The sequence below is a fragment of the Phytophthora cinnamomi genome, assembly GCF_018691715.1.
Source record: "Phytophthora cinnamomi strain GKB4 chromosome Unknown Contig111, whole genome shotgun sequence".
Classification (NCBI taxonomy): Eukaryota; Oomycota; class Peronosporomycetes; order Peronosporales; family Peronosporaceae; genus Phytophthora; species Phytophthora cinnamomi.
Window position 1 is genome coordinate 408,625 of NW_027151044.1, and position 137,152 is coordinate 545,776.

General features: G+C 53.0%; 35 protein-coding genes across 35 annotated transcripts; 17 read left to right on the forward strand and 18 right to left on the reverse strand.

Moving 5' to 3' along the window:
• Positions 1-18,034: 18,034 nt before the first annotated feature.
• IUM83_15766 (Serine/threonine protein kinase) lies at positions 18,035-19,063 on the reverse strand (the record flags this gene model as incomplete). The annotated part of the gene is made up of 1 exon (XM_067940606.1): positions 18,035-19,063. One exon carries the CDS (start codon positions 19,061-19,063, stop codon positions 18,035-18,037), a length of 1,029 nt encoding a protein of 342 aa, XP_067782033.1.
• Positions 19,064-24,202: 5,139 nt separating this feature from the next.
• IUM83_15767 (uncharacterized protein) lies at positions 24,203-24,601 on the forward strand (the record flags this gene model as incomplete). Its single annotated transcript, XM_067940607.1, has 1 exon — positions 24,203-24,601. One exon carries the CDS (start codon positions 24,203-24,205, stop codon positions 24,599-24,601), a length of 399 nt encoding a protein of 132 aa, XP_067782042.1.
• A 696-nt stretch (positions 24,602-25,297) lies between these two features.
• IUM83_15768 (uncharacterized protein) lies at positions 25,298-25,717 on the forward strand (the record flags this gene model as incomplete). Its single annotated transcript, XM_067940608.1, has 1 exon — positions 25,298-25,717. One exon carries the CDS (start codon positions 25,298-25,300, stop codon positions 25,715-25,717), a length of 420 nt encoding a protein of 139 aa, XP_067782035.1.
• An 884-nt stretch (positions 25,718-26,601) lies between these two features.
• On the forward strand, positions 26,602-27,174 carry IUM83_15769 (uncharacterized protein; the record flags this gene model as incomplete). Its single annotated transcript, XM_067940609.1, has 1 exon — positions 26,602-27,174. The coding sequence occupies one exon, from the start codon at positions 26,602-26,604 to the stop codon at positions 27,172-27,174; it is 573 nt and encodes a 190-aa protein (XP_067782034.1).
• An 879-nt stretch (positions 27,175-28,053) lies between these two features.
• Positions 28,054-29,357, forward strand: IUM83_15770 (uncharacterized protein; the record flags this gene model as incomplete). Its single annotated transcript, XM_067940610.1, has 2 exons — positions 28,054-28,670; positions 28,745-29,357. The coding sequence occupies 2 exons, from the start codon at positions 28,054-28,056 to the stop codon at positions 29,355-29,357; spliced, it is 1,230 nt and encodes a 409-aa protein (XP_067782082.1).
• Positions 29,358-29,424: 67 nt separating this feature from the next.
• Positions 29,425-31,026, reverse strand: IUM83_15771 (putative transmembrane protein; the record flags this gene model as incomplete). Its single annotated transcript, XM_067940611.1, has 1 exon — positions 29,425-31,026. The coding sequence occupies one exon, from the start codon at positions 31,024-31,026 to the stop codon at positions 29,425-29,427; it is 1,602 nt and encodes a 533-aa protein (XP_067782083.1).
• A 2,839-nt stretch (positions 31,027-33,865) lies between these two features.
• On the forward strand, positions 33,866-35,569 carry IUM83_15772 (putative transmembrane protein; the record flags this gene model as incomplete). Its single annotated transcript, XM_067940612.1, has 1 exon — positions 33,866-35,569. One exon carries the CDS (start codon positions 33,866-33,868, stop codon positions 35,567-35,569), a length of 1,704 nt encoding a protein of 567 aa, XP_067782081.1.
• A 12,616-nt stretch (positions 35,570-48,185) lies between these two features.
• On the forward strand, positions 48,186-48,626 carry IUM83_15773 (Retrotransposable element; the record flags this gene model as incomplete). The annotated part of the gene is made up of 1 exon (XM_067940613.1): positions 48,186-48,626. The coding sequence occupies one exon, from the start codon at positions 48,186-48,188 to the stop codon at positions 48,624-48,626; it is 441 nt and encodes a 146-aa protein (XP_067782110.1).
• Positions 48,627-49,197: 571 nt separating this feature from the next.
• IUM83_15774 (Pol Polyprotein) lies at positions 49,198-49,908 on the forward strand (the record flags this gene model as incomplete). Its single annotated transcript, XM_067940614.1, has 1 exon — positions 49,198-49,908. One exon carries the CDS (start codon positions 49,198-49,200, stop codon positions 49,906-49,908), a length of 711 nt encoding a protein of 236 aa, XP_067782108.1.
• Positions 49,909-50,903: 995 nt separating this feature from the next.
• Positions 50,904-53,314, forward strand: IUM83_15775 (reverse transcriptase; the record flags this gene model as incomplete). The annotated part of the gene is made up of 2 exons (XM_067940615.1): positions 50,904-51,333; positions 51,870-53,314. 2 exons carry the CDS (start codon positions 50,904-50,906, stop codon positions 53,312-53,314), a joined length of 1,875 nt encoding a protein of 624 aa, XP_067782109.1.
• Positions 53,315-54,439: 1,125 nt separating this feature from the next.
• IUM83_15776 (uncharacterized protein) lies at positions 54,440-54,889 on the reverse strand (the record flags this gene model as incomplete). Its single annotated transcript, XM_067940616.1, has 1 exon — positions 54,440-54,889. The coding sequence occupies one exon, from the start codon at positions 54,887-54,889 to the stop codon at positions 54,440-54,442; it is 450 nt and encodes a 149-aa protein (XP_067782118.1).
• Positions 54,890-63,447: 8,558 nt separating this feature from the next.
• IUM83_15777 (uncharacterized protein) lies at positions 63,448-63,784 on the reverse strand (the record flags this gene model as incomplete). The annotated part of the gene is made up of 2 exons (XM_067940617.1): positions 63,448-63,614; positions 63,721-63,784. 2 exons carry the CDS (start codon positions 63,782-63,784, stop codon positions 63,448-63,450), a joined length of 231 nt encoding a protein of 76 aa, XP_067782119.1.
• A 478-nt stretch (positions 63,785-64,262) lies between these two features.
• On the reverse strand, positions 64,263-64,817 carry IUM83_15778 (uncharacterized protein; the record flags this gene model as incomplete). Its single annotated transcript, XM_067940618.1, has 1 exon — positions 64,263-64,817. One exon carries the CDS (start codon positions 64,815-64,817, stop codon positions 64,263-64,265), a length of 555 nt encoding a protein of 184 aa, XP_067782116.1.
• Positions 64,818-65,823: 1,006 nt separating this feature from the next.
• On the forward strand, positions 65,824-66,211 carry IUM83_15779 (uncharacterized protein; the record flags this gene model as incomplete). The annotated part of the gene is made up of 2 exons (XM_067940619.1): positions 65,824-65,893; positions 66,000-66,211. The coding sequence occupies 2 exons, from the start codon at positions 65,824-65,826 to the stop codon at positions 66,209-66,211; spliced, it is 282 nt and encodes a 93-aa protein (XP_067782117.1).
• A 703-nt stretch (positions 66,212-66,914) lies between these two features.
• On the reverse strand, positions 66,915-67,661 carry IUM83_15780 (putative glucosidase; the record flags this gene model as incomplete). The annotated part of the gene is made up of 1 exon (XM_067940620.1): positions 66,915-67,661. The coding sequence occupies one exon, from the start codon at positions 67,659-67,661 to the stop codon at positions 66,915-66,917; it is 747 nt and encodes a 248-aa protein (XP_067782049.1).
• A 2,184-nt stretch (positions 67,662-69,845) lies between these two features.
• Positions 69,846-70,274, forward strand: IUM83_15781 (putative GPI-anchored serine-threonine rich hypothetical protein; the record flags this gene model as incomplete). The annotated part of the gene is made up of 1 exon (XM_067940621.1): positions 69,846-70,274. The coding sequence occupies one exon, from the start codon at positions 69,846-69,848 to the stop codon at positions 70,272-70,274; it is 429 nt and encodes a 142-aa protein (XP_067782048.1).
• A 615-nt stretch (positions 70,275-70,889) lies between these two features.
• Positions 70,890-71,348, reverse strand: IUM83_15782 (putative GPI-anchored acidic protein; the record flags this gene model as incomplete). Its single annotated transcript, XM_067940622.1, has 1 exon — positions 70,890-71,348. The coding sequence occupies one exon, from the start codon at positions 71,346-71,348 to the stop codon at positions 70,890-70,892; it is 459 nt and encodes a 152-aa protein (XP_067782047.1).
• Positions 71,349-74,004: 2,656 nt separating this feature from the next.
• On the forward strand, positions 74,005-74,778 carry IUM83_15783 (Carnitine O-palmitoyltransferase 2; the record flags this gene model as incomplete). Its single annotated transcript, XM_067940623.1, has 1 exon — positions 74,005-74,778. The coding sequence occupies one exon, from the start codon at positions 74,005-74,007 to the stop codon at positions 74,776-74,778; it is 774 nt and encodes a 257-aa protein (XP_067782046.1).
• Positions 74,779-75,613: 835 nt separating this feature from the next.
• Positions 75,614-75,829, forward strand: IUM83_15784 (uncharacterized protein; the record flags this gene model as incomplete). The annotated part of the gene is made up of 1 exon (XM_067940624.1): positions 75,614-75,829. The coding sequence occupies one exon, from the start codon at positions 75,614-75,616 to the stop codon at positions 75,827-75,829; it is 216 nt and encodes a 71-aa protein (XP_067782051.1).
• A 1,732-nt stretch (positions 75,830-77,561) lies between these two features.
• Positions 77,562-78,663, reverse strand: IUM83_15785 (Poly(ADP-ribose) glycohydrolase; the record flags this gene model as incomplete). Its single annotated transcript, XM_067940625.1, has 4 exons — positions 77,562-77,642; positions 77,728-77,901; positions 77,995-78,052; positions 78,137-78,663. The coding sequence occupies 4 exons, from the start codon at positions 78,661-78,663 to the stop codon at positions 77,562-77,564; spliced, it is 840 nt and encodes a 279-aa protein (XP_067782050.1).
• A 342-nt stretch (positions 78,664-79,005) lies between these two features.
• IUM83_15786 (uncharacterized protein) lies at positions 79,006-80,391 on the forward strand (the record flags this gene model as incomplete). Its single annotated transcript, XM_067940626.1, has 1 exon — positions 79,006-80,391. One exon carries the CDS (start codon positions 79,006-79,008, stop codon positions 80,389-80,391), a length of 1,386 nt encoding a protein of 461 aa, XP_067782096.1.
• Positions 80,392-82,024: 1,633 nt separating this feature from the next.
• Positions 82,025-83,409, reverse strand: IUM83_15787 (uncharacterized protein; the record flags this gene model as incomplete). Its single annotated transcript, XM_067940627.1, has 2 exons — positions 82,025-83,071; positions 83,149-83,409. 2 exons carry the CDS (start codon positions 83,407-83,409, stop codon positions 82,025-82,027), a joined length of 1,308 nt encoding a protein of 435 aa, XP_067782095.1.
• Positions 83,410-83,605: 196 nt separating this feature from the next.
• IUM83_15788 (uncharacterized protein) lies at positions 83,606-85,011 on the reverse strand (the record flags this gene model as incomplete). Its single annotated transcript, XM_067940628.1, has 2 exons — positions 83,606-84,739; positions 84,811-85,011. The coding sequence occupies 2 exons, from the start codon at positions 85,009-85,011 to the stop codon at positions 83,606-83,608; spliced, it is 1,335 nt and encodes a 444-aa protein (XP_067782098.1).
• Positions 85,012-85,890: 879 nt separating this feature from the next.
• On the reverse strand, positions 85,891-87,009 carry IUM83_15789 (uncharacterized protein; the record flags this gene model as incomplete). Its single annotated transcript, XM_067940629.1, has 1 exon — positions 85,891-87,009. One exon carries the CDS (start codon positions 87,007-87,009, stop codon positions 85,891-85,893), a length of 1,119 nt encoding a protein of 372 aa, XP_067782097.1.
• Positions 87,010-88,216: 1,207 nt separating this feature from the next.
• On the reverse strand, positions 88,217-88,850 carry IUM83_15790 (uncharacterized protein; the record flags this gene model as incomplete). Its single annotated transcript, XM_067940630.1, has 3 exons — positions 88,217-88,299; positions 88,421-88,627; positions 88,838-88,850. The coding sequence occupies 3 exons, from the start codon at positions 88,848-88,850 to the stop codon at positions 88,217-88,219; spliced, it is 303 nt and encodes a 100-aa protein (XP_067782122.1).
• Positions 88,851-89,175: 325 nt separating this feature from the next.
• IUM83_15791 (Histone-lysine N-methyltransferase) lies at positions 89,176-90,270 on the reverse strand (the record flags this gene model as incomplete). The annotated part of the gene is made up of 1 exon (XM_067940631.1): positions 89,176-90,270. One exon carries the CDS (start codon positions 90,268-90,270, stop codon positions 89,176-89,178), a length of 1,095 nt encoding a protein of 364 aa, XP_067782123.1.
• Positions 90,271-91,385: 1,115 nt separating this feature from the next.
• On the reverse strand, positions 91,386-92,483 carry IUM83_15792 (Histone-lysine N-methyltransferase; the record flags this gene model as incomplete). Its single annotated transcript, XM_067940632.1, has 1 exon — positions 91,386-92,483. One exon carries the CDS (start codon positions 92,481-92,483, stop codon positions 91,386-91,388), a length of 1,098 nt encoding a protein of 365 aa, XP_067782094.1.
• A 304-nt stretch (positions 92,484-92,787) lies between these two features.
• Positions 92,788-93,567, reverse strand: IUM83_15793 (uncharacterized protein; the record flags this gene model as incomplete). The annotated part of the gene is made up of 1 exon (XM_067940633.1): positions 92,788-93,567. One exon carries the CDS (start codon positions 93,565-93,567, stop codon positions 92,788-92,790), a length of 780 nt encoding a protein of 259 aa, XP_067782124.1.
• A 1,136-nt stretch (positions 93,568-94,703) lies between these two features.
• Positions 94,704-95,702, forward strand: IUM83_15794 (Histone-lysine N-methyltransferase; the record flags this gene model as incomplete). Its single annotated transcript, XM_067940634.1, has 1 exon — positions 94,704-95,702. The coding sequence occupies one exon, from the start codon at positions 94,704-94,706 to the stop codon at positions 95,700-95,702; it is 999 nt and encodes a 332-aa protein (XP_067782120.1).
• Positions 95,703-95,873: 171 nt separating this feature from the next.
• Positions 95,874-96,584, forward strand: IUM83_15795 (Beta-glucan synthesis-associated protein KRE6; the record flags this gene model as incomplete). The annotated part of the gene is made up of 3 exons (XM_067940635.1): positions 95,874-96,045; positions 96,114-96,472; positions 96,567-96,584. The coding sequence occupies 3 exons, from the start codon at positions 95,874-95,876 to the stop codon at positions 96,582-96,584; spliced, it is 549 nt and encodes a 182-aa protein (XP_067782121.1).
• Positions 96,585-96,586: 2 nt separating this feature from the next.
• Positions 96,587-97,894, reverse strand: IUM83_15796 (phospholipase D, Pi-sPLD-like-7; the record flags this gene model as incomplete). The annotated part of the gene is made up of 3 exons (XM_067940636.1): positions 96,587-96,693; positions 96,773-97,266; positions 97,593-97,894. The coding sequence occupies 3 exons, from the start codon at positions 97,892-97,894 to the stop codon at positions 96,587-96,589; spliced, it is 903 nt and encodes a 300-aa protein (XP_067782125.1).
• Positions 97,895-99,929: 2,035 nt separating this feature from the next.
• Positions 99,930-101,710, reverse strand: IUM83_15797 (phospholipase D-like protein; the record flags this gene model as incomplete). The annotated part of the gene is made up of 2 exons (XM_067940637.1): positions 99,930-100,873; positions 100,966-101,710. The coding sequence occupies 2 exons, from the start codon at positions 101,708-101,710 to the stop codon at positions 99,930-99,932; spliced, it is 1,689 nt and encodes a 562-aa protein (XP_067782126.1).
• Positions 101,711-107,685: 5,975 nt separating this feature from the next.
• Positions 107,686-108,087, forward strand: IUM83_15798 (uncharacterized protein; the record flags this gene model as incomplete). Its single annotated transcript, XM_067940638.1, has 3 exons — positions 107,686-107,716; positions 107,792-107,965; positions 108,047-108,087. The coding sequence occupies 3 exons, from the start codon at positions 107,686-107,688 to the stop codon at positions 108,085-108,087; spliced, it is 246 nt and encodes an 81-aa protein (XP_067782127.1).
• A 7,202-nt stretch (positions 108,088-115,289) lies between these two features.
• IUM83_15799 (uncharacterized protein) lies at positions 115,290-115,905 on the reverse strand (the record flags this gene model as incomplete). Its single annotated transcript, XM_067940639.1, has 2 exons — positions 115,290-115,299; positions 115,526-115,905. The coding sequence occupies 2 exons, from the start codon at positions 115,903-115,905 to the stop codon at positions 115,290-115,292; spliced, it is 390 nt and encodes a 129-aa protein (XP_067782128.1).
• A 1,795-nt stretch (positions 115,906-117,700) lies between these two features.
• On the forward strand, positions 117,701-119,864 carry IUM83_15800 (uncharacterized protein; the record flags this gene model as incomplete). Its single annotated transcript, XM_067940640.1, has 5 exons — positions 117,701-117,921; positions 118,990-119,091; positions 119,162-119,273; positions 119,421-119,556; positions 119,641-119,864. The coding sequence occupies 5 exons, from the start codon at positions 117,701-117,703 to the stop codon at positions 119,862-119,864; spliced, it is 795 nt and encodes a 264-aa protein (XP_067782069.1).
• Between the last annotated feature and the right edge of the window lie 17,288 nt (positions 119,865-137,152).

Sequence of the window (137,152 nt, forward strand, 5' to 3'; positions counted from 1 at the left end):
ACGTTGTTCGCATACACGTCTGTGTAGGTCCAACCCAGTTCTCCATGCGGAAGAAGTAGTGGGTACTGCAACGGGTCATACACAGAGTGCGTCTCGAAGAGCCGAAGCAGCGAGTGATCTTTAGTACGCAGAAGGATGTCGCGCGGGCTGTCCAAGTTGCCATCCTCGATAAGAGTCGCCCCAACTTCCGAGACCGTTGGTAGGTTGTGGGTTCGTGGGTTTGACCTCTTCTCGTGCAGCCGGAACACCATATCAACCACCTCCTTTCCCGCCGCCTGGTCGGCGCGCAGCTTCTCCGCGAAGTTGAGATATTGTTGCGCGAACGGATTGCACTCCTCCATCATCTGCTCCATCTCCAGCAGCGTCCCGGCGTGGAGGTCAGCGAAAATACCTCGGCGACGCTCCGCTCGCTGTTGCATGTCTGGATCGACGATGTAGATCTGGGCAAACTTGGGGGCATGGGCTCGTTTGTGAACGTATCGATACGCGGAAGTAGAGAGCCCAAGTAGTGCCCCATGGCTCCTTGAATACGATACGTGTATACACCACGTTGTCCAGCAACGCTCTCGTCTTGGTTCACGTCCCTGAAGTTGGACCGGTTGCTACAGGAAGCCCCAATCGACGTGAAGGCAAAACTTGGTTGTAGGCACGAATGCGGCGCCGAAACTCGGCATCCGTGTACAACTGGTGCAGTCGCGGAGGCGCAGCTCGTAGTGAAGGTAGCTGCACCGCTCCTCCAAACAACAGCCTTTTTGGACTCTGCAGGCCATTTCCACGCGTTGCAATGAGGGCAGATCGTAGTTGGAGGCAGTCTGTGGCGCCCATTAACGATGTTGTCGCCGCTGAGCATGGAGACTCTGAAATCCTCCTGGTTTGCGAGTGCATGACCTCTGCGAAGAGTGCTGCGCCGTATACGCTCCTGTTGTCGTCGTTCCTCTCTCACCTCCTCCTCTTGAGCGTCTCGAACCGTGGCTTGATACTCCCGAAGAGCCACTCGCTCTGCTTCCGCTTCTTCTTGCGTCAGATTAGCCCGACGTTCTTCCTGGCGAACGCGTTCGCGTTCCTGGCGTTCTTCACGTTCATCTGGCGTTTCTTGCTGGCGTTGTTGGGCGTGTTGTAGACGATCGGTCTCCTGCATGATCTCCCGTTGTTGCTCGGTTTGGTTAGCTCTTCTAGCGGCCTGTAGTAAACGGCTTTGCTCGCGCGCTGTGCTTCGTTCGGCCTCTGTTAATAGAGCCCTACGTGTCCTTTGGCGTTCTGCATCTCTACGTCTTTGACGCTCGCGTTGGGATCCCGTCATGTTCGCCCTTCTAATTCGGGCTCTCTCTCTGTCTCGCGCGCGGCGTCGTTCTGTTTGAGACGCCGTCATTGCAGCGCGCCTCCTACGCGCTGCCTCCGCCGGGGTCGAGCCAGGAACTTGCTCCGTTGTGCTGACATCAGTTGCTACAACTGTAGAATCAACAGGCGCCGCTGCCTGGACCGGAGGTTCTTCTCTGCGGATTGGTGGAGGCCCAACAGACGTGTTTCCGGCCGCAACATGACTCTCGACAGCCGTGACAGTAGCGGCCGTGTCTGTCACGATAAGCGATTGAAATTCCTTGTTTAAGTTGTATCGTTTAGCCCTCCGACGCGCTTGGCGGCGCCTTTTAGCGGCAGGCTCCTCTGGAGCAGCCGGGGTTGCGTTGATACGCTCGTTGTCCCGCAAGGCCTGCTCGATCTCCTCGCGCGTCCATTTCCTTTTCGTTCGAGCCATTCTGGGCTGCGTACACGCAACAGAGTCACATGACGCGTTAGACATAAAGTCTAAGAACACCGTCGCCATTTCCAGGGTCCTATACACGCGCCCCGCCGCGGACACAGAAGCGCAAATAGGTGCGTCCACCTAAAGCGCCGGTCCCATACACGACCACTGGCCCGGAGATGAGGCAGGTCACCCGGCTTCGCCGAGATCTGCCCCATTTACCCCGGATTGGTATGAGATTTCCCACGCCGCTGGCGGGCGGACGTGGGCACCTCAGGGTCGCGGCTCCCAAGAGCGGTCGCTGCGGCAAGGGCACGCGCAATCCTACGTCGGCGGCGGGTGCCAGCTGCAGTCTTTCTTATCATCTTAAAATGGGTATTGCTACCCACTTTAGAGAAAGTAACGGTCAGTATAGTGGAGAGCTGCAGTACCCAAATGCCATTCTCCAAGGTAATTAAACCCGGGATGCAAGCAAGAGAGCAATGTTGCAGATTCGGGACGGCCTGCCTGGCATCTGTGCGCCAACGGGGAGTCTCGACTACATGGCCGTGTCGTGGAACCCACTGCAACTCCCCGTGGCCCCACCGGAGTAGGCACCAGGCCGCCCTTAATCCCACACTATAATACCTCGACTGCCCTGAAGGTACCAGTTATCCCAACAGGCGGAACTCCCGAAACCGACACTTCTATTACAGTTAGGAAACTATGTAGCTAAGCGTACCTTAGTCCCTGTGCGGCGCTCGCGTCCTGTGGGGCTCGCTGCAGCGCCCGACGTCCGAGCGCTTCCTCGCTCCGCCGCGCGCGGGAATTCAAAAAAGGAAATGTGAGCGCTGAGGCAAAATCGGCCAATCACAGCGCGTTATAATTATCACGCATGGCTATGTTGTAATATCGGGCAAACATAAGCCAGTCCGGAAGATGGTGAGATGCCATAGGGCAGGTTACTAATGCGCTAATGCAGGGCGGTAGGACAATGCGCTACGGCAGGCTGATGCCCCAAGGGCGGAACACGACGAACTTACAGACAAACTTACAGGATACTCGGTTAGTTGTGGTAGACTAGCCGAGCGCCGCCGCTTCGCGGCGGTGGGTGTGGGTTTGGCCACAGTAGTATGGGCCGCCCGCCTCCTCGCTCCGGCGGGCTGGTTGGTTTGCTTATACAACGCTTGACGTTGGGGTATGGGTATGCCGCCTCCGCTTCGCTCCGGCGGGCGATGGTTTCGTCAAAGGGATGCATTGCTAATGTGAAACGCACTTCCAAAAAAAAGACATGTATTTATGTAATTATGAAGTGTGTACTGCTGAATGCCTACTCCGCCTAAGCATCTTCGAATATCTGCCTGTACACAATGTTGTCAGTGTATGCACCGTCGTCTTCCTCCAGCTCCGGATACTCGATCAAAGCCTTGAACTTGGACCTGGATGTAACTCTCGACAGCGCCACGTAGAGCTGTCCGTGGGAGAAGCAGGGTGTCGCCAGATACAAACCTAGGTTCTGGACGGTTTGGCCTTGGGCTTTGTTGATGGTCATGGCGAAAGCTGGTACAACTGGAAACTGCTTGCGTCGCAAGCGGAAGGGGAACTCGCGCGCGTCCCCATCGCTGACGAAGACGATCCTTGGAATTAGAACGTTTTGGCCTATGCGCTCGCCAGTCATGATGGTAGCATGAATAACGTGGGGCTTGAGCTGGACAACCCGTAGTCGCGTTCCGTTGCAGAGGCCCAAGTCGGGGTTCAGGTTTCTCATCATCATAATTGGGGCGCCTTCCTTCAATGTAAGTTTGTGTGGAGGAATACCGTTGATAGTCACCGAATGCAACACCTCCGGCTCGAAGAAGTTTCCTTCGTTGTCGTCATCCACTGAATCCACCGATAGATACTCGCGGGCCTCCCCGGAGAGTCGTTCAGAGACAGCTTGGTTGATGCGGTGCACCACGGCGTTGGTAGTCGTCAAGATGGTCCTGTTGGCGAAGTACTCGTCCGTAGCAACCTCGGGATCGTTGATGTCGGCGTACATCTTATCAATAATGTTCTTCAAACCCCGTGGAACAGCTCCAGGTGTGATTTCTTCGTCTTCAATGTCGTCTCCTTCTTCGTAGATGTTGTCGATCAGCATATCGCGCGGAATCTTCACAAAGTCCCTGCCCAGGGACCTGTTGACCTCGTGTCTACCCTCTCCCACTTGTAGGAGAAACTCCGAGAAAGCTGCGAGCTCTGCGGCGGTGCTTTCGTTACTTGCCGATTGTACACGCATGTTTTCCGTGAGATGCAGCTGCTTGAAGTGTCGCCATAGCGTAGATGACTTCAGACACGCGCCGATGGTCTCCGCTGGTGTGCCGCGCACTACCACCGGCAAAATCTGGCGGAAGTCACCGGAAAGTACAAATACTTTCCCTCCAAAAAGGCTCCCTGGTCGTTACCCATGATGTCACGCAAAGACCTGTCCACCGCTTCGAAGGCGTGCCTGTGAGTCATTGGAGCTTCGTCCCAGATAACCAAACTGGCTCGCTCGATCAACATCTTGAGGCGCGATTGTTTGTAAATCGCACACGTCGACTTGTCGTTCAGCTTGAGAGGTATCTTGAACGTCGAATGCGCTGTGCGCCCACCCATGAGCAACAGCGAAGCAATTCCACTCGAAGCCACAGCAATCGCGATCTTCCCGGACAGTCGCACCTTCGCCAGGATATGCCGCAGCAGAGTTGACTTTCCTGTACCTCCCGGGCCGTCAATAAAGAACAGCTTGTTGCCTTGAACTGGTGCTTCGGCCGCCTGGATGATTTCGTCGTAAATAGCTCGTTGGCCGTCGTTCAGCTGGCTTTCTTGGTCCACAATGGCTTGAAGGGTAGAGTGCTGGTACCCCTCCAGTTCGCGTCGAATGAGGTTGTTCCGCAGCAGCGAATCCAGCACCAGCCGCGGGTAGTCATCCAGCTGAGGGAGGTCAAAGTCCGCCACTACGTAGCCATTGATTTGGAGCAGGTCGTTAAGGTCCTTGAGTGTGTGGAACCTGATCATGTCTTCCTTCTCCTGTCCTTCCAAGCCCCGGTATGTGTGCGCGAAGTCTTCAGAAAGAACGTCGTAGAATCGATTCCACAGAACGCGAACCTCCGAAACTTGAGAATAAACAATGATCGTCGCGAAGAGCTGGCGGAGTTGGTACGGCATCTTGAAGGCAGCGGCTTCTTCCATACACGCAATCCATTCTGCGTCGTCTTCAAGGTAGCCCAGTTTGAGTGCGGCTTGGCGGTACGACGCATACGTAACACCATCCACTGTCCGAAGCTTGGCAAAGGACTGAGGTCCCTTCCGGTGACACAGCAGTACACGCATGTAGAACCGCTCCATGTCCCGAGGGGTCACATGAACCATCCGCCCAAGCGCCGCTTGGTATTGTTTGCGACGAACCCATTTCTTTGCCTTGTCATCCCATCGGAATAGCTTCGGAATGTCTTGGTACACCATGGTCTTTGCAACTTGGTTCTCCGGGCCTCGCTCGCACACAATTCGAAGAAGCGGGTCAACATCGAGTGGCGACCGCGAGTGAGAACTCGATCCGGGTTGTCGCTCGAACGGAAGGTCACGAATTGCTCGTTCTCCAGGTGGATCGTCAGCTGTACGATGGAATGCGTCTTGCCTTGAACGGAGAAGTCGAGAAGCCGCATACATGCCTCTATCGGAGATATATACCTTGCGTTCAGGTACCGAAGAATCTCGTTGGGATCCATCCTTGCACCGTTCGACTCCCCGCCCACCGTTTCCACAGTGATTACAGCCTTGTCGGACCCCTTGTAGACGTACTTGTACAGATATTTGACCGCCGTGAGGGCCGTACAAACCTCCACGTTGATATGGCAGTTGTACTTCTGCGAAAGGTAGGGATTGTGGGACCACCCATTGGTTAATGGTGGCGTTGTCGTACTCCCTTCCCTTGAACTTGAGTACTCCCGGTGGCCGGCGGCGACGTCTGCAGACAGGAAACCCGTTCACGTTTCCTTGGGTAACCTCTACCAACGGCTTCGGGTATCCCTTCGTGCACTTTCCGTCCTTCATGCAGGGGCTGGAGGGTTCGCCGCGCCACATGGACCATGCATCATGCAAGTGAGGATGGTCTCGTACAGCTGGGGGTTGATCTCGGCGTCCGGGAGCTCCGAAGAGCACAACTTGTCGATGATTTGTCTTGTACGCGGCTTGTCTTCGTCTGCGAGAATAATCAGAATGTGTGCGTGTGGGAGGCCCCTCTTCTGGAACTCCACCACGTAGATCCTCGCCAGAACACGTCCCAGTACGCCTTCATCCAAGTCTTTCAGCATCGCCGCCAATTTCTGCTGCCAAACGCGGGCTACAATGTCCGGGCGGTCTTGTGCGCTTTGGTTTGGCTCCGGTATCTTTCCTGGATCTCGTCCCACGTAGGGTTGCACGTCATAGTAACGAAGACGTCCGGTTTCCCGTACTCCCGCACGATAGCCATGGAATCTTGGTAAGACTTGTACATGGCCCGCGGACTCCCCGAATGCGTAGCTGGTAGAACGATGCGCTTGCCGATTTGGTCCAGGAAGTGTCCCGAGCGACGCTGCGGTTCATCGGGGTGCTGGAGCGCCCCAGTTTCGCGGTTGTACTCCGTCAATAGGGCTTCGCCCTCGCGCAGAACCGCCGTGTTTTCACTTAGAAGCGCGTCTCGAACCCCGCTGTACTGATCGGCGCGAAGTTCAGCTTGATGGGATGCCACCCAACGCAGTTGCTCTTGCTCGCACTTGGCTCGTTGATCTACGCAGTACTGCTGGAATAATCGCCCACCTTGGTGCAGTACCGACTCGTCACCGACTTTCTGGAATAACCGGTAGGCTACATGCTCTCGGAGGGACATTTCACGCTTCTTTCTGCGCACCACGTTGTTCGCATACACGTCTGTGTAGGTCCAACCCAGTTCTCCATGCGGAAGAAGTAGTGGGTACTGCAACGGGTCATACACAGAGTGCGTCTCGAAGAGCCGAAGCAGCGAGTGATCTTTAGTACGCAGAAGGATGTCGCGCGGGCTGTCCAAGTTGCCATCCTCGATAAGAGTCGCCCCAACTTCCGAGACCGTTGGTAGGTTGTGGGTTCGTGGGTTTGACCTCTTCTCGTGCAGCCGGAACACCATATCAACCACCTCCTTTCCGCCGCCTGGTCGGCGCGCAGCTTCTCCGCGAAGTTGAGATATTGTTGCGCGAACGGATTGCACTCCTCCATCATCTGCTCCATCTCCAGCAGCGTCCCGGCGTGGAGGTCAGCGAAAATACCTCGGCGACGCTCCGCTCGCTGTTGCATGTCTGGATCGACGATGTAGATCTGGGCAAACTTGGGGGGCATGGGCTCGTTTGTGAACGTATCGATACGCGGAAGTAGAGAGCCCAAGTAGTGCCCCATGGCTCCTTGAATACGATACGTGTATACACCACGTTGTCCAGCAACGCTCTCGTCTTGGTTCACGTCCTGAAGTTGGACCGGTTGCTACAGGAAGCCCCAATCGACGTGAAGGCAAAACTTGGTTGTAGGCACGAATGCGGCGCCGAAACTCGGCATCCGTGTACAACTGGTGCAGTCGCGGAGGCGCAGCTCGTAGTGAAGGTAGCTGCACCGCTCCCCTCCAAACAACAGCCTTTTTTGGACTCTGCAGGCCATTTCCACGCGTTGCAATGAGGGCAGATCGTAGTTGGAGGCAGTCTGTGGCGCCCATTAACGATGTTGTCGCCGCTGAGCATGGAGACTCTGAAATCCTCCTGGTTTGCGAGTGCATGACCTCTGCGAAGAGTGCTGCGCCGTATACGCTCCTGTTGTCGTCGTTCCTCTCTCACCTCCTCCTCTTGAGCGTCTCGAACCGTGGCTTGATACTCCCGAAGAGCCACTCGCTCTGCTTCCGCTTCTTCTTGCGTCAGATTAGCCCGACGTTCTTCCTGGCGAACGCGTTCGCGTTCCTGGCGTTCTTCACGTTCATCTGGCGTTTCTTGCTGGCGTTGTTGGGCGTGTTGTAGACGATCGGTCTCCTGCATGATCTCCCGTTGTTGCTCGGTTTGGTTAGCTCTTCTAGCGGCCTGTAGTAAACGGCTTTGCTCGCGCGCTGTGCTTCGTTCGGCCTCTGTTAATAGAGCCCTACGTGTCCTTTGGCGTTCTGCATCTCTACGTCTTTGACGCTCGCGTTGGGATCCCGTCATGTTCGCCCTTCTAATTCGGGCTCTCTCTCTGTCTCGCGCGCGGCGTCGTTCTGTTTGAGACGCCGTCATTGCAGCGCGCCTCCTACGCGCTGCCTCCGCCGGGGTCGAGCCAGGAACTTGCTCCGTTGTGCTGACATCAGTTGCTACAACTGTAGAATCAACAGGCGCCGCTGCCTGGACCGGAGGTTCTTCTCTGCGGATTGGTGGAGGCCCAACAGACGTGTTTCCGGCCGCAACATGACTCTCGACAGCCGTGACAGTAGCGGCCGTGTCTGTCACGATAAGCGATTGAAATTCCTTGTTTAAGTTGTATCGTTTAGCCCTCCGACGCGCTTGGCGGCGCCTTTTAGCGGCAGGCTCCTCTGGAGCAGCCGGGGTTGCGTTGATACGCTCGTTGTCCCGCAAGGCCTGCTCGATCTCCTCGCGCGTCCATTTCCTTTTCGTTCGAGCCATTCTGGGCTGCGTACACGCAACAGAGTCACATGACGCGTTAGACATAAAGTCTAAGAACACCGTCGCCATTTCCAGGGTCCTATACACGCGCCCCGCCGCGGACACAGAAGCGCAAATAGGTGCGTCCACCTAAAGCGCCGGTCCCATACACGACCACTGGCCCGGAGATGAGGCAGGTCACCCGGCTTCGCCGAGATCTGCCCCATTTACCCCGGATTGGTATGAGATTTCCCACGCCGCTGGCGGGCGGACGTGGGCACCTCAGGGTCGCGGCTCCCAAGAGCGGTCGCTGCGGCAAGGGCACGCGCAATCCTACGTCGGCGGCGGGTGCCAGCTGCAGTCTTTCTTATCATCTTAAAATGGGTATTGCTACCCACTTTAGAGAAAGTAACGGTCAGTATAGTGGAGAGCTGCAGTACCCAAATGCCATTCTCCAAGGTAATTAAACCCGGGATGCAAGCAAGAGAGCAATGTTGCAGATTCGGGACGGCCTGCCTGGCATCTGTGCGCCAACGGGGAGTCTCGACTACATGGCCGTGTCGTGGAACCCACTGCAACTCCCCGTGGCCCCACCGGAGTAGGCACCAGGCCGCCCTTAATCCCACACTATAATACCTCGACTGCCCTGAAGGTACCAGTTATCCCAACAGGCGGAACTCCCGAAACCGACACTTCTATTACAGTTAGGAAACTATGTAGCTAAGCGTACCTTAGTCCCTGTGCGGCGCTCGCGTCCTGTGGGGCTCGCTGCAGCGCCCGACGTCCGAGCGCTTCCTCGCTCCGCCGCGCGCGGAATTCAAAAAAGGAAATGTGAGCGCTGAGGCAAAATCGGCCAATCACAGCGCGTTATAATTATCACGCATGGCTATGTTGTAATATCGGGCAAACATAAGCCAGTCCGGAAGATGGTGAGATGCCATAGGGCAGGTTACTAATGCGCTAATGCAGGGCGGTAGGACAATGCGCTACGGCAGGCTGATGCCCCAAGGGCGGAACACGACGAACTTACAGACAAACTTACAGGATACTCGGTTAGTTGTGGTAGATCATGTTAATGCATGTACAGTACATGCATTAACAGTCATCTTGTCTTGGTCGACTATGGGCCTCGCTTTTGCGACTGGTTGGTTGCTCCCCCGTCACTAGTGTGGGTAAATCTTGTAATGATAGCGTTTGTATTATAGTATACAATGATCTTGGCACATTTTGAAGGCACTAATTAGAGTGGGCCTTATTAATTGCGCACCATGAACCTACACTTCTGAAGAGGCCCCATTTCAGATGAATATGGAGAAAATGCACAATACATTACACGTACTTGTATGTTGCTGATCCGCAAATCTGGGGCGATGCCATATTATTATAATAGAGGAATTATCTTAAGTGAGTGGAAGTCCACTCACTTGTTTCCTGGACGGGAGTTCTGTTCCTTAACCCATTGGCGATGTGACATTTCACACTTGAGCGCAGTTTAGGGCTTCACTAAGTATTAATAGTCACTGGCTAGCACAACAGAATTCCTTCTTAGCTATGGGCAAAAGCAAGACGAAGTCTGACTTCGGGTCGGTGCCCTTCGTTCTAGATGCAACCGATTTGACCGCAGCACGATCGTGCGGGCTACTTGACGATGCTGCACCCGTGAATACGACTGACTCGAAGTCTTCTCTGTTCACAATAAAATAACGAAACATTAGTGAGGACGAATTTGAATCACAACCAGCTATTCAACAACGACGCGAGGATTTTGCCAGTTCGTGCGGCTTTGAGCTGATTGTACATGGCAGCAGCTCAGCAAACGCCAAATATACGTGCAAGCGCCTACACGGACAGCAATTTTTCGATCCCTACATTAACGAAAAACGTGCGCAATGCCCATTTTCCCTAAACACATTGATTTGTACGAGAAATTATCGAAAAAGCCTGCTCTTCTGCACCGCTCTCATTTCCCGATACGTCTGCGTTTTCTAGCTGAGCTAATTTGCATATTCTAACTGAGTTAACCATTAAAGTGCGGCATGGTAGCGAGCAATATCCCGTTTGCTCGGAAGCATGGATTGCCACGCACCCAAATGAATTCCAAGCTTCTTCCGCGCATAGTAGTTTTTACTCGCAACGCGGCGAGACTCATTCCGGGCAGCAGTACGGAGCGACGATCTGTAATGGTACTAGCGCTCACGATGGAAAATTGAGGAGTGACATTGAGTTTTAACTGTCGCTAGCATGTTGCTGCACTACCCTGTTGTAGCTACGTCCGCTAAACTATTGACAAGAACTTATTCTCAACTATCATTGGTCAAGTTATCAATTGACGTGTACGCCTAATGTACCAATTGACAATTTACGTATGAAGAAATTGACGAATCATGCATAGTTACATGAATCCGTCACACGATCACACTTAAACTTCTTTGCAAGATGGTCTTGAGGCCCTGCGACGTCTTTAACTTGCGCCGGCACTTCGGACACATCGTGGTTGCGTACAGTTTTGGACTACCGACCTTCTTCCGCCCCGTGCCGCTGACCTTCGTGGTGCCAACTACCATGTCGCTGGTCTTCTGAGCGCCAACAACTTCACCGCTGCGGAGCTTCATCGGAAAACCTATGCCATGTCTGCGACGAGTAGTTCTTTGAGAATATTGCCGCGTTCAAAGTTGATATTTTAACCTAGGTAGTCCTACAAAAGTGAGTGCTTCTTACACGAGCCTGTCCAGGAAACGAGTGAGTGGACTTCCACTCACTTAAGATAATTCCTCTATTATAATATTATTATACATGTATCGTCAAGGCTTACTGTGGATTACAGGAAATGCATCGCCCCAGATTTGCGGATCAGCAACATACGTGTACGGTATACGGAAGTTTTTGACCTCACCTCAGGGCCGTTCTTAACGGAGCGGGTGGCTGGGTGTGCGGTGTGCGTAGAGAGTACCACTCTGCGCGTCGTCGTTAAGAATGACGGAGTGCAGGCGGTAGGCCGCTGTACCAGATTGTACCTGTGTCCGAGAAATTGTCGCATTCACAATACGCCCCGAACCCCCTGTGGGCCACAGTGTGGCAGATACTACGTATGTTCCCTCAGCTAGTCGATTTGGACGACGAGGAATGGAGCAGTTCGTCCAGTGATGAAGAGATGAATGACATTGCCGTGTGTGTCGCTGCAGCGACGCAGGCGCTTGCCCTTAGAGAAGATTATTCAGAGGAGCTCGCGCTGGGCTAGACAATGGTGCGCAGCAACTCTCGAGGGCGATCCATTTGGATGGGGAGTCAGAATCTGGGCAGCCTACCACGGACAGCGCACCCCCCCCCCCCCCCTCGTGGTGTGCGTAGGGAGACTACCGATCCGTGATCGCAAATTCCCTCCAGGTAGTCCCGACTGCTGCACAGAGCCGGTGCGCAGCTACCCGGGCCTACCGAGCCTACCGCACACCCGCTCCGTTAAGAACGGCCCTCATAGTCGTGAAATCATAATCAAACCGATAATTCGACAAAACTATAACATGAATTCAGCGTATCAACGTGTTCAATCCCCGACAACTCATTTTGCAATCTATCGTCGGCCTCTCAAAGCTCCACTTCGTATTCGATATGACCTTTACCAAACCAACCAAGCTTTGTTGTGTTCTACTTCTGCTTAGCGTTGTTTCCCTGACGTACGTCAATGGTAGCGCTGTGAAAACCGATTCGCAAGTAGTCCTCACCGACTCTAGTCCAGTAACGCGTGATCGAAATTTCAACGAGAGGAGTCGTCGTCACTTGAGGATTGGCAAGTATACACCGACGGATGAAGATGATAGTACCGGTGAAAACTCCTAAGACAGAGCGTTAGAATCTGCTACACTAGCGGAGCTTGCAAAACCAGTGATGGTCAAGATCAGTGCGAAAGCGAAATCACTACTTGCCAAACTGAAAACCAACGATAGAAAGTCTGCGGACGCCCTTTTCACCCAGTTCAAGGTTACTCAGAACAAAAAGAACCCTGGCGTTGGTGAAATGGCAATGATAACCACGTTCACGGCTCGCTATGGTGATGAAGGTTTGGCCTACATGCTTGTTGCAGCTAAGAACTCCTACAAAACTGGGACAATCGCGGGAAAATTGGGGGATGCCCAGCTTGCGAAATGGTTGGCTGGTGAAAGAACGGCAAATGGCGTTTTTGCATTGCTGAAACTTGACGAGAAAGGAAACAAGCTGTTCGAGAGCGCGGCAGTGAACTCTTGGATCTCCTACGTGGCTAAGCTGGGAGTAAAAAATCCGGATGAGACGGTGTTTTTGGCGCTACGACGACGTAAGTCTCGCGAAGATGATAGCTGTGGCCAGGGACGTCAAGAGCACGATGAATATTGCCAAAAAAAATTAGGTGGTTCAGAGAAAGCATTGGGTGAGTGAAGGGAAAACAACCGACGATGTGTTTAAGCTTCTGGAGCTGAACAAACAAGGCGACAAAGTGTTTGCAAAACCCTGTCTTAAAAGCTTGGATTTTCTACGTGAAGATTTTGGAGAAAGACCCGTACGAGTTACTACTGTTACGACTGTTACGACTGAAAAAATCCTACAACGATGCTGCTCTCGTGAAAATGATAATTCCTGCAATGGAAGTTCCAAGTTCAAAAATGATTGCCAATGGATTGAGAGATTCTTTGTTCAAAGAATGGAAGGCCAAAGAAAAAAAAAATTACAGACGATATTTTTTACTTTCTGAAGCTCAAAGAGGATGGAACTCAGTTTTTTTAAAAGTCCAGCAGTAGCATTTTGGGCGTCTTACGTGACCAAGGTTGACGACGAGGTGCTGGCTTTCTCCAAGTTGTGGGCTCGTTTCGACGACGTCGAACTGACCAGAATGGTTAGTGATGCGAATCATCAGGCCACGTTGATCAAAGCCAAAGACATGGAGACTTTCACTGGCCGCTTCCTCAATATGCAATTCAAAATCTGGTTTGGTAATAAATTGATGCCTGATGACGTCGCAAAGAAGCTGGTCGGGCAGAACATCAGGGACACCAAGATCGTCCTGGACTACTTCGACTTCTACAACAAAGCTAATCGGACTAGGACTGCACGGTTATCTCCAGATCTCCGATTTAGCTGAAGAGGTTGGTCGAGTTCACATTTGGTTCAATGGCGACCGTCGCTTGTTCTTCTTTAGCGTGACTGACCTCGAGGAGAAGACATTAACCTCCACAAAGTACACGTTGGTGCACGATCCGCAATCGGTCCATAACACATGTAAGGACTGTTGAAGTGCAATGTTGCGCATTAAGTTCCTGCATCACTCGCTAACTGAGTTGTTTCAACGCCAACTCTGCGGTTGACAATGGAGCAATCGGGGTTTGGTCGCGGCAAATGGATAAGCGACGACTGGCGCGGCAGATAATGCCGCGATCTAGTCTTCAAATTGCATATGTAGATATCTGCCGGTATAACGTCGATAGAATATTTTCTTACAAGGTCTCGTCGTGAGATCGCGAAACGTGCGCAAGACCAGTTGATAAAGGTAAGTGTACCGGTACTACCGCCCGGCTATCCAAACCCAACTGATTCGCGATTAGTAAAACTTGTGTGATCTTGAATCTATACATGCCGAGGTCACGAATGGCTCAGTGACTGCTGATGAAGTATGGTGATGGCGAGGGCTAGAGGTCTCTTCAAACGAACATGCCCCATCCACCGCGAAGAACAAGATTTGAAGTCATTTCCAGTGAGCTATTCCGCTAATAAACGTCAGAATGGAACAGCAGTTATCGCCAACAGCAATGGGCAAGTTTGCATAACAACGCAGTTTCACGAACGGTACCTGCAGCTGCAACGACCTGTCGGTCACGGCGACAGAAGACAAGGATCAAAAGAAGTTGATGGTATCAACTCACAGTTGCCGGTCAGCCAATCACTGGCATCCCTCAGGGTCAGCGAACTTGAACAGCCTACAGAGCCTGTAAGCGACAATGTAAACGCTCACAATCGTGCTTTGGTCGTTTCGGTGTGGGTATGGACGATGATGACCTGTTTTCGATTCTCGATTACCAGATACATTTGTCAACAATTTCGAAGTTGTAATATTATCTCGTAACCCATGCAACTTTGGATAAACCATTCCAAAAGCGTGTCAACGAGTAATCGCTCAAGAGGAAAACAATCTGAAGGCATCTCACACTGATACCAGATCCTCAGACTCAACAAAATGTCTTCAATCTGTCGACTGCTTCGTTCATGACAACTCTGTCAGTTGGGTCAAAGCGACTCATCTGCTGCACCAGCGCATATACTTCTTCGCTGCACTGCTCTGGACGTTGAGGAATTCGCTTTTGTTGCAATACGAAATACTTCGCCACAGGATCCAGTGTCATTCCCCACGGGTATTTTCCGCTCACCGCTTCCAATATGTACATCGCAAACGAGTAGACATCCGATGCAAATGTCGCCTTCTCACCACGCAGAACTTCAGGGGCTTTCCATCGAATGGCTCCAACTTTCGAGGCGTCGCTGCCTTCCGTCTCAGAACTTTCAGGCCCAACGGTGCTTAAAGTACTCAGTCCGAAATCAGTCAACTTGGCATGCCCATCACTGCCGATCAAAATGTTATTGCACTTGAGATCACCGTGAATCACATGTTTCACGTGGAGGTACCGTAAACCCAAAGCTGCCTCATACAACATTGACCAAACTTCACCGGGATGGTCGTGCAAATAATCATCCCACTGCCCGCCACCAGCATACTCGCACACAAAAACTGGTTGCCCAATATGGCAAGCGCCAAACAGCTGCACCACGTGTGGATGATATAGCCTGCTCCAGATTTCAATCTCATTTAGAAACGCTGCGTGCTCCTCCTCGTTTATCAGCCTCACCATTTTCACCACGACTCGTGATCGCTTCCATATGCCGTGGAACGCTTTACCGAAGGCACCCCGACTGAACTCATTAAACCGATCGAAGCCAACGTCATATGCTGGTATAAACCAGTTAGTCTTTGAAGTAGCTAGAGAACTAATGCAAGAAGCCACGCTGGAAAAATCAACCGATTTATCTTTCGTGTAGGTTGTTGAATACCTACTCAGCTCGCAGCTTAAGTATGATAGAGATTCATTGAAGTTTTTTGTCTCGTCGAGATCTGTCAGCACATCTGGCACTTCCTGCAATACGTTTAATATTTCCTTCTGCTGTTGTGTCTGCCAAATGCGCCACTTGTCTTCCCACCTATGCAGCTCTGTCGAGCGTGAAATGTTCATGCCATCCATGAACGAATCCAGGGCTTTGTTTAGTATGAAAACATCATCTGCGATCTGACGGCTTGATGCTAGAAGCCACTCCTGAGTGTAACCAATATTTGCACTTTGAATTCGCCTGTGAAAGTACATAATGATTTGGCTGAGTTGCTGAAGGGAGCGCTCGGTTGGTGAGCCATTCAGAGTTTTCAGATCGACGACGACGTTCACTAGACGGTCATGGAAATTTCCATGCATCGGGTCTGATGCTTTTATAATCTCGCCAATTTTGTCGAGAGTACTCGATACAATCGATAGGGAATCTCGACTAACGACGGTATCGGCAAGCGTAATATCCAAAAGCGTCTTCCACGACATCTCCTGATTCATGTCGTATTCGTGTAATATGACTTCAAGTTCGCGAACGACATCAGCGAGTGACAAGCGCATGCGGGGGTCGTAGCAGCACATACGCTGGACCAGCGTCCACTGGTTAGTAGTCATGGCTTCTGGTTCCGGCGGCAATTTTCCTGATAAAATAGCATCTTGGAGTTCAAGACCATGGATCCCCAATATACTCGGTGTGTCTTTCAATGCCTCAACAATAGTTATACCAAAAGCGTACACATCTGTTTCGAATGAAGGTGGCAAGCCTGCGAGCATTTCTGGCGATGTATATGCGAGAAGATGTGGCTTCGAGACGTTTTCACTTCCCAAATCTCGAATTTTGGCGACCCCATTGGCTGCTATAACGATGCTGTAACAGGAAATATTCCCGTGAATGACATTTCTGTCATGTAAGTACCGGAGACCAAGTGCTGCTTGATACAGCTTGCTCCATACCTCGACGAAGTTGGTTATATTTCCGGTCATTTCAAGATACTCAAGTAGCGGTCCTTCAGTAGGCTGCTCGTAGACAAACGATGGTCCAGTAAGAAATGTAGCGTTTCCTCGGCATACACCGTACAACTTCACGACGTGAGGATGATTCAGGCGCGACCATCGACTGAGCTCTTCCAAGAAATTGGTAGACCCAATTGGTTTCTTCATCTCAACCCTCGAGTAGAGCCATATCCCTTCTGTATTGTAGTCGTCGTCTGGATCGATTGCAACTTCCAGAATATCCACTGTAGTGTCTGCAAGCCTTTGCTGGACGCCAACTGCCTGGAGCGTCTTCAGGTATCGAAATATGTCAAAATAACCGACCTCGACTGCAACCTGCGCGGGGTACCTCCCGGTGACTTTGTCAGCGTCTACACTGGCACCATTGACAACTAGCGCTTTTACAACTTCTGCGCTACCTGCTGCAGCCGCACAATGGATTGGTCTCCATCCACGTGCATCGCGATGGTTTATGTCTGCTTGGTGATCTAATAACATCTTTACGACGCGTTCGTTGCCGTTCTTGGCTGCGTAGTGAAGTGCAGTTTGATCAGCAAGATCCACGCCACCTAAACTTGCTCAAGCCCTCAACAGCCTGTGGACCGCGCTGAATAGTTCAAGATTCTCCTCCTTCGCATTGGCAGCACAATGTAGAGCGGTGCATCCGCCATGATCTATTGAAGTGACAACGCAATAGTGTTGAGCTAGGCACCGGGCAACGGGGAGATAGCCACCTTCAGCCGTCAAATGCAGTGGCGTTCGACCTTTAGCATCTTCTTTGAGTGTCTTGGAGGTTTTAGTTGAAAGATATTCGACGACGGTGACAGATCCTGTTCGTGAAGCCTCGTGTAGCGGAGTGCGACCTCATTCATCTTTGATAGTCGTAGATGCTCCTTTACCCACAAGCCACTCCACTACGAGCAGGTGCCCGTTATACGCAGCCTGATGCAATGCTGTCTGGCCCTTTTCGTCTTGTTGATCAACAAGAGCGCCGACTCCTGTGCGCCATTGCACTGCAGAAAGATGGCCTCCTGACGCTGCTACACTCAACGGCGGGTAACCAGCCCGAGGATCGGACCCATTCCATTGTAGCCTCATGTACCACGGACCAGCTTCACTAACGAGATCGATGGTCCGGGTGTGGCCTTCTACCTCACCCATCGCGCAAAGCCACTTGACGACGTCCAGCTTCCCTTCACTCGCAGCTTGAAAAGCGACATGCCACACAAAAACATGAACGGATACTTCGTCGAGCCGTCCAGGAATGCCTCGATCCTCCTCATCACTCGCTGCTCCAGAGCAATCCGTGGAACCTCCCGACACACCACCGCTACACTTGCTAGCAGCGGCACCCGCTCCTCGTCGTCCAACTCGGCGCCCATATCGACGGTCTCCGATAAGCGAGTGGGAGGTAGGATATCCTACAGGATCTGCACAGATATCCAACGATACCACTCAGCACCAAGCAAGTCGGACTGAAAACGAATTTCATTATCGCTAGGACTGCATCCTACCTAGCCTAGAACCGTAAGTTTAGCAGAAGCATCCGATACACGACAGTTTACCAAAGTTTAGCGCGTTCCAAGGCACGTGGCGCCGAATTCGGGCTTGAGTTTGTCCTTGATCACTTTGTTGAGGACGGCGGCGGCCACATTTTCCACCACCTCGATGACGATCTTGTACGTCGTGCCCTTCTTGTTGATCTCGTCGGCTGAGAAGTCGAGCAGAGCGCTCGTGAGCTGCGAGATGAGCACGCTCTCGTCTTTGAAGGCGAAGTCCAGCGCCGTGATCGAGTCGAATCCGACCGCGATTTCTTGGATCGACGCGTCCACGAACCGAGTGAGCAACCGCGACACCAGCAGATCGAACTGGTTCGTCAACGCGTATGTCAGGATATTGCTCACCGTGACGTTCGTGCACTCGGAGGTGGCCACTCCGGCAGCACAGCCGAGCATGTCGAAGGTGCCGTTGAGTCCGAGCGTGAGCAGGTCAAGTCCCAGCGTGACGTCCACGTCGATCACGGCCGGGGCGCAAGTCGCGGGGTGCAGGATGTCGGTCCAGCAGATCTGGTACCATTTGTGGTTGAGCTGCGTGACCTCCACCTCGATGGTGGCCGAGACCTGCAGGTTGCCGGAGAAGTCAGCGCCGAGCTGAAGCGTGTCGTGCGAGGTTACGTTGATGTGGCGGGGCACCACCGTCGTGATGCCTGTGATGTTGAGGTCCTTGATGTCAGTGGTGAAGGTGAAGTCCATGCCGAGCAGCGAGAAAGACTCGGCCGCGACGTTCGTCTCTCCGATGACTAGCGGGTCGTCGATGAAGCTCGACAGCAGGTTGCTGCTCACCGCCAAGTCCAGCACGGCGTTGAGCGACGTGAAGTCGGTGGTGCGCTGGGTGAAGTTGATGGCCACGCAGTCCGACAAGTCGGCGGCGTCGGCGGTCAGGAGAGCGGCGGCTGCGACGGCAGTGGAGATCAGGAACTTCATCTTCTTCTTGAGGGCAGGCGGGCAAAATGGAAAGTGGAAGTCTCGAATGTAGGCATTGCGGCTGTAAGGCGGAACAATGGGCTCGTGGTGAGTCGTAATAAGCGGTAGCGTTGACATAGGTGAGTTTGTGACCAGTGTTGAAGTTGTATATGTACTACGGTTGTCAAACCTGATCCCGTTGTCGACCAAGCTTGAACGTGGTTGGGATAGTCGTATCCCGAGCAATTTGTATCCTCAGCGCTTCCCGGTGCTCTTTACTAACACCAGAACGTTCATCATCTCGATGCATTTTGTATGTAGGATTGTTTGTTTGTGTTGTGATCCAAACTCATTACTAATCGGTTGGGTTTCATTCTTCTTACGTACTTTATTTTCCAAGCTGCGAGGAACAACTAATTGTTCCAAGTACACGATCAAACAGAAAACCCCGCGATTTCAATAGGTGCACGAGTTCCCAAGTCTCCGTTTAATTTGAGCATGTGTCCGACTGTGGTCTCTCGCACCCGCCAATACATGCATGCACACGCCAACATTAATACGGGTACGGAAAGCCCTGGCGTGAGATTCAAGCTGTAGCAGTGACGCTGCTGCCGTCTACGCTGATATCGGCTACCTCTCCCAACCTTAACAGTGGCGACGGCAACAACTTCAATGACCTTGGTATATACACGATCGGATTAGTCCATTACAATGTCTTGGTAAGTGAGAGATTTGTCCGGTGCGCGACTAGCTTCGTCCGTTCCCTAAAGTATCAGTCTACCTACGCCTTTGAACGCTCTGCGCACCCACTATAGATGTCACCACGCATAATATTCGCTGGTTAGCATTAGAATTTCAACTTCTGTGTTCCTTGTTTTATCGAAAATAAGTATTGGTACTACGAAATCAGCACCAATAGGAGGACAAAGTCGTACTCCCCCTGAAGAAACGCTGAAACTTAGAAGACGATGTACGGTTTTCATTCTTTTTAATGCCAGCAATGATGGTGGCTCCAGTGCGTACGCCTAGTCGTTGACCTAACATTTGAGGCCACGTCAAACAAAATGATGTTTTGAAAACCATTTGGAGTTTTGGAGATAATGACCCTCTTGGAACCTGAATCCTGAAAGAAAAGTTCCAAGAAAAGGTTTTCCAGAGCTGTTCAGGGAAATTCACCTGGAACCACAAACTTGAAAACCAACCATTCTGAATATTCAGTTTGGTAGGCCAAAGCGGTGCCGACGTGCCCTGTGCTGCCTGTGCCCGCACCACTCCTCCTGTCAAAGCCCAAGTTACTGGTCGAGCTGCTGTCAAAGCCCAACTTCGGGCGTGCGTCGCTGCGCACAAATCTCCGACCCGTGCCTGCGAACAACTGCTCACTCCCGTGTCCGAGCTATTGAGTTGCTGACCGTGCCCACCTCTGAGTTGCTTCGGGGCGGGCTACAACCTCTAATTCATATTGTAGTGATCTTGTGTAGGGCGAAAGATTCGATCTGACAAGTTCCGGGTATCACTACAGTGGGGTAATCTTTGAACTTTACTTTTAACCCTTTCGCGACGAAAGAGCGCACTTTTCGCCCTTAAACAACGCACGAATATCCCCCGCGAAAAGGGGCACATTTTCGGCCTTTTACCAAGGACAAATTATCATTGTGGCATGGCGTATTCACATTATGCTTACGCATGATAAGCGTAAGCATCACATGCTTTTGTATTCACTCACATGATGAATACGCCATGCACCATTGATGATTTGTCCTACATGTAGAAGGCTGTGGGTTTGCAGTTGGAGATTGATCATATAATATGCTCAATAAAACTGTCAAGATGTAAATGCGTACGCAGTACCGTGATTTCGTTAAAGGGCGACTTTTGCGACCTTTTACAATTGACTGACTTAGATTTGTATAGTATATTTAACAAAGGTGGCTCGCGAAAGGGTTGAGGCTTCAGTTAAAAAAAAAAGTGGCACGCACAAGGTATTTTCCCTGGAACCTGGAAAATGTCACTAAAAAGTTTCAGGTTTCAGGTTCCAAGCGTTTGCTGAAGAGGGCTATTGGAGCGATTCCTCACGTAACACCGCATTCCAGCAAGTTCTCAAGTAATCAATGATCACTGGTTCATATTCTTCCAAAGGGCAAAACCTTGTACTACATGTAGTACGTACGTATTCGGTAGTCATCATTGACGACTACCGATTAGCTTCAAAAGGTGGTAGAAAGCGTAAAATCTCTACGTCGATTGTTTTACCACGAGATGTACGATAATGTACAATACGTAAGAACTGAAAAAATATTGAGGTCACACACCCAAACATAATCAGTAATTTCGGGTCCAGACCAACTGGAATGACACTCACGTGATAGCAGAATACTACACTTTCATTTTCGTTCTCACGGTTTGAACGCTCAGCTGGTAGCTTCTTGCTTGAACAGCGCTCTACAAACGCTCACGAGACGATGTCGGTCACAATACTACTTGGATTGGATATTCCAGACCTTTCAAGCGAGATTTTGAGCCAGCTCTCTCGCGTTTTGTGTTGAGACACGCTACAGAAGTATCGTACGTGTTAACCAAAATACAGTTGCTGGCCCTGCCACTCTGTCCTAGTTTACTTTACAATCTACAATAAATTATAACTGTACAATGTCCAGTAAACTTACAGTTTCGCTTGTGGTGCTTTTTGATTTACTTGATTTATTATAGGTGTACAGTAGTCTCTAGTTGATGGCCACGGACCCGAATATTGTATCCTAGAGAATAACGACCTCTCAGCGTGATGTAGGTATTAAATACCCTAAGCGCACATGAAGACCACTTACAGGTGCGTAAGGGTCTCTATTTTCTGAAGGCTAAGGAATTACCGGATGATAAAGGCGCCAGGGAGATGTTACAGGCGGTAACTCCTGAAAATTTGGGGACGCTTGGACTAACCTCCGGGATATCTCTGCCCTTAGTACGTTGCCGCTCTCTGTAAACTGTCCCAGGCTTTTGATCCACGTACAAGGACACAACCACCCCCGTTTTTGTATTAACGTACAGTATGTACGTTGGTGTCCCGAGGAAGCACCTACCCGATTCTCCTCACTTTGAAATTTGCTCTCCTGTGCTCAAGTCTCCAAGCCCAACAACGAGCGAACCCCATGCGTCTCTCTCAAGTTTTGACGATTGCCGCGACGTCTTTCCTATTCGCAAACGATGCGCTCGCTGTGAGCACGGACTCCACCGAGGCCGAGATCTCCACCGTGACGCGGGGTGGACCGAGCCAGCGACTTCTGAGGAGCTATGGCAAGGAGGATGTTGCTTGTTCAGGTTTCCACACTATCCACGGCAGTACTGTTAGAGGGTACGTTTTTCGAACCACTTCGCGTTATGCGCGGCCCTTTTAGCACGTTTGTTTTCCTCGATGAGCACGTTGACGAAGTCTTGCCAGGTTTGTTGCTGTTCCGGTGAGAACTTTGCCATACCTTTCTCAATCTTGAATCATGGCCCAACTCGCTAGCCTTGCCTTTAAGGCGGTCGATTTGCTCCAGGGAGAAAAGTTTTGAGAGGCCGCGTTCCTCATCAGACTCGTCATCTTCCTCAGTAGTGAAACTGCGTACCGCAGAGTCAGCTGCGTCATACTCATGTGATTTTTTTTGCGGAATAATAGAGATCTCTCGAGTTGTTCGTTACTTACTGTTTTGTCTTTGTTTTTAATCGGTTTAGTTGTTACTTCCACTGCCCTACTATCCTAATCGGATCTAGTACAGTAGTAGGAGCTAAAGCAGAGCTGCGTAAATGGAAAGTTTGCCTTCACTTTTACCAGTCACACTCCGAGAGAACACTGTTTGAAACTGTCACTTTATTACTACTAGATAAAACTGGACATGCATATGGGTCTGCACAAGGAACTACTTAGTATGTCAATAATACGGACGTGTTGGCTCACGCGGACCGTACGATAAACCAAAATTGTCCGGGTTATTCATCAGATAGTTTTATTCTACATCCAAATCGCTGTACTTTCGAAGCCTGAGTCGCACGTTTTGATCGAGAAATATTGACAATCGAGAGATTGACCTCAAGTCACCAATGTTGTAAAGTTTCGTGCTACCAAAAAGCAGTCAATGTTTAGTTTAACCACTCGTTTTTACTTGATCATGACATGCATCCTCTTATTTTTCATTTCATTTTCCGCGGATAATGCCGTTCGAGCTCACGGTGCACTCGTGTTCACATCTATCGAGTTTTTCTATAGATAAGATAGAGAAACTAGATGTCCAGTCTTATCTACTTGTGTGTTTGGAAAGGTCAAATGCACAAGATGGAATCCGGTGGACGAGTGTCTTCGACTTATCCACCGCAGCATTAATCGGATCTACCCATATTCGAGGTCGACGTTGACGTCGATAACTGCTTCCCCGAGATTCTACGGTACGAGTACCAGAACAAGAGCCCTCTACTACAGAAGCCACCCGTCTAGCTGAGTTGTATGAGGTGTTCAGATTGTTCAGGTATGCAAAATATGCGCTCTAAAATTGAGACTTTTTGCGTGCCTGCACTGGAGCCCGGTGTAAAAGTAGGAGTATACAAGAAACTGGCGACAATTGCCTACGTCACGGTGGAGCACATTGCCGCCTTGGTGATTTCGTCTCAGGTAGCGTGTGTGATAGCAACATTACGAACATTTGAAATAAATGCGAGCTTAAAAAAATCACGAGCTGTACGTTTCTACCAGCTGCAACGACAATCGCTTCGTTATTATTCTCGGACGTATTGCGGGTAACATTACGCAAACACCGGATGAGCTCGATTTCACCCTTTCTTGCTGCTTCGAAGGTCCCGTTGCTCACCTCAGGCGGTATACACTCCTCCTTGTGCAGGAGCTCTTCATTCATACTTAATGGAGAGCATTTGTTCTGCCTTCGATGATCAGTTAAGAAAGAAAAAAAAACGTTAACGGTATCTGGGGAAAATTAGTTGCACTGAAAGAGAAGAAAGTTGAGTTTACTGAGCATTCTTTGTGAATCCGACAGCTGAAGACTACAAAAAAAAACGTGAAAGAGCGCCTAACTTCACGACTGCATTAAAATGCAGCGAGCAAGGATTCATGTTTAGGTCATTCAATCTGGTCACGCTAGTGACGGCGACGTGGATGTTCGATACATGTAGACCGATAACCTCGACAGACCAAGACTCGTTTGACACTCGCTTAAACGGTCGTGCTGGCCTAATAGACATAATCGAATTCACCACCCACTTCACCGACTACGACACCAGCCAACTCTTCTACCAATGTCGGTGCAACTTCTCGCCTCAGTTTTCGGCGCCAAGATCACACCTGCCTCCGCTGCCTTTGAAGCCGCCGCAGTGGAACCGCCAGCCACCAAAGTCCCGCTCGACCCCACCGAGCAACAGCCAGATGACGCCAAAGACACTGCTGCGGCTGATCCGTTGGATGCTAAAAACGCGGACGAGCCAGGCAATGGTGAAGCCGATCAGGGGTCAACACCCGCACCCAATGAAGCGGAACTAGCTCGCAACAATTGGTTGGAGCTTCGCTCCCGTGTCGAGAGCGTCGACCCCCGAGTTTTCGCCTTCCGAGAGGACCCCAAGTATCTGCAGCAATGCGCGGAAGCCAAGCAGCGCCGCTCGGCGGCCGCGACGACGCAAGTCACTCCAGCTTGGCACTAATTCTTGCTAGGTATATCCATAGCACAGGTGGTTGAAATAGCATAGCAAAGTATGCTCGACTCGGGGGATAGCCCTGCGAAGGTCCGTAGCACTATACGAACCCTATTTTGCATTGTTGGCGTTGAAATGGAGGCAAGTTCATATATTCACGATGCGTTTTTTCGGTCCAAGAAGTGGCATCTTTCGGTGGTCGATATTTGCTTCATGTGTATTTTGTAGAGGCGAGGAATACGGTTTCCATCCCTCCATCTACCATTCGTGGGGATACACAGTCGACAAATTATCTTTTGCAACGCCTACGTGCGCTCACATTATTCACCTGTGGCTCTGATTGCACACGCTACGGCGAAGTTGTACGTGGGATCCCAGCGACCCCAAGCACCGCTTCGAAACGAAGCCCCACCGAGACGCAGTCCATCATGACAATGCATCGACTTCCTCTCCACGCGATGGAGCACCTGGGAAAACCGTGTTTTATCAGATTGCAGCTCCAACGACAAGTGTCATGCCACACGACGTCCGCGTGAATCTGCATCAAGGCGGTGGCTCGATGAGAGGCCTCCTTAATCCTTGAATGGCAGCGAGATCGAGCGCCAACGTTGCTCTCGTCCCTCACTTTCAATTCCGCCCATCAGAAGCGACGACGACGCTCACTCGCTGTGCAACCCCCGCGTACACTTTCGACCACCAAAAGAGATGAACGACTCGTCGACACCCGAGCAGCACCGCACGGACAGTGGCGGACACCGACTTGTGCTGCACCCGTCAGGCGGATACGTGAACGTCCCCGTGGATTTCGTCGTCACCCCGGTTTCCAGTCCTCAGGACGAACTGCTGTGCAAATACAGCGGCAGTCGCTGCACCAACCCTAGAAGCATGAAGCGCAACGGGGACCTGCACAACCTGTGCGAGTTCCACCGCGAGCGCGCCAACGCGAACCAGAGTCGCTTCGACGCCAAGCTGAGACAGAACCGTCAACTGGACCAAGGCGGACAATCGTCAACGGAGGCCTCCGATCTCCCCGAACCGATCCCGGTCTCGGTGAACTCCCCCGACCCACCGTTGAACGAGTGGGAGGCGGACTTGTTACTGGAGACCATGCAGGACAGCAGCTGAGGCGACCAAAATCTAGGAAAACGGTTAGCAAAGGTGATCGATCGACCGATCCATTCGACGACATCTGGCAGAGTATAGACTGCACTTTCAGTGCCAATTCATCCGTTTTGGTGGTGTGTTTTTCGACGTCTTTGCCATCGATCGCCTCACCACAGACCTGACTGGCCGCCGTCGATGCACATTACCGTGCACACGAGGCCTAGCAACGTACTTGTATGTGAGTCAGCGCGGTCATAGAGCGTGCTAGGCGAATCCAGCGTGAAAAATTCGAGTCCAGGCTATGGCGAACCGACTCAAGTGTCGGGCGGTACGTGGTGTACCACCTCGATAACGCTGGCAGCGGATTGCCTCGGTGGGGGATTTGGCATTGGCTCAAGGCCGGGCGCTCCGTTGATCGTAATGCTGTCGACGACGCTCGCGACGTTCCGCTGGACCTTTGACCGCATGCGCGAGAGGTGGTACACACCGCGTTGACCTGGAGGCGGCCGAGATCGAGCTGCTGTCGCACGAAGCTTCTACCGGCAAAGCTCGTGATAATTTCGCCGAGAGCTCGCACCCAAGCACAAAGGTCGACAAGAAGATCGCGCCACGCTGGACGAGGCGAACCACCATTGCTACTATGTGATGACAGTCGCTCCCTCGGTCTCCGCTCGCCCAAAGCAGCGACAACGGAGACCTTTGTGCCCCGTGTGCTGTCACTCGAGCTGACTTCTGAGCCCTCCGTCAGCCGTTGACAGCGGTCTCGGTCGCCTTCTTCTCGCCCGTCTCCGCTCGGCCTTACGTCAGTTCCCACTCGGTCCGCTGCCAGGCTGTCACTCGCAATCAACCCGCAGCAGCCCAGCAAGCAGCACTCGCCGTTTTCCAGCCCGGAGCGCACGCACACAATGGACTCATCCGGCCAGCCCAACCAGCAGCAGCACATCCGCGTGCTGCTGGACGAGGACGGCCACCGCCTCGTGCAGCTGCCCTCGGGCGGCCGCATCGCCGTGCCCTACGACCCGCTCTACGAGGCGGAGCGGGCCGCCGCCGAGGCCGCCAAGGCCACCGACCCGCCCGACGAGCTGCGCTGCAAATATAAAAGCACGCGCTGCATGAACCCGCGCGCCAAGAAGCGCAACGGCGAGCTGCACAACTTCTGCCAGATGCACCGCGAGCGCGCCAACCAGAACCAGCGCAACTCGGAGCAGCGCAAACGCAGCAGCAAGCAGGGCTCCACCACGCCACGCTCGCGGCGGGCAGCCTCCGCGCCGCAGCAACAGCACAGTGACAACCAGCGGGACCAATGCATCGAGGAGGAGAAGCTCTCCCCCACCTTCGGCCACGCGCCGCACATCCACATCCCGGAGCCGCTGCAGGCCACTGACAGCCCGCACCCGGAGCCCACGTACGACGAGCTGAAGGAGACGGCCATGCTGCTGAGCTTCCCGGACCGAGACCGAGACTCGGCCGAGCAGTGACCCCCAATCAATTAGCCACTCACTCTCTCACCCGTGACGGAGTACTACTAGCACGCGTCCTACCAACATGAAAAAACTTTTGTATGTATTATCTTGCATGAGTCGAGCCTCCATCGCGAGCTTCTGGAGGAGACCAGCTGTCGCCGCTTCAACATGCCCGTTTCTGGCAAATAGACAAGGCTGGAGCCGAAAAAGACTGCGTCTAAACGACAAAGCTGGGAAAGGCTGTGGCAAGGCGAAGAGCGAGGAGTGGAGCGATGCGTGGAGTTAGAGCGCTGTGCGAAAGGAGCGTGCACGCTGGACAATTTGGATCGATAAGCCTGGCCCAGGCCCTAGGTGCAGAGCGCGACCACAGAACGAACCGGAGACAATAGGGCTCTTGAGTGCTTTTGGGCCACCCAGCTCTGTGCAGCAGCGTCGTCGCCTCCACCAAGCGCTGAGAAGGTCTCCAAGGTCGAGGAAGTAGGTTAACGCGACGTGGGGCACGCAAGTGCAGCCGTGGTCCTGCGGACCGGAAGTGTGAGCTCAACTGGCAGAGAGTTGTTAACGATGCAGCTGCTAGACGCAACACTCCGAGTTGAGATCGTGCTACTGGTGACTATGCCGGAGCAGGCGAACGAACCCACCAAGCCACACCAACCATTAGTTAGCAACCAAGCACGCCCCCAATCTGCTGTGCGCACGGTGCATTGTCGCTTCAAAGGCATTACATGCATTACCCGTCGACCGTATTCCGACCACTGGTCGGTAAAGCTTCATCGTGCTACCTTGCCTTACCTTACTCCACAAAACTCATTCCTCTCGACCCCAAAACAAGTGTACAAAGAAGTTACCCAAAAACCCATTTCCCAAGAAGAGCCCATTTCTCTCTGCAGGACCATGGCGAGCTCGTCCTGCCCGGCGCGGCGCTCGTCCTTCTCGCTGGACGAGAAGCGCCGCGTGCTGGAGCACCTGCGCGCGACCGGCCGCGTGCGCGAGACCATCGCGCGCTTCTACCCGCAGCTGCCGGCCGAGGCCTACGACGCGCGGCGGCGGCTGGTGCTCAGCTGGCGCCGCAAGGCGCGCGAGATCCTGGCGGGCGCCTCCACGCGACAGGGCGCGGCGCGTCGGCGCATGCGCAAGCCCAAGGCGCCCACGCCGCAGCCGCCGCGGCCGCGCGGCCTCGCGGGCGCCCAGGAGCTGCAGGACGAGCCCATTCCGACTCAAAATGGGCAAGAATTGCCCGACTTCGAGCCCATTGTGCTCCAGCGAGGCAGGCCCAGAAAGGAAGAGACCCATTTCGAACGGCAGGACGAGACTCAAAATTCAGGACGGGACCAAAATTTGGGTAAAGTGGATCAAATTCAGGACAAGGAGCAGGACCGAGAGCAGGACCAGGAGGACCAGGAAGGAGGCATCCAGGACCTCATCGCCAGTGCAGTCGAGCAGTCTGTCGCCCCGGAAGAAGAGCAGGTCGAAGCAGAAGACGTGGAGCCTAGGACGGGATCAGGATACGGGTCAGATTTAGGATCAGGTGCCAGTGCAGGCAATGCAGCGGAGACCAGGACGACAACTGCTGCTGCTGCTGCAGCCCAGCGAGGGACCAGAGGACTTCCTTCTCGCTGGACGAGAAGCGGCGCGTGCTGGAGCATTTGGCGGCCTGCAAGAGTGTGCGCGAGACCATCGAGAAGTTCTACCCGGACCTGCCGCCCGAGGACTTCAACACCCGCCGCAGGACTATTTGGCGCTGGCGGACGTGCGCCGAGCAGATCGTGGCCGGCTGCGCGGACGACAAGGCCAGTGCGCGCAAGAAGATTCGGCCGCGGGGGATCGTCTGCCAGCGCGGACCGAAGCAGGTGGGCCCGCAGGACGTGGTGGATCGCCTGCTCACGTCGGTGAAGAAGTCGGAGCAGCGCGCGCTCAAGAGGAGGAGCAACGCGGTGCTCAGACCAGCTCCTCCGGTGCCAGGACTGCTGGCGGAGCGGCAGATTGACGCTCTCGTGTTTTCAGCGCTCGGACTGCCGCCCACGACGAGGTTTCAGCCCATACAACCAGCTCCAGCGAGCACAGCCAGCGCAGCAGCAACAGCAGCAACAGCAGCAGCAACAACAGCAACAACAGCAACAACAGCAGAGGCATCGGCTGGGCCGACGATGCACCCGCTGCGACGCGGCGAAGTAGCATTCGCTATTCGTCGACGCTAAACGCCGACTCAGTTTGGATTTAATGTTTCTATTGAGTGACTGACGTATGGATATGAATTTGCTACTGCTACGAGTCGGCAGTGCTTTTAGGTGGTCTCTGCGGCTTTACCTCGATCAACTCAAATTTCGTCGCCAACGACGGAGCTCGATCCGGGTTGAGTACGACAATTGTGCTCTTCCTCATTGGTGGCTCTTCGTGTTCGAGAGGTACCGGCTCCGGGAGAATACTTCCTCGATGCATCGCACCTTGGTCTGTGGATCTTATGGTGCTGCCGTTCAGTTGGGGATTGCTCGCGGCGGAGGGCTGGAGTAGGCGGGCAAATCTACGGCACCGGAACGTGTAGCCCAGGGCTACGAACAGCAACAGCGTCAGCCCTTCATCTCTGAGGAGTGAAGTCCACGCGGATGAATTTTCGGTCGCGTCGTATACAAGATCCACGATGCCAAAGATGCACGAAAAGGTGATATACACTGCGAGCAACGCGCGGAAGCGGCGAAACAGCATGAATTTGATGTAGACGGGCGTGAGCTGGGGGTCCAGGTTGAGCTGACGCACCAATGCGAGCTGGTACTTGAGCATGTTCAGGTTGAAGGCCGAGTTGTACCATACCATGAACACCACGCTGGCCCAAGAAAGCCCCCAAACGATAACAACAAGCAACTGCTTGTCTCCCGTGTACTTCAACACAGCATACGAACCTGCCCAGCTCAGCGTTACGAATCGGATCCATGGGACTTCGCGCGGGTGTAGGGCAGGCCGCGTGATCTTCCAGCCTTTGGCGATGACAATCACCACCTCTGCAAACACTGCCAGTGCAACAAGCTGCGCCAGGACAGCGACGTTCTGAATGAGGCTGCGCGGGGTGCCCACCACTTTGTCGTCCGCGTAGAGATCTACGAAAGTAAACAACGAGTAGCACATCTGTGTGACTGGTACGAGCTTCATTTTGTTTTGGAGCTCGACGACGGCGCCGCGCGCGGCTGCACGGATGTGTACTATCCACACGAACGCGGTGGCTCCCCAGACAAGCGAGCTCAGCCCGTAGAAGATCGTCTCAAAACTTGTCGTTTTGCCGAGGCAGTCTCCCTTCGAGTTGCAGAGATTCATTAACACTGTTCCGCGGAGTGTTGGAGGCAGAGCTAGTGAGGTTATGCACCCTTCGTCCTCCGCAACACGAGAGATCTGGCTCATGTAAGACGACGGGTAATTGCCTGGGCAGTAGAAGCATGGGGTGTTATCCTTGGGACTTTGGTTAAACGCAGGAGCGTAGTTGGACCCAGGTGGGTGGTTCAGACACGACCGAAGGATGCCATCCTGACCACCTACCGTCTCACAAGAATCGATGAAGAACAGCACAGTATTCGAACTGCCCGAGTTGGATTTGGAGTCTCGTCGATCCGTACTCGCACCCTGATCATTGTTGCCGAGCAAGGAGTACGCCGACGGGGACATTTCGTCCATTGAACCTGTCACAACCTTGAGGGATTGATACACATATTCGTCGGAAGACTCGTCCTCGAGTGGGAACGACTGGCAGTAGTAATCCAACGTGCGATTCACCATTGCACAGTAGGGTGGCATATGAATGTTAGTCATGTCATCTCCGGACATTGGAAGATTCAGGAAGGCCTCCGCAGCGTCTTCATTGCAGGCGAGAAGATAAAGCATGTCGCGTCCTGCGTCGGCTCTCGGTACTGCGATGGTAAGCAAGAGGGTTAAGGCGATCTCGAAAGTTCCGTCGTCTCCGAGTTCGTACTGTCCTAGGTACTGCAATCGTGATGCGTAACTCGCTATCGTCACTTGGTAGTAATAATTGGGGTCACTGGACGAAGTCGACGGTACTGATGCGTAGGGCATGACCATATCACCGTGTGCGGTGGGTACTAAGCTCGCGAGGAGCAAGAGGGGAGCGATGATCATGGCACAGTGTGGGTGCGTTGGGCGAGTGGTGGAGCTTGGCGGGGCTATTGCTTTCCACGAGCGTGAACAGAATCGGATTTCGGGACGTCGATAACAAAGAAACTCGTGAATGCTGTCGGCTGACGAGGCCGAACCATGCAAGTATATATATGGAGTGACGATGAGATCAGAAAGAGAGCACGTGGTCTATAAATGACGCCCTCAACGCAAGTTGTCCTATATCCGAGATAGCGGTCTGACACCACTGCTCAAGACTGCGGAGCTTGAACCGCATTCATCAATGACGAAAGCAGATTTTAACCGTTTAAAAATGTGGCCCCGCAAAAAAGGCAATACCTCGGTGGACAGAAGAGGTGTGTACAAAAAACCTTGTCGGGATAACCACCCCATGCAATCGGCAAGTTTTGTAGAAATCGCTCTCCAAATCGTCAAGGAAAACGATCATGCTCAAGCTCGCCTCTCACGCCACGGCTACATCTTCGGGCTATCAACATTGAAGCAGCCAGACGTTGAGAAATTCAGTGAAGACTCAACTGGTGCAGCCAGGGATCCTTCAACCAGACGAATACAACCAGTACCAACATTGGGACCGCAACTATCTGTTGCAGAAATCGAAATATTCAAGGCACCAGAGTGTGAACCATCTCAGAAGCAAAAGCTTCTGGATGGTGTTTTCTCACTGGAGGAGGGACGTCGATTTCTACAGCGGAGTGCACAGCTACTCTAAAGAGTCTTTACGACTGAATTCATTATCCTCGTCGAGTACACAGAGGTCATCGTCCCGTTCATTTATTGTAAGTCGCTCAGATCTTTCATCATGGTTGCTGAAGTTCTGACGTAATGCGTTTATCCTGTTAGCCATCTACATGACCGCCACTTTTTATCTGCCGAACCGCATGTATTACCCGCAGCTCAAGTCTCTTGACGAGGAGACACTGGAAACAAATATCGGAAGTGTGACCGTGTATGGCGTGGCTGAATTGGTATCTCTTTTGATCATCGGGTATTGATCGAGCGCAAGGTCGGAATATCTATGCTACACATGCTCTCTTTCGTGCTTGACAAAGGGTGGTATATCGTGCAATCCAACCTATTCCTTTGGATTTTCTACACAGTACAAAACTCTCTGGAGCACAATGGTGCGTGGTGGGAAATACTGATCAGAATGCGATATATTTTTTTTTTCTCACAGCCTGTATCCAATGCTGGGTGTGTTGCAGGAGCTGACTTTAGCTGGACCTTTACATGACTGAAGCACTAGTGTATACAGCGCATTCGGGAATTATCAGCGCATTGTTGTTCCTATGCTGAGAGTCTGTTCACTCTGAATTGATATCGAGGCGGGCAGGCTGTCGGAATGCATAATTATCTCGTTCTTATATACTTCGAAGTATACATGTACAACAGTCCAAATTCGAACTCCGTAGACGTTTAAACGGCGTAACATTCCCGACAAGAAGTTAAAGTAAAGATAACTTCTTTGCAGCAATGATCGAGGTGCAGGTTTTAGCTTGGAAGTAAGGTATATCGAGTTCACTTACAAAAACGGTCTCAAGTAGCCAAAACGAGGTGCAATTAGATTAAAAACACAGTTCACACAAGTGCTCCATGTAAAGTCCATTGCTCGAGAATTCTGCCAAAGATGCGAGGACCGCAGCTTCTGGTGACGCTTCACAGGTTCTGCACCAGTACCAAGTCAAGATTCGTGGACACTACCCGAATCGAAAGGTGTGTGTGTGTGCAATTTTGAGTTCAAATGACTTCCTGGGCGGGGGTTATCAGAACTGTGTTCAGAAATACTCTTTGTGCTTCACCGCAGATGATCGTCCATGCTCGTTTCATTGAGTGCACGTGTACCACTATCATGTTCTGCATGCCGAATCGCGCTTACTACCCAGAGCTAAAGGGATACGATGATGCAATGCTCAAGGATAAAATCTGCAACATAGCCATTTTAAGGGATCCGAACTGTTGCTGCTAGTGGTATGTGGATACACACTTCAGCGAAGGTTCGATACCCCCACGACTTGTTCGGACCGTGCTCCTATCAATATTCTACCCCGTCCAAAACACGCTACAGTACAACGGTACGCGGGTACCCGAGGATGTTGTGCGGTAAATATTGTATCATTCTCTACTTACCGCTTGTGCATCATTAGGGGCCGACTTTAGCCTGGCATTTAGCTGGCTTAGAACCACACCGTGATGTATACATGCAGAAGAAAACATGAAATCGGTCGCGAGTGGATAATCTACGAATTTCCTTGGATCATGTTCATCCTGCTGACAGAGGAGTCAGCAAGCAGTGCGATATTGCATTTGTTTAAATACTCGACTTGTTTGCCTCTGTGATTTATAAATGAGGAGAACGTTCAGTTTCAACGGCCTTATCCATGTGGTATAAATGAAAGCGATATTTATACCAAACTCCGAGCGCAAGGTTTTGACTCCCATCACTACAGAATTGGCCCATCAGGTTGAGATCACAATGTCGCCAGGCTGTCGCTCAACTTTTACCTCCCTTGTTTCGTTTAGTATACTGCTACTATCATGCGTGGCTACGACTCGCGTATCAGCTTCAGGAGCAATGGCGACGCTGTTCGGCCAGTCCGACTTTCATCATGAAGTGTCCCTGGACAGCAAGTTCTCTCCGCTTGAATTCCTCGCTAAATTTGACCTTGAACACGGCGGGTGGTTCGAGTTTCAGCTCGATGTTCACTTCTCATTGGTGACCTTGCAGGAGAGTGATGACCGCATCATGCTCTACTTGCTGGCATGCGATGAATCTGCTAAAGCGTTTCTCAGCCTCCCGTCGGATTCCTCGGCCAGCACCAACAAAACTTCAGTGCCTTCGTACTGCGCTATGCCCAACCGTACACTTGACTACTACTGCCAGTCCTTTCCCCTTGAGAACCAGTCTCATGACAAATCATTTTACAAGTCAACCAAGAAAATCATCGGCGTAGCTGACAATGGCACAAGCGAAGCCGAGTATGACATCCTCACTGCAAGTAACTCAACTAACCTCAATTTTTACATCGATGCATGTGAGCTGTTAGGAGGTGACGAGGGCATTTTGAGATCATGTCTGGAGTACCCTCCGCCAGCGTCCGACGGAAACGCGTGCTTCTACTGCCCGAAAAATTACCCATACTTGTCGGATACAGAACGCAAGCTCTGGTCGGAGGAATGCGAAGTTTCCCCCGCTGCGAACCAAGTTGTCCTGGGGACTGTGGCTGTGAATTTGTGCACGGAGGATGGCGAGTGCTTGTGGCAGTCTGATAGCTATCTGGTGGGGTTTTACGGCGCCAGTTCTGTAGTGTGGGGGCTTGCGGCTTTGTTTGGAATGGTGCATTTGTACGCTACGCCACCTGGGTCAGTGGTAGCTTTGCACTACAAATTGATGAGGGTGCCGCTGACACAGTTCGTCTACTCGGCTTTATCCTTCGCCACAAAGTCCACGGCAGGGTATTTTGCGAGTCCAAAGTTTAATGTACTAGCTGTCGTGACGCTGGTAGCGCAGGCTGTGGCGTTAGCAGTGTCGGCCGAGGTAGCTCTATTCATCGCTGCAGGCTGGGGTATCACACAGGCAACGCTGGACCGGATTGACACGATCCGTATTCGTTGCGTAGCTATAGAATGGGCTATAGCTTTCGTGATGCTGAAACAATTGGACGTGGACAGCATCGGCATCGCTGTCATCTGGGGTATCTCGTGGTTCTCCATTGTGTTCTTGATCCACTATTACGCGACAGCGAACTTGAAGATGCTTCGACTGCGATACAGGATCGGAGAGCAGGTCAACATCGACACGTCGGTGGTCATGTGGAAGGGAACGCTATTTCTCCACTATCGACGACTTCAGAAGGGCTACATTTTCATCGCCACTGTGGCTTCGCTGGCCGCGTCGGACAATCGCTGGCACATCTGGGAGTGGATTTCCGTGCAAGGCCATGAGGTCCTCATGTTTTTCTTCTACGCTGCTCTGAGCTACATCTGCCGGAGTCAGCAATTCCGCTTTAGCGAGCTGGAAACCCTTGAAATTGCCATTGAAGAGGGCGCCGAGGGGGCAGATACAGCAACCAGTCAAGACAATTCGTCAGGTGAAGCTGTTAGCACCTCCAGCGTCATTCCTGTAATCAAGGAATCAGTGCGCAAGAAAGTTGCGACGGCTTTAGTGCTCAACCCGGACAAAAGCGTGTTGTTGGGCACTGCTTACACGTTCGAGAAGCCTGAGGAAGCAAATGATGAGTCGCGTGCGAAAGAAACGCCAGGTGCAAGCGCAAGTTAGATTATCGTGATTGAGAAAGATGCAACAAGTGCTACGTAGGGTTAAGTGCTGGTGTTACTACTGATCGCCGCGCACGTCGAGTTCGGACTCTTGTCGAAATCTGCCAGCAACCCGCTAAGGGCAGGATGGCAAAAAAAATATATATTTAAATATTTTTATCCGTGAAAAAAAATATTTTTTCATTTTTATTCGTGTAAGTACGAAAATAAAACACTTCGTTTTTGTATCAGACACAATCTGACAACAGCGCTCTATTAGGTGGGGCCCTATATTTGCAGACGTGCGACGCGGTCATCTCGCCGTCCTTGCACACGCGGAAGGTGGAGAAGCAGTCCACGTCAATCTCCTTGCAGACGCTCTTCAGCTCCTCTTTAGGAACTTGATGGCCAGGAACTCGTTCTCCGTCAGCTGCGTCACCTTGGGAGGTCACCATCTTGCAACCACCGCACCGCGGCGCCGAGAACTGCACGGTGGTCGGCTGCTTCTCGCCGATGGCGCCTCTGAAGTCCTCAGGTGTCTTGACCTCGATCGGCATGGTCGGCTCCGCCACCTTGAAGCTGAAGTAGCCCTGCGGCGGCAGCCCACGCGATGAGGCCAGTATTCAGGTAGTTACTGTGTTATACGGTGCTCCAGACGATCCGTTTCAGCGGGGTTTGATGTATAAAAATGGTAAAACAAATTCATAAAAATGAAAATGAAAATATTTTTTGATATTTTTATTTCGAAAAAATCCTTCCATATTTTGTTTGCCATCCCTGCTAAGGGTTATTCGCAACGTGTTGGGCTTCTTGAAGCGGCTGTTGCAAGAAGCATCCTCCGAGCAGAGCTCTAAAAACCGGTCACCCTCTTCGCCAAAGTCGGTGTCCCACGTAAATACATAGTACATCGTCTGGTCGATTACATGTATTACATGCAATACATGTACGAGTGATGATACTTTTCACACTGCCGTATGAGAGTGTACATGTACCCTATAACTTATGCATGGTAACTGCATGTTTTCGACCGTCCATGTTGCTCGAAATACATAATATTTAAATTGGTTGGCCAGGAGTGGAAAAGCAACGTTACCGTACATAACTTAGTGCGGGGGTTGCCTTCCCTATCTGAGAGGATACCAGATGTCTTTAAAACTGTAGTACCGGAAACTAGTACTCACATTTCGCGTGAATAGACACGCTCATCAGGTGGAGGCGTGTCTGCGCAAGCGAGCGACCTGCAACCGGATATTGTTTCTAGACACCGCGCCTGGCCGAGTCGAGGACGTCGACACGATGGAGGCGGGGGCGAAGTCCGGGAACGACAGCCAACGCGTGAGTGTCCGCCCCATTGCGTACAGCGATAAACATGTCCATTCTTTGAAAATGGCCTTCCTTGGAATGGCCCTCGTTAGACATCCCCGCCCATGCAGTACAGCTTGCGATCGCAACTAGGATGGGACTGGGGATGGGACTGCAGCCTCACTGCGGTGTGGTGTTCCTCCTCTGTATAATTGCTCGACATTGGAATGGCTTGATGCCTTTTGCTAAAAAGCCGTCAAGATTCACCGCATAACGTAAATTCGCTGCGCAGCGGTTGACAACAGCCCTCATTCATGCTCGAGACGTTCGATTGTGCGTACTTGCTAACCACGCTGATGAGGCCCCAGGTGACATTTCAGTAGAGGGTACTCCCCTCTACTAGAATGCTTTCCATGTTCGGCATATTCTGGTCAAAGACTGGGTCTTTTACTGGGACCGGGTATAAACGCAGCGGGATACCCGGTAGATGGTGAAATACCCCTAACTGCGCGAATAAGTGGTGGTTCTCTGAGGAGACACATCTTTCTCGAGACAGCAAGCACATCGTGATTAAATCGATCTCCCAGCAAATCACAGTTTTTTCAGCGTGTAGCTGTGTGTTCTGCCGATTTACGTAGACTTTTCCATGCCCACATACAAGACAAAGTCAAAATACCAGTGTAAGTGTGTCCAGTGCTGCCTGCACACTGACGAACCCCAGTTAATGATCTCGACCGGTACGCTGGTGACTGGACAGATGCCGAGATGTGTCCTCGCATGCTAGCGGGTTCATATTCGCACCAATTCAAACCATGTCTGTGCATTACCACACCGAGCAAGCAGTATGCCCCCTCATACTTCGCTCAGAACCCGCGCCTCTACGTGTTGATCTCGCTCCCGATCGAACCAGTGCATGCTCGAGTCGATACACTTGGATAAGATCGAAGGGTAGCGAGCGTAAGAGCGTTACAGTTGGCATGGGAGTGCTCAAGTGCAGGAGTTCGTGAAAAGCGTGATATTCAAATAGTTACATTGCCTCTCTTGAGCGATTGATTTGCACACGAAAAACCATAGATTATCCCGAATTACCCAGTCTTTTGTAGGTTAATAGGTCCCTCGTGCGATTTGACATGGTCTCGGGAGGATCTATACTTTATCGCCAAAGATGCGATATTTGCCGAGGTGCCGGCCAACTCCCTAGATGACCTACTGAAATGTTGGTGGGCGGTAGAGACAAGCAGGGATCATCCCTATGTAAGTGAGCAACTTGATGTTGAGGCTTCCTCCAGAACAACCGGCGCAAATCTCCGCTGTTATCTCGTCGTGAATTGAGGCCATTACTTTAATCGAAATCGCAACTGTGAGTAAGTTACAGTATGTATTATCGTAATATCCTTAGTATAATAGCGTACAACGCACTTTTGTTTATCAAAGATTCGCAATCCAACTTGGGACTATTCAACCTCACGACGTCCCATCTTGGTGCCATTCCCAGTTCAGGCAGCAGAGTCTGCTGCAGACCCTCACTTTGCAATTCGCTCTTCGGCGGTCAAGACCACGACATTTCCAGCCTGTGCCTAAGATCAAGCATGCGTCTGAGCTACTTACTCCTTGCGGCTGCATTGACTCTCACCGCGAGTTACGACCCCGTATCGGCGGCAGTGAGCACCACAGACTCGGTGGAGTCAATCGAATCTGTCCAAATCGAACGCAGTGGCAAGAGATTCCTGCGCGCTACCAAGACGAACCAACAGGTCGACGATGACACTGAAGACTTGAAATCGGCAGAAGAAGAGAGGATCAAGCCGATTGGCTTGACGATCAAAATTCCAGAATGGAAGCTTCCGCCGGGCTTCTACACGCATCCGCTTCTCCGCCCTCTCGACGACGTTCTGGCCTCCGTCAAGTCGCCTACTGTCCTCAACAAGATGGGGCAGAATATCCAGGCGAAGATGGATGAGAACTCCATCGCCAAAAGCTTTGTCAACCAGTTCATCGACGAACAGTGGTCCACGCAACTACTCAAGGAAAACCTCGGTATCAAAAAGTTAACCTCCCGCAGCTCGGAACAGTACCAGGCGTTGGCGTTGTTGCTCCAAGTCCGTTCCTACAACAATGTCCTCGCCAAGACTGGGTGGAAGACCAATCCTCTCGTTTGGAGACGCTCGGTGAAGACTGCCGTCGGCAGCCTTAATAAAGAAGGCAAACTCAAATTCGGCGAGGCACTCCGGACGAAGCTTGAGAACAACCCGATCGCTAAGGCCTTCGCTGAGCAGAACAAGAACCAAGAGTGGACTATGCCGCTGCTCGTCAAGAAGCTGGGTATCACGACCGAAACTCCAAGGTATGCGGACGAGTATGCAGCCTTGTGGTTGCTGCGTGATGTGCAATCGTGGAACAAGGTCGGCTCATTTAAAATTTGACGGCATTATTTTTCCATTTGAACACTTGACCCTTTTAAGGATATGCTTGCCTTGCACAAGCACCAGCTAGCCAAAATGTTGAACCCCTTTGAGTCAGGATGTGGTACAGTCTTTTGCCTGAATAAAGAACAGGTAGAAGCTGATAACCTTCTGTTTCTGATGTTACTGAAGTTGTAGCCACTTGCACTGCTACAAGAAGGATTGAACTTGGGACTCCGCCGTATCTACAACGATTCCGCCAATCACAGACCGCAAACCGAGGACATTGACGAAAAGCTGGTATCGATGCATTGCACGCGTAAATGACCTTGGAAGGCGCCAAGATTGATTCACTTCCACACATTCTCTCTCCAGCAACCATGCCTGTGATACCCACACGAAAACGGGCGTTCAAGAAGCGTGTTAGATTATCGAAGCAGCAAGACCTGGCTGTCTGCAAGCGGCACCGCACGATGCCAAACGAGACTTACAAGTCAATTGCCGCTTGGGCCGAGGCCCAGTTCGGTCTAATTGACACGCCATCGAAGCAGATGATTTGCCTGTATAGTCCGGTGACCTTGGGTTTTGAATATATATCAGGTGTTCTTTATTCAGGCAAAAGACTGTAATGCACCGCGCATTTCGTATGATACGTCAAAACCCATAATTCGCTATCGAGCTCACTTGAGCACCATGATTAACAAGCTTTATTAGAACGCTTTCCATGTTCGGCATATTCTGGTCAAAGACTGGGTCTTTTACTGGGACCGGGTATAAACCCAGCGGGATACCGGTACCTGCGCGAATAAGTGGTGGTTCTCTGAGGAGATACATCTTTCTCGAGACAGCAAGCATATCGTGATTAAATCGATCTCCCAGCAAATCACGGCTTTTTCAGCGTGTAGCTGTGTGTTCTGCCGATTTACGTAGACTTTTCCATGCCCACATACAAGACAAAGTCAAAATACCAGTGTAAGTGTGTCCAGTGCTGCCTGCACACTGACGAACCCCAGTTAATGATCTCGACCGGTACGCTGGTGACTGGACAGATGCCGAGATGTGTCCTCGCATGCTAGCGGGTTCATATTCGCACCAATTCAAACCATGTCTGTGCATTACCACACCGAGCAAGCAGTATGCCCCCTCATACTTCGCTCAGAACCCGTGCCTCTACGTGTTGATCTCGCTCCCGATCGAACCAGTGCATGCTCGAGTCGATACACTTGGATAAGATCGAAGGGTAGCGAGCGTAAGAGCGTTACAGTTGGCATGGGAGTGCTCAAGTGCAGGAGTTCGTGAAAAGCGTGATATTCAAATAGTTACATTGCCTCTCTTGAGCGATTGATTTGCACACGAAAAACCATAGATTATCCCGAATTACCCAGTCTTTTGTAGGTTAATAGGTCCCTCGTGCGATTTGACATGGTCTCGGGAGGATCTATACTTTATCACCAAAGATGCGATATTTGCCGAGGTGCCGGCCAACTCCCTAGATGACGAGGAATTACCTTATCTAAGTGAAAGAGCACTTAGATGTGCTAACACATGGTGAGAAGTTGCAGCATCTAAGTGGACTGGTCTTTAAGTCTGGTTCTGTAGTAAGAAGTTAAGTTCGCTACGAAATTAGAAATAACGCATATCTCGGGTAGCGCAAATTAGAAATGGCTGCGTGCTTCTAAGTTGAGTCCGTTTAGCCTTCACCGTCTCACTCGGGGAGGAGGTCTATATAAAGAGATAAGCACAGCGTTTTTGGTTCATTTTTCACTCTTCATTTTGCTCAGGATGAGCTCCACGCCGGGTGATACTTGTCAATTTTAGGGCATTAATTTTTAAAACTGTACGTTTACGCACTGGTTGTGGTGAATTTGAAGTGAATTAGTAGTGATTCTGACACCTTTCGGACACCCCATTGCAGTTGGGAATCGAAAAGTCTGACGGAAATTGGACACAATTGCATGAACACTCTCGGTAACACGTATGGGTACAAAACTGAATGGTAGCATACCAGTGGTAAGAGTGGGAGCACCAATTTATTAATCGCCGATTAAGAAAGGTCTACGAGGCCCGCAAAGTTACCCTTGGCGAGCTCTTTGGCAGACGCCAGGGCTGCGGCGGGATCTTCCCAAGCCGCTTTGGCTGCATCATCAACAGCGAGCCTGCTCATTTGTCACCACTACCAGCACCTCTATCGCCGATCAACCGAGTTTAATCTTAATAGTGGTGGGATCAGGACAGTTTTGCGCCGCCTGGGGTTCCCTGAACCTGTTGAAGGCGACGTTCAACTCCCAGTTAGCACCATTAGATTGAGCCTACTCTCTTGAAAATTGCGATCTCAACTGCTGTATCCCTCTGTAAAGTGATATAAGTTGTACCATTTCCATATCAATACAATATAAATTGCGGCAATTTTTATTATTGTGTAGCTTGAAATTGCAGTTTTTATTACTGGCAGCCGGTGGATCCAATTCAATATCATACTGTATTGGCGGACCTCTGGCTGAGGCGACTCGCTACCTTCCGCGCCTCCTGCTGCACCTTTTTCGACTTCTTGTCGCATTTGTTTTTCTTTTGAAGGTGACGGCGCAAGTTGGCAGGTCGTGCGAATACTTTCGCACACTTCCAGCACGTGCGCGGCTTGCGCTGGCGTGGTCGACCGGGCTGCGTGCGGAGTTCCGTGGGCATTGTTGGTGCTTCCCAAGTGAGGTGCAAACCTAAAATAGCTAGTGTGCGAACCTAGTCAAACACTACTAAGTGAATGGCGGGCAGACGCCATGTGTTAGCACATCTAAGTGCTCTTTCACTTAGATACTAGGTAATTCCTCCTAGATGACCTACTGAAATGTTGGTGGGCGGTAGAGACAAGCAGGGATCATCCCTATGTAGGTTGGGATCATCCCTGTGTAGGTGAGCAACTTGATGTTGAGGCTTCCTCCAGAACAACCGGCGCAAATCTCCGCTGTAATCTCGTCGTGAATTGAGGCCATTACTTTTAATCGAAATCGCAACTGTGAGTAAGTTACAGTATGTATTATCGTAATATCCTTAGTATAATAGCGTACAACGCACTTTTGTTTATCAAAGATTCGCAATCCAACTTGGGACTATTCAACCTCACGACGTCCCATCTTGGTGCCATTCCCAGTTCAGGCAGCAGAGTCTGCTGCAGACCCTCACTTTGCAATTCGCTCTTCGGCGGTCAAGACCACGACATTTCCAGCCTGTGCCTAAGATCAAGCATGCGTCTGAGCTACTTACTCCTTGCGGCTGCATTGACTCTCACCGCGAGTTACGACCCCGTATCGGCGGCAGTGAGCACCACAGACTCGGTGGAGTCAATCGAATCTGTCCAAATCGAACGCAGTGGCAAGAGATTCCTGCGCGCTACCAAGACGAACCAACAGGTCGACGATGACACTGAAGACTTGAAATCGGCAGAAGAAGAGAGGATCAAGCCGATTGGCTTGACGATCAAAATTCCAGAATGGAAGCTTCCGCCGGGCTTCTACACGCATCCGCTTCTCCGCCCTCTCGACGACGTTCTGGCCTCCGTCAAGTCGCCTACTGTCCTCAACAAGATGGGGCAGAATATCCAGGCGAAGATGGATGAGAACTCCATCGCCAAAAGCTTTGTCAACCAGTTCATCGACGAACAGTGGTCCACGCAACTACTCAAGGAAAACCTCGGTATCAAAAAGTTAACCTCCCGCAGCTCGGAACAGTACCAGGCGTTGGCGTTGTTGCTCCAAGTCCGTTCCTACAACAATGTCCTCGCCAAGACTGGGTGGAAGACCAATCCTCTCGTTTGGAGACGCTCGGTGAAGACTGCCGTCGGCAGCCTTAATAAAGAAGGCAAACTCAAATTCGGCGAGGCACTCCGGACGAAGCTTGAGAACAACCCGATCGCTAAGGCCTTCGCTGAGCAGAACAAGAACCAAGAGTGGACTATGCCGCTGCTCGTCAAGAAGCTGGGTATCACGACCGAAACTCCAAGGTATGCGGACGAGTATGCAGCCTTGTGGTTGCTGCGTGATGTGCAATCGTGGAACAAGGTCGGCTCATTTAAAATTTGACGGCATTATTTTTCCATTTGAACACTTGACCCTTTTAAGGATATGCTTGCCTTGCACAAGCACCAGCTAGCCAAAATGTTGAACCCCTTTGAGTCAGGATGTGGTACAGTCTTTTGCCTGAATAAAGAACAGGTAGAAGCTGATAACCTTCTGTTTCTGATGTTACTGAAGTTGTAGCCACTTGCACTGCTACAAGAAGGATTGAACTTGGGACTCCGCCGTATCTACAACGATTCCGCCAATCACAGACCGCAAACCGAGGACATTGACGAAAAGCTGGTATCCATGCATTGCACGCTTAAATGACCTTGGAAGGCGCCAAGATTGATTCACTTCCACACATTCTCTCTCCAGCAACCATGCCTCTGATACCCACACGAAAACGGGCGTTCAAGAAGCGTGTTAGATTATCGAAGCAGCAAGACCTGGCTGTCTGCAAGCGGCACCGCACGATGCCAAACGAGACTTACAAGTCAATTGCCGCTTGGGCCGAGGCCCAGTTCGGTCTAATTGACACGCCATCGAAGCAGATGATTTGCCTGTATAGTCCGATGACCTTGGGTTTTGAATATATATCAGGTGTTCTTTATTCAGGCAAAAGACTGTAATGCACCGCGCATTTCGTATGATACGTCAAAACCCATAATTCGCTATCGAGCTCACTTGAGCACCATGATTAACAAGCTTTATTAGAACGCTTTCCATGTTCGGCATATTCTGGTCAAAGACTGGGTCTTTTACTGGGACCGGGTATAAACCCAGCGGGATACCGGTACCTGCGCGAATAAGTGGTGGTTCTCTGAGGAGATACATCTTTCTCGAGACAGCAAGCATATCGTGATTAAATCGATCTCCCAGCAAATCACGGCTTTTTCAGCGTGTAGCTGTGTGTTCTGCCGATTTACGTAGACTTTTCCATGCCCACATACAAGACAAAGTCAAAATACCAGTGTAAGTGTGTCCAGTGCTGCCTGCACACTGACGAACCCCAGTTAATGATCTCGACCGGTACGCTGGTGACTGGACAGATGCCGAGATGTGTCCTCGCATGCTAGCGGGTTCATATTCGCACCAATTCAAACCATGTCTGTGCATTACCACACCGAGCAAGCAGTATGCCCCCTCATACTTCGCTCAGAACCCGTGCCTCTACGTGTTGATCTCGCTCCCGATCGAACCAGTGCATGCTCGAGTCGATACACTTGGATAAGATCGAAGGGTAGCGAGCGTAAGAGCGTTACAGTTGGCATGGGAGTGCTCAAGTGCAGGAGTTCGTGAAAAGCGTGATATTCAAATAGTTACATTGCCTCTCTTGAGCGATTGATTTGCACACGAAAAACCATAGATTATCCCGAATTACCCAGTCTTTTGTAGGTTAATAGGTCCCTCGTGCGATTTGACATGGTCTCGGGAGGATCTATACTTTATCACCAAAGATGCGATATTTGCCGAGGTGCCGGCCAACTCCCTAGATGACGAGGAATTACCTTATCTAAGTGAAAGAGCACTTAGATGTGCTAACACATGGTGAGAAGTTGCAGCATCTAAGTGGACTGGTCTTTAAGTCTGGTTCTGTAGTAAGAAGTTAAGTTCGCTACGAAATTAGAAATAACGCATATCTCGGGTAGCGCAAATTAGAAATGGCTGCGTGCTTCTAAGTTGAGTCCGTTTAGCCTTCACCGTCTCACTCGGGGAGGAGGTCTATATAAAGAGATAAGCACAGCGTTTTTGGTTCATTTTTCACTCTTCATTTTGCTCAGGATGAGCTCCACGCCGGGTGATACTTGTCAATTTTAGGGCATTAATTTTTAAAACTGTACGTTTACGCACTGGTTGTGGTGAATTTGAAGTGAATTAGTAGTGATTCTGACACCTTTCGGACACCCCATTGCAGTTGGGAATCGAAAAGTCTGACGGAAATTGGACACAATTGCATGAACACTCTCGGTAACACGTATGGGTACAAAACTGAATGGTAGCATACCAGTGGTAAGAGTGGGAGCACCAATTTATTAATCGCCGATTAAGAAAGGTCTACGAGGCCCGCAAAGTTACCCTTGGCGAGCTCTTTGGCAGACGCCAGGGCTGCGGCGGGATCTTCCCAAGCCGCTTTGGCTGCATCATCAACAGCGAGCCTGCTCATTTGTCACCACTACCAGCACCTCTATCGCCGATCAACCGAGTTTAATCTTAATAGTGGTGGGATCAGGACAGTTTTGCGCCGCCTGGGGTTCCCTGAACCTGTTGAAGGCGACGTTCAACTCCCAGTTAGCACCATTAGATTGAGCCTACTCTCTTGAAAATTGCGATCTCAACTGCTGTATCCCTCTGTAAAGTGATATAAGTTGTACCATTTCCATATCAATACAATATAAATTGCGGCAATTTTTATTATTGTGTAGCTTGAAATTGCAGTTTTTATTACTGGCAGCCGGTGGATCCAATTCAATATCATACTGTATTGGCGGACCTCTGGCTGAGGCGACTCGCTACCTTCCGCGCCTCCTGCTGCACCTTTTTCGACTTCTTGTCGCATTTGTTTTTCTTTTGAAGGTGACGGCGCAAGTTGGCAGGTCGTGCGAATACTTTCGCACACTTCCAGCACGTGCGCGGCTTGCGCTGGCGTGGTCGACCGGGCTGCGTGCGGAGTTCCGTGGGCATTGTTGGTGCTTCCCAAGTGAGGTGCAAACCTAAAATAGCTAGTGTGCGAACCTAGTCAAACACTACTAAGTGAATGGCGGGCAGACGCCATGTGTTAGCACATCTAAGTGCTCTTTCACTTAGATACTAGGTAATTCCTCCTAGATGACCTACTGAAATGTTGGTGGGCGGTAGAGACAAGCAGGGATCATCCCTATGTAGGTTGGGATCATCCCTGTGTAGGTGAGCAACTTGATGTTGAGGCTTCCTCCAGAACAACCGGCGCAAATCTCCGCTGTAATCTCGTCGTGAATTGAGGCCATTACTTTTAATCGAAATCGCAACTGTGAGTAAGTTACAGTATGTATTATCGTAATATCCTTAGTATAATAGCGTACAACGCACTTTTGTTTATCAAAGATTCGCAATCCAACTTGGGACTATTCAACCTCACGACGTCCCATCTTGGAGCCATTCCCAGTTCAGGCAGCAGAGTCTGCTGCAGACCCTCACTTTGCAATTCGCTCTTCGGCGGTCAAGACCACGACATTTCCAGCCTGTGCCTAAGATCAAGCATGCGTCTGAGCTACTTACTCCTTGCGGCTGCATTGACTCTCACCGCGAGTTACGACCCCGTATCGGCGGCAGTGAGCACCACAGACTCGGTGGAGTCAATCGAATCTGTCCAAATCGAACGCAGTGGCAAGAGATTCCTGCGCGCTACCAAGACGAACCAACAGGTCGACGATGACACTGAAGACTTGAAATCGGCAGAAGAAGAGAGGATCAAGCCGATTGGCTTGACGATCAAAATTCCAGAATGGAAGCTTCCGCCGGGCTTCTACACGCATCCGCTTCTCCGCCCTCTCGACGACGTTCTGGCCTCCGTCAAGTCGCCTACTGTCCTCAACAAGATGGGGCAGAATATCCAGGCGAAGATGGATGAGAACTCCATCGCCAAAAGCTTTGTCAACCAGTTCATCGACGAACAGTGGTCCACGCAACTACTCAAGGAAAACCTCGGTATCAAAAAGTTAACCTCCCGCAGCTCGGAACAGTACCAGGCGTTGGCGTTGTTGCTCCAAGTCCGTTCCTACAACAATGTCCTCGCCAAGACTGGGTGGAAGACCAATCCTCTCGTTTGGAGACGCTCGGTGAAGACTGCCGTCGGCAGCCTTAATAAAGAAGGCAAACTCAAATTCGGCGAGGCACTCCGGACGAAGCTTGAGAGCAACCCGATCGCTAAGGCCTTCGCTGAGCAGAACAAGAACCAAGAGTGGACTATGCCGCTGCTCGTCAAGAAGCTGGGTATCACGACCGAAACTCCAAGGTATGCGGACGAGTATGCAGCCTTGTGGTTGCTGCGTGATGTGCAATCGTGGAACAAGGTCGGCTCATTTAAAATTTGACGGCATTATTTTTCCATTTGAACACTTGACCCTTTTAAGGATATGCTTGCCTTGCACAAGCACCAGCTAGCCAAAGTGTTGAACCCCTTTGCGTCAGGATGTGGTAATGCTCCGCGCATTTCGTATGATGCGTCAAAACCCATAATTCGCTATCGAGCTCACGTGAGCACCATGATTAACAAGCTTTATTGGTGACGATTAGCTACAGTACGTCTTCATGTTTCCTGTATACGTTTCTTGTCGGAGAGGCATCTCTTCCAGCAAGGTTGTGTCACTCATATGCAGCTATCGACTCAACTACAGGCTCCAGTCGTCATGTCAAGATAGATGTATGGCGCCCACAATGAACGCGGGGCGAGTATCACAGTTTCACGAGTTCATCGTTCTGCATTGCGCCGTCTCAACAGGTTGGTTTGCCTTCACAACATAAAGCGAGCGACCCTTGCTGTCACAAGGCTGCTACTTCGATTCATCAGTATTTGTAGTAGATGATTTGCAGAAAATTGTTTATAATACTGGTTATTCTAGCATCAACCCTGTGACATATCTCTTCGCACCCATCGTCACCTGCGCCTGTCTTCAATGGCGCAAGGATGACTTAGGTGCAAATCAGAAGTCTAGTGAAACTCGGAGGGTACGTAGGTACACAGGCTCCCAAGGGCGGCCTCCTTCAGAGCACTACGTGTTAGGTTGCTAAGCCAGGATCAATCTCAGTTCGCATTTTACCTCTTAATACACAAGCGGGATTGGCACTTTGAAATATTTCAAATCAGCATCATCGACCTGGAACACCCGTCGGCCGCCAACCCTCAACAATGAGCCGCCCCGCGCTCAAGGATGACAAGGAACGCTACCTCACGTATTCGATCACCGTACGTGCAGCGAACAAGGAACAAGGGATCGAAGAAGAAGTGGTGACGAAGAAAATGCCGAAGTTCCTCGACGGAGGACCGATGAACTTCTTGGAATGGGTGTATCATTTCAACCAACTCGCCCCGCTCAAGTCCTGGAATGTCGAGGACAAGTTTCTAAACATTACCATCTTGCTGGAAGGCGACCTGCATGAGGCCTTCGTGGACGCCTCTCTCACAGATGACGACACTCGCATGGACGAAGAATTCACACGCGCGCTCCGCAAGGCGTCGATAGTGGTCCTGACCGCGGACTACAGCGAGAAAATACAAGAAGAACTCTGGGAGGTCAGGAAGGCTCGCAGCGAGTCGCTCACGGAATACAGCAAGCGTTTCGGGCATTAGTGCGTATGGAGAACACACTGGCCCGTCTCAACGAGAATCCGCCGATATGCGAGGACGCGCTGTGTCGACTTTGCAAGCGCGGACTACCCTACGAGTGGCAGAACAAGTATGACGCCAGCGGCCAAGTCTACTCCACTTTAGCTGCCCTTGTGACCTTTTTCGAGCGGATTGAACAGGGAGAGCAGCGCCTTCATCGTCAAGACAAGATGAACAACAACCACGAAAGCTCGCGAGGTCAGGGACATCGCAGTAGCAACAATTATCGCAATCGTGATGGCAACAACACAGCAGCCGTGGGCGTCAGCCGCCCAGCAGAGGTGCTCATGCTGGCCGACGCAACAACAACGCCAATAGCAACCACACTACCAGCAGCAAGTACTGCACCTTTCACCAAACGACCACTCACAACACAGCAGACTGTCGCACCCTTCGCCACAACAATCATCAAGAAGAACACCAGCAAGCTGATCAGAGACGTGGGTCTCGCACAGGCCAACCGCGCCAACAACGACAGCAAACGCGAGTAGAGCACCAACAGCAGGGAGCTGGGAGCTCTAGCGACAAAGAATACATGTTCGTCGGGCTCAACGCGCCACCGACCGCTACAACGCCACCAATTAGAGTCATGATCAAGTTGAAATCGGGCAAAGAGCGCTACCAAGCCCTCCTGGATAGTGGCTGTTCGCGCAGCGTGATCAGCAGTGCGTTCATGCAGCAATTGCAGCAGCAGGGAGCCCAGCTCAAAGGCTCCGCAGTTTCCTTCAAGTTCGTCAAGGGAAACACCAAAAGTGAAGGCTCAATGATGGTGCGTTTTCGGATTCCCAAGCTGAAGCGAGACTCGATTATCATTCATGAATTTGAAGTCTTGTCTTCGCTTCCGGATGATATGACCATCGGCCGTGATTTAATGAGTGCTCTCGGACTTGCCATCGATTTCAAGAACGGTCGTGTCACTTGGGATGGAAGCGAGTTGACTGTTCGCACCACAGAGAGCGGTTCTACAGCGCAGGAAAGAGCTGAAGACGAGGTCACACTCGATGTCAGTGACGAACTGTATGCCGGAGATGATTGTGCTGTAACCCCTGAAGACTTATTGCCGGAGCACCTGGAAGCTGCTCTGCAGCATTGCTACTTGAAGCTCCTACAAGAATACGTGGATCTGTATACTGGGCGTCTTGGCAGAATCCGCCTGGATGACTACATACTTCCGCTGCGTGTCGACTACACGCCATCGCATGCAAAGCCTTACAGTGTCCCACGCAGTCAAGAAGATGCAGTGTAACGGTTACACGTACAAGTGGCTGCAAGCCACTTGTGAATTTAACAGATAGGATATATGTTAAAAGTTTTAGATACTTCCTCACCTTGGTGTAAGACACACCAATGGATACATTGAAGTGGGCCACCACAATGAGTGGTCCACACCTACCCAAAGATCCTATTGGTAGAAAGCAGCATCTTTCTACCAATCAGAGACATGCATATTAGCGGGGCTCTGACAGCCAGCCGCTGTCAACCCCTTTTATAGATGATAAACAGTTTTAGCAGATTTAGGAGGAAGATCAATTTACAAACAATACAGTTCTCATTTTACCTTGAACTAGCTACTTGGAGTCTTATCTAAGTTAAATTATATTTGTGTATTCAAATATAATTAACCTAAGTAATTACTAAGTACTTACGCTTCCTCATACATGTAGCGCGACGTGTAAGCTAAAGTAGTGAGTCAAGTTAGACCCATTGCACCTGGTAGCACTTTGTAGTCCGTCCAACGACCGACTGCTTGACGTTCGTACGCGGTGTACGAACGCGGATTCGAGAACCACATGAGCACGGAGGTTCCCATGGAGAGCTCCAACACGCCTACAACGCATGTTGCACGCGCTGACTGCCCCCACCTGTCTGACCCAGAGTGGGAAGCCCTCCAACGACTGTCAACAGTCATTGGAGAAGCGGCGATAGCTACGATGCTGCGTACGCTATCGCCGACGGAGCAACATGGTGTTGCTCTGTGGATTCATCATGAAGGAGCAGCGTGATGCTGCTTCCTCAGTAACGGCGTCGTCAGGGACGACACCGCGTGCTCAATCATTAAAATTGAGCGTAAGCAATTACGTGGGAAGAGAGGGCGAGCCTCTCCTCCGATGACTTGTCGAGCTCGACACGGCCATAGCGGCTCGACGCATCGTCGACCCGCTGTCGAAGGTCGCGTTCGCCATGTCCTGCCTTGGCGGACGCGCAAGGAGTTGGGCGTATGGACGCCGACTCTCCGATCCTATGTGCTTCAGCACGTACGAAGTGTTCAAAGAGGAGCTCAAACAAGCGTTTGAGCCCCCGCAAAACGAGTTCCGGTCGAGGGCGGAGTTCCTCGACCTTCAGCAGGGTAAGCATGACGTCCATGCTTACGCGCAGCGCGCACGATACTTGGTCTCAAATATCGTGACCAATCCAATTGACGAGGCGACTAAGGTCGTCACGTTCATGAAGGGACTTAGAGATGGGCCTGTGAAGACCTATCTCTTCCGAGAGTACCCGAGTACTCTCGAAGCGGCAATCACCCTTGCCATGCAAGAAGAGTTTAGCCTGCGGCAGGCTAAACTCCATGCAAATGTACCGAGGCCGCAACCGCGCCCGGTAGCGAGGACGGGAGGTCCAGAACCAATGGACCTCTCGAATGTAACAACTGCTGGTTACCAGCAGCAGGGAGGTAACGTGCGATGCTTCCGTTGCGGAAGGATCGGTCACTTTGCACGGGAGTGCACAGCTCCCATGCCCCCTGGAGGTGGCCGTCGTGGCGATGTTAGGCATCGCCGCGGACCAACAAAAAACGCGAACATCCACTAGGCGCGGGGCGCCCTACTGGTAATGCAGTCGCGCGTGCCGACATCGGGCACGCGACACTGAGGACTGCAGCCCCCAGTGAGACCAGCTCTCACTGCAAGAAACAAGATGACAGGCCGAACCTAGTCATCTTGAAGGTTTACTCGAAGAGAGCGAGTGACTCTCTTCGAGCCTTGGTAGATTCAGGCGCGTGGAACAACTTTGTTCGACTACGAAGCCTGCCGAGACTTGACTTCGAGGAGGTAGATGTACCTCAAAGTCTTCTGGAGGTACGACTGGCAACAGGTGCCATCGAATGGCGTCGAGGTGACGAAGGCGTGCAAATTCCGGGAGTTGACGCTGCAAACAGTGCGGACGGTTGCAAACGTACCGCACTGACGCAATTTGCATACTGTCGAGCAGCCGGGCTGCACGACGAAGCGCCATGCGATCAAGCCGGTCTTGATACCGCGCGCCCGCGGACAGGGTCCGCCGGCGAACAACTGTCCACGACCGGGCCTGGACCAGAAGAACAACTGTGCGGAGCCGGGCTCCGCACAACAAGAAGACGGCGCAAGCGGAGAACGCTGCTCAAGTCTCGGTCCGGGACCGAGACGCATCAAGAGCAGTCTGCTGGGCAGACTGAGGCGGTGACGCCGGATGTCGAGACGCTAAGCGTCTTGACGCGCACCAATACTGGATTCCAGTATCGTGAGATGGAACTCGCTAATCCTCCGACGACGGCGTCGGAGTTGACTTCGCTTCCAGCCATGAGCTGGAAGCGCTTCACACGCGACTTGCACGATGGACGCATCGAGCAGGTCTGCGTTCTTTCGAACAGCGAAAAAACGGGGAGCGAGAGCGAAGGGCTGAGGCAGCTCTTCATGGGAAGTACCACTGAGAGTGAAGACACTCTCAGTGCGAAGACGAAGCGAGAGCGCTTCGAGGAACAAGGTTGGGACTCGTTAAAGTCGAGTCCCTATTACGAATTGTTGAGGGAGTACAAAGACGTACTCCCGGAAGAAATTCCTGCGGAGCTTCCGCAGGATAAGGGCATACAGCACGAGATTGATCTCGTGCCGGGCACGAAGTACTGTGTCACGCGGCAGTGGCCACAGCCGCGAGAGCAAGTGAAAGCAATCGACGAGTTCTTTGAAAGTCATCGCAAAGCAGGACAAGTGCGGGAATCAAAGTCCCCGCACAGTACTCCGACGTTCTGTGTCAAAAAGCCACAGGGCGGATGGCGCATCGTTCATGCGTATAACAAGCTGAACGATGCGACGGTACCGGCGCAGACGCCGATACCGCGAAAAGATGTTATCATCGATTCGATGGCCGGGAGCACCGTTTACAGTGCTCTCGACTTGCGAGATGGATTCTATCAAATCCTAATGCGTGAGAGCGATACCCCTCTTACGACAGTGAGCACGCCAAGCGGCATGCTCTGGGAATGGCTAGTGATGCCGCAGGGGCTTAAGAACGCCCTTGTGACCTTCAACAGGTGCGTGGCGCAATTGTTGCGCTCGGTGCGCGACTTCGAACCGAGCTACTTCGATGATGTGTTCAACCGCAGCCAGGCTGTGGACGGGAAGACCGACATTGAGATGCATCGGGTGCATCTCCGAAAGCTACTTGAGCTCATGCGAAAGGATAAGCTCTACGCGAACCTGAAGAAGTGTATCTTCGGGGTGAGCGAGATACCCGTCCTCGGGTATCTCGTAGGGAAAAACGGTGTTCGCCCTGGCCCGGAAAAGGACATCTCGGACGTGAGAAGACATACGCCCTTCTCACGCGCGACTTCTACTGGCACCACCAGTATAAGTGGGTGCGCAAGTACATCCGTGCTTGCGAGGTATGCCAACGCGTAATGCCTGCGCCGTTCGCGCAGGCTTCGTTACAATCACTACCGACTCCGTCGGAGTGTTGGACGTCCATGTCTTTGGACTTCATCTTTGGTCTTCCCCCGGACAGCGGAGGGAATACCGGTGTTGTGGTCTTCGTCGACAGCTTCAGCAAGATGTACCATCTTGCTGCGGTGCCGGCAGAAGTGACCGCGAAGCAGACGGCCCGTCTGTTCGTCGACGTGGTGTTCAAACACCATGGCATGCCGACCGACATCGTGTCGGACAGAGACCCGCGCTTCACAGCGCACCTGTGGCAAGAAGTGTTTACACTTCTTGGGAGCCAGCTTTCAATGTCGACTGCGGATCATCCACAGACGGACGGTCAAACCGAGCGCGTGAATCGCGTGCTTGTCGATATGTTGAAGAGCTACGCTCACTCGTTCCAATACTGGAGCGAGTGCTTATCGATGGCAGAGTTTGCCATCAATAACTCAGTGCATGCCTCGACCGGGCATACACTGTTCTACATGAATGCTATGCGGCATCCACGTCTACCGAGCTTACACGGAGTGATGGCTCCCACTTTAAGTGGGGGGGGATCTACGACTGCAATACAGTAGCCGCAGAAAACCGCTGACACTTGCATAGTGTCAGCTGCAACAACGAACGAAACGCATGAATCTGCGCAGGGCGCAGACTCCTCCAACAACAAGGACAACGACCACGGGTCGGCGCAGGGCGCAGACACCGCGAAGAACCACGCAGAGGCCGGGCCTCTAGCGGAGAGCGAGCTGAATGACTTCAGCTCGGATGCAACCAACTTCCTTACCAAAAGACAAGCCGTGATTCGGTTTGTCCAAGATGCAATAGCAGCTTCTGTTGACCAACAGAAGCTGAACGCAGACAATGTGGGCAGAGGCAACACAAATGAATTTAAAGTTAGTTCATTGGTTTTGTTAGCTACTCAAAACCTGCCTAAACATGCTGTTTCGGATTTCGGAGCAAGTAAGCTTGCTCCGCGCTTCATCGGGCCGTTCACTGTGTTGGCACGGCACGGCAACGCATACACGCTAGACATACCGTCTAGCATGCGGCTCCACCCGACATTTTATGTCGGGCGGTTAAAGCCATACCTGCAGCACGAGCCATCTAGCTCGGCTGACCCGAAGCCTCGGCAGGAGCCGAGGCAGAAGCGGAGGACTTGGCCTCGGCGACGAGCAACCTCTCCTCCAGCGCGCGGACGCGCTGGAGTAACTCCTTCATCTGGGTCCCCAACTCGACCTGGATATTCGAGGCGGTCTGCGAGACCGCCGCGACTTGGGCCTTCTGGTTCGCCAGCTCCTGTTTCAGGGCGGCGAACTCAGCGCCCTGCAGACGCTCCACGGCGGTCACCCGGTCGTGGAGAGGCGCATACTGATCAGTCCGGGGCTGATCATACCCGGGGCGTGTTCCCACCCCCGTCACCGCCGATCCGTGACGCCCGCCGCTCAACCCGCTGTAATGTTGAGCGGATTGTTGACCATAGTATCCCGAAAACGAACCCTCAAGGGGCTCGTTTTCGTATTCGTTGGAGAGGATTTCCTCCCCATCAAGATACATGGGAGCCGCGGAACGTCTTGCTGGAGGACGTTCCGGAAATGGTGAGGGCGTACGAGGAGCAGTACGCGCTGGCGCAGCGGAAGTAGTACGAGCGCTGCGATCATCGCTAGCGCCCAAACCCTCACGTGCTAAGAACTTTGGACGGAGCTCTTTGAGACTCTCGGGCACACGGAACGACGTGTACCCGTTTAAGTCGCGGTCGCTCAAGCGGACCGCGCCTGGGAAGCACTTCGTGCACTGAAAGCCCTCGGGCACAGCGCACGGCACATTTGCCTCCTCCGCAGCAACGTGGAGTTGCTCCAACTTTCCACGTTTCTAGTACGTCTCGAAGCGATCACGCGCTTGCTTAATCCGATCACGGTAAGCACTCGGTTTCTTGTTGAAGTTTTCAACAAAGGCGTTCCAACTTTGACAAAGTGCCTGCCACTCGGGCACTTTGCTGCGAGAAGATGTCTTCTTGCTTTGAAACCATCGGAGCTCATGAAAGAGTCCGATGCAGTAATCGCGCCTTTGATGCGTTTCCGCATCAATGTGCAGCTCGGCGGCCACAGCGTCATCTTTGATGGCGCTGCATACATACGGCGGCACCTCATTCGGAGGAACCGAGTTCCCATACCGGTCCGTGATCTCGGACGCGGACGGCATCCACGGATCGCGCGCTGCAGGCGCAGCGCGCGGAGTACTGAGAGCCCCAGCGGAAGCGAGTGGGGTATCGCTCTCAATTCGCGAACGCTTCGAGCTCGAAGCGTCCGATTCGTCCCCTTCACGCGGGCGAATATTCTTGGCATGAGGGTCGAGTGATTCGCTCGACACTGAGTCTTTGCGCTTAGAGGGCAAGTCCTCCTCGCCCTCCATATCTTCATCGTCGTCGTCGAAGTCGACGACGTCGCCTTCTGGCGTTCGAAGTAGTCGTCGATGGAGAGATGACTCCCCACCGGCTTTGAAGTCTTCTTCTGAGGCGCGCTCATCGTTGAATGAGCGCGGATTTCTCCTCCAAACGCGGAGAATTGACGAATGGTCAATTCCAAAGATTGACGTGCTGAGACCCCGCGCGTCTAACCTTAAGGGGGGATGGTGTAACGGGGTTACACGTACAAGTGGCTGCAAGCCACTTGTGAATTTAACAGATAGGATATATGTTAAAAGTTTTAGATACTTCCTCACCTTGGTGTAAGACACACCAATGGATACATTGAAGTGGGCCACCACAATGAGTGGTCCACACCTACCCAAAGATCCTATTGGTAGAAAGCAGCATCTTTCTACCAATCAGAGACATGCATATTAGCGGGGCTCTGACAGCCAGCCGCTGTCAACCCCTTTTATAGATGATAAACAGTTTTAGCAGATTTAGGAGGAAGATCAATTTACAAACAATACAGTTCTCATTTTACCTTGAACTAGCTGCTTGGAGTCTTATCTAAGTTAAATTATATTTGTGTATTCAAATATAGTTAACCTAAGTAATTACTAAGTACTTACCGTATATGAGATCTCCTACTTCAGACCCCAGAATATTGAAGTTGTACTGTTGTAAATGGTACACGAGATGTACAAGTACCGACGAATTTATGTACCATGAATGTCAAGCAAAACGATGTTGAAAGTAGAGTGCAGATTCCTACCGGTATGCATATACATGTATTAAGCCTCGTTGTCTACATTGTCTTCCTCCAGCACCAGCGTATCGATGTCTCGATTCGGGTCTACGAAGTGGCGAATCACGGGAACCTCATCTAGCAGCCGATCGAGCAGGGGCCAATCTGGCTCGGCGTCGAACGCATTCTGGTTGGTAAGATGAGCACTTCTAACCTGTTTAGGAATGATCATTGCCTTCTCAAAGCCGCTCATAACAATCTGGGCAGACAGCGAGTCCCACGCTGATTTAGTCCAACTGATTAACCGCTGCCGCGAGGGTGGCTTCAGCTTGAACGGGATGGTTGCAGTTGAACTTCGAAGCTGCTGTAGCATATTTTCAACCCAATTTTTTCGCATAGCATCTTTTAGGGGCTTATTCCAGGAGATATCCGCTGGCTCGCACGCGAATGTGTAGCCAGCAGGAATGGGCATCAGCTCTACATTTATCAGCCGGGCAAAGATTTTCACGTCCGCGCGCCAGTGGCCGAAAAAATCATCAAGCAGCAGCAGTATTGGTACATGCATGTTGGCTCTCGGCAGGAAATGATAAATCAAAAACTGAATAGTGAGCTCGCTGTTCCACCAGCCAGCGCGGTTACCAAAAATTAGCACTCCATTCTGCTCTCCTCGAAGCTGTCTCCACAGCGTCACGCCAAACCCGTGCTGGAAAGCCGTATTTTCCCAGGCACGCTGTGTGTCAACTGATTGTTTGGATTTAAAAACCAAAAAGGGGTCGTACTTCTGGCCATGGCTATCTCCAAGTAGCATTAATGTCACTCGATCTTTATCTTTTCCTGCACTTTTCATCCAAACAGTCTTTGCCCCACTCTGAGCCACAGTTTGTGCTGGTAAATATTCATAATTGATGGCTAAAATATAAATGTGAGATTAGTTTGGGATTAAGGGTGCAATAAATAGAGATTAGTTTGGGATCAAGGGTGCAATAAATAATAGTCATCTTACCGGTTTGGTCAGCATTATATGCTTTATCGACTCCGAGCTCTGCCATTTTCTTTTGCACGTCGAGACCAAAGTTTTTGGCAACTTCGGCTGCGTCTTCAGGCGATTTTGGCTTTGGCGTGTGCGTCTACGGATGCTCAGCGTGTTGCGCCGAAGAAATGAGTGCAGCCAAGTTTGAGAGGCAGAAAATTTCCCAGCTGGGAGACCTGCGCTATCGTAGCAGTCTTTAACCTGCATTTTTACCATCGAGCCCGTGACAGGAACACCTTCTTTCCGCAAAGAGTTGATCCACAGGACAATTTGTTGTTCCAGCCCACGAGACAGAGTTGTCGATGCGCCAAGCTTGCGGTTGTTGCAGTGGGATCCGCACCCTGTCTCACACTTCTCCACAATAAGCTCGCGCTGGTCTAACCAGTTGTAAATTTGCCGTTTCTTAGGTGGAACTTGAGCGGGTGCAAGAGAGGGATAGAAGTTCTTCACAGTCACGTGCATTTTATCTTTGGAGACTACAGCGTCGTAATATTCAATGACGTCGCGCTTGTGGTGGTAAGTTATTGCCACCCGCTTGAACTGCTTGGGTAGCTTCCCAGTTCCGGTTGTCCTGGTCCGCCCTTGTTGCTGCCCCGGAGTGCGGACCATGGCGCTTTTCTTGGAATGAAGGGGCACTGTTTGTGCGCGAAGGGGCAATGTTTGTACGCTCTGCACCGTTTTTAGATTCTGAATTAGGAGATCTCTACTGTCGACGTGGAAGCTGTCATGTATTTGATTGGCTATCGACCGGTAGGAATTAGGAGATCTCTCTGAAGTAGGAGATCTCATATACGGTACGCTTCCTCATACACGTAGCGCGACGTGTAAGCTAAAGTAGTGAGTCAAGTTAGGCCCATTACATGCAGCGCGCCGAGAAATGCAAAGACTCCTGGAACTTGACGTCGTCGAGCAGATTTACGGCTCGGAAGCGGCAGCTCCAGCCTTTTTCTTGGTCAAGCCTAATGGATCGCTTCGACTCCCGGTCGATTTTCGTCAGCTCAACCGGTACTTGCGCCGCTCGCCTTACTACGTGCCGAAAATCCGTGAAATCCTGCTCCGACTCGGCAAAGTCAAGTGTATGACAACTCTTGATGCTAACATGGGCTACTTTGCGCGACGTATCGCCCTCCAAAGCCGTGCTGCAACAGCGTTTTGCCTTCCGATCGGCAAATTTCAGTTTAAGCGCCTGCGCATGGGGATTTCGACAGCCCCGGATGAGTACCAGTCGTGTATGGAAAGGATTCTTGGTGATCTCGACTTCGTCATTGTGTACTCGGATGATATTTTAGTGTTTTCGCAGAATCCTGTGGAGCATATGGAGCACCTTCGGATCGTATTCGACCGACTGCGTCAGTATGATGTGACACTTAATGGCAAGAAGTGCCACATTCTGCGCGATCAAGTAGACTATCTCGGTTTCACGCTTACTCCGGAAGGAATCCAGCCGCAGAAAAAGAAGGTTGAAGCGATACAGCAGATCGCGGAACCTCGCAACAAGCGAGAACTGCGCCGATTTTTGGGGATGATATCTTATTATCGCGACATGGTGCCGAACAAGTCGACTTTGACAGCTCGACTTAATCGTCTGACATCGAAGAATTGTCCGTTTGCATGGAATTGCAATACATTGCTGGATCCCAGAATGTAGGCGCTGATGCTTTCTCGGGCTGCGCTACGATTTCGTGAAGCAAGCAAGTGAAGAAGAACTCTGTGCAGTCGAAGAAGAAGAAGTCGCCATCGATGGTCCTGTCGTCAAGAAGCACCAACTGGAAGATGATACCTGCAAAACTATCATTCAGCATTTTGAGAACAAGCAGGCTGACCCAGACTACGCGCTTCGTCCTGCACTTGGAGTCGTCTTGTTGCATCATCACAAGAGAATCGTGGTGCCAGAATCGCTACGACAAGAGTTGGTGGAAATGTATCACTCCTACTTGCTCCACCCCGGTGCTGACGAGCAGAACTACACAATGTCCACCTTTTGGTGGCCCGGCATGGAGAAGGACGTGACAGACTTCGTCAAGGTGTGCCGTGACTGCAAACGTGCAAAATTACATGGTGGTAAGCAGAAGTACGGCCATCTTCCACCGACACCCGTCTCAAACACTGATCGACCTTTTGACGTGGTTCACGTTGATCTGCTCGGGCCGATAGTCGGCGATTTTTACTGCCTGACAGCGATTGAGCAACAATTTCGCTGGTTGGAGGTGATCGTGCAGCGCGGCAAAGGATCCGCAGCCACCGCAATTAGCTTCGAGCGGGTCTGGCTGTGTCGTTATCCTCGACCAAAGCAAGTCGTTCACGATCGTGGTCCGTATTTCACGGGCGACGAATTCCAAGCGCTTCCGAAGTCAATGGCGATCAAAGACAAACCGATCACAGCAAAAAATCCGCTGTCTAACGCTATCTGCGAGCGAGTGCACCTGGAATTGATGAATATTCTCCGCGTTCGCCCAGATCTGCAAGATCAGCTCGAAACCGCACTCGACTACGCCGCCTATGCTATACGAGCAAGTTACCACACTGTCTTGCGAGCGTCTCCAGCTCAACTGCTGTTCGGCGAGGACATGCTGACCCGCCAAGTGCACTTCGCGAATTGGAACTATTTGTCGAAGCAAAGATTCATAGCGATTCTACAGGACAACGAACGAGAAAATCTAAAACGCATGCAGCATTTCTACCGTGTCGGCGACAACGTGATGCTGCGAGTTCCTGCTCGAGAACGCAAGAAGACCGATCCAGTCTCAAAGGGACCCTTTGTCGTCAAGGCCGTTCATGATAACGATACAGTCATGCTTGACACCGGAGCCACAGAGTACCTGACGAATATCCGCAGAATCTTCCCCTGCTGAAGTCGGCTCCATCATTATCCTGGCATACGGGGAGAATGACATCTCTCTTCGCACCCATCGTCACCTGCGCCTGTCTTCAATGGCGCAAGGATGACTTAGGTGCAAATCAGAAGTCTAGTGAAACTCGGAGGGTACGTAGGTACACAGGCTCCCAAGGGCGGCCTCCTTCAGAGCACTACGTGTTAGGTTGCTAAGCCAGGATCAATCTCAGTTCGCATTTTACCTCTTAATACACAAGCGGGCTTGGCACCTGAACCAGTTGATGGGCTCAACAAAGAAGCCTTTGTTTGGTCTGCTTGGTTTTAGGTCCTGCTAAAAAATGGTCATTAAAGAGTTACATATTTATCCATCGCTCTCTTTCCGTGCGCCGAGTTGAAAAACGGCTCAGAGCTACAGTTGAGCAAATAGTTTCACACACTGGTTTCTACGCTGCAAGAAGTCGAATCGTTCGATATTGGAAGCATGTCGAAGCAACTTTTCGGTCCCAGGACTCCTTTATCCAAACGCTACTCATTCTCTTGGGGGTTCATGTACAATTTGTTCTGTCAACACCTACTGCAGCACCAGAATTTTAACTAACGGCGGCTACACTCTTTGCCCCATTCAAGTATCACCATCACGCGTACGTGTATGGCAATAACTCGTTGGAGTTTCTCGCAGATTATGAATTTGGGCGCAATGGGACCTTTGAAGTCTCACTGGATTTCAATCTAACGCTCAACAGCAGCGATGATGGTGTCGACGGTCGTGTAATGTTTTATTTGCTCGTATGCGATGACCCCGCCACGGAAGCGATCGTTGCGATCACAGCGCTGTACACAGCACCAATAGTTTACACTACTGGAAAGCCTGCCAAGACGGTCATCATTGAGGTCACATGGAATGGTACGCATCCCGACATGCACGGCGCCACCGCTAACCGTACACTTGACTACTATTGCAAGTCATTCCCATTTGAAAATCAAATACTATCTATCAGGTAATATGGATGGTCTCCGGTTTGGTCGACAACATTACAAATCAGACCGGGTTTTCGAAGGCTGGCACCTCCAGCAGCTTAACGAAACTGAACTTCTACATCGACGCATGCGAGCGACTAGGCGCAAACCAGAGTATTCTCCGATCGTGTCTTGAATATCCCCCACCGGCGGCAGATGAGATGTTTCTTGCTACTGGAAAGAAAGCCCCTTGCTTCTACTGCCCAGAGAATTATCCGAAGCGGTCTGAAGCTGAGAACGAGCGGTGGTCGAGAGAATGCGTGATGTCCCCCCGAATGCAAGGCAAGATCAAGGGTGCTGTGTCAATGAACCTGTGCAATGCCAGTGGCAAATGTTTCCGACAACCAAATAGCGACCGGTCTTCGTTTTATTTCGCGAACATCATAATGTGGAGTGTACTTGTTTTTGCCTGGATGGGACACATGGCTTGTGCTCCACCATATACAGTGCAAGATCTACACCGCAAGATGACACTAGTTCCGGTAGTGCAGGTGATCTACTCATCGGTTGCCTATGTTGCAAACCAAATCGCCGGGGTGTATGTTAATTGGCAACGCAGTATACTTCCTACAGTCGCAATGGCAGTTCAAGTTCTAGCTCTAGTGATTACATTGGAGACTCTGTTGTATTTGGCCAAAGGTTGAAATATCACGCGTCGGAGGCTTAGCTTTCGCGAGTCCAGCTGGATCCGAGCCGTAGTGGTTACTATGGTGGTAATTTTTATCGCAGTGAAAGAGTTGCAGGTGGAAAACATCGCTCTTGGCATTGCCGTGGGTTTGTTGTGGATCGGGATTAATATCATTACCTACTACTGGACGGCTAAAATTTTCTCAATGTGCCGAGAGTACAAGAGGTATGCACGACAGCACCAATTGGATAGGGTGCCATTCATATGTAAAAGGGGCCTCTACCGAGAATTTCGATGGCTTTTGAGGGCGTATATGGGATCCGGTTCAATAACAGCGTTTCTTGAGCAGGATATAAACTATCACCCCTACATTCCTTATCCAGATGTCATGTCATTCCAAATTCTCAATTTGTGCCTCTTCTCGTGTTTGTTTTGCATGCTCAACTGTCGTCGTTGGTTTTTTTTTCGGATCCATTGCAATGTTTTAATTTGTCAAAGTTCAGATTCAGGCTGAACATGTAATCCAGACGTACAGCAAGACCACAGCAGGTGCAAGCGCCAAAACGGGCAACACAACGGGAAATACAACTTACAATTCTCGAAGTCCGAATTCCAGAGGCAAAATATCCTCGGTCGTACCAGTAAGTGACATACAAGTGGCATCAAGAAAAGCAAACGCGCAGGATCCTAGAGCAGACAAAGTCAAAGCACAGCAACACGCTTCGAGGTGAAGGGCTGTGTTTGCTGAGTGAGCTTTCCAAACGCTTTGGGGGGGGGGGGGGGGGGGGGTCGATGAAGAAGATCTGGCAGACGTGTGGTAGCAAAATGCAAAGTTACTACATCTTTTACTCGTGAGACGTGTGGTCGTTATTGTTCGTGCTAAAGCAGTGAAGGTTCGAGTAGCGAGATGCAGGCGAGGCGTGGATGCTCTCGACTAAGGACGTCCACAACGTTAGCAGGTGCAGGTGCAGGTGCTCGCGCAGCACTGTCAGAGCTGTTGGCGCTGTCACTCCCCACGAGAAGGTGAAAAATGAAATGGTTTCGCGCTTTTGCCGCGTCGTCGGCGCTGGAAGTGCTGATTCACACTGCTAATGGAGCATCTCGTCGAAGCTGGATGAACACTTCCTCGACCATCCCGCGCTGTGCCGCACCGTAGCAGTGTATCATTCATTAATGCTGCAGCTGGAGCGTTTGCGCAAAGGCTTGGTGGCCAAGCTGATCGACGGCTACTCAACCGTTACGGCAATCCTCATTGACGACACGACGCGGTCGAGCCGCATGACGAGCTGTGAGGATCGGTGCGTCGAGCAGGGATTGTACTGGCCCAGCCAGGTCTGCTGCGTCCGCATGCTGCAGGTCGTGCCGAGATCACACGTTGTGGCTCAAAAAAGCGGGTGAGCTCGTCGACTTATTCTTCGATTATCATTTCGGTGGTGAGAACCTCAGGCGTGTCTACTTTGCAGTACCGAACACGCTGGACTCGCCCGCTTCCTCCAGCGAGCAAACACTGCTCGCTCCCTCGTCGCTCGCTCGCTGCAGGGTGCGTTGCCTCCAGCTGCTGCTCTCTAGAGGCACTTGAAGCGTGAGCGACATCTGCGCGCGCCATTTGGTCCGGGTCACTGACATCAGCGAGCGACGTTAACCAGGAGGCCATTGCTGCTAGGACGACAGGGCAAAGCACGTCCGGCTGACGTTCTTGACGGTCAGCCGGTCGGCGGCGCTTACAATCGCTACTGCTGCAGGGGGATTCGACTAAGCCTGCAGCAGGTTTAGTCGAAACGCGTCGCATAAAGTGAGCCGAGCGCTGGCCCAGCTGCCGTGAGTTGCGAGCAGCTTCCCCACCGAAGCCAAGAGATCTCACGCCGCCACGAACAGCATTGCCCTCTTCAGGTGAAGTCCGCAGGGAGGCAATGGCTGTTGCCAGGCGAAGAGTCCAGTTCGAGTGGTGCCGACGCGATGCGCGGCCGGGCGGCGCAGCGAAGGTTCAAGGCCACCACAGAAAGGCAACTTGGCGTCCGATGTCACATCGGACGCATGGCTGGAAGAAGCAGAGTAGCTAAGCTGGAGCTCCTAAAAGAGCTCCATGTTCTTCACGCGAGTCGCTCTCAATTAATTAATTAATCAAGCGACTACACTTGGCCTCTCGTTCGCGTCACTTGCTCGACTTCATTCATAAATTATAGCACACTTTTGCATTTCGGCTGACTTCGCGCCCCACTTGCGAGTTCCTTGATCACTCACTTCCACTCGCTCGTCCGTCCGCTCGCTCATGCGACGGCGCCGCCGTAGAGCGCGAAGGCGACGTCGGTCTCGGCCGAGGACGCGGCGGCCTTCTTGGCCTTGACCACGCGGTCCACGGCGGCCACGCGCTGCTGCAGCATGCGCTTCTGCGTGCGGCGCTTGCTCTCGAGCTTGCGCTGGTTCTGGTTGGCCTTGGCGCGGTGGCGCTCGCACAGGTTGTGGCGCTCGCCGTTGCGCTTGATGGCGCGCGGGAAGCCGCACTTCTTGTTGCGGTAGCGGCACAGCATGTCGTCGGCGGGCGAGGACACGGGCGCGGCCTGCCGCGGCGTGGCCAGCACGGGCCGCAGCTGCACGGGCTGCAGCGCCGCGGCCGCGGCCGTGAGCAGGCTGATGGGCGGCAGCCGCGGGGGCGCGGCGGACACCGACAGCATGTGCAGCCCGAGGCTGGCGGCCGAGCTGCTCGGGCTGGCAGCGCTGGCCGCGAGCTGTGCGGCCAGGTGGGGCAGCGGCTGCGGCTCGCTCTTGACGGCGGCGGCCTCGTCGGCCTCGGACGCGGCGTCGTCGTTCAGCAGGTGCTCCATGGGGACTATTAGCGTATTATAGCGACTGGTCCTGGCCGAGGCGAGTTGCGGATTGACTGTTGTGGTCGCCTGGGCGCAAGTGCAGGTCGTGTCTGTATCAGAGCGGCCCGGCTGCGCGCGCTTGCTCGAAGGAGCGGATCGGCTCCCACTGTCAAATGGTTTGTCGGCGGGAACGCATGCGCCTGCGAGAACGCATAGGTTCATCGGGGAGATTGATGTTGGGTTTTGTAGGGAAAGGAACCTGCATGCACAGTGGGCGCCTGCGATCTTCGATAGGCTGTACTATAGAAGCCCGCTGACCCGGAGCCGGTCGCCGTGAGATGGACGCTGCGCGTGATGATCAGCTCTGGGCCGATGATATCCCATGGCCGATCGCGAAACAACCAGGCACAACGCGCTGATGGCGGCCGCTATGGCGCTCGCGTCGCGTGGAGGACGCTCGGTCTGAGATCGCTGCTACTGTGCATGGAGAGCTGCCGCGGCGTGGCTTCGTTGCGAGCGTCCGGCAGCTTCAACCCGGGACCAGATCCTGTCGCTGCACAATTCGACTGAGCGCACGCAACCTGATTTCTTCGTCGCGTCGCGATATCAGGCCTCGCGCTCTCAGTCGCCGCTATTATCGTTATTATCGTGGCTGCAACCTGGACTCGCTCAGCCGAAAAATCCAGCGCTCCCGCGGCCAACGAGCTCCTGCATCTTGCAGGCTGCGAGCTCAACGCGGATTCCAAAGCCCGATGTGTCCGTCAGACGGACTCGGTCTGCTTCTTCTTGCCTGCCGCGCCATTCGAGTTGCCTTTCTGTGGTGGCCTTGAACCTTCGCTGCGCCGCCCGGCCGCGCATCGCGTCGGCACCCCTCGAACTGGACTCTTCGCCTGGCAATAGCCATTGCCTCCCTGTGGACTTTGCCTGAATTGGCAATGCTGGCTGTGGCGGCGTGAGAGCTCTTGGCTTCGGTGGGGAAGCTGCTCGCAACTCACGGCAGCTGGGCCAGCGCTCGGCTCACTTTATGCGACGCGTTTCGACTAAACCTGCTGCAGGCTTAGTCGAATCCCCTGGCTGCTGCTGCAGTAGCGATTGTAAGCGCCGCCGACCGGCTGACCGTCAAGAACGTCAGCCTGACGTGCTTTGCCCTGCCGTCCTAGCAGCAATGACCTCCTGGTTAACGTCGCTCGCTGATGTCAGTGACCCGGACCAAATGGCACGCGCAGATGTCGCTCACGCTTCAAGTGCCTCTAGAGAGCAGCAGGTGGAGGCAACGCGCCCTGCAGCGAGCGAGCGACGAGGGAGCGAGCAGTGTTTGCTCGCTGGAGGAAGCGGGGCGAGTCCAGCGTGTTCGGTACTGCAAAGTAGACGCGCCTGAGGTTCTCACCACCGAAATGATAATCGAAGAATAAGTCGACGAGCTCACCCGCTTGTTGAGCCACAACGTGTGATCTCGGCACGACCTGCAGCATGCGGACGCAGCAGACCTGGCTGGGCCAGTACAATTCCTGCTCGACGCACCGATCCTCATAGCTCGTCATGCGGCTAGACTGCGTCGTGTCGTCAATGAGAATTGCCGTAACGGTTGAGTATCCGTCGACACCAAGCCTTTGTGCAAACGCTACGCTGCTACGGGTTTGCATCGTGCGGCACAGCGCGGATGATCGACGAGGTGTCCATCCAATTTCGTGGGGATGCTCTACATGTACACACGAGCACCTACAAAGCCGACAGCGCTACAAAGCGTGAAATTATTGCGTCTTTCATCTTCTCATGGGAGCCAACAGCTCCGACAGTGCTCTTCGAGCGCCTGCATCATGTTGTTGGCGATAGCAACGTGACCACGCCTCGTCTGCATCTCGCTACTCGAACCTTCACTGCTTCAGCTCGAACATTAGCGACTGCACGTCTCACAGGGCGAGTCCCCCACTCTTGCATTACACGCATAATGCCTCTATAACGGAGATTCTTCTTACGTGTCTACATTCGATCACTGCAGCCTCCGCCTAGCTCAAAGCACATCGTGTCTCTTTTTAAATATCTGACGTCTACGCAATTTCGTCCTGCGTGTTCGTGTTGGTGTGTTGGTGTTGCAAGCGTTCACGCTCGTCTCGGTCAGAACCTCATGCCGCCCGACGGAGGCGGCGGCGGAGTAGGCGGCGTAGTGGCTCCGTCGGTACTGGTCGAGGAAGACCAGTCATGGGGCGTCATGGGGGTCGTTGGCTCGTCGTGTTGGTAGCCGAACGTGCCATCGACACGTTCATGGTGCGTGGTTAGCGGGGGCAGGAACAGCGTCACGAGCGTCGAGATATCTTCGGCTTGCAGAGGCGTGGGCGTCTGCAACGGCTCGTATTGCGCGTGTCCACCCGTTGTGGACGTGGTCGTCACGACGGCTTCAGCTTTCAAAGCTTCGTGTCCATCTTGGGTCGATGCTGCTGCATCCACCGTCAAAGGCGCCGCCTGCCCCGTTGCAGCCTGCTCCCTCAGAGCCTGTCGAGCCATGCGTTTGCGCATGTCGAGGCGCCGCTGGTTGCGGTTGGCGTTGGCTCGGTGCATGGCGCAGAAGGTGTGAAGCCCGCCCGTGCGCTTGACGGCGCGCGGGTTGAGGCACTTCTTGTTGGCATAGCGACAGTGCAACTGCTCGGGGGCGCACGTGGTGCTCGAGTCCACCACTCTGCGCGTGCGTTTTTTAGGGCGGTCGTTGGCCGCAGAGATGTCGTTGGTGGTGGAGGGGGTATTTTTCCTGTCGTCGTCATCGTCATTGTCTTGCTGCTGGTCGCGCTTGGGTAGTGCAGGCGGCGGGAAGTGGAGCGGCTTGTCGTCCATGTGAATTGCGCAAGTGCCGAGGTCCACGACCCACATCGGTGCGGGGCGATGAGCAAGAGGCTGTGAAACAAGCAATGAGTTTTGGACCGGGGAGCTTTCCGCATGGTGCTACAAGTCGGGCGTCAAGGTGCAAGAGCAAGATCGTCGTCAAGCCATCGCGCGGGCTGTCCTCGTGGAAGAAATCAACCAAACCCCTCGGCTGTAAAAATTGCCCTCTGGTAAATCAAGTGTTGTTGGGACCTGCGATCCTCGATATACAGTCATGATACGGGACGCGTCCTCCACCTGAGGACTCTCCTCCATACAATAATGCAGTTATAACGTTAAGTGCGAGTTGAGGGGCTTTATAACTTGGCATCACATGGGGGACTAGGGCGAATAATGATACGAACAGGTTTGGCCCCACTGCCAATGGATGGAACGGCTTCCTGGGCCATGTGCCGGCCGCACGCAACGACCCTTGTACTTGATACATGTACGACAAGGTGTACTCGATCCGGATCGGACACACTCGCGCGCGCACGGAACTGCCAATTCTAGTTCAACTGACGGGCCTGGAATGACATGTTGCCTGCACTGGACCTGGTCTGGTCCAGTGGACCATACACAATTTTGGCATTCAGTTCCCTGGAAAGGCAGATTGCTACGCACTCTGAATACGGTTGTTGCTTTCCGTCGGGGCATCGCGCGAGTTGCGGCGTCCCTCATCACGTTTTTTGCTGCGCTATCCGCGGTAGCGCGCGGCAACTATGGGTGTGTTTCAGCGTTTTTATGTTTTTTTAACAAATGCGGGCCGAGCCGCACCGAGTTCGAGCGCGCTCTGCACTGCAGACCGCAGTTACCTACGGCGGAGACATGCCTGGCGGGAGATAATACGTGTATTGCGATACATGTACATTTGCCTGGGCCAGGCGGCCGGGAGCACACATCCATTCATGACCGCTCGAAAGTCAGGCCATTTCCAGCTGTCCCCGCCCGCTGCAGCAGCCACGTTGTCACTCCGCAGCTCCAGTTGCTGAGCCCGGCTTGTCGCCGCCGTCATCCATGGAGGTGTCCTGTGCTTAGCATCTGCGCTGACTCAGAGTCCCGCTTCAGCCAGCTTCAGCTTCAACATCCACCGACCAACATGGTTGGACCGAGTCACTCGTGTCGGAAAGCACATCGCAGACTAACGCGAAATCATTGTGCGGTGCCGACAGAGATCAAGTGATGCGCGATAGATGTAACGGTGCACGATGTGTTCGTCGCGGATGAAAAAATTGCGCATGTACGTGTGCAACTAGATTGCAAACTCCGGTACGATTCGGGTGGTCAGCGCGGCTCCAGTAAATCGACTTGATAGTCGACCAAAGATGCGATTGCCTCGATAGTACTCGCCCCGAGATACTTTCCCGCCCTGTTTGGACAGGTCCAGTGCATGCGGGGTAGATGTACTGTACTGCGTGCTCGCTGGGGCGGCACCGCCTCGTGCGACGACCCTGGCTCACGTTTCGGCAACAAGGTGTCCGCATAGCGCGGCTGAGCAGTGCAGCTTGGCTCAGTCATCGTCAATATTACGACCACCGGGAAGATGGCCAGATGGCTTCGGAGGCGTTGAAGTGATCCTCAACTTCGAGACTGGTTGCCGCGTCGCGCAGGCACCATCGAACAGCATGCCACCGCAGAACCTCCGTCCGAGCCTGGACCCATAGAGCAGCAGACACGCAGACTGCAAATGCCGAGGATAATTTTCGCCGCGTCCAGCGCGCTCCATGGACGAGTTACTAACTGGCAGGGACAAGCCGTCAAATCTTGCTAGTGCTGCGCGAACCTGCGATTCTCTATCGACTTGGCCTCTCCGGACTTGCTGCTCCTGTCTCCATACACCCCAAATCGCGGGGATAAGCTCTACACAATGCAGGGACATCCCGGTCTCCGCACCTCCCATTAACGTTGGCAAATCGAGATACAGAGACATCAGGTGCCAGGTCTCCGCATCTCTCAATGTCTCTTCGGCGACAGCAGATGGAGATAGCCGGTCGTCGAGAGTGCTGGGCGCGCCAGTGCTTTGTCTCGTTGGGCACTGAGCTTTGAGATGGTCTCCCCGTCGTTCACCTGTGCTGTGTGGAACGAGAACTTTGTTTTTTCGTGGCTCACTCGGAATTCCCACCGCCCAACAGCACAGCGCCGCTCGACGCTCGACCTGTACCTCCCCCTAGCTAAACAGATCAGAACACCACCATGGCTCGCTTCATGACGTACCTCGCGCTCCTGGCCCTCGCCACCGTGGTGGTGACTAGCCCGGTCTCGGCCATCCCGGACCCGAACGAGGTGGCTGCTCAGGCCAACGCCGAGGCCGCAACTGTACCTGTGACTTCGGTGAACAACGCCGGCAGCACGGCGACCGGCACTGCCGCCACTCTCACGGATGCCGGCACCTCCAACACGGCTGCCGCCATCTCGGACAGCATCACTAACATCACGACGGAGACGAGCATCAGCGCCTCGGGCTCGGGATCCGTCGGCACCACCACTACCAGCAGCGCCAGCGCCTCCGCGTCGGCCTCCGCGTCGGCGTCGGCGTCGGGCTCGTCGGACTCCACGCACATGACGCCGAGCATCGCCCTGGCCTCGGTGGCCGCCATCGCCATCACCGGACTCTTTATCTAAGCTGGTCGCCCCGGCGTCGGCGGCCCCGCCCCACAACGGAATGGGATCGACGACTAGATGTAGTCTGGTGTAGAGTAAGTTTCGGGTCGTCCTCAATGCGAGCGTGCCCTCCGCTGGAACGACATCTGCCTTTAATGAAAGCACGTACATGGTTTTATAAGTGGTGCTTCCGTCCCCTCCATTGTTGTCCTTGGTCCGTGTTGATTGATACCATGCCCCCAATACCCACTCGAGAGCTAGGTACGTCTAGCTATGCCTGTAGTTATCAACTTCATCACGGTGGTTTCGTGTGGATAGCAATCGTCCCCTTCAACACGTTCTTACTATAATACATGTACAATTGCAGCATCGGGCCTGGGGCAGAACTGGTCGTCGGGCACGGATGAAGAAAGCCAAACAGCGAAATGAAGGATTGCATATTGGGATTGTAGATGCACAGCGCGACGATCGCGATCAAGCACGAGATCGAGCACACGACAGTTGACAAATGTATTACCTTCGGGTGTACAGTAGACGAATGATTAACTGAGTGGGGAGGTTGATTAATGGGGCGCGCCACCGCACGCATTACCGTCTAGGGTGTGTACATGTACTTCAGGCTTGAGCACAGCAAGCTTAGGCGAAGTTGAGAGCGAGTCCTGCAACTGCAAGGGCGGCCATGACGAGACCCGACGACTGGCACATGGAGGGGGCCGCAGAGGAGCCCGATGCAGAAGTGGAGCCGGAAGCGCTCGCCACGTCGTCGGCGACCGAGCCGACGATGCTGGTCGCGCTGTCGACCACGCTGCCGGCCGCGTCGAGCAGGCTGCCAGCGGCGTCGGCGGTCGTTCCCGTGGCGTTGGCGACAGCGCCAACGGTGGAGTTGACGGCCGTGCCGGCAGCGCTCGTGGCCGTGTCAATAGCGCTGTTAACGGCGTTGGTGGCGGCACTGGCGGCCGCGTCGGTGACTGTGTCGGCGGCGTGGTTCACCGTGTCGCTGGCAGCATTGGTCGCGGCGTCGGTCACGCTGTCGATGATGTCTGCGGTCGCGACGGCAGCGAGAGCGATGAAGGCGAGGCACGAGAGGACACGCATCTTGAGTGGAGGAGCTTGGACTGAGCAGCTGCTGCGAGGCTGCAGTCAAAATCGACAATGACCGCGCCTTGTAGGGGAGGAGCTGACCTGCACCGCGTCGCGCGATGTACGGTGTCCATGTGTAGCCGAACGACCGCCGTATGTCCACAGGTGGTGGATTTTATTAATCGATGCAGGATGCAGGAGGATTGCACAAGCATGGGCTCCTTCAGACAGAGCGTGAAGTTGCTGCAATGCGCACGGCGAGACCCTCGCCTTTCATAGTCGTTGCCACTTTCTAACGGAAACGTCGGCATGAGAAAGCAACGAGTCATAGCCACGGCAACGCAGTACGCAACGTAAGGTATCCGCTTACCTGCTCCAATATACGACTGAAAACTTGAAAAGTGTAGCTACCGATACGTTTATTAAAAGTGGAATCGTGGCGGATCTATAACGTTGCGGCTTCGAGCTAGAACATGGTCAGCTTATAGTATGTTCGCGGCGAGGACAGCGGCAGCAAAGATGGTTGCGGAACCCACTGCGAGGCTTTGTGCGGAGGATACGTCGTCGATTACCGAGCCCGTGGCGCTTGCAACCGTGTCTGCAGCGTCGCCGACCCAGCTCGAGGTTGTGTCGTAGACGTCTTCCGCTGTGTCGCCCACAGTGTCGGCAGCTCCGTCCACCCAACTGGCAGCCGTATCGTAGGCGTCTCCGACTGCGTCAACGGCATCATTAATTACATTGGCTGAAGTTGAAGCCACAGCAATGACAGCGAAGGCTAAGAGCGCGAAGCGAGCCATCTTCCAAGGTCCCGGGAGTTGATCGTTTGAGTTGTTGATGTTTGGGGCAAAATTGGGAATGAAAGAACAAGAAAGCGCCTTGACTCGAGGTGGACGAAAACCTTGTATGAGCACGCCCTCCCCTCGTCATTCTCGTTCGAGGTCCCTACCGACACAGTCACGTTTACATTCGAGATCGCGCTACCGAAGGAGAGGCAATCAGGACTTCACTTAAAAATCCGGCGACATGGTGATCATGTTTCATAATCCTCATGTTTTGACCGGGGTCGCGTTTGATAAGTACGTACCAGGATAACGCCACGTCTTTCGACTGCGACGCGAGACGCTTGCGCATTTAGATGCGCTCGATCACGTCTCTTCACAGGGCGCTCTCTAACAGCAAAATGGGCAATATGGGGTCGGAACGCTCGGGACTCCTTCGTGAATGCCTATCGCACAACTACATTGCTTGTTTAGCCTCCTGGTCACTTTGAATTTCGCTCGACTTGCTTTGTACTGACATGCGTTCTATGTCCTTCGTCGTCATCTCAACCATGCTGCTGCTGTCTGCTGCTTCCTCCGTCCACGCGACTGCTACTTGCAGCGATGCCGACAACCAGGATTTAACCAACCAGTACTCCGCCGCGGCAGAAACCAGCGCCTGTGCGCCATACTCCACGTTCATACAGCAGCTATCTATTGGCCATGTTACGCCACCGACTGCCAGGAAGTAATGGCGCGAGTAGCGTCGGACATGCCAGACTGCTGGTATATGGGCAGCAACCAGAAGGAGACGCTGCAGGAGGCAGTCGACCGCTGCGCCGGCGAGACCCCGGACTCGACAACGACAGGGAGCTCGGTCGATGTTGCAGCAGCTTGTCGTCTAGTTCCTCTCCAGATATTGTCGTCTAGTTCCTCTCCAGATATGGCAAATGGACACTCGGCTGACGACGACGCTCTGACAGCAACCCCAGACTTGGATTCGAGCTCCTTGGCATCATTGGCATCAGTGCTTCCATCCGAGCAGGAGAGCATGCAGTCATCTACCAGTCTTGCAGCTCCAGCCGTAGATTCGACGTCAACTTCAGCTGCGTCACCCCTGCTTGGTGCTGCATTGTGGTGGAGTACGATCGCAGTGGCAGCTAATGCTTGACGCTTTGGTACTGCCGAGGCATCCATTTCATGAATATATACTGTGCTTCTTATTAAAACCTGTTGGATATTATCCAACAGATTTCGATCATACTGTATGCGTAACACCGCGAGGTGTACTGCATACATGCATGTATATACATACGGTATGTAGTGTACACCACGCGGGGGTGCTCAAACAACGGCAGCTGCAATGGTGATGAAGGACATTGCCCCGCGAACGCGTATCTATTCTTCACGTAGCACCCTGTGGCTGTGAGCGTTGCAACTTAATTCAAAAAGGTTCGTTCGGTGCTCGTGAGAATTGCCTGCAGAATACCTCACATTGCTCGTAATCTACGTGTAGCTTTTTGACCGCGCCGGTGCGGTCAAAAATCCGAGATGGGTCCCACGTACTTTATAGCTTCAGATTGTCAGAGTCACACACTTCACCTGCGCCTCACGTTGCTGCAGTTGCCGCATGAGAAGCATGAAGCCGTGTTTACTGCCCGGAGCGATGCCTCCACGATTGTCAGAGGCCTGCCGCCACGAATGCGGCGCTCGCATCTTGATTATCTCAGGTGGCGCGTCCTGTTCACCAAGGTAAACCCCCGACGCCTCAGGGGATCTTCACCGAGGTCGTGCTGTAAACCACAGGCGGCAAGTCGCTCGTGCACCGATAGACAGCCAAAAAATCAGATCAGTGCTCGTACGTGTACACCTCAGCGCACAGTGAGACGACTCGACCTCGCTATCGCGATCTCATGGATGTACCATTCCCCATTTTGCTTCCAAGCGACGACAACAACAACTACTACCAGCACAAGGACACCACGATAACCATGGTTCGCTTTACCTCGTACAGAACTCTTGTGGTGATCGCTGCTATTGTCGCGACCACCTCGACGACGACAGCCGACATTATCGACGACGCCACTACCGCTGCTGAAGACGCTGCTAACGCGATTGCCAATGCCGCGGAAGACGCAGCTAAGGCAGCAGGAAGCTGGATCGACAACGCTGCCAGCAACGTCGAAGAGTTCTACCATGACGCCGCCAGTGCTGCAGAAGATGCTTACCAGGCCGCGGCCAGCGCGGCCAAGGAAGCGTGCAACCAGTATAACGCTGACCACAGCGCATCGCTCGACTGCACTGAGTCCACGGCAAGCGCAGCCGCAGATGCTGCAGCCAGTGCAGCTGAGGAAGCTTGCGCGGGCTACAACAACGCCACCGACAGTTCGGTCGACTGTGCGCAGGCGGCTGCCAGCGCTGCTTTGGAGGCTTGCTACAGCTACAATAACGCCACAGACAGCTCGTACGACTGCTCCACCATCAACGCGTCCTCCGCGACCACGCCGTCGACGAACAACAACACTGCCGGCAGCACCCCTGCCAGCACGACGAACGCGCCGTCACCCAGCACGACAAGCGGCTCTGCCGACGGTATCTCGACCACGTCCTCGGCTCCGACGCCCGGCTACTCGGCTACGTACGTCGCTGCGATCACGCTCGTGGGGCTTCTTGCGAACTTCGTGTAAGCGCCACGCTTCGGAAGCGCGGCGGCTTCGGGTGTGGCGATGGACTCCATGACGATCTTGCATTTCCGCTTAGTACCTCCATTCCATTCTTTTAACCGCGACAAAATGCACAGCACATATGATGTTTCCTGTTGTCTTCGGTGTGAAGGTGTCGACTACGGTTTGCTGCGTTGTAAGCCTAAGACGACTTGTCGTTGCACTGCTTCATGCTTCATGCACTGCTTCACGTTGAAGTGGGATTGCAACTTTTGTCAAAAGCAGCAGTGAGCTCTCTGGCCTGATTGGTCCATGAAGAGCTTTCGATTCGACGGAGCAGCGCTTGGAAGCAACACTTGTGGCGTCGACCTCGCGGACCAAGAGCGCGCTGCTACGTTCGTTGAGCGGAATGAGAGCAGCAAAGCGCATCGATAAAACGGCTTTTCCAGGATGCAGCTGGCGGCTAGAAACTCGGCCAAGCAAAGCTTTGGGCTCAGCAGGCAGGCTGGTGAGGAACATCCGCAACCAACCTGTTTAACGACATACTTCTTAACCTGATATTATACCAACTTCACCATCTAATTATCAAGCGTATAGATTAGGTTGATGGTACTCTATTCGATAGTATACCTGTGTCCTTCTGTTTTTCGCAATACCAAAAGTATCTGTTCATGCAGGTTTATCCGACTTTTTTCTGTTCGATCTGACTATCGGACAACCGCAGGCACATCCGCTTCGAGCAGCATGAGCCGCACCGTCACGCACATTCGGATTCAACCGCGCCACCGAGGAATCACCGCAGGAGCTGCTCGCACACAGTTTACACTTCATTTCCCAAGAAACAAAGTTCACAAACGCCATGGTCCGCCTGCTCGCCCTCGCCTCACTGCTCGTGGCCGCCGTCGTGAGCTTCTCGCCGGCCGCTGCCATCCTCGACCCCATGGCGGTCGTCGCCCAAGCCACCACCGTCGCCATGGACACGTCCAGCGGAGCCGCCGATAAGGTGAAGGAAGCTGCCAAGCTCAACACCAGCGACACCACCCGGCTCAAGTACCCGCCGAAGCTCATCAATTAAGCGAGACAGGTGACCGATCCCCTCCCGCGCCACTGACCAGTTAGCGGAGACTTTCGAGATGGTAGACGAAGTCCACGTGCGACGCGGGAGGAAATACCACCCACCCACTCCAGACCGAGGAATGACAACGTGACGTGACGTACGAGCCTCGGTATGTGATGCTCTCTGTGTCGAAGTAGATTTAAGCGATCGCAAATGCATGTCTGCAAACAAGTCGAGTGAGCTGTGTTGATACGTGGGTTGTGTTCGGAGGCAGTCGTCGTTATCGGGCGATAAGCCGGTGCTACTGCTACCGGAACAAAGTGGTCTCCCACGTTTACCGGTTGGCAAAATACATTGGTCGTATTCGTCCAAAGAACGCTTCGTTTACTTAGGTGCAGTACTCATTGCTTGGGTGCGAAGAAATCTTGCATCGTACGTTGCTGCAACTCTTTCTTCATCGTTTTGGGCTTCTTTTTGATCGCCTCGGATGAATCGTCAGTTTGGTCTTCGCACCGAGAAGGGGTAGCTGAAGGGCTACGCTTGGATTCTGGGGACGACGAAGTGGTGAGGGCTTGCGGGGAGTTATCAGGCTGCTGCTTGGTTTCCGCTTCATCGTTGTGTTCTACCGGTAGATGGAGCGCTGCGAATGCTCGTTCCAGTGAAATAGCAGCACGAGTCAATACACTCTGTTGCCCTCTCACCCCGCGACCAACGCTTAGCTCGTCAAATAAAAATTTCATCAACCACTGAGCCAGTCTTCCACTCTGACGATCCCATTCACGTGCTTTCGCGCTAGTTGCAAGCGTTAGTAGCGGATTAACTTTAGTCTGTAGATCCAGGTCTCGCTCGAAAAGTACGTAGACTAGCTCGCGATGTCGAAGCGATGCTGCAAGCCACTGGATCAGAAACTTCAGCTCGCGATCGCCTTGAAACACGCCGCAGCCCCAGTTTCCTGTAGCCACAGGCCAGCACCGCCCACCATCTAGTGCGTCGGGGTAGGCAAAGCCTGCGTACGCTTTTACGAGATCGCGCCATACATGTCCACGTGTGTACTGCCGTTCTACTCGCGCAGAACCATAGTCAGTCGCGTCAATTCCTACGATCACGCAGTCCCGGCGAAGACGCCCATCAGCTTGAGGTACCAACGAAGTTGAATCTTGAAAATTACCGCCATAAACAAATGATCCACCGTAGCCTTGGTACGAGCTGAAGCGCTCTGTTCCATGAATCACAAATGCTTCGTGGGGCTCCAGCCTGGCAAAGATGAGGCACGATACGAGTAGTTCTGGCGACAATAAAAACCGAATCTCTTCTTGAACGCAACCGGAGTTGAGCACACCACCACCGGCAAATTTGTTTGCAAAATCAATCTGCAAATGGTTGTCAAGATCTTCAATCAGCGTATCAGACACACATCTCGCTGCATGCAAGCGCGTATGTGTATCTGTATCATCGTCATGCACTTGGTGCGCAGACTCAGCAATACTTGAGGAAGTTCCTATTATTGCGAGGAGTTCTTGAGAAGTTTGGTCCGACCGGATTCGCCCTTCAGAGACAGGCAAATGCACACCGACGCGCGCAAAATCAATAACTCCTGCAGACAGCGCCGCCCGATCCGAATTCAGTCGCGGGACCACCCGCAAGAAGTACTGCAAAATACACCGCAATTTCTGGGCCTTTAGTACAACCATCTTGCCCATACTACCGGGAGCCGAAAACATTCGAACCGCAGTAAAGTATGGGAATTGAATCATGTCGTCGTTGCTGTTGCCGCGCCGCCCTGCTTTTCGGCTCTGAGGGCTGAGCTCAGGCTGAACTTGCTTGGCAATGTCTTGGTCCGGAAAAATACCAAAGAAGCAGCCACACACCAGCGTCAGCACTTCAAGTTTCGTGAACCGGTGGGTCTGCGTCACCACCTGCCGCTTAATCCGCGCGTCATCGCCAGCATTTACTTCCTCTTCTTCACTAGCTTCCAATGGAGTCAACAACGGTGGCGGCGTCGCGAACATTTGCGGCATGTCGAGCACCAACCGCATCATTTCCGGCAGCACGTCGTCAAAGAACGTTGCCCGCTCCTCTCTCGTCAGTAACTACAGAGCATCGCCACAATAAAACACCACAAAGCAAAAATACTCTTAGCACCACAGAAGGCAACTCCACCTCCTCTCGCTCCCTCCACAAACCTCGATCACCGCGTACTCCAGACAGTTAAACCTGCGTCTAGGGTCCGACAGCGTGATCCTGTCACAGCAGCAGCAGTAGACACAACACCGCAATCACTCTCTCGTGTCCCACAACACCCAGACTCTCCTCTAAAACCCGTACTGTTGCAGTCTGGCTGCGAGTTCGTGGACGTCTCGTATCGGTCGGCTCAGGTGGGCAGCGACGTAGGGCCAGAGCGGCACCTCGTCCCGGAAGAGGAAGCCCGGCGAGCAGGGCAGCTGCATCCTGTGTCTGTGCTCTGCGGCTGTAGGCGGCTCCATCCTGACGTCCCCGTCGCCGTCGAGCTGGCCCTGCGCCGCGTCCTGGAAAGCTCTGGGGTACTGCAGCCGCAGGCCCGCGGGTCTGGGCGGCGGCTCGAAGAACGGGTGGCTGTCGGGCCGCAGCCAGCGCCCGAGGCGCAGCGTCTCCTGCAGCCAGAAGCGCGTCACGGGGCGCACAGGCGCAGCCAATTGCGGCGGCTCGCAGTCCGCCCAGTAGCTGGTGAGCACGTGCACGACGTCGGGTTGGCTGGTGCCGGCGTAGATCGACGCATCGTGGCGCAGCAGCAGCGTCTCCAGCTCGCGGCGCTCGCGCTGCGGCACGCAGTGGAAGGCGAAGACGGCGCCGCTCAGGGAGAAGCCGCGCGACATGCTGGTGCTGGAACAGGATCAGCGAGGTGTCAAATGGAGAAATGCAATTTACAGAGAAGTAGGAGGTTGTAAATGCAATTATTTTGATGTTGATGTAATCGTGGTTTGGTGATGAAAACGGTCCGGGAACTTGATGATGGTATGATGACAAATATGTAAATAGAATGCGTATCTCAGAGTGATGGTTGTTTTGGTTCCCATGAATTTGTGATGACGCATCTGAAGTTGGTGTATGCTACACCAAGTGCATGTTCGACGTGCGATGACTCGCACTTGTGGTCGTGGCACGACCGCGACACATACCCCACTAGCGAAAAGTTATCAGGTCTCTTGCTTGCAGCCATGGACATCGAGGTATTGGAGGCGCCGCTGCACGCGGTCCCGCCCTGGACGGAGGACGAGGTGGCCTTCGTGTCGGCGCTGCTGTCCGACGCGCCCGACGTGCTGAGCGACGAGCAGAGCTCTCCCAGTCCGCCGGCGTCCGTGGACGGCGAGAACGACGTCCCCAAAGCCAACGCCAATCGCTCCGCCTCTCAGCCGCGCAAGAGCGTCAAGCAGCAGAAGAAGAGCCTGTCGCCCGAGGAGCGCGCGGCCGCCAGACGCGCCAGCCACCGCGAGACCATGCGCAGGTCCAGGCAGAGGTTCCGGGACCAGATCGCCGCCATGATGCGCACGGTGCAGGAGCTGGAGGGCGTCAGGGCGCAGGCGCTCGAGCAGCAGCAGCAGCAACAGCGCTCGGACGACGGACTGCAGGGCCAAGTGGCCCACCTGGAGCGACAGCGGCAGCAGCTGCTGGACGAGAACGACGCGCTGCACGCGCAGTTGGTGGACTCGCTGCTGGCCATCACGCGCGCGCACCCGGACAACTTCGAGCACGACCAGGTGCAGCGCCGAGTGGCGGGGAAGCTCGGTGAGAAGCAGGCAGACGACGGCGCGGACTTCTACGTCATGAGCACGGGAAATGGCGCCATTGTGAAGAGAGACCCCGTCACACTCTGCGACTTCGTGACGTGGGACGTTGGCACCGTTGGCCACTGCTTGCAGCTCGTGCGAGACGCAACGAGCGAGATCGCCAGGTTTTACACGGCAGTGGCGGGCGCGAAGCCCCAGCAGCAAATGGCGGTCGACATGATGGGATGGAGACAACTGCGACGCGCTCTGGTGAAGCAAGACACCTGCGTCGAGTTTGCGTTCGACAAGGTTTTCGCTGGGTATTCGCCTGGGCAACTGTTTCACAAGACGTGGGCGTTCTGCCGGGACCAGCGGCAGTTTGCTGCAATGCTGGAGCCGGTGCTGCACGCACTGCAGCTTGAAGTGCTACATCAGATCAACGACGACATTGTTGTGGTGCGACGGATGCAGCAGGAATTGAGCCCCGAGGGCGAAAAGCAAACGCCGACCAAGTACCGCAGCATTTACCTGCTGTATCGCATGACGTCCCCTGCCGGGCTCTTCGTGGTGCTGCAGTCGGTTAACCCGTCGTTCACTCGGCGCTGCGGGTGTGCCAACAATCTCTGGTTCGAATCGTTTTTGTGGTTTGGATTTTCGTCGGCTGAGGCGAGTGATAGTGGGAAGGCTGGATGCCGCGTCCGCTTTGGCGGGTCTTTGGACGGACATTCGGAGGAGTTTGCTCGTCGCTGGCAGCGCGAGATTTTCTTCATGCTGCTGAGCTGGGAAACGCACAACGTCGCTCCAGTTGTGCTGCTGCCTCAATCTGACTCGGCCTGAAGAGAGAGCAAGATGATTTAATCAGTTGGCGTGCAAAGCTGACCTCGTACGGAGTAAGCACCTGGAAAATACATGGCTGAGCAAGTACTTGACTTGTTCGACTACTTGGTTCAACATGTTATCTCGCTAACTTCTACAAACAAATACAGCGGTATGAATACGCACAAATTTCCTCGGTTTGCTGCCGCAGCGTGACTGCTGGTCGCGTGGTGATTCTTATGGATTTTGCTTGGCCCCGCTTTCGCTTCTGGTTACGCGTCATCTGCGCTTTCATTGGTGAGAAGAGGTGGGAAAACTAGGGTCTCCCATCGAATGGCGACGAACAATGCTTCTTCAAGCCAGCAAGCTGCAAATTCCTCGCTCGCGTACGTGTTAGCGCCACCAAACTCAGCAGCTGTCATTTGAGCGCCCGCGTCTTCGGATGAATAATACATCCAATAGAAGATATCGCACCAGGTTTCGTCCTCACGCAGTAAGCACTTGACGAGCGGCAAATTTATTGTCTTCAGGGCCAGCGTCACGTTCCCATCGGGGGCCTCGTAGCGAAAGGCGATGTAGATGGTTCGAAGGATCAACATCTTGCCATCCGCCCCCGCATGAGTGCCGTCTCCGTACGACGATCAAATAGGAGCAGGTCGTCCGTGATCTTCTGCACCAACGTAACGTAGGCTTTGAGCTGCGTCGGCCCAAGAGTGTTCAGCACCTCACTGTCAGTGACGAACTGCCATGTAGTGTCAGCAAGTTCTCGTGGCGTCACGTTAGGCAGCGACTTCCTGACTGCGAAGTTGATAGAAGCTCCGTTCCGCTTGCAGTATTGACTCCAGCCGAAGATTGTGGGTCGGTCTTGGAAACTGTCGTCGTTGGCGTAAAGCAGACGAGCATTGTTGATGTATTGCAGCGTTTTCCGCATGCATGTCAAGCCGTCCTCATGGCTCAAGGGGAAGTGAGACCCGACTCGACTGTGTTTGTCCTGGCTCGCTTGGAGCAGACCGGTGCGCAAAATGGTGTAGAGTAGGTCTCTCTAGACGAGTTGCTTGGTCATCATGGCGTTTTGGCACCGATAAGCCTCGGCTTCAGCTGTTAATCGCACGTACTCGCGAACACTGGCCGTCGTCAACGTAGAAGTTGAGACCGATGAAATGAATGAACAGGAATCAGGGTTTGAAGGGAGTGCTAGATCCTTGATGTGGCTGAAGACTCTCGCAGTACCTGAGGTTTCTTTACCAAAGCATTCTTCTTCTCCTCCATCTCCTGCACCAGTTTGCGCATTTCATTCAACTCTTCCTGTACCAAGCAAGCCATCGTTAGGGAGACAAGATCGGCATCGACACTGATAACAGGTACCTTTCGGGCCGCACTACGCTTCCTGTCGCGCTCGTTACGTCGTTTCCGACGCTGTTCTCCGATGTCCGAGGCGAGTAGCATGTCGGTCGCGTCAGTCTCTCCGACCACCGAGGTGTTTTCTACTGGCAGCGACGACATCCTGAGGTGACCAGCGTGAAAGCGGACTTTCAGAAATGAACGATCACCTCATCTCAAGGAAGGTGAAGCGTGGGACGGTTTGCACACTGAATACTTGTCGTTGTTCATGGGAATGTGGACACCTACGACGACGTGATCTGCAATAAGCCGTCTACTGCAACAAGAAGGGGGCAACAGCCAACGTCTCCCAGCGAGTGGCGAGAAAAATAAGCTCCTTGAGTCGCGAGGACGCTAACTCTTCGCAAGCGCATGAATTGGCGCCCCCGAATTCCGTCACGGTCGTGACCTCCTGACCAGCGTCGAGATGAGCAGGCGACACGCGAATCCAGTAGAAGATATCCCACCACACCTCGTCGGCCCGCAGCATGCGATCGGCTTCTGGCACGTCCAGTGTTTTGATGCCCAACGTCTGGGTGCCGTCGTTGTCGGCGACGCGGAAAAGCACATACACCGTTCGGAGCTTGAGGGGTCTGCCCCTCCCGTCCGTGCGAGACTGGTCTTCCGTGTGTCGATCGATGACTAGGATGTCGTCCGAGATTTTCTGCAGCAGCGTGATGTGAGTGTGGAGGTGCGATGGCCCCAGCCGCCGGAGATTGTCGTCGTTGGTCTGTAATTGCCAGGTCCGGTCCATCAGCTGCTGCGGAGTGACATTGCGCAGCGCCTTCTTGACTCCGAAGGTGACCACGTCACCTTGGCGTTCGGAGTATTGACTCCAGCCGAGGAACATGGGGCGGTTCTGGAAGCACGCCTCGCTGGCGTAGCGCAGTCGAGCGTCGTGAATGCGTTCCAGCGTCTGCCACACACAGTCCATGCCTTCTTCTTGCGTGAGCTGGGTGGGCTGTATGCCGCTCCTGCTGTCTAGAGGAGGGAAGCTGGCCAGCCTGTATCGGAGACTGTTGTTGAACAGGTCACGCCTCGCCAATTCCTGGGCCATTGCCGAATTTTGTCGCCGGAACTCCTCGATCTCGGCCGCCAACTGCACGTAGTCGTCCCGCGTGACAGACGTTGACGACGAAGGGTACAACGACGTCGGTGATGCCGACACAACTAGATTTGGCCAAAACGAAGGCGATGCACATTGCTCAGCCGAGATGCTGCTAGTGTGGCTCCATAATGAGCTGGCGGTGACGTTCTCCATGAGTTGCTGCTTCTGCAGCTCCAGCGCTGCAACCATCTTGCGCATCCGATCCATTGTCTCCTGTTAACACACGCGAGCACTAAGCATTACGGGGCAAGTCGCACGTATCAAGACCAGAACGCCGTCACCGGACGCACCCTCTTGGCAAAGCTGCGCCTGCGGTCTCGTTCATTGCGGCGGTGCTTCTTGAGCTGGTTGGCGGATAGCTGCGCCCCGTCCTCCTCCTTTGTGCCCACCGGAGACAGCAAAAGCTTCAATGACACAGAACTCGGAGGCTTCTCCTCGCACGGTTCCGCTTTGATGGGGTCTTGCATTGCAATCGTCGCGGGCCGCTCGGACTTGACCCCCTCAGCCATCGGGCCGTCCGATCCACCGTCACTCGAGGAGCTCTCCATCATCTACCGCTCGGCGAAAGGAACACTGCTGGTTGTCCACCCGAATCACAACTGACGCGGCGCATCCTCTCGCGATTACAATTTGCGCTGGACACGCAAGATCAACACTGCTGCTTCAACCATGACGATGACGGCGATGCCAGCAAGTTCAACACGACCTGGGCTTGATTTGCTTGACAATTATTTAGTACTTCGACATTTACAACTTGAGCAGCGTGGGCGCCACGGCCAGCGACTCCCAGCGGATGGCGAGGAACACGAGCTCGCCGAGCCACGCCTTGGCGATCTCGTCGCGCGTGTACGTGTTGGAGCCGCCGAACTCGGTCACTGTCGTGAAGTCGCGCGGACGGCCATCGACGCTGGACCGGACGCTGCCGTCGGGCAGGAAGCGGATCCAGTAGAAGATGTCGCACCACTGCTCGTCGTGGCGCAGCAGCTTCTTGACCAGCGGCAGGTTGATGGTCTTCATGGCGAGCGTCTGGCTGCCGTCGGCGTCCGCGATGCGGAACAGCACGTACACGGTGCGCAGCGCCAGCTTGTTGCCGAACACGCCCGAGCGCGCGTTGTCCTCGCTGCGGCGGTCGATCACGAACAGGTCATCCGAGAGCTTCTGCAGCGGCCGGATGTGCGTGTTCACCGTGGACGGGATGAGCTTCTGGGTGTTCCTGCCGTCCGTGAGCAGGTGCCACGTCGTGTCCATGAGCTGCGCCGGGGTCACGTTCGGCAGCGACTTCTTGACGGAGAAGGTGATGGTAGAGCCCTCGCGCACCGTGTACTGGCCCCAGCCGAGGAACTTGGAGCGGTTGTGGTAGTGCGCGTCGCTCGCGTACAGGTTGCGCGCGTTGTTGATGAGCTGCAGCGTTTGGCGCACGCACGAGAGCCCTTCCTCGCGCGTGAGCGGCGTGAAGCGCACGCTGCTGTCGCCGTTGAACGGGCGGGGCCCGGAGCCGAGCGGCTCTCTCTTCCCCTTGCTCTTGGCCGAGCTGCTGTGGCCCGAGTCGCTGCCGCTGTTGGTGTCGCTGTCCGTCTCGTCCTGGCTGAACTCGAGCAGCAGGTTCTGCATGTAGCCGGTGGTGACGTCGCGCTCGCGGAGCTGCTGGGTCATGACGGCGTTCTGGCGCCGGAACTCCTCGATCTCGTTAGCGAGGCGCACGAAGTTCTCGCGCTTGATGGGCGTCGACGGCGACGGGTACATGGACATCGCCGCCGTCGGCGTGGTGGGCGAGCGGAACTCCTGGCTCTGCGGCGAGTCCGGCGTAGCGGCGCGCTCCACGAGCCGCTGCTTGCGGCCCTCGAGCTCCTTGACCTGCTGCCGCATGTGCTTCATGGATTCCTGCAGTGTGTGTGTGTGTGTCAGTCAATGGCAGTGGCTGGTGGCAATGGGCAGGTCGCGGGGAGGCTCACCCGCTTGGCGAAGCTGCGCTGGCGGTCGCGCTCATTGCGCTTGAGCTTCTTGAGCCGCGCGTCGGCAGTTGAAGTGATCCGATTCGGCGACGGGTTTTCGGTGTCCTCCTCCGCCCCCTCGGCCGGTGCAGCGTCGGGCGCGAGAAAGTAGTCGGCCATGGCCTGCAGCTCCGGGTCGGCGCCGCGGAGCGGGTCGAGCATGGCTGGGGCGTGCAGCGACATATTGACGGGAGTCGGAACGTCGAACACTGATGACCGTCGCCGCGGAGCGTGGGCCGCCCGCGCGCTTGACTGGGAGTTTGTATCGGACGCTACATTAGGCCCGCATTGAATAAGACCGCGGCCTCATCTCGACATCGATCCTTAAATCTAGATACCCTCTGACACTGCATAAGGATATGTCGTCTGCTTGGTCGATATTGACCTGATAGAATGGATAAGAGCTGGAAACCTGATAAATAGAAGGAAACTGTTTACGCATTCGAACCTCAACTGGCTCGATTCTCGGTCACTTCAATGGACGCTCGTCACGATGGCGAGCTTTAGCACGCAGTGCTCTCATTGATGTCGAAGTCGGCAGCATCGCCGTCGCCGCCGCCGCCGCTGCTGCTGCTTCCAAGGCCATGCGTCCGCCAGCAGCAGCGGCAGCGCTAACAAATCAACCCGGAGTTAGACATTGCTCACGTGATGACGGGCACAAACAGGCACGCGAAGTGAGCCTGGTCGTCACAGGTCAGGCAATCCGATTTCGGTCACAGCGCTGAGGGCATAACCCAGACTGCTGGGTGCACAGCTGTATTAGTGCTGGCAAAGGGGCACCAGCAGCAAGTGGAAGTTTGCTACGTGCATTCGCTGCTGCAATGCAGGCGACCTCGCTGCGGAGTAAGTGCACGCTTCTGGGGCTCGTCAGCGGCGTTGTCGTCACGCCTGACTCGCTTCAGTCCTCTCTTCAGACCGCACTCATCTCGAGTTGACACGGTACTTCAAGTCCACCTCCCTTATCTCGGCGCGGGCGCGATTTGCCGTCACCGAGGAAAATACGTCGTGTTGCGGGTTACTGTAACTAAAAACTGCGGGGCGCTACATGATGCCCCGCAGCGACATACCTATGCGGGCGCCGACGGGGCCCTCGCTGCTTTCACTGGTGCCGCTGTCACTGTCCGCGACCACCTCGATGCGTTGCGTCCCCTGCACCTTCGGCCGGGGCGGCTCCTCCAGCAGATCGCCGATCATGGACTCCTGCCGGATGAGCGCGCTCTCCATCATGGCCATGGTGTCCTCGACGTTGCCCAGCACGTCCACGAAGGCAGCCACAAAGTCCACGTACGTGTCGTACCGGTGGATCTTGTTGTCGTCGCCGAAGTAGAAGGTGTTCCCCACCGGGTACACGACCTGCGTGCCGATGAGGCGCTGCACGAGCGCCTCGTTCCAGAGGATGTGGGGGAAGATCTCCTCAATGGTGCGCCGCGTGAAGCGGACGTACAGTGTGGCGGGCGCGAGCACCACCGGGTTTGGATCCGCCGCCATGATTTGCAGGTTCTTGACCTCGTACTTGAGCCCCGTGTGGAACAGCGAGTACTTTTCCCACTGGTCCAGCAGCTCCTGCACGCCGTACGAGCTGCCGAACACCAAGTCGGGGTGCATGAGCCCGTTCAGGAAGCCCGCTTGCCGCGACGAGAGCAGCAGCTGGTCCTGCGGCACGTCCACAGCGCCGCCGCCGCGCTCGGCCACGGGCACGCCGTACTTGAAGAGCGAGAAGTACTCGCTCACAACGTTGGCGAACGACGCGCCAATGGGCTGGCGTGCGAGCGGCCAGGCGGCGGTCTGTTGCTGCTGCTGCGTGCGGCCGTGGAGGTTAAGCTGGTCCACCTCGTGCTTGAGCTGCTCCACCTGCTCCTCCAGCGTCTGCACGTAGTTCTTCCGGCGCGAGCGGTACAGCTTGCCGCGCTCGCTGTTGGACAGGCGGCGCGACCGCTTCTTAGACGGCGTCTTGCTCGTGCCGGCGTCGGCGTCGGCGTCGGCAGTTGAAGGTTGCGTGGGGCCGCCGCCGGGGCTGTGACGAACGGGGGCGAGAGGGGGCAGGGACGGCGCAAAGGCGAAGGCGGCGACGCCGGGGATGGCGCGCTCGGGCTCGGGCTCTGACTCTTCTTCGGGGCTGCACAGCGCCGTGATGTCCATGCGGCGGTCGTGCAGGTTCATGACTGGGTCTGTGTCTATTCTGAGCTAAATTGGCAATGGGCAGTCTCTCCCAGTGAGTGACCTGAGCTTCGCGCGTCGAATCGCCGAGTGACTCGCTTCGTTGAACCGTGGTCGTCATTTTTCTCGGCGTCGGGCCTACATCGCTTCCGCGAGTATCTCCCCTCTTGAATGCGATACATCCCGGCTAGCGCGATACAGCTGGCGTTCTGGGAGCTGATATTGCACGATGATTTTGTAAGGCCGAATTCCATGCCATCATTGGCCGAGAGTTCCTTACGTGTAAGTTACTCATACCCATGAACGGTTGGTCGTGTCATGTGTCATGGTGCTCGTGGTGCGCGCCAAAACCTCGTTCTGCTCACAATTACCGGTTCCAACAGCCTTCAACCACCTGTGAAGCTAGTTTTGCATTGAGTTGGTGCTAAACTGCACGTGTAAGCCGATGGCTCATCCACAGGCCATTCATTCGGAAACGGGGTGCCAGGCAAACTCGGAGCCTCGCCCTATGGCATGGCATGGCACCATGACGCGCAGTTAGAACTGGACCTAACTTGAGCTCATATTGGAACGTGCCTCCAGAATGCACTGCGGCGGCGCAGAAAATGTATTCTAATAGCCTCATTGGAAATAATGTTGCAAGCTAGAAAGGAGATCGTGCGTAGCAGGCATGCCGCATCAGCAGCAAGCTAAACATTACAATAAGAAAGGGGGAGCGTTGTCGGACGGCGTGCTGTTATCTTTTATGAATCTACATTACTCATTCACCGTTATCCGTGTATGTATAATACATGTATTTATGTGTATGGGGTCCCACTTGCGTGAGTCTGCGTATCGAATAAGTACTTCGCGGTCGTAGAAAGGCTTCCCGAACAAACTAAAAACTACTTCCAAGAGCAGAAAGCACCAGCACCAACCACCCATATTGCATACTCCTCGTTATTAACACCAAAATGTCGCTTGTTTGGGAGATCAATACAGGGCAAGGGCATAAGAAAGAATGGTGAGTTACCTAAATGAAGGAAAATGAAATAAAATAGTCGACTACGTCGTATAAGTGCTACGTACGCGCTACTAGGTGAATTTGAAAAGGTGATGTAGCCCCATTCCAGCAATGGACATCAAGCTAACATTACTCGAGACGACCTACCAGGTAGTCACTTTTTATTCTAATCTCCATTGCTCCGAATATTCCTTATTGAGTCGTAAGTTACGTCCCGGTGCGTGTCCTGACCCGAATCAACTGCAGCACGCGCTTGCAATTGCAAAATTTCGAGCTCGTGAAACGTGATACTAAATAACCAAACAAAACATGCTAGATCAGAGGTTTAATTCGCAATTACTGCTCGGAAGAGTGGTACATATCAGGTCTGTGAGGTGGTACCCGCTCCTCTTACAAAAACCAAGAACTCACCTGGCCTTTCGATATGCGATGCTGCAGGTCGGTTGCGGACGTTATCAGCGCCCTCAGTGATCATTTGTTGGTGTTTTCCGTATGCTTGCCCAGGCGATTTGTGCGTGCGCAGAGCGGGGTCGCGCTCCGCGCCGGACAGGATGAGTGTCGAGCGCGCGCGGGTCTCTCCTCGGCCAGCCAGCAAGAACAGCACGCGGCGCTCGACGGCTGCAGTCACCAGTCTCCAGTCAATCAAGGTGTCGCATCGGAAAGCCTCTTCCGCGCACACCCACTAAAGGCTCGTCACTGTGTAATCGATAGGCCGACGTCATCTGAAATAGATTTGCCGAAAGCCGCGAATATGTCACGCTATGCTTTCCCAGCGGTAGATACCCCGCCGCCGCGGCGGTGCTTCACTGGGGTGGTGACCCCGCGCACCTGCGCTGGCCATGCCGAGTCAGGTTCGCCGTTGTGGGTTGTCTGCGCTGCCACGTGAAGGTGCTGCTGATCTTCTCATCCAGCTGAGCTGCAGGCAGTTTGAAGTTTGGGCTTGGACGCCCGTTGTTGCTGGGTAGCCGCAGACTCGCCGGCACGTTGGCGGTGCCATTGTATACATCCAGTACTGAGCGTTACTGGTGCGTCCGGATGGGAGTGCGGAGCGGTGCAACACAGAGGTGCAGAGGTGGTGGTGGGTGCAGTTCCCGACACAACTTTGCTGCATCACTACGCCTTTTCGAAGATTCCTAGATGCGTTTGCTTTTATTTATACTAAGTTCCTAGTCGCTCAGGATGTAGTCCAGGCCCATCCGGCTCGGTGAAGACTCCGGCGATGGCTCTTCATCACTCGCTGCGTTCATGCCCGCGTGCTTGTTGCTGCTAGCCCGGTCGTGGTCCAGCTGCAAATCAAACGAGTCGGCACTCGGGGCGGGGCTGCTTACCGCTCGGGTTTCCGTTGCGTCCTCTTTGTCGTCCACGGGGGCCAGCTGGCGGCCATCGTCCTCGTCACCGATCATGTGGCCCCTGACGATCACCGCCTCGCCCATAATGCGCGCCACCAGCATCGGGTCCTTGAGCGCAGTCAAGAGCGCGCCCGCATAGTCGGCTTCCACCGCGTACCACTCGATCTTGCCGTTCCGATTAAAGTGGAATTGGTTATTGCTCGGATATGTCACCTCCAGACCGATAAGCGACTGCGTCAGAGCTTCGTCCCCCACCAGGTGCGGAAACACCTCCTCGATGGTGCGGCGCGAGAACCGAACGCGCAAGGTAGCTCCAATCGCGACCACCAGCGGTCCGTCGTCATATCGATTGTCCGCCGTCACTTCTCGGGGCTCCGCTAGCTGGATCACGTCCAGCGACTTCATGGTCCACTCGATGGCGGCGTGAAAGAGCGAGTAGCGTTCCCATTGGGCCAAGACCAGATCGATGCCCAGGTACTCGCCGAAGCGTACGTCCTCGGTCATGACGGCGTGCAGGAAGCCTCGCTGCGCGCTGGTGGACTGTGCCACTAGCGCCGCCGACGCCTCCTGCTCATTCACAGCCAGGCGGACGGGGGCGCCGCGGCTGAACATGGAGCAGTACTCGCTCACAATATGGGCTGCTGCGCCCAACGGCGTGCGCTGCTGCGATAACGCCAGCTCCCGCTGGACTTGGCGCGTGACTGTCAAGGCCGCGATCTCCTCGCGGAGATCCACCACGCAGCGCTCGATGTGGGTACCATAGAGTTTGCGTCGCTGGCGGTAGTACTTGCCCCGCTCGCTGTTGTTCATGGACTTGAGGTTGGTCGGCGGCGCTTCCTCGAACGGTGCAGGGCGGTGCTTCTGCTTCGGTCGGGGATTCGAGTAGGGCACGACGGCGCGGCGGGTGGTCATGGCGGCTGGTTTGTTGGTCCGGCGGTGGATTGGCGAATGGCTAGTCGAACGGAGCGGGCCAGCGAGGAGTCCACCGTAGTGTGGCGGAAAAAGCAAGGAAGCGCAGCCTGAAACGCTGCGAAAACACAACAAGTCGGGCATAAGACTTGGGTTGTCCTCACGTGTGGCCATCGCGGCTTTCGTACGGGGCGGACCGAACATGCCGACCTGCACGGATAGGGAAATGCTACGATGTTGCTGCCAATGCACCTTAGTGGCCTCCTGCCTGGGCAAGCCTACGCCCTCCGTGGTTTGCCTCCGTGATAGGCTACCACTGGTAGCGGAAGGCTTTCATCACCGACGGCAGCGTGTCCATGCCCCCTCGGTCGGAACGAACGGTGTTATCTGCACATTGTATCGGGATCCAGCCATGGTCGGAGCGGTTATTCGCCGCAACTACATTTTCGCAAAAAAATGGCTCGAGACCAAGCAGGCAAATTTTAAAGAGCGAAATAACCGCCAGTGGTAAAGCCACGATGCTGGAACGATAATAGCCCGAGTGCGACCACGTTCCTGCTTGTTCCTTAGTCACCGCTAACATCGATAGCATCGATAGCATCGATAGCAGCGCCGGGTTTTCGCGGCATGACCATTAAATCCAAAGTCTTGTAGTATGTAGCGGCCTTGTTTTATGTTGTACCTCTTGCTGGGTGCTATGCTCTGTCCACAAAAACTCGTTATTCCACCGTGCATGTTTTCTGCTGCGTTCGATCGTCTTCCTCAGAGTGACGCATTCGTCATTTGGATCGGGATCCTCACTTACTTGAGGAACAAGCAACTTGGCGGCTACGATTCTCATTGTGGCGGAGCGTGCTTACAACACTGAGGACCCGCGTCGTGGCGCGATATCGTGCTCCGAGGTAAGCACATCGTACACAACGGAACTCGACTGGCAGGCGGGCGCGCAGCTTCCGTTCAGGCGCCTACGGGGCCCTCGGGCAGCTTGCAACGTTTCGTCACGGGAAAATCCTTCCATGAGCAAAGACCCGCGCCACGTTGAAGCCAAAGATTCCTTTTCGGGCGCTGCAACCATGTTGTCAATCAATCTCCACTGGAGCAACTAAGTTAGTTAGTAACTACCCGTCCAGGATGTAGTCCAGGTCCAGTCGGTTCGGCCGGACGGGTGACTCTGGCGAGGGCTCGTCGTCACTCACGACGGCCACGCGCTCGTCTTCTCGGCCCCGCTTGCTACTCTCCCAGTCGTGGTCAACGGCCACGCCCAGCGAGCCCTCGCTCCACGTGGGGCTGTCGCTGCCAACGGATTCGGCAACAGGCTGCACTTCTTCCACCACGGCGAGCTGCCGGCCGTCGCTCTCGTCGCCGATCATGTGGTCCTTGGCGATCAGCGCGTGGCCCATGACGCGCGCCACCAGCGCCGGACTCTTGAGCGCCTTCATGAGCGCGCCCACGAAGTCCACCTCCGGCGCATACCACTCGATCTTGCCGCGCTCGTCGAAGTGGAAGTGGTTCACGCACGGGTACGTGACCTCGAGGCCGATGAGCGACTGCGTGAGCGCCTCGTCCCCCACCAGGTGCGGGAACACCTCCTCGATGGTGCGGCGCGAGAACCGCACGCGCAGGTCGGCCGTGATGGACACCACGAGCGGGCCGTCGTCGTGCTGGTTGGCCTCGTCGACGACGCGCGGCTCGGCCAGCTGCACAATGCTGAGCGATTTCATGGTCCACTGGATGGCGGCGTGATACAGCGAGTAGCGCTCCCACTGGTCCAGCAGCAGCTCCACGCCCAGGAACTCGCCGAAGCGCACGTTTCCGTTCATGACGGCGCTCAGGAAGCCTCTCTGTGCATTGGTGGACTGCGCCACGAGCGAAGCCGACGCCTGCTGCTCGTCCACGGCGAGGCGCACGGGCGCACCGTGGCTGAACAGCGAGCAGTACTCGCTCACGACGTGGGCCGCGGCGCCCAGCGGCGTTCGGCGCTGCGAGAGCGCCAGCTCCTGCTGCACCTGGCGGGAGACCGTGAGCGCCGCGATCTCTTCGCGCAGCTCGGCGACGCGGCGCTCGAGGTCGGTGCCGTAGAGTTGGCGTCGGCGTCGGTAGTACTTGCCTCGCTCGCTGTTGTTCATGAACTTGAGGTTGGGCGGCGCGTTGGCCTCGAAAGGCGCAGGCCGGTGCTTCTGCTTGGGGTTGGTGTAGGGTCCGTGGGGTTGGCTCATAGCTGGACTGTTGTCTTCCGTGGCAAGATGTGGAGTGGGGTCTCTGTCCATGCAGCGGGACGTCGAGATTTGCGGTCGGAAGAAAGTGTTGGGGAAAATAGTTTTGTCGGTAGCATCACGCTAGTGGGAAGCTGCCAGCTCGACGAAAGTCCAAGTGATCGTAGCGTCTTAAAAACATATTCGATAGCACACCTACGCTGACGAGATCAACCTCAGTATAGTCTCGTTGACTGCAAGAAGCATCAGGGTTGCCAAGAAGATGCAGCGACACAATGACGTAGTGTGCAGAATCAAATTTCTGTCCCTACTCGTCCAGTATGTATGCAACCCGTAGCCTGCTCGTTTGACAAGGTGGAGATTCGGGGGACGGCTCGTCGTCGCTCACAATGGCCACCTCGGGCTCCTTGCTTTGCCAGCTGCGTGTTGGTTCTGCGACCAGCGCGTCTTCATTCAGAGTGGGGCTAAGACTAGCAACCGAGCTTGGTGCCGACACGAAGTCGCCCTCCACTCTCGCTACAGCGAGTTGGCGACCATCGGTCTCGTCACCGATCATGTGGCCCTTGGCGATCAGTGCATCCCCCATGACGCGAGCCACCAACACCGGGTCTCTCAGCACGCTCATAAGCGCTCCAACGAAGTCTGCCTCCGGTGCATACCACTCGATCTTGCCATCCTTGTCGAAGTGGAAGTGGTTCACGCACGGGTACGTGACCTCGAGGCCGATGAGCGACTGCGTGAGCGCCTCGTCCCCCACCAGGTGCGGGAACACCTCCTCGATGGTGCGGCGCGAGAACCGCACGCGCAGGTCGGCCGTGATGGACACCACGAGCGGGCCGTCGTCGTGCTGGTTGGCCTCGTCGACGACGCGCGGCTCGGTCAGCTGCACAATGCTGAGCGATTTCATGGTCCACTGGATGGCGGCGTGATACAGCGAGTAGCGCTCCCACTGGTCCAGCAGCAGCTCTACACCCAGGAACTCGCCGAAGCGCACGTTGTCGTTCATGACGGCTCTTAGGAAGCCTCTTTGCGCGTTGGTGGACTGCGCCACGAGCGAAGCCGACGCGTCCTTCTCGTTCACAGCCATCCGAACTGGCGTGCCGTGGCTGAATAGCAAACAATACTCGTGGACAATATGCGCGGCGGCGCCTAAAGCAGTGCGACGCTGGGACACTGCCAGTTCTTGCTGCACCTGGTGAGAGACCGTGAGCGCCGCGATCTCTTCGCGCAGCTCGGCGACGCGGCGCTCGAGGCTGGCGCCGTAGAGTTTGCGTCGCCGTCGGTAATACTTGCCTCGCTCACTATTGCTCATCAGCTTGAGGTTCGGAGGTGGAGTGTCATTCGGAGCTGATCGGTATTTCTGCTTAGGATTGGTGCAGGGTCCACGTCGGCGTCGGTCGGTCATGCTGAGCAGTGACTACTGGTCGGTGAAATGTCGAATGACACGCGCCTGAACTAGGCTAGATGCCAGCGGACAGGCGGGGTGTGCTTCCTCGCATGAAAGACAACGCATTCGGTAACGTTGGTTTGGAGCAACGGCGTAACGGCCACCGCTTCAACTCGCTCGGTGAGTACGTTCGCATCATCGTGAGCTTTCTTGGACAGGATGACCTGTTGGCAATAAGATCCGCTCGATCTGGTGGTTCATCAGGATGCCCGAGACTTTTTCACGTCCGCGTATGTGTGGCTTACGTGAGTCAGTCAGCACATATCGCCATCCGAACTGCAAAATTCGTCAAGTTCCACTGAGCAGTTCTGTTGGGGCCAGCGGGAGGATGCTGTTTCGTCGGTTGCAGCCTCATGCAGCATGAGTCATGATTCCCTCTCGGACACGCTGGTCGCTCTTTTCTGGGACCCAGCCCCAAGCACCACCAATGGCGACAAGTGTTGGCAGACGCCAGCGGGTGCATTTTACGAAGCAAAGCGTAAATAGAGCGCTCGAACTGAGCGAACCACCTTACACCACGGCAACTTTAACTGAACGGATGCATTAGAAACTAAATAGCACCTATAGAGCTCTTCCCGCGGACAGCCTCGAGCTTGTGCGGGCCCTTAACTTGAGAAGAGGAAGGCCTTTCACCTCCAACCGCAACAAACAACGAGACAAGTGGTCATTCCATACGGGCCGATCTTTCTGTCGGGTACAGCCAGACAAAACAATTAGCACGATGAGTGCCGAGCCGTTGCACGCTGTTTGACGTCGCTGCTCCTCCACCGACCAGCATGAAGCACCGGCCTGCGCCGTTCGAGGCCAACGCGCCGCCCAACCTCAAGCTCATGAACAACAGCGAGCGAGGCAAGTACTACCGACGCCGACGCCAACTCTACGGCGCCGACCTCGAGCGCCGCGTCGCCGAGCTGCGCGAAGAGATCGCGGCGCTCACGGTCTCCCGCCAGGTGCAGCAGGAGCTGGCGCTCTCGCAGCGCCGAACGCCGCTGGGCGCCGCGGCCCACGTCGTGAGCGAGTACTGCTCGCTGTTCAGCCACGGTGCGCCCGTGCGCCTCGCCGTGGACGAGCAGCAGGCGTCGGCTTCGCTCGTGGCGCAGTCCACCAATGCACAGAGAGGCTTCCTGAGCGCCGTCATGAACGGAAACGTGCGCTTCGGCGAGTTCCTGGGCGTGGAGCTGCTGCTGGACCAGTGGGAGCGCTACTCGCTGTATCACGCCGCCATCCAGTGGACCATGAAATCGCTCAGCATTGTGCAGCTGGCCGAGCCGCGCGTCGTCGACGAGGCCAACCAGCACGACGACGGCCCGCTCGTGGTGTCCATCACGGCCGACCTGCGCGTGCGGTTCTCGCGCCGCACCATCGAGGAGGTGTTCCCGCACCTGGTGGGGGACGAGGCGCTCACGCAGTCGCTCATCGGCCTCGAGGTCACGTACCCGTGCGTGAACCACTTCCACTTCGACGAGCGCGGCAAGATCGAGTGGTATGCGCCGGAGGTGGACTTCGTGGGCGCGCTCATGAAGGCGCTCAAGAGTCCGGCGCTGGTGGCGCGCGTCATGGGCCACGCGCTGATCGCCAAGGACCACATGATCGGCGACGAGAGCGACGGCCGGCAGCTCGCCGTGGTGGAAGAAGTGCAGCCTGCTGCCGAATCCGCTGGTAGCGACAGCCCCACGTGGAGCGAGGACTCGCTGGGCGTGGCCGAAGACGGTCAACTTGACCAGACTGGGCGAGTAGCAAGCGGGGTCGAGAAGACGAGCGCGTGGCCGTCGTGAGTGACGACGAGCCCTCGCCAGAGTCCCCACCCGTCCGGCCGAACCGACTGGACCTGGACTACATCCTGGACGTGTAGACAATAGCTCGGGTCAAATATGCATTCGTCCACTTCAACTTGACTATAAGTGCTGTATTTTACACTCCGTATTTTACACTTCGTAAAAAACACGATGGACGTGCTCGAGAGCCGTGAAGCTGCACTGCGTGCCAAGGTGCTGGGCGACGGCCAGCGCGCGCCGCCGGCCACGACGGGGCCACTTGTGGAACGTCTGCGCGGACTGCAGGCGCAGCTGGACTCGCTCTCTGGCGCCGTGTCGGGCGCCGCCAAGCTGCGCGAGCTGTGTGCGTAGCTGTCACGCTAGATGTATCAATTTAGACAGCCGCTAATATCAACTTTGACGTACCCACAGACCAGGAGCACGCCGACCAGCTACAGCTACAGCCCGCAAGCACGTTCGCCCGCAGCAGCACGCGCGCGGGCGACGAGCTCAAGCGCGCGACCATCCTGAGCTCTGCAGACCAAGTGCAGCGCGTGGCGGCGCAGCTGCAACAACTTCAACAGCTGAGCGGCGTGCTGGACCAGCTCCGCGCCCCGGACGCGGGCCACTCGACGCGCCTGGCGCAGCTGGAGGCCGCGGGCGAGCTGCAGAGCGAGCGCGCCTTGGCGCTGCACGGCCGCGTGGAGAGGCTGCTGGCCACGTATCAGCAGATGATGCTCGTGCTGTCGGAGAAGTGCGTCGAGTACAACACGCTACTGGACCAGCTGCAGGTTTGAAAAATATCAAAAGAGAGAGACCTTTGGGTGGCTGTTTTTTTTAAACGAGGCCCGCGGGGTTTTAACGCGTTTGCTGTGGGTTTTATAGCTTGCTGTGTGTAGGTAGTATTATGAACAGGTATCCTGCGGGTCTGCGTGTTGGCGGATGAGGTTGGTGAAGCCGACGTAGCGGAGGTGGTACTCGGCCTCGAGTGTTTGAATGAGGGACGAGTTGTCTGCGGCGGCGACGGGCGTCCAGAAGCGTCATGGCGTCCAGCTCGTCGTAACTGCGTCCCGTCATCTCGACGAACATACGGATGAGGAATTCCCGAGCGAGTTTGTTCACCGTGATCTTGTCGGGCGACTCGACTGTCTCGTCATCCACGACGTTCGCGTTGAGCTCCGAGTCCGACGTCATGCTGCGCCGGTTCCAGTTGGCCGAGCCCACGGACAGGTACACGTCGTCGATGATGACGAACTTACTGTGGATATATATGTCGCGCTCGAGTTTAGTGGTGTAGACCCTGAACTTGTCCGGAAACTTGTTCTGGAGCGGTGACACCACTTCGTAAAAGTACTTCTCGTAGCCTGTGAGCTTGATCTGGCCTACGGGGGCGTGCGCGACCACCATCACCTTCTGCAGCCTCGGGATCACCTCCATGAGTGCGTCGAGCAGCTCGGGGACGAGGATAAAGTACTGATCTTCGATGTAGATGTAGTTCTTGGCGTTCTTGATGGCCTTGATACGAGCGTGGAGAATCGACGTCTCGCCGTACGGAGCGAACTCCGTGTAGTGTTTGCACTTGCAGCTGAAGGTTCGGACGATTTGAACGTTATGGCTGCCAAGGCTCGAGGTCGTATTACTACTGGCGTAATGGAGCGGAGCGAGGTGGTCGTAGACCGGGTTTTCAAAGTTCAGAAGGTCATCTTTCAAGCCCTGGCAAGGTTTGTAGTCCGAATTCCAGCGAGCGAGAAAGTTGTTGGCCACGTCCTTCGCTGTAGGTCCGTGGATACGTAACTCGCCTTCTATCCAGCCCTTGTGGCGGAACGTGATTCCACGGCATCGCGGAGGGCCGAGTTGTTGCGGTGAATCGTATCCCAACGATCGTTAGTGAGATCAAATCCCCCGACGTACGCTACGGGGTGATCGTCCTTGGCCGAAGAACTGTTAGCTGCAATGACGAGTGTCTTCTGGTGGTGCGAAGATGAGATTGAACGTACACGATCGGAAATGAACGTCGCACGAGCTCCGTTGACCGGAGATGCTGGGAGATTGTTGATGTCGTCGCGAGCTTCGATGTTGTGTCCACGCCGTAGCAGGTTGGCCCACGCCAGAATGCTAACTTCTCCACCTCTCTCAACAACGTCTGCAAAAATCTTGTGATAGCCAGAGGTAGCGCCGGTAACGTCAACATCAGGCTTGAGCGGAACCAGCATGGAGTCTCAGGCCGCCAGCATAATGCGGTCTCCCTCTCCTGCTGTCGAAAGATCATCGTAGACCGAATCGAAGTACTCTTTCGATATGGTGAATGACTTGATGGCGTTTCCTGTGGTGAAGACGGACAGATCATGCCGCGGCGTACCGCCGCGTGATTCGGTGATTTCCTGTTCTGTGAGAAACCAGTCTGTGGCCTTGAGGAGAGGCTGGTCGACTGGCACTTCGGAGCCGTCCGAATGATCGATGTTGCTACCGCTCACTGTGTCTGCTGCGCTTGCGCTGGATGGTCTTACCCAGTTCGATCCTGCGCTGCTATTATTGTAATACAGTATTAATACCACCCCCGAGCAAGTGCGACAGCGAAAAGGCCGACGAAGCAGGCGGAGGTGCTGACAACGCACAGAATAAGATCAGCGCAACCTTGACCACCCCACGGCTTCGCAATGAGTGCACTGTCATTTTGACTGTTGACAGGAGTGTGGGGCTCACTGGGAGAAATGAGAAGTGCAGCACCACTTTTCATTGTTTTGACTGCCTCAGGCATACGGGAGCAGATGCTGCTGATAGTGGTGGCCAAACAGACTGACGACATACGGAGCTGTTTCCCTGGGCAATTTGAACGATTCTGTGTACAGAACACTGGAACGATTCCCGCAGCGTTTTGGACGGATCAAATCGGACCAAATCCAAACATGGTGAAACATGACCAAACCTGTTTGGCTTGTGGGACGGCTGCAATTCCGCTACAAATCCTATGGGCCAAGGTGAACTACTGCTGCCAATCGCAGATCTATCTGTCGTTAAAGTCCGTCGAGCAGGGAATCGTAGGACCAACAAGGACCATGGGGATGAGTCTGCGGGCTATTCGTGGCTCTCGAATGCCACGGGGGTCGATTTAGCTTCCGCATTCCTGATGGTGAACAAGATCAGATCCGTATAGGAACCGAAATAAATTCTTCCGACGGCACGCGATTTATCGCGAGCCGTGTGGTACTCCAACTCACGAATTCTGAGCTGTAGCTGGTGCTGCGGGGAAGAAGTAGTCAATTTCTTACACTGTATGCCACGTTGTCCACGCGACCCTAACGCGGAGAGTTTGACCACGACTTGCCATAATTTGCTGAGGTGTGTAGTGCGTCCACGCTCGGAGACGGCGACAGACCTAGGTGAGATCGAAGAGAAGTTTCTATTCCCTGGCGTAACTCGACTGACTGCTAAACGCGTGGCTCTGCTGGGCCACAGATCTACGATACTGCGAGTTCATGGTAAATCAGGATGACACCGGTCCTGTACCGGTTCAATCCACTACACTGCCCCCTAATGAACGAGCTGGTTCGTTGACAAGCTGTTTCATGGTGTATAACGATCGCAGCAGCATTTTAGTTGAGAGACCTCGCGCGCGCAATGCGTGCTACTATTTGGCGGAGTTCAGGCCGCAGGTATGTACCGGTAAGTTGAAGCGCCCCGCGTTCCGGGCACCAACATCGACCTATTAAGATTGACACAATGTGGCGCATACGTTGTAACCACTGTTGGCAAATCCATCTTACATAGTGCCAAGTACCGACGTAAAAATGTAATGGAGTTGTTGGTTTAATACATAATAACTTCACGACACCATTGGTTATTCGTTCGCTCTCGCCGTGATACCTGTTGTGCGGAGTTCGTGGCCCCACAGTCTTAACCTCACGTGTAGATTCGGTAGGAGTAGAAGGGTGGACGGTTTGAGACGGCTGCCGACAAAGGAAGGCATAGGATGTCGTTAGTCAAGAAGTTAATTAAGTGACAACAATGTACCAAAACACAAAAACAAAAACATGATACCTGTTGTTGGGGCAATACTAGATGTAGTTTTACTTGTGGGTAACTTTTCTTTCGAAGTCTGGTTGATCACACCACTTGTAAAACCCAGACAGCTACTCAAGTGGGTCGATTCGTCCTCGAAATATTGACAATCAGAACATTTTCACAACGAGGTAATAATTTTAAAATTATGCGCACTGCACCGCGCGCTGTCGAGTTCAATCCTCGAAATTACTGAACATCTCTGGTGGAGCCTGATTCAGTAAAAGTACAAACCTCTTGTGGATCGACCTGTTCGCGGAATATGTCAATAAAGGTGATGTAGTAGGCGTGATGCTTGACGCTAAAGTCCGTCAAAATCGTTGACTCGTCCTTTGCAGCCACCTTGAACTGGTCCGCCGCGTCGGTGAACTTCATCGCGTCGAGCTCCTCGTAACTCAGCCGAGTCATCTCCACGAACTTGCGGATACGCATGTCCCGCGCCAGCTTGAGCACCGTGACGCCGTCGGGCGACTCCACCGTCTCGTCGTCGATGACGTTGGCGTTGAGCTCCGAGTCGGACGTCATGCTGCGGCGGTTCCAGTTGGCCGACCCCAGCGACACGTACACATCGTCGATGAGCACGAGCTTGGTGTGGATGTAGATGTCCAAGTCTTTCTTGGTGGTATAAATCTGTACCTTGTTAGGGAACTTCTCCTTCATGGGTCCGATCATCTTGTACAGGTATTTCTCGTATCCCGATGCCTTTAGCAGAGCGTCGGGCGGCTGCACGAGCACAATGAGTCGCTGGATTCTCGGCAGGACCTCCATGAGAGCGTCGAGCAGTTCGGGTACGTAGATGAAGTACTGGTCTTCGATGTATATGAAGTTCTTGGCATTGCGAAGCGCCTTGAGTCTGGCCTTGAATAGCGACTGCTCGCCTCGAGGAGCAAACTCCTCGTAGTGCCTGTACTTGCAGCTGAAAGTCCGTACGATCTGAATATTTTGATTGCCGAGTTTGGACGAGGTGTTGCTGCTCCCGTAGTCGATCGGTGGCAGCTTATCGTAATCTGGATTATCGAAGTCCAGAAGTTTATCTCCCAGCCCCTGGCACGGCTTGTACTTCGAGTTCCAGCGCTGGAGGAAATTGTTGGCCACTTCCTTTGAAGCAGGTCCGTGAATTCGAAAGTGAGCATCTACCCAGCCATTATTACGAAACGGGATGTTGGCGGCCTTGCGGATGGCTGTGTTGTTGTGATAAATGGTGTCCCATCGGTCGTTGGTCCACCGACGTAGGCGATGGGGTGTTCGTCTTTTCCTGTGGACTTGTTCGCGGCGATGACGATTGTCTTTTGGTGGTGGGACGATGCGGCCAAAGGAAGGCGATCGTCAAAGAGGTAGACAGCCTGTGCTCCATTAATCCGCGATGGGGGAATTTCGTTGATGGCGTCACGCGCATTCGTATTCTGGGAGGTGAGCAGGTAGTTCGACCACGACAGAAGGTTGACGCTTCCACCGCGCTCCACAATGCCCTTGAACATGACGTCAAAACCTGTATTGGTTCCTTTGGGGTCAATGTCGGCCTCGAACGGTATGACACACGTATCCCATCCTGTGTACATCACTCGGTCTCCTTCTTTCGTCGCCGAGAAGTCCTTAACCACTGCGCTGAAGAACTCGTTCGCAACTGTGTAAACCGTCACGTTATTGCCGGTGGTGTACGTCTGCAAGCCGTGGCGAGGAATGCCTCCGCGTGACTCCACGATCTCTTCCTCCGTGATGAACCAGTCCGTGGGTTTGAGCAGAGGCTGGGTCACATTGATGTCCGTGCCGTCCGAGAGATCAGCTCCGTCCGTCTGGGTCTCCTTCTTCGATGTGTTGGAAGCTGAACGTGAACCGTGGTCATCATCGTCGTCGTCGCCCCCGAATAGCGATGAGAAGGACCATGCAGCGGAAGGTGTCGGGACAATCGCCAATGCGAAGACCGCAGCGAGAGCAAGCTTGGAGCTACGTCGTGGTGTCTGAAGTTTCATTTCGCCGCTCAATCACTGTAATACCTGTAAGAGAAATCGAGAGTGCAGCATGATGCAACGCATTGCGAGGGATTTCATGTAACGACGCCCTCCGATTCGGAGTCGGAGCGCCTCGCCTTACCGCCCGAGCTCTGGCTTTGTGTGTGACGAGGTTCCAGTGTTAATCTACTGATCATTTGTGTACATGTGCGGAGCGCAAGCAGCGGAAGCGTGCCTAGCACGGGATGGGGAACCATACGGCGTGTTCACAGACAGGAATAAGCATACTGGAGTCCAAATACTCGCTACTGTACAGTACTGGCCCACGTGTATTGTGCTTTGCAAACGTTTTGTCGTTTTCACTTGGCGCACTTCTCCAGTTATAATAAGTCGCGAGTTGATTTAATAAAATGAGCTCAATAAAAAATACAGATCGATCTATTTAGGCAGGCTAATAAATCGGAGCTAGCGATCGATCTCCTTGTGGATTGGATTATAACGAGGACAGTCTAAGAAACTCAAAGCGAGGTCAATCAAAATATATCGAGGTCACTCATGCTAGCGACTCTTTTTTATACAATGATTTGTGGAGCGGTCGACGTAAAGCACAAGACAAGAGTGCATAATTGTGAAGTTACGATCCCCGTATCGGAACTGAAATTTCGTCTAAGGGTCAGTCTTATATCTCCCCGCAAGAGCGGGGTGGGATGCGGGACGACCTTGCCAGGACCTCCGTCCGTGTGCTAAAGACGATACAGCCACTGGCTGCCAGTCCGCCGGACTGAAGCAGAGGAAGAAGCCATATCGGTGGGTTTGCTGCTGCTGGCGTAGCTGAAAATCCAATTTGATGCATGTTATCGAATGCCAGCCTCTGCTTTCGTGCGACTGGAGGCCTCGCTCGCCCCATTGCTGCTGCGATCGCCTCACGCTTGGCTAGATCGCCTGTGATAACGCCCCGCAGCTGACACTGATGCACCTGGCTGGCGGCTCCATGCATGACATTCGACGCATCGCGTAAGCAAGGCATTTTTCTATCGCGTTGTGTGGTTCGTCGTCACGTATTTTATGTATCCCGCGCCCCGTGCCCGCGGGACAAGAAGGGATGTTGTCCATAATAAGTTCATTGCGCTTTGACCCGCAACAAAGAACTCTGATTAACATATAAGACTGAGCCTAAATACAAATCTTGCGTGGCATGAGATTTATCTAACATTCAAGCCATTTTTCCTGCAGGAAAATCTGAAGGCTTCTTACTGCGTAAATAGCGAAGTAGATACCGTTTCCCAGTGGTGGGTCGCGACGCCAGAACCTCTCATATTTCAGGGATTGGGCCCACACAGGCTTCAGTTGGACTCCTGGCTTACAGTGCGTCCGTCTGTTTCTTCGGACAATCCTCAGATCTGCTCGCGTCCAAAAAGGGCCCGATTTTGGACCTTCTCTTCTCTTGAGTACTAGTACTTTCCATCTGAGACACCGATAGTATGGTACACAGCTCGATCGTGCCAAAAACACCTCTTGAGCAGATGCCGTGCTCTCCGGCGGCGACGTCTTCACTTCGTTGAATCGCACAATTGATGATTGTGGTTGACCGGATTACTGTACACGTACAACTCTTGATATTGGGCCGGACGGAGAAAAGCAGACGGAAGTAGGCAATATACAGCCCGTCGGTCAAAATACAGAAGAGGTAGGTTAAGGGGATTTGCCAATTTAGTGCACTTTTCAAAGGGCATCAGTCAAGGCGCGGTAGCCGAAAGTCTACTGTGAGTTTCAGTGTGCAATATGCATGCCCAGACAGGTGTTTGTTTACTCTCTTTCACAGATTAATTCTGGTATGGAGAGGCTCTTATTGGGTAGTTTGGATGGATTGTAGTGAATGGCCTATTTCCTACTAATTGCCAGTTTAGTGGTCCTTTTTATCTTAGTATTTGTATGAACCAGCAATTCTCAAACTGGGATAGTGTTTCTTTCGTTCAGTGGTTAGGTAACCTATAATACACGATAAAAACGCAAACACATCAGTATTGAAAGGATATGTATCTTGGAAATAATTTGTCATTTTGACAGTGCTGACAGCTCAGTCGGTTAACGCCGCTGGCTTAATGAGGGCCCTACGGGGAGCAGGGTTGTCGCGGGTTCGAGTCCCCTCGGACACGTTAATTCTCCGCACTGTTATAAAGGTACGATTATCTGCTCATCTGTGTGTGCAATTGACTTACAGTAACTAACATTGATTTGCCTGTCTGTCTTATCTCTTGACTAAACTATTGCTTCAAACAGCGATTGCTCGGGTGCGCCTGGAGCATTTTCAACCTCCGTATGAACCGGTGTCAGTCGGGAACCTTTTTGCCGTGCCTTTCGAGGCTTTGTTTGTAGGTCTCTAGTAGTTCACGGGTTAGCAATCGCCCACCAAACTGTCGCTGTCTTCGGCTTCCTGCCTTTCGTGCGTGGTGGTGGGAGGACGAGAAGCTGTTGTTGAACGGTTTTCTTCACGTGAAGCCAAGCGGCTTGCTTAATCGACGCCGGCGCCGCTTCATAAAGCGCCTGACCCGCCGCTACCAACGCCAGTGCCCGTAGTCATCTCAGCGATCGTGCTGGCCTTGGCAATGATTTCCCCACGCTTGGCCGGCTTCCCGATAAGCTGTCGCCCCATTATCCACTCACAAAGGTTTTGCTCTGCCTCAGCTGTTAGGCGTGGTTGAGGGCCACGTCACTGAGACTCCATCGATTCGCCTTTCTTGCGCTTGCCTACCCACTTAATTAGCGTGCGGTAGAGTTTAGCTTGCTTTTGGTGTAGTCTCCGCACTTCTTGGTCATGATTCTCGGGGCGAGGTCAATTTGATAGTGATAGTCAAATAGTTAAGCTCATGCCACTAGTACTAACTGCAAAAGCAGACGAGACAAATCGGGTGGTCGAGAGTTAGCCAACAGGAGCTGTATACATAATGGCAGGTTTTACGGTTTCGAATATTTCATCCAGTAATATACCAGAGCTCGTAGGTTTTTGGCGTGATTGGTCGTTTCTATTAGTGCACTAATATGCTTCTAGTGCACTAAAGTGGCAGATTCCCTTTAGTTAGTATAGGGGTTTGCCATCCCTGTGAAAGTCGATTTCTGCAAAAAATCTCTTTTGAGGATATGTGGTAGAGCCGCTACATTGATGCCTACCCACTATCTATCGAGTTATCGAATTTCTGCAGGAAGACGAAGTATGTTATCACAGAGCTACGCGGCATTCTGCTGTTAGTACAGGTTATACTGTACTGTCGAGTTGTTCCTCCAGTTCGCATCCTAGCTACCTGATTGTTTTGGTCTAGTGCATCGAGCCCTTGTCCGCACAGGCATCAAAGAGCTTATTTTATGGAGTAGTATTAACCCCTAACGCCCACTCGTTGTACATACACCAAGAAACATGTCGCGGAGTGGTTACGGCAACCGTAAATCTGCGACATGTAAAGTTGCTATAATCGCCATGAGACATGTATGGTTGCTCTAACGGATTTTCAAAATTACACGCGTAATTTAAATGTATACTTGTCAGGAAAACGTCGTGTAAAACTTGTAGTTTCTATGCATTTGTTCGTGCACTGTGCACGAAGATTTCACCGAATGCAGTTATTTCAGGCATACAAAAGCTAATGGGTTCACGAGAATGCAATCATTCACTAGAATTCATCGTGCAATTTGCACGATGGGACTCGATGCGTGATCAGCTCGAAAAAAGAAAGAAAATATACATTTTTCAGCGTAAGTTTTGGGTGCTCATCTCTCTAGCTAGTGTTTTCCACGACAAGTGATCTAATCTTCGTTCTCTGCCCCTACTAGACACAGACGAAAACGGAAGACGAGATTTGATCTGCTCGTACAGAAGGCCAGCACAGTCGGTGGAGCTTTTAGCTCGGCGCAGCTCGGTGTTTGATAGTAAGCCTTCTATAACATGCATCAGTCGCTGGAGCTCAGCCAGCCGAACCTTTCCAACTCGGGTAGCCATGTCATGCTTTGACAGCATCCGTAGTGCAGGTGATCCAACACACCAATGCTGCCATATTAGCCGGAGGGTCCCGTTAGGAAGTACAAAATCTTCTGCAGCTCGGTGAAAGCCACCACCCCATTGCTGTGGCTCGAGAGGTGATTCCGTCGTGGAAACGACATCAACAGTCCTTCTATCCGGTTGTTCGCCAGCTAAATGGGTACAACTCACTTGTGAACGAGCAAGAACCGCAGCAAAAGCTGATTCCAACGCCTCGATCGTCAGTATTGAACCATGGACGTGCCGTTTAAGAGTATTCTCGAAGGAATTAGTCAGACCATGTTTTAACGAATCAATTTACGCTTTGTACTGTGCCAAGTTGACCATTATTCCCACATGTGGAGGAATTCCACTTGGAGTGATGGGATCATTGACTTAAAAATTACGACAAACAACTCGTTGGCGAAGCCACTCAAAATGCGATCGATTGCATGGTGTAAATAAAGAGGTAGTGAACAGCAGGTGATTATGTGGCAAGTGTTCGCCTAAGAACACAAAGTGATACAGTATTGAAGCAAGACCGAACTGACACACCATTCGCAAGCTTGGTGGTGCTCCAGAATAGACAGTATCCATGGCAAACTTTAAACAGTTTTCTAGCTCCAATCGATCTTCTTGAGAGCTGGTTACTGGGCTAAAAAATGGGGGTAATGTAGCAAAGTTTAGTGAATCGAAGGGCAGACCAGACACAAAGCGTCCAACAATCATATCACCAGCAGCCTCAAATCTCACATACTTGTCCTGGACCCCAGGAAGGGTCCAGCCAGCGCGAAGACATATTGACGCAGCGGACGGACCTGATGTTGAGCAACTGCTAGCGTATGCAGCAGCTCCTTTCCTCGCCGAATGAGTGCCAAAATCCTTCACTGTCATCCCTAACTTTGATAGCACATTTTGCAAAACGTCTTCACTTAGCACGCGTTTCAGTAACTTGAGAAATCGACTGTATTGATTTCCACCCTTGAATAATTTTCCATCGCTGGCGAAGCCCAGAACAGCAAAATAAATCCCCAAGCCCAAAATCGGACAAATCTCTGGCATCGTCGGATTGGCGTAAATATGGCGAGGATCCCGAGGACGACTACCGTCTTGATCGTTCTTCACGTGTGCAAATTTTATGGTAACGGCATCTTCTTGTCACGAAACATGTGCATGTCGAATGGTTGCTGCATTCTTAGCGCGGCACATTCAATTCCAACACATAAGTAAAAAGGAGTGACCAAAACCATCTTTCTTCTTGCTTGAGCGCAGCATAGCTTTGGCAATCGCTTTGTACATCGAAAATGAGAACGGCTCCTTACCCTCAGCAAGTTGCTCGTTGCTTCGCTGTGCAGTGCGGGCAACAGTGTGATGAAGTCCCTTGAAAAATCTTTTCATTTGGCGGTCAAAATCATGGGGACGTGAGTGCTCAGTCGTAGCGTACAGATACACTAAAGCCGAACGAACATTACCAAACGTGGGCTTCCCTCCTATACCGCGCTGCTCCATCGATGTTAAATAGCGCATGCAATCCTTAGTCGTTAGCACCTGCAGGTCCATGGGGCTCTCCAAAGGTTCACGTGTGAACCATTGGGATATGCTGTCATCATCGACGGACTCCAGTGCGAGAAATTGCCTTGTAAACAGGACTTCACGGTGATCACGATCTGTGTTGGCATATAACCACCCCACAAGCTGTATCAATGCACGACAATACACGTATTTGGTGGACGCTGCGGTGGTGTTGCCGAGTACTTCATCAACTCGAGCGTCCAGGGCCTCCATGATGCTGTTGTGCGACTGTTCACTAGATTTGAAGTCTCAAAATATTTTCTAAAATAGACTGCGTGCACTTTGCACGACGAAATCTATTTATCTATACGTTTCAATTCGTTACCCTATGCATCCCCTTAAGTACGAATTCATTAAAGTACGCTCTCAGAACTGTCCATTTTGGAATTGGGCGCTGAACCGGGAGAAGATAGGGATGGATTTATCGCGGGCGGGCACTACCATCGGTAAGGATAATGAAGTCAGCGTTTGCGTTGTGAGATGGGGTCACTACAACTTATTTACTCGTTTGAATGTGAAAGGGCGTGTGCTGCGAGCTCGGAAGAGGGGTGAACTGAACTACATGCTAGCCGCGATTGGTTTCGAGAAGGATAACGACAGTGACGAAGACTACGAAGTGGAGGAAGACGACGGAGAGGACGAGGACGACAGGACGAATAGCTTCAAATCTGACGAAGAGGACACGACGTCAGCACGTACGGTTTCAGGTTGCCTTATGTGAGCGGTTGCGTTAAGATATATGGCTAATTTGTTGATATACTTTTTGACTTCTGCAGATGCATGTACTAAGCAGGAAAGGGATGCGTCCACGAGGTAGAAAACCAGTCGGGTATCGAATCTCAAGAAACAGAATACGAGGGGACCAACCTGTGAGACGGACTTCGAGCAGTGCGGCGATTACGTGCCTACAAAGAGGGCAGAGATGAGTGAGTATGCACCGCGTATACGTGCCAGCGAACATCTGGCAGAGATGAACTCTTTGTTTGAGGAGCGTGAAGAATTTGTGAATGTCGTGCCTCCCTTTCCGATGGATACCTTGGATTCGCGGGATGAGTTCGACAAGGTGCTGAAAATGTACAAGAAAAAGAATAAGCTCAACTTTCGCATCAGGAGCTCCGAGACGACTGTGCGATATAACAGGTATTCCGGTTTCTGTATGTTTTTCGTGTAAAACTACTACTGACTTTATTAATCCATCTTGTTTGCAGCGAGCACCCCTCCCTAATACCAGAGCGTTTCGAGTGGAGAGAGAGGATATATCGACGTACTCACGGCGTTTCACAACAATCTCGCTCAAAGGGTCATCGAAGTCGCAAGCCGAGGTATTGCAAGTGCACCGCACGCTTCACAGCACTCGTGAGCCGCGTGGACGACGGTACCTTCAAAATTGTTATAATAAACGAAGTATGGGAGATGAATTATAGTGTTTTCGTATGCTTACGGTGTAACACTAATTATTTACTTGTAGTTATGCCTAAGAACCATACCCACTCGCGTCCAACTACGTCTTCTGAAGCAGCAACTTACATGACGACCAAAACTCTACCACTGAGAAGACGTGAAGACCTTGGTAGATGCTCGTGTTTTTTCGACGCATATCACCAACGTATTGAACGAACGAACTGGTAAGAATCTTGCCTCCATAATGTGACTAATTGACGATTTCCTAACACCTAAATTGTGATGGAATTTGGTGCACTTCAGGCTGCAAGCTGACACCTCAGCCGACGAGAAACCTTATCCGCAGTATCAGAAGACAAGATTCAGCTGAAGATCGTTTAAAGGACATGCTGCATGCTCTTCGGCAACTGGATGAAAGTGACGTCCTCGTGATGCAAGACCAAACGGATGTGACGTCTGGAGTTGTTATGCAGACAAAGGTCCAGAAGCTAATGTTTGAGAAATAGGGGGAAACACTTGCGATGGACTTTACGCATGGGACGAACAACTTAGGCTATCACTTGGTTACGTTTTCCATTAAAGCAACCTATTTATATTTATAGCAACCTTATGAGATATAGCAACCTTATTCGAATTTACAGCAACCTTACGAGGCTCCCAACAACTGGTTTATTAACATCACTGCATTTTTCCGGTCTTGCCAACTACAGGCAGGTCACGTTCGACACACAAACAACTACGGCAATCTAAACTAGCAATGGGACCAGATCGTTTAGAAGTGCACGCTTATACCAGCAAGCTGACTGTTCCACTTGATCAGTTTGTGGTGTGGATGCGCAACACACCAAACATGAAGCACGTGATGGAGATGATGAACAAGTATTCCATTCAATATCTGAGAGCTCGCACGATAGAGTGTCATTGGAAACCCATGAGACCAGCAGACTATATGCATCCCTTTGTAATCCCTACTGACCTCGCGCGATCAATGCGGGCTGCAGTGACGACAGCCAAGAGAGACCAGACCAAACCAGATGTGATGAATGATCGCGTCAAAAGCGAAGGCATCGTTCTCGATCTTGTTGCCACCATCGATCCCAAGCTATGGAAATTCAGCGGGTAAGGTTGCTTTAACGATTATGGTTGCTGTAACGATTATGGTTGCTTTATTTAGGTTGCCTTAACACTTACTGTTGTTGTGTTATTTTGGAATACTTCTTCACGTAGTCGATTTGTTCAGTGCTTGACAGGCTTTTACGCTGTTAAATCGAAAGCCAGATCATGGATTGATGACCGGAAATGACTAGAGCAACATTGGAGAAAGGTCCCTTCAGTCGTTGGTTTATTTGCGCAGGAAACAAGTACTTGCGGGAAAATGCCCAATGCTATCCAGGATCGTCATCGTGCGCTTGCCAACGAAATATTGGCAAGTTCACGTCGAGTAGACTTCGGTCAGAATTTGTCACGCAGTCTGGAAATGGACTGATCGTGTTTGACAACATCGTGGGCGGTATCTGTAAAGGGTGGCTAAATGATAGTTGCATTGACTTCTGTTTGGAAGCGATGGCTACACCCGAGAGAAATTGCTACGTACTCTCGTCGATGACTGGTGCTGTTGGCTGACCGAAAACTCCAAAGGAACCTCTCGGAAATTTCAAGTTTATCGTTCATCCAGTGACCCTGAATGGAGTCCATTGGGAAATCATGGTCGTCCATTTGACATTGAAAGAAGAAAACCTGCTCCGGGTGCATGTCTACAAGTACGAGTCATTGATTGACGAGGAATACCACGAAACCATGAAAAAGGTATGGCTGGGAACTAAGATAAAGCAGAGTGGGAAAACCGTGATTAAGGAAGGCTTTTGTGGCTTTATGGTGCGATGGTACAAGGATTCAATGCCCAATGTCAAAATAGTTGTTGATCCAATCGAGTGGGTTGAATCCCCAGAGCAACCTGACGCCACGAGTTGCGGTGTGATGATCGTGGCCCTAGCATACAACTTTATCACAGAGAAGATGGATATACAGAACTACAGCATCTCGAATAATGATGTCAAAGTAATGCGTCTGAGAATGCTGTGGGTAATCATGCATTGCTCACAGGAGCGAACTTTGTCCAAGGTCGATGCTGCCAAAGATGACAAATTCACCAAAAGCTACAAGCGATGTTGAAGTAGGTAGTCTAACTGTATTCGTCACGTTGAATATAGCTTTTTTCTTTCCTAATGTGTCAGCCATCTTATTGTCATCTCCAGTAGCGCGTCAAAAGAAAGCTCCACACCGATTTCGGCTCCTTCGTAGTCCAAGTCTGCCACTAGAGCATAATAACGCTCTTCACTCTCTTCAACGAGAGACTGAATCTCCTGCCGAACTCTCAAGAAACTCTCCCGACTTACTCAACGCCTCCAACTTTCTCTTCATGGCCGCAAGCTCCCGGAGTCATGCGCGCACCAACTCTCGCGCCAGTGTTCTCTCATTCATGGGGTTCTGAAGCGACCTGCAGTCGCGCGCAGAGTGAAATCTAAGCTTGCTAAAGCTTTGGCGAGCGAACAAGCAGCAAAAGCTACTTGTGAAGGAATCGTGTTTTTGTGAAGTGAGCTGGTAGCCCACATTAGTTCTTCTCTTTGACAGATAGTCGTACTGTGTCTTCAACTGGCGCATGCCTAATTGTCAGATGTAGCAGACAACCTCCGTAGGACAATTCTGCAACGTGGGAAAACCTCCAGCACCATCGTGCCTTCTCGGGATAAACGACCCACACATGCTTGCCTGCATCATCATGCTTCGCATGTTTCCGCCAAGCGGCGGGACCAGTACACTGCAGTCCTCAACAGGTTCCTTTAGCGTATCTGTTGGAAAAACACAAGTGTCTGTGATGTGACACCGTCCTTGGCATAAGCCCCATGGCGTCTCTGTACTTCTCAAACTTCGCTCTTGATAGAGGCTAGTGAAGGCATCGGCGATATTTTCGCTGCCAGGAACTCGTAGCACTTCAATCTCCTTCATATCGACTCGCTCTCGGATGAAGTGATGACGTACGTCAATGTGCTTGGTACGGCTGTGAAATGCCGGATTGTTCGCCAGCTTCTTCACACTTTCATTACCCACGAACACTTCAGTTGGTGCCTTCTGCTGCACTTTTAGTTCTTTCAGCATCTGTCGAAGATGAACTACTTCTTGCACGAGCAGACTGAAAGCCATATACTCGGCCTCCATCGTGTGCAAGGCCACCGTCTTCTCAGGTTGATTGCACCACGAAATTGTACTGCCGCACAATTTTGTTAAATAGCCAGCAATAGATTTTCTATCATCAATTCGATTTGCGAAGTCAGCATCGGCAAAAGCTTCTAAATGTTGATCAAGCACCTGATCAAACCACTGCTTTCCGCCAAGCCGAATGACCCAATCAAGTGTCTCCTGCAAATACCGAAGGCCCCTCTTTGCTGCTCTCCAATGCAATATACCTGGCCTTTCCAGATATTGACTGCATTCACGAACTAAATAGGCTAAGTCAGGGCGCGAGCCCGTCATTAGATACATCAAACTTCCAATAACTGATCGATATGGCTTGGATGACATCAACTGCCTCTCATCTGCATCCGAAACACACAGGCTCTTCTTCAACTTCATATCCGTTGTGCATGGCGTCTTACAGCCATTGCACTTCTCCATCCCGAACCGCTCTAGCACTGACTTAGCATATTTGTGCTGATTGATGAAGATAGTCCGCTCACGTCGATTGCGAGTGATTTCCCAGCCGAGGATGTATGTAGCTCTCCAAGATCCTTCATGTCGAATCTCTCAAAGAACATTTGCTTCATCTCATTAATAAGTTTCATATTGGGAGCGAACAGAATAAGATCATCAACGTAAAGCGGAATGAAGACTAATTGGTCATCAATAATCTTCACAGCAACACAGGCTTCCGATTTCAGCAAAGTGAATCCTTGCTCTTCCAGAAATGACTTCAAAAGCTGAAACCAGACGCGAGACGCCTGTTTTAATCCGTACAAGCTCTTCAGCAAACGACACACCCAAGTTTCTTTTCCGGGCACCTCGAAGCCATCTGGTTGCTCCCTATACACCTCTACATCGATTTTTCCGTTGAGAAATGCAGTAGTCACGTCCATTTGGTGTATTTCGTAATCCCACGCAGCTGCAAGCGTTAGCAGCACTCACAGTGTCTCCAAACGTACAACTGGAGAGTAGACTTCTAAGTAATCAATTCCATATACTTGCATGAAGCCTTTTATCACTAGTCGTGCTTTGAACCTATCCATTTCTCCGTCTGCTTTGTATTTGACGCGGAACACCCAGCGATTACGCAGCACTTTCATATTCTGCTGCCGTGGAACCAACTCCCACGTGAAATTCTTTATCAGAGTATCGTATTCTGCTTGCGCAGCAGCTTTCCACTGCACGGCAAACTCACACTCAATAGCTTTGTCGTACGTCTCAGGCTCATCAATCACACCCATGGTCAGACAGCAATAATCCTGCCACCATACAAGTGCTTGCTCCTTCGCAATTGCACGCTGCATCTCTTCGCGAGCCTTCTCCCATGATATTGACGAGATCATGAATTCATCTGAGTTTGTGCTGGCGTATGCAACGTAGATGTAATCACCAATCCATGAAGGCGGTTTGCTCACACGACCACTCCGCGTTACTGGGCAGTGCTTAGTGCGAGCACCTCCCGAGGCCACGTACTCGCGAAGACCTCCACGTGAGGAGGTTTGTATACGCTCCGCGCTAGGTCCATCACGATGTACAGGCGTCTCCAAGCCCACGGTCTCCATCTCGCGAGTCTCCGAAGACGGTGTTCGCTTCTGGACTGCCGATTCTTCACGTGATGCCTCTCGTTGCAACGTAGCTTCAGCAGTCGGTGCCATGCGCCGCCCCCTGCATCGCCTTTTCTTTTTGCATTTTGATTCTGTGGTTTGTTCACTTTCACTCGCATTGCGCGGGTGCTCTGCAGCACCTCGCACTGTCACAACATTCTCGGACCGCGTCCGTTTTTGAGGAGGTTCATCACTTTGACTACTCTCATGTCTGTTGCGCTTTGCTCCAGCCCTAGCGGCACCACCAGCAACTGCACCACTAGCTCCACCGCCACCAGCAACTGCACCACTATCCCCACCAGTCCTGGCACTTCTATCATCTGCCCCACCTGGCAGGTCTGGGAGTATGTCGCTGGTACCAGCAGATTCGCAATCTACGTCCTCTATATCGTCATCATGCATTTCATCAAGCATGGCTGGGATGTTTTCCATGGCAACATTATCCATTTCAAGATACCGCTCGATGGGCACCACAGTGTCCAAGACAGGCGTCGTACCCGTTGCTATTCGCCCTACCTTCCTCTCATAAAAAATAGCGGTATGGCTATAGAAAGCCTTCCGTGTCTTGCTATCAAGTAGGCGGTAGCCATGCTTCTCACGACTGTAGCCAACAAAGATAGCTTCACGAGCCTTAGCTTGCATCTTTCTCCTCTCTACTTTGTCCACGTAAGCCAACACGGCACAGCAAAATGTGCGTAACCATGAGTACACCGGCAATTCGCGGTACCACACCGCGTAAGGGACCTCCATGTCTCTTGCTGAATTAGGCATAATGTTGACACAGTAGGTTGCTGTTACTGTAGCCTCTCCCCACATCTCTTCAGGCAACTGAAAATGATTCAGCAAACATCTCATACGCTCAGATATTGTCCTAACCATTCGCTCCGCCACGCCATTTTGTTCCGGTGTGCGCTTAACGCTGGACGTACACACCATGCCGTACTTTTTCGTACAAATATCAGCCAGCTTGAACAGCTCCTTGGCGTTGTCATTGCGAACCGCCTTCATGCACACATTCAACTGGGTTTTCACTTGCTGATAGTAGATGTGTAGGTTTTCGTAGACATCTGAGCGCTCAGCCAAAAGGTAGATAGTTGCGAATCGACTGGCTTTGTCAACATACACCGCAAAATACCGCTTGCCAGAGTAGAATTTTATCGCGTATGGCCCGCAGATATCAATATGAGCACGTTAGCCAATCAGCCATTCACGTGTTGGTGCGTTATGGGTGTTGCGAAAGCTTTTTCTGGTCAATTTGCCCTTGACACACGTATCACACTTGAACCCGTTGGGAACTCGAAGCTCCAGTTTCCTCATTGGCCACCAAGTGTGTCGAAAGAGTGCATTTAATGCATTTCGCCCTGGATGACCAAGGCGGTCATGCCACAGTTCCACTTTATCACCTCCTACCATCAGCATTGCATCGGATGGTCTCTCCAACTTCAAACGATAGAGATTTGTTTCATCTCTATGAGCTGTAGTGCGACCCGACTGAAGCAGTACATCTGCATAATCATCTTCATCAAAATGACATCACACTCGCTCTGTAGCCACTAGCAACCGTAAAGCTTGTCTTCCCACTGAGAACAGGCTGCACAGTAATTCAGGAACGTATCGTACTCCATGCGGCAATAATGAAACTCTGCCATTGGACGTAATTATTTCTTTCTTAACTGTTCCAATGCCAGCAACTTCCAGCCAATTTTCGCCACCAGTACGCACTGTCGAACTCAAAGGTGTGAACGACATAAAGTCATCTTTTTGGTTCGTCATGTGACTAGTAGCTCCTGAGTCCAGATACCAGCGGTCATGAGCGAGATCAGCCACTTTTTTCTCCAACTTCATCAAACTCATTATAACATTGGCGTTATCATCGCTTTCATTACCATCGCGGCCTTTACTGTTAGTCTTGGCACTTTTTTCTCCTCCATCGAACTTGCTGCGCTTTTGCGTTGAACCTCCACGCTGATTCTCGGACGGAGGGCGCTTGCCCAGGTACGGGCAATTGCGCACTTGGTGCTCTTGTTCGTGGCAGTGGAAGCATCCTCCGCCACGCTTCGGACTGGCGCTGCCCTGACCGCGACCAGCACCGCGATCTCCTCCTTGATTTGCTCCTCCACGACCGCCAAAACCTCGTCCACGACCACCACGTCCACGTCCTCGACCGCGATTAGCTCCTCGTCCACGACCACAACCCCTGCAGCAAAGAACACCTTGTCTTCTTCATCGCCCTTGCTACCTTCCTCCTTCCGGTTCTGTATGTGGTCGTAAGCAATCTCCAATGCTTGCTCCAGCTGTTCATAGTTCGGTGGGTCGTCCGGGTTTTGCGTTGTGTGGCTTGCAAGAAAAGTTTGAACCACATTGTCATAGTCACGCGGTAAGGAGCCAATCATGATAGCCGGTTTTGCATATTCATCGACCGGTCTGCCAGCCACCGAAATTGTCTCCATGATACGGCGCATTTCACTTAGGCGATCTGGTAGATTGCCCTTTGACTCCAGCCGGAGACGACTCAACTTTGTTCTCTCCTCCGCATATTTTAAATAGGTTTTCCCCATGAAACGTCGTTTCAAGCGTTCCATCATGCGGTATGGAGTAGACTCGTACTTCACTGTCTTCATTTTCTGATTTGTCATTGATTCGTATAGAATCTCCTTTGTCCGCGACGTTTTGCTCACCCAGTCGTCATGATCAGTCTGTTTACTTTTTTCAGGCTCTGCGACGTCCTACTCACAGTATCGCCACAGCTGCTTGCGTTGCAACTTCAGCCTGACACGCTCCAACCACACTTCAAAGTCTTTTGCATCAAACGGCGGAATGGACTTCCTCTCGCTCTTCGACTCCTTCACCTCCTTGGTTGTATCTGCCATTCTTGCGTAGTCAGTTCCAAGCGAGCTTCACCAGCGCAAGTCTTGGGCTCATAACCTGAAGCGACCTGCAGTCGCGCGCAGAGTGAAATCTAAGCTTGCTAAAGCTTTGGCGAGCGAACAAGCAGCAAAAGCTACTTGTGAAGGAATCGTGTTTTTGTGAAGTGAGCTGGTAGCCCACATTAGTTCTTCTCTTTGACAGAAGTCGTACTGTGTCTTCAACTGGCGCATGCCTAACTGTCAGATGTAGCAGACAACCTCCGTAGGACAATTCTGCAACGTGGGAAAACCTCCAGCACCATCGTGCCTTCTCGGGATAAACGACCCACACATGCTTGCCTGCATCATCATGCTTCGCATGTTTCCGCCAAGCGGCGGGGACCAGTACACTGGAATTCTCAACAGGTTCCTTTAGCGTATCTGTTGGAAAAGCACTAGTGTCTGTGATGACACACCTTGATTGTGTGGTAAACGCACTTTAGTGTAGGTAACTTGAAGCGGGTATTCTCCAAATTTAGACTTCGCTCGTGATGAAGGCGACGTGGCCCCGTACCTGTTCCGTAATATATTTTGTTTTAACGGCCATTTCGGTTGCTTTAACGGATAAGGCCGCTATATTTTCTGTCGTGACGTTGTTATATGGTTGCTGTAACGCCATTCAACATGTTGTACGTACAACGTGTTAAAAATTGGGCTTTTTGTCGCATAAGTTGGGCGCTCTTGAAAATGCACAGGGCTGGGTCAGCCAATCCGATATAAACGGCACATTGACCTCTTCCAAACCAGTGGCTCTGTGCTCATCCCCCAAAGATACAAGAAGAAAGAAGACGTGTCACCAGCATGGACCCACCTCGAGAAACGCGCCGGGAGCATCAACGCTTTATGGAGCGACTGGAGGGACGGAGCGCAGAGGAGAGTGCGCGCCTCCGCCGGGAGCACGCGGCATTCCTGGCGGGAGAGAGGGAAGCTGACATTGACTTCGGAAACGACCCGGTTGCAGCACCAGTGCCTGTGGTCAAGCGCACGAGTTCTCGCATATCGCTGCAACCCCGGTCGGCAAGGAAGCATCCTACATGAGGGCCCAACGGCAACATGCTTTGCAGATGCATGCTGTTGCGGCGAAAATGCTAGCGGGATCTGGGGAGAAGAGACTAGTCACCCGCGAGAATACGGACGACGAAGAAGACGACGACTACTACCCAGAGGACGACGAGATGACGACACCCAAGCAGCTGACGCCGAGGTCGCTGTGGTTCTCTCCGCAACGCGGAAAGATAAAGCTGCCAAAGATCGGGCGACGAATAAACCCGCCCAGCCCAAGATGCCACGGAAACCAAGTGCTGCGCGGCTTGCCAAGGAAAAAGAGAAGGAGGAACGTAGAGCTGTAGCTGAACAACACTGTGATACGTCCGCAGAAGCCGAGAAGCGAGGAGCAGCTGCGCTGGAAGAGGTGAGGAAGCGACTGGAGGCGACTGCTGCAGCCAAGACGAAGAAGCGGAAGACGAGTGTCGTGACCAAGAAAACGAAAAAATCATCCCCGATGTACGACATGTTACATGCTGGACGATACTACATATTCTGATATATTATGTTGTATGTCATGCAAGTACAGCCAACATGTGTGGTCAAGCATGTATACACCATGCTGCGCCTCCAGCATGTGTACAACACCATAATCTCCAGCATGTTTGCAATGCTAACATGTGTCGTTTTGTGGTACGATCTTCGCCTGAGTCTGCTGCGACAACTCAGCCGCAACATTTCAGCCTTCGGCGGAAGAGTGCCCCGGGAAAACGCAAAAGTTGCCGCCGATGACGCAAGACGACGCGATGGATGGAGTGTGACGCGGGCGACTCCGACGAGAAGGTCCACGGGGCAGGGATGCGGCATAATGCCTGAGTCTGATCCCTCCACGGTATCAGGGCTGACCTGGCGCCGGACTCGGCGCCCGGCTATGTACAATCCCGTCACTGAAATCCCGTCATTCAAAACCCGTCACTCAAGACCCCGTCACTCAGACTCCGTCACACGGGACCCGTGATTACGGGCCACGAATCAGGTTGAAGATCAGTTGCGGGAAGCACGCCAGAAGTAGGGTTAGGTACAGAATGAGTGGTTAGACAGCTAGTAGCCAGTGGCCTGAACACAGGATAGGGTAAGGATCAGTCCCGAAATTTCTCTGAACCACAAAGACCTCCTGCAGATCTCCCTCGTTCAGGAGAACCACCAAGCCTCGGCAAGTCGAGCCACCAGGAACACGTGGGCCCCGACGCTCGTCGGCTCGGGTCTCACCCCCATTCAACTCCGTGCCTAAAAGGAGAACAAGTTAAACTATACCGTCTACGACGCGCCCGATAACGCGCTGCCCAAGGCGAAGGACCGCACTGGCCTGATAACCACCGTGCGCAAGACAGCGTAGGCCCGATAACGCCGCACGCCCAAGGGATTCGACACACCTGCGTCCGAGCAGGGTTTCACCCTGACCCCCCCCCCCCAACTCAGGTAAGATCTACAATCGCCTCTCCGAAGATACGCTACTCAAAGAACCGGGAAATAACCCGACACGAACCATATTGGATGTGCAGGTTTTGTGTGAGGACGTACTTACAGTAACTTACAGTTTTATGTGAGGGCGCTACTCCGCACTTCTACTGCTGTGCTGGCACCACCACCAACTCCGACGCTGGAAAATGATCCAACAGAACGAGACAGGTACGAAGCAAGCGTTGGCGATGATGATGAAGATTTTGTATTGATTGTGCTAAACTCGTTCTTTTTCTAGATCGACTTCAGACTCGCTCAATGTTGACGAATGTGCATCGCCAATTGTTGCTGATGCGATGGCATCACCTCCTGCTGCTTTTGCTGCAGTACCGTCGGCCGATGGATACGAGGTGCTGAATTAGGACTGTGACGAGACAGAAACTGAAGTATGTTCCTACAATGATGACGACGAGTGGCGTAATGCGAACACTGCTGACCACGAACCTGAAGACGATGTTCCAAGAGATGGAAGTGACGAAGAATATTCTGCTCGTGAGAAACCTTGCGGTGATGTGAACCAAATTGATGGCGGCGCGGAGCGTTCATGGGGCATCCTGGAGCCTGCGGAGATGGCCGACTTTGCTGGAAGCGAGGAGAACATGGCGGACATGTGCGAGTCAGGCTGGACGTTCGGTACGAACTCAATGTCGATGTATCTACGATGCTGTAGGCTACAACATATTCTAACTTGTTTGATGCTCTACTTACAACATATAGATGCTGACCACTTCCCGCCCGACCAGCGTTATCCAGGCCTGTATGTAGGCGAATACGGGCCCACTGATGAAGTCCTCGCCTTGGCCGATTCCCCCCTGAAGATCTTCTTTTTCTTCATGCCAAAGATTCTGTGGAGGAATGTGGCAAAAGAAACGAAGCCGTACTTTGTCCAGAACCTTGAGTCGGGTGTTGAACGCACGTTCAACAACCATAAGGTTCCCTAAAAGAAACCCAAAGCGTGGTTTCTGCATCGGGAGGCCCAAAACCCTGATGTTGAACTACGCCAGATCTGCACGTGCTGGGTCTTCTCATTGCGCGTATGTTGCACCCTCACCGGCGTCGATTTCGAGATCACTGGGGCACTAACGCTGTGGGTGCTATTCCGCGCGGGACGTTCAACGACTTCATGGCTCGCAACCGCTTTGAACGCATCATGACAAACCTACACTTCACAAATAATGCAGATACAAAGGATGCTACGGACCGTGCGTGGAAAATCAGATCCGTCATTGAAGTGCTCCGGGAGACGTTTCCGTCTGGGTACAAAACGCTGCCTGTGATTTCCTTCGATGAAGGCATGCTACCTTCAAAGAATCGCAACAACCCGACGCGCCAGTACATGAATGGGGTACTAAACTGTTCCTCACGTGCTGTGCTTATACCGCCCATGCATGAGGTGATAAACCACGGGCTCGTAAGAGCTCGCGGCATTTCTTTTGGCGAAGTAATTCATGTTGTATCAACTTAACGTTGTATGCGCTGTTGCTATATCCTACAACATGTAGGCTTGAAGTATTCTGTGGCAAGGCGCAGCAACTCAATGAGGTTGGAAATGTGCCAGCAAGTCAGCTGTCGGTGGATTCAAACACCGGACCCGCGGCGGTGAACCGCAACCTTGATGCTGTTCTTCCACCTCCTGATAAAGAAGTATACCACCTCGTGGTGACCGACCGGTTTTATACGTCGGTGTAACTTGCACTCCAGATGTAGTGGGTCTAACTTGACTCACTACTTTAGCTTACACGTTGCGCAACGTGTATGAGGAAGCGTAAGTACTTAGTAATTACTTAGGTTAATTATATTTGAATACACAAATGTAAGTTAAGTAAGATAGGATTCCAAGTGACTTAGATTAGGTAAAATCAGAACTGTATTGTTTGTAAATTGATCTTCCTCCTAAATCTGCTAAAAACTGTTTATCATCTATGAAAGGGATTGACAGCGGCTGGCTGTCAGAGCCCCGTTAATATGGACGTCTCTAATTGGTAGAAAGATGCTGCTTTCTACCAATAGGATCTTTTGGGTATGTGTGGACCACTCATTGTGGTGGTCCACTTCAATGTATCCATTGGTGTGTCTTACACCAAGGCGAGGAAGTATCCAAAACTTTTAACAGATAACCTATCTGTTAAATTCACAAGTGGCTTGTAGCCACTTGTGCGTGTAACCCCGTTACACCATCCCCCCCTTAAGGTTAGACGCGCGGGGTCCCCGCACGTCAATCTTTTGGAATTGACCATTCGTCAATTCTCCGCGTTTGGAGAAGAAACCCGCGCTCATTCAACGATGAGCGCGCCTCAGAAGAAGTCCGCAAAGTCGGTGGGGAGTCATCTCTCCATCGATGACTACTTCGAGCGCCAGAAGGCGAAGTATGGCGACGTCGTCGACTTCGACGACGACGATGAAGACATGGAGGGCGAGGAGGACTCGCCCTTAAAGCGCAAAGACTCAGTGTCGAGCGAATCGCTCGACCCTCACGCCAAGAACGTTCGCCCGCGTGAAGGGGACGAATCGGACGCTTCGAGTTCGAAGCGTTCGCGTACTGAGAGCGATACCCCACTCGCTTCCGCTGGGGCTCTCAGTACTCCGCGCGCTGCAACTGCAGCGCATGATTTCAAAGCTCAAGGCTCTCCGCGCGCTGCAGACGCAGCGCGCTATCCGTGGATGCCGTCCGCATCCGAGATCACGGACCGGTATGGGAACTCGGTACCTCCGAATGAGGTGCCGCTGTACGTATGCAGCGCCATCATAGATGACGCTGTGGCTGCCGAGCTGCACTTTGATGCGGAAACGCATCAAAGGCGCGATTACTACATCGGACGCTTTCATGAGCTCCGATGGTTTCAAAGCAAGAAGACCTCTTCTCGCAGCAAAGTGCCCGAATGGCAGGCACTTTGTCAAAGCTGGAATGCCTTTGTTGAAAACTTCAACAAGAGGCCGAGTGCTTACCGTGATCGGATTAAGCAAGCGCGTGGTCGCTTCGAGACGTACTCGAAGCGTGGAAAGTTAGAGCAACTTCATCTTGCTGCGGAGGAGGCTAATGTGCCGTGCGCTGTGCCCGAGGGCTTTCAGTGCACGAAGTGCTTCCCAGGCGCGGTCCGCTTGAGCGACCGCGACCTGAACGGGTACACGTCGTTCCGTGTGCCCGAAAGTTTCAAAGAGCTCCGTGCTAAGTTCTTAGCACGTGAGGGTTCGGGCGCTAGCGATGATCGCAGTGCTCGTATTACTTCCGCTGCGCCAGCGCGTACTGCTCCTCGTACGCCCTCACCATTTCCGGAACGTCCTCCAGCAAGACGTTCCGCGGCTCCCATGTATTTTGATGGGGAGGAAATCCTCTCCAACGAATACGAAAACGAGCCCCTTGAGGGTTCGTTTTCGGGATACTATGGTCAACAATCCGCTCAACAATCCAGCGGGTTGAGCCGCGGGCGTCACGGATCGGCGGTGGGAACACGCCCCGAGTATGATCAGCCCCGGGCTGATCAATTCGTGCCTCTCCACGACCGGGTGACCGCCGTGGAGCGTCTGCAGGGCGCTGAGTTCGCCGCCCTGAAACAGGAGCTGACGAACCAGAAGGCCCAGGTCGCGGCGGTCTCGCAGACCGCCTCGAATATCCAGGTCGAGCTGGGGACCCAGATGAAGGGGTTGCTCCAGCGCGTCCGCGCGCTGGAGGAGAGGCTGCTCGTTGCCGAGGCCAAGGCTTCCGCTTCTGCCTCGGCTCCTGCTGAGGCTTCGGGTCAGCCGAGCTAGATGGCTCGTGCTGCCGGTATGGCTTCAGCCGTCCGACGTAAAAGGTCGGATGGAGGCGCATGCTAGACGGTATGTCTAGCGTGTATGCGTTGCCGTGCCGTGCCAACACAGTGAACGGCCCGATGAAGCGCGGAGCAAGCTTACTTGCTCCGAAGTCCGAAACTGCATGTTTAGGCAGGTTTTGCGTAGCTAACAAAACTAATGAACCAACTTTAAATTCATTTGTGTTGCCTCTGCCCACATTGCCTGCGTTCAGCTTCTGTTGGTCAACCGAAGCTGCTATTGTGTCTTGGACAAACCGAATCACGGCTTGTCTTTTGGTGATGAAACTGATTGCATCCGAGCTGAAGTCATTCAGCTCGCTCTCCGCTAGAGGCCCGGTCTCTGCGTGGTTCTTTGCTGTGTCTGCGCCCTGCGCAGACCCGTGGTCGTTGTCCTTGTTGTTGAGGGAGTCTGCGCAGGGCGCAGACTCATGTGGTTTGTTCATTGTTGCAGCTGACACTATGCAAGTGTCAGCGGTTTTCTGCGGCTGCTGTATTGCAGTCGTAGATCCCCCCCTCTTAAAGTGGGAGCCATCACTCCGAGTAAACTCGGTAGACGGGGATGCCGCATGGCATTCACATAGAACGGTGTATGCCCGGTCGAGGCATGCTCTGAGTTATTGATGGCAAACTCTGCCATCGATAAGCACTCGCTCCAGTATTGGAACGAGTGAGCGTAGCTCTTCAACATATCGACGAGCACGCGATTCACGCGCTCGGTTTGACCGTCCGTCTGCGGATGATCCGCAGTCGACATGGAAAGCTGGCTCCCAAGAAGTGTAAACACTTCTTGCCACAGGTGCGCTGTGAAGCGCGGGTCTCTGTCCGACACGATGTCGGACGGCATGCCATGGTGTTTGAACACCATGTCGACGAACAGACGGGCCGTCTGCTTCGCGGTCACCTCTGCTGGCACCGCAGCAAGATGTACCATCTTGCTGAAGCGGTCGACGAAGACCACAACACCGGTATTCCCTCCGCTGTCCGGGGGAAGACCAAAGATGAAGTCCAAAGACATGGACTTCCAACACTCCGACGGAGTCGGTAGTGATTGTAACGGAGCCTGCGCGAATGGCGCAGGCTTCACGCGTTGGCATACCTCGCAAGCACGGATGTACTTGCGCACCCACTTATACTGGTGGTGCCAGTAGAAGTCGCGCGTGAGAAGGACGTAAGTCTTCTCACGTCCGAGATGTCCCGCAGTCGGGGCATCGTGATACTCGTACATGATCCTGAGTCGCAGGTCATGGTCATTTGGCACGACAACGCGATCCGCGTTGTCGTCGACTGCATTGTAAAGCAGTAGTCCGTCGTGCACACGAAAGCGGTGTGCACGCGCTCGAAGGTGCTTGGGCAGCTTCTGACGGGACTTGTCAGAAGGCGCTGTGCCATAGGCCAGCAAGAGCTTCGCGTCCGCGTCGTGCGCGTACGCGGCCTTCACATCATCCAACAGAGACGACGTGGGTGTGCTCGATCGCATGGCGTCAATGGCATTGACGTCAACAGCTTCTGCATAGTCCGGCCGACGTGATAACGCGTCGGCCACCACGTTCAATCTTCCGGGTTTGTATTCGACCCGGAAGTTATACTCCGCAAAGAATGAGAGCCATCTCGCCATTCTTTGTGAAATGTGTGGCGACTTCACTGCGGTGCGCAGTGAAGCATGGTCGGTGTAGACCACAAATGGTGTACTCCCAAGCAAGTACACTCGGAACTTTGCGAGTGCATACTTCATGGCAAGGAGTTCCTTGTCATGTACCGGATAGTTGCGCTCAGCTGGCTTCAGCTGACGCGATTGGTAGTAGACGACACGATCACGGCCCTCGTGATCGTGCTGCATTAACGCGCATCCGATCGCGAAATCGGATGCGTCACACACTACGTGAAATGGGCGACCTTGGTAAGCCACTGCCAAGATCGGCGCCTCAGTCAAGCCCCGCTTGACTGTATCGAATGCCTTCTGGCAATCGGGTGTCCACTTCCACACAGCTTCTTTCTTAAGAAGCTGTGACAGCGGGCGGATCTTGCCCGCATAATGCTCCACGTACTTGCACAAGTACGCGGCCAAGCCAAGGAACTGCCTCAGTTCCTTGACACTTGAAGGCGTTGGCCATTCGTTAATCACTCTGACCTTTTATGGGTCAGGGCGGACACCATTCTTCCCTACGAGACACCCGAGGACGGGTATCTCGCTCGCCCCGAAGATACACTTCTTCAGGTTCGCGTAGAGCTTATGCTTTCGCATAAGCTCAAGTAGCTGCCGGAGATGCACCCTGTGCATCTCTACGTCGGTCTTCCCGTCCACAGCCCGGCTGTGGATGAATACATCATCGAAGTAGCTCGGTGCGAAGTCGCGCACCGAGCGCAACAAGTGCGTCACGCACCTGTTGAAAGTCGCAGGGGCATTCTTAAGCCCCTGTGGCATTACTAGCCATTCCCAGAGCATGCCGCTTGGCGTGCTCACTGCCGTGAGAGGGATATCGCTCTCACGCATTAGGATTTGATAAAATCCATCTCGCAAGTCGAGAGCACTGTAAACGGTGCTCCCGGCCATCGAATCGATGATAACATCTTTTCGTGGTATCGGCGTCTGCGCCGGTACCGTCGCATCGTTCAGCTTGTTATACGCATGAACGATGCACCATCCGCCCTGTGGCTTTTTGACACAGAACGTCGGAGCACTGTGCGGGGACTTTGATTCCCGCACTTGTCATGCTTTGCGACGACTTTCAAAGAAGTCGTCGATCGCTTTCACTTGCTCTCGCGGCAGTGGCCACTGCCGCGTGATGCAGTATTTCGTACCCGGCATCAGATCAATCTCGTGCTGTATGCCCTTATCCTGCGGAAGCTCCGCAGGAATGTCTTCCGGGAGTACGTCTTTGTACTCCCTCAACAATTCGTAATAGGGACTCGACTTCAGCGAGTCCCAACCTTGTTCCTCGAAGCGCTCTCGCTTCGTCTTCGCACTGAGAGTGTCTTCACTCTCAGTGGTATTTCCCATGAAGAGCTGCCTCAGCTCTTCGCTCTCGCTCGCCGTTCTTTCGCTGTCCGAAAGAACGCAGACTTGCTCGATGCGTCCATCGTGCAAGTCGCGCGTGAAGCGATTCCAGCTCATGGCTGGAAGCGAAGTCAACTCCAACGCCGGAGGATTAGCGAGTTCCATTTCCTGATACTGGAATCCAGTATTGGTGCGCGTCAAGACGCTTAGCGTCTCGACACCCGGCGTCACCGACTCAGTCTGCCCAGCAGACTGTTCTTGTTGCGACTCGGTGCCGGACCGAGCCTTGCGCAGCGTTCTCCGCATGCGCCGTCTTCTTGTTGCGCGGAGCCCGGCTCCGCACAGTTGTTCTTCTGGTCCAGGCCCGGCCGTGGACAGTTGTTCGCCCGCACACCCTGTCTGCGGGCGCGCGGTATCAAGCCCGGCTTGACCGCATGGCGCTTCGTCGTGCAGCCCGGCTGCACGACAGCATGCAAATTGCGTCAGTGCGGTACGTTTGCAACCGCCCGCACTGTTTGCAGCGTCAACTCCCGGAGTTGACACGCCTTCGTCACCTCGACGCCATTCATTGGCGGAGCCCCTCATCACCGAGGGTGCGTCGGCTCCCGGAGCCGACGCGTCGTTGTCGACCTGACCTCTTCGGGTCAGGGACTGTCCCTAACACGCTTGAACGTGGGTGTTGGTTCCCGGAACCAACACATCCTTTTCTTCCGACGTCGGCATCATTGCCAACGTGGATCTCGCTTGTGCGCGCCCTCGCGCACTCCTTGGGCACTCCGGGACAGCAGCATTAAGCGCTGTCTGGACTGGTGAGTCGCGCGCACCTGCTGGTGCGTGCGCTGCGGTAACAGGGCCATCGCTCTCTGTTCCGCTGTCGCGGCCGAAGCGCACGAGCGTGCGCTTCTTCCAGTCTATCACCGGATCATGCCGTGCAAGCCACGGCATGCCCATTACCACGGCGAACTTATCGTCCAGGTCCAGGACGATAAAGTGTTCGACAAACACTCGTTGTTTGTACGAGAAGCGCACGTTCACGACGCGCTTCTCGGTCTTCACGATGGCACCTGTTGCCAGTCGCACCTCCAGAAGACTTCGAGGTGTATCTACCTCCTCGAAGTCAAGTCTTGACAGGCTTCGTAGTCGAACAAAGTTGTTCGACGCGCCTGAATCTACCAAAGCTCGAAGAGAGTCACTCGCTCTCTTCGAGTAAACCTTCAAGATGACTAGGTTTGGCCTGTCATCTTGTTTCTTGCAGTGAGAGCTGGTCTCACTGGGGGCTGCAGTCCTCAGTGTCGCGTGCCCGATGTCGGCACGCGCGACTGCATTACCAGTAGGGCGCCCCGCGCCTACTGGATGTTCGCGTTTTTTTGTTGGTCCGCGGCGATGCCTAGCATCGCCACGACGGCCACCATTGTAGTGCACGGGAGCCGTAAACTCTCTGGCAAAGTGATCGATCCTTCCGCAACGGAAGCATCGCACATTACTTCCGTGCTGCTGGTGACCAGCAGCCGTTGCATTCGAGAGGTCCATTGGTTCCGGACCTCCCGGCTTCGCTACCGGGCGCGGTTGCGGCCTAGGCACGTTCACATGCAGTTTAGCCTGCCGCAGGCTAAACTCTTCTTGCATGGCAAGAGTGATTGCAGCTTCGAGCGTACTCGGGTACTCTCGGAAGAGATAGGTCTTCACAGGCCCATCTCTAAGCCCCTTCATGAACGTGACGACCTTGGTTGCCTCGTCAATCGGATTAGTCACGATATTTGATACCAAATATCGTGCGCGCTGCGCGTAAGCATGGACGTCATGCTTACCCTGCTGAAGGTCGAGGAACTCCGCCCTCGACCGGAACTCGTTTTGCGGGGGCTCAAACGCTTGTTTGAGCTCCTCTTTGAACACTTCGTACGTGCTGAAGCACGTAGGATCGGAGAGTCGGCGTCCATACGTCCAACACCTTGCGCGTCCGCCAAGGCAGGACATGGCGAACGCGACCTTCGACAGCGGGCCGGCGATGCGTCGAGCCGCTATGGCTGTATCAAGCTCGACAAGCCATCGGAGGAGAGGCTCGCCCTCTCTTCCCACGTAGTTGCTTACGCTCAATTTCAATGATTGAGCACGCGGTGTCGTCCCTGACGACGCCGTCACTGAGGAAGCAGCATCACGCTGCTCCTTCATGATGAACCCCAGAGCAACACCATGTTGCTCCGTCGGCGATAGCGTACGCAGCATCGTAGCTATCGCCGCTTCTCCAATGACTGTTGACAGTCGTTGGAGGGCCTCCCACTCTGGGTCAGACAGGTGGGGGCAGTCAGCGCGTGCAACATGCGTTGCAGGCGTATTGGAGCTCTCCATGGGTACCTCCGTGCTCATGTGGTTCTCGGCTCCGCGTTCGTACACATCGAACGAACGTCAAGCAATCAGTCGTTGGACGGACTACAAAGTGCTACAAGGTGTAGTGGGTCTAACTTTACTCACTACTTTAGCTTACACGTTGCGCTACGTGTATGAGGAAGCGTAAGTACTTAGTAATTACTTAGGTTAATTATACTTGAATACACAAATATAAGTTAACTTTAGACAAGACTCCAAGTAGCTAGTTTGAGGTAAAATGAGAACTGTATTGTTTGTAAATTGATCTTCCTCTAAAATCTGCTAAAACTGTTTATCATCTATGAAAGGGTTGAGAGCGGCTGGCTGTCAGAGCCCCGCTAATATGCATGACTCTGATTGGTAGAAAGATGCTGCTTTCTACCAATAGGATCTTTTGGGTATGTGTGGACCACTCATTGCGGTGACCCACTTCAATGTATCCATTGGTGTGCCATACACCAAGGTGAGGAAGAATCTAAAACTTTTAACAGATATTTTATCTGTAAAAATCACAAGTGGCTTGTAGCCACTTGTATCCATTGGTGTGTCTTACACCAAGGCGAGGAAGTATCCAAAACTTTTAACAGATAACCTATCTGTTAAATTCACAAGTGGCTTGTAGCCACTTGTGCGTGTAACCCCGTTACACCAGCTGCTGCACCGAAACGTGTATGGTATCGGCGCTATCACAGGCGACACGATTGGACACCCGCAACAAATTGTCGAGAAAAACCGTGATTGCCCCAAAAGTGCTCCGCATGGAACAGCACGGTTGGCAGTAGCTAAAACCTTCACCGTGATGACTGGCTTGGTTTGGTGGGATCGTGTAACGGGGTTACACGTACAAGTGGCTACAAGCCACTTGTGATTTTTACAGATATGTTATCTGTTAAAAGTTTTAGATTCTTCCTCGCCTTGGTGTAAGTCACACCAATGGATACATTGAAGTGGGCCACCACAATGAGTGGTCCACACCTACCCAAAGATCCTATTGGTAGAAAACATCATCTTTCTACCAATTAGAGACGTGCATATTAGCGGGGCTTAGACAGCCAGCCGCTGTCAATCCCTTTCATAGATGATAAACAGTTTTTAGCAGATTTAGGAGGAAGATCAATTTACAAACAATACAGTTCTCATTTTACCTTAAACTAGCTACTTGGAATCCTATCTTACTTAACTTATATTTGTGTATTCAAATATAATTAACCGAAGTAATTACTAAGTACTTACGCTTCCTCATACACGTTGCGCAACGTGTAAGCTAAAGTAGTGAGTCAAGTTAGACCCACTACAGATCGAAAACCTGTGCAGATTTTGGGGACGGGGGCAAGTCGGGACATGGAGACGTGCCGTATGTATACGCGAGGATGAGTTTTTTTAGTAACTAACTTTATTTGTGTCTTTACCAGAGAGGCGCGTGCGTGAAACACGTGGAAGGCATAGCGCGATTCGCTGTCCAGCGATGGTCTCCGACTACCACAGATGAATGAACGGGGTCAACATTCACGACCAACTTTGCCTCCAATGCTACTCACTACAAAGGCAGACCTGGTGCAAAAAGTACTACAAGTCTATCTTTCTTGGCCTCGTTGATGTCGCGATCGTGAACGCCTACATCTGCTTCCGTGAGGCGCAAAAGGGATGCGTCGAGAAGCTTTCTTCGCATGCTGAGTTTTTGGTGGGGTTACATGCCGAGTTGCTGGATCTTACGGAGAAGTACTTCGACGAACACGAAAGTCGTACATACTGTATGTGGTACATGTTGTATATTGGCGGTGGCTGTACGTGCAGATACATGTTTTCGACCACTCATGTTAGATGTCAAAGCAACCAATGACACGCTGTACACCTACATGCTGTATTTCTGTGACCCATGCTAGTGCAGACACATGTTGGATTGATATCATGCTGTAGATGGGCTAACAAAGTGATTGTTTGCAGATCGCACCACAAGAAACTGCAGTTGGTGATGCACCACCGCCGTTGCAGCCGGGCCACGAGCTCCAAGAGTGTCCAGAGTACCAGTTCGTCAATGGGGTACGCAAACGTCGGCAGTGTCAGTGCAAAGTCTGCTCCGTTCTCAAGCGCCGAGTGGGGGAGAGGCGTGCCACGAAGTACTATTGCACCGCCTGCAGCAAATCGGACAAGGCTCGGTACGTGTACCTATGAAAACTTGCTAAGGTACAGCAAAGTGCTAATTATGTTGTTGTTATCTGCAGCATGTATCTGTGTAACAGAATTTGGCCCCAACACTATCCCGGAAACGCCATGAGCTGTTACCAGATCTAGTACCACAAGTGGGAAAATGGAACGAAGAGCCGAAGCCGCGATACGGGAGGGACTTTCAGAGTCGAAAGGCAGGAGCAAGCAAAGCCGCTGGAAAATGCAAGCGTCAGAGTCAAAGCGATGAGGAAGAAGACAGTCAGGAGACGGCTGCACACAGCAGCAGCGACATCGATAGAGATGTAGGATCCGATGAAGGCAGTGGCAGTGAGTAGGATGCGAAGCGTTTGCGAATGAATGTTGAGATAACGGACGAAGGATACAATTTCGTGCGGTCGGTGTGTGTATTCATTTGATGCGTTGTTGATTTTGTGCAAGATGCAGTACACACTGCCTTGCTTTGCGCTCTCTTTGTGATCCTCGTCCAGTCTCTTGATAAAAAGCCCACTAGTATCTCATACGAAAACCACCATCATGCTGTATCTATACCATGTACATGTTGATGGTACAACGTGGGGGAAATGAATTGCTGAAATGGCCATGTCGTTGTTGTACACAGTCCGTAGCCGAACTTAAACGATACTATAGTAAAAAAAAAGGTGTTGCACGGTTTTAACACGCTGCACGAGTAACATGTTTGACACGAAGCGGCTCCTCAGAAATTGCCCAAGTGCCTATCCGGTAGCCCTGCCTGCGATGGGCCCGGAAAAAGACATGCGACGCTGGAGATCGTCAACCATGGCGGAGAGCAGGGGCACACAAGCTGAGAGCCCAAGCCAGCGGAGGCGGAGTGCGGAAGGAGGCTGCCCGAGAACGCTTGATGATGAAGCATACTGAACCCAAGTCATCTCCAGAAGCCCCAGTTTCACGATTCCAGACGAAGAAAACTCCGAACGCCAAGCTCCGGATGCCGACCTCCCGACGGAGCGACTACATGCGACCAGTCGCCGCCAGATTTGTACCCAAAAAGCCCGGAGATGTACCAGAAAGGCCTTCCAAGTTTCAAGTATCGTCCAGCCAAGATGTTAACGACCGACCAGGACGACCGACCATGATATGTTATGCACCGACCAAATTCCTGCCCGATCCATGGCCCGCTCGATGTGCGACGTGATTACGTGACGCCCGACCATAGTGAATTCAAGACAAAATGACTGCTTCCAGAGAGATTGTAGGTACACACGCCTAACAGACTATATAATCAGAGAGTTCAATTTGCCAAGAAGAGCGCAAGTGCTGCCGAGTCCTTAGGAGCGAAGTGGTGCTGTCAAGCAGTGAGAGGAACAAGCCTTGCCCGGAGGAACCAACCCTGCCGGCGACCCTAAGCTGCGAGGCCTGCGTTTGGACGCGTCGTGACCGCGATTACCGCCGTGGAACTCTCCCAAAGGGTAAGACCAAGTTAGGCGGTGATCGGGCGACACGCGCCTGAAGTGACCTGTCCTGTTTCATATTCCAGTTGTTGGTTCTCCTTCAGGAGGCCCCATATTTCATATTAACTGCGTTTCCAGGATGTTCTGTGTAGTCACCCTTGGATCCAATCGATTGACTACTTTGTGATAGGACTGTATATTGTTTGATTGAAGGTTGTCCTCCTTTTGGAGTTGAGCTTTCTCAAAGTCTTCTGTTTGCGCGTGAGTAAAGGGTGCTTCCGGGTTTGACCAGTGATCCGGAAGAAACTCAGGTAGACTGGTGTACGGACCCCTCGCTCAAGGGTCCAAAAGAATAAGTGGCGGTTGTGTATTTGCATATTAACTCTCTGTATTTTTGATTATCTAGGAAGGCTTACCTGTGCTTTCGTCCCCAGTCGTGGAGACTTACTGTTTGAAGTAACGTAAGCGCTCTACACTCAAGGCCTCTTCATAGTGAAAACAACTCAACCGGTGAATCCCGTCCCACCGAAGGTAAACAACACCTACAGGGATTCACAAGGTCACACGCCAACCTCGTTCTTTCCGGCACCTAGTGCTGATTCCGAGGTCTGACCCCATAGGGACATCCGGAAGGAGGAGTATTTCTCCGGAAGGGCAGCCCCGTGGCTACGTGCTATACACCTGGGCGGCAAAAGGCGCCCATCCGCCTCGCCGCATGTTGGGCAAGTACCGTGGAATAAAAAAAGGTAAAAAACAGCTTGGGCGCAGGGGGGTCAATAATCACTCAGCAGAGACAATACTTCCCAATTCGCTTTGCACACAGCACCGTGTTTCCGTGCAACATGAATGTTCACGCAGCATTCTGTGACTTTGTGAAGGAGAAAGGCAATCCTGGGCGAAGGCGTTCACCGCACAGCATTCAATTAACACCCCGAAGGCGTCCAAGTGATTTACTGAGCGAGTCGGTCGCAAGCTGCGGTCGCTATGGTTAGCACTAACTACCGACGATCACAACCGCTATATCGAAGCACGAGTGGACGCATCATTTTCTTTAGGCGAGGCCCCCGGTGGAATATACGACGAAAGGAAGGACCGCAAGCTTATTCCGGTTATATCACCACAGGTTCTAGGCGACGACGATTCTGATTCAGCTGTGCAAACTGCCTCGACCCACCGCCTACTTCGTCAAATTAGTGAGTTCAAGGGCACGAGTATAGAATATACTACCTCCGTTCGTGCCATTGAGCTTGTCAAGCTTTCACAAGCGTCCATCACATCTAATGTTGCCCCCGATGTCCTAAATCCATAATCGTGATCTCGAACTCACTCATACCCGAAGTAGGGTGGAACGTAAGTCGTGCCGGTCGTGGATGTGTCATCGCTGTGATTCAAGACGTGATTATGGGGATTGCACCATCACCTGTGAGGGAAGCGCTATCCGCCGATTGGGAAGAAGACGATCCACTAGTGAAATGTAGTGAAGATGTCGTGCTAGCTCATCGCAAGCTCCAGAGCGTGATAGTGAAAGAAAACTAAGATAAAACATTGCGCTTTTATACAAGTCCAGCGAAAAACACCCCGGCAAAAACAAAGTCGCTGATGAGCTGGGCTGGCTAGACGCAGACTCGAAACCCAGACCCAAACAAAATAGCAGATGGAAAACAGTTCATTGCTTGCTGGATCGAGCAGACAGTGAAGCTAGTTACAGGCAAGTAAATCTTAGCCAATTCAAGGATCTATACAATGTATTTTCTTTAACTTTAATGTAATATATTATATATATTAAGTCATGACCAAACGCACGCACAAATACATTCTGTTAGTGTTCTTTGGCAGCATTAAGTAAATAAGCGGCGACACTGTGCGGATATTAATCCGGTGGTGCCGATTGCGGTTCTCCAGTTGAGCTTGACTTCATTCGCGTGACTCATTTGAGCGGGTCAACCCCTCTTTTTCTTCGGGCGTTTGTCCGGAAACGTCGCTTGTGTGGCGATCCATCGGAAGGCAAACCAAGTTCATCATGTGTAGCTCACAACAGCCCAGTTTCAACCATGTTCTATATTTGCACATCTCCGAGTCCAAGGTAGTATGCCACCCAATCCCAGGTTGTTCCTCCACGACTAACTCCGCGTCCGTCTTTGCTTCAGTGAGTTCGTCTGTGGGATCTTTCACCGGAGGTGTAATTTCTATCGGCAAACGCTGGAAGACCAATATGTGTCATGCCTCAACGAAGTGGAAGGTTCACTCGGATTATTGTGCTCTACGGAGGCGCCAGTAAAAAAAACTTATGGAGTTGCGATTTGCCGGGGGCTGTGAAGACAGCGCAGATTCGTTGATAGACACAACACTGAGTAGATTTTGGTGTGATAATTTTCGATAGTCGCGCACTATGTGAGGTGCAGCTCTAGTAGATGTGGGGTAGGGCTTAGTCAGAATGGCGCGAATGGTACATACCTTGGGGAGCTTGGGAAAAAGTGGGTTCAACCGCAACAAACGTCGCATGGTGTGCTGGTTTTTCAGTGGTCGGTTGAAATTTTCAGCGGGATTGTTCGTTTTAGCCATACCAGTGCAGGCCTCAAGACATTGCCACTTAGAATATTTCCCCGTCAGCCATTGCTTCACGAAACACTCGCTAAATATTATGCATTCTGTGTTACACTTTAAGGCTTGATCGGCCTCAGAAATTCGCAAGAGTTTTTCACCGTCGGTGCGTGCATGATGAATCCTTTAACGGGGTTACACGTACAAGTGGCTACAAGCCACTTGTGATTTTTACAGATAAAATATCTGTTAAAAGTTTTAGATTCTTCCTCACCTTGGTGTAAGGCACACCAATGGATACATTGAAGTGGGCCACCACAATGAGTGGTCCACACCCACCCAAAGATCCTATTGGTAGAAAGCATCATGTTTCTACCAATTAGTGACGTCCATATTGGCGGGGCTCTGACAGCCAGCCGCTGTCAACCCCTTTCATTGATGATAAACAGTTTTAGCATATTTAGGAGGAAGATCAATTTACAAACAATACAGTTCTCATTTTACCTTAACTAAGCTACTTGGAGTCTTTATTTGGTTTATATTATACTTGTGTACTCAAGTATAATTAACTCAAGTTATTACTAAATACCTACGCTTCCTCATACACGTAGCGCAACGCGTAAGCTAAAGTAGTGAGTAAAGTTAGACCCACTACACCTTGTAGCACTTTGTAGTCCGTCCAACGACCGACTGCTTGACGTTCGTTCGATGTGTACGAACGCGGAGCCGAGAACCACATGAGCACGGAGGTACCCATGGAGAGCTCCAATACGCCTGCAACGCATGTTGCACGCGCTGACTGCCCCCACCTGTCTGACCCAGAGTGGGAAGCCCTCCAACGACTGTCAACAGTCATTGGAGAAGCGGCGATAGCTACGATGCTGCGTACGCTATCGCCGACGGAGCAACATGGTGTTGCTCTGGGGTTCATCATGAAGGAGCAGCGTGATGCTGCTTCCTCAGTGACGGCGTCGTCAGGGACGACACCGCGTGCTCAATCATTGAAATTGAGCGTAAGCAACTACGTGGGAAGAGAGGGCGAGCCTCTCCTCCGATGGCTTGTCGAGCTTGATACAGCCATAGCGGCTCGACGCATCGCCGGCCCGCTGTCGAAGGTCGCGTTCGCCATGTCCTGCCTTGGCGGACGCGCAAGGTGTTGGACGTATGGACGCCGACTCTCCGATCCTACGTGCTTCAGCACGTACGAAGTGTTCAAAGAGGAGCTCAAACAAGCGTTTGAGCCCCCGCAAAACGAGTTCCGGTCGAGGGCGGAGTTCCTCGACCTTCAGCAGGGTAAGCATGACGTCCATGCTTACGCGCAGCGCGCACGATATTTGGTATCAAATATCGTGACTAATTCGATTGACGAGGCAACCAAGGTCGCCACGTTCATGAAGGGACTTAGAGATGGGCCCGTGAAGACCTATCTCTTCCGAGAGTACCCGAGTACTCTCGAAGCTGCAATCACTCTTGCCATGCAAGAAGGGTTTAGCCTGCGGCAGGCTAAACTACATGTGAACGTGCCTAGGCCGCAACCGCGCCCGGTAGCGAAGCCGGGAGGTCCGGAACCAATGGACCTCTCGAATGCAACGGCTGCTGGTCACCAGCAGCACGGAAGTAATGTGCGATGCTTCCGTTGCGGAAGGATCGATCACTTTGCACGGGAGTGCACAGCTCCCATGCCCCCTGGAGGTGGCCGTCGTGGCGATGCTAGGCATCGCCGCGGACCAACAAAACAACGCGAACATCCAGTAGGCGCGGGGCGCCCTACTGGTAATGCAGTCGCGCGTGCCGACATCGGGCACGCGACACTGAGGACTGCAGCCCCCAGTGAGACCAGCTCTCACTGCAAGAAACAAGATGACAGGCCAAACCTAGTCATCTTGAAGGTTTACTCGAAGAGAGCGAGTGACTCTCTTCGAGCTTTGGTGGATTCAGGCGCGTCGAACAACTTTGTTCGACTACGAAGCCTGCCGAGACTTGACTTCGAGGAGGTAGATACACCTCGAAGTCTTCTGGAGGTACGACTGGTAACAGGTGCCATCGTAAAGACCGAGAAGCGCGTCGTGAACGTGCGCTTCTCGTACAAACAACGAGTGTTTGTCGAACACTTTATCGTCCTGGACCTGGACGATAAGTTCGCCGTGGTAATGGGCATGCCGTGGCTTGCACGGCAGGATCCGGTGATAGACTGGAAGAAGCGCACGCTCGTGCGCTTCGGCCGCGACAGCGGAACAGAGAGCGATGGCCCTGTTACCGCAGCGCACGCACCAGCAGGTGCGCGCGACTCACCAGTCGAGACAGCGCTTAATGCTGCTGTCCCGGAGTGCCCAAGGAGTGCGCGAGGGCGCGCACAAGCGAGATCCACGTTGGCAATGATGCCGACGTCGGAAGAAAAGGATGTGTTGGTTCCGGGAACCAACACCCACGTTCAAACGTGTTAGGGATAGTCCCTGACCCGAAGAGGCCAAGTCAATGACAACGCGTCGACTCCGGGAGTCGACGCACCCTCGGTGATGAGGGGCTCCGCCAATAACTGGCGTCGAGGTGACAAAGGCGCGTCAACTTCGGGAGTTGACGCAGCAAACAGTGCGGACGGTTGCAAACGTACCGCACTGACGAAATTTGCATGCTGTCGCGCAGCCGTGCTGCACGACGAAGGAAAATGCGGTCAAGCCAGGCTTGATATTGCCCGCAGACAGGGTCTGCCGGCGAACAACTGTCCACGGCCGGGCCTGGACCAGAAGAACAACTGTGCGGAGACGGGCTCTAGAGTGGACCTAACTTGACTCACTACTTTAGCTTACACGTCGCGCAACGTGTATGAGGAAGCGTAAGTACTTAGTACTTACTTAGGTTAATTATATTTGAATACACAAATATAATTTAATTTAGACAAGACTCCAAGTAGCTAGTTTAAGGTAAAATGAGGACTGTATTGT